Source organism: Lactuca sativa, chromosome 7, assembly GCF_002870075.4.
Source record: "Lactuca sativa cultivar Salinas chromosome 7, Lsat_Salinas_v11, whole genome shotgun sequence".
In the NCBI taxonomy this organism is placed as follows: domain Eukaryota; kingdom Viridiplantae; phylum Streptophyta; class Magnoliopsida; order Asterales; family Asteraceae; genus Lactuca; species Lactuca sativa.
The window spans coordinates 145,976,494-146,120,672 of NC_056629.2; the positions used below are offsets into that span (position 1 = coordinate 145,976,494).

Consider the following 144,179-nt stretch of genomic DNA (forward strand, 5'->3'; position numbering starts at 1 on the left):
GACGTAGTGATTAACTCAATTATCATTGTTATAGGAAACTCACGTGTGGATATAATTTGCAAAATTTCAGGGACGTCAATCGATTTATCATTGTAACGTACTTTTGGGAAAAATGCTTGTGTCCATTTTGAAATCAGTATATCGCCAAGCCAGTAAATTGGACTCCTAAGCAAGGTGCAGAAAGGTGGTTTCCTACATGTACTTTGCAACCTTTCCAAACACAAGTAAAAATCATCAACGCTATATGCATTGCATGACTTCCAAAACAACGATTCGACTTCCGTATTGTTATGTCCGACAGACTCACGTATTTTTCGAGCTATATCTTTAGGACAATATCCATGATAGGAATCCGGGTAGGCACTCTGAACACCAAAGTCTATTTTATCACGTAGGTTGCTTATGAAACCAACCTCTATGTCCTCACCTAAACAATCTTTTAACCTCATCATGAACCATCTCCATGATTCTTCACACTCTAAGGTTCCCAAACCAACTGCTAAGAGTAGGGGTTCATGATTTCCATCTAAAGCCACTGCGAAGTACATTGTTGTCAGATAGCTCCCAAGAAGGGGTAAATAACCCACATATATCAACAGTATCATGCACCTAAGGAAGGTACGAATCTACATAAAAACGAACATATATTAGTGATAAGTAAAAAGTAATCGAGATACATTACCATGAAATATTATATAACTCAATAAAAGAAATATGTTATACCACGCAACCTAAAGCCACAAAACAGAATTGAAAGCGGTTGGTATCGGTTTTCTTAATGGCTGTGAAGGTATTAGGATTTGTTCTTTGAAGATTATGCAAGAATATTGGTAGCTGAGAAAAGCTTCTTTCGGTGTAAGTACTCATTTTCAAAACCAATGAAAGTGTTTTACAATCATCACAAATGCAATATCACACAAATGCAATTATAAATAGAAATTATTGTATCTCTACTGTTCAAAATTCATAGTTTAACTTTTTAAATTCATAGTCAAACCAGTTTATTTCATAGTCAAAAATCACTGGCCGACATGACAATACTACAGAATGTACTTTTCTGCAGTTCATAGTTCAACTTTTTAAATTCATAGTCAAACCAGTTCATTTCATAGTCAAAAATCACTGACCGACATGACAATACTACAAAATGTACTGGTCTGCAGTTCATAGTTCAACTTTTTAAATTCATAGTCAAACCAGTTCATTTCATAGTCAAACATCATATATTGACAAGAAAAGACAAGACAACACAATGTACTTGTCTGCATTTCGTAGTTCAACCTTTTGAATTCATAGTCAAACAAGTTCATTTCATAGTCAAAAAGAATTGTCTGTAATATGATTTCTTCTATAAATGGGTGTAAGTCATTATGAAAAATTTAACTGAGAAAGTAACTCCGATTTAAAAGAAAAATAAGGCTAATGGCATACTGCAATTGTGGAGGTGAACGTATCGTTAGGATTTCGGATACAACTAAAAACCCATGAAGATTGTTTTACGCTTGCCCATATTTGGTATCATGTTCTTAACGTCATTCATATTTAAACCCTCGTGTTTACATAACAAAAATTCTTACTATCAATGTTAAATTTAAGAGGGACCAAAATGCGGGTTTATCAGTTGGGTTGATGAAGAGAAGGACCAATCATATATGGTAATAGCTAAAGTAGCTAACTCTAATAAGCTCTTTCAATCAGAAAATAAGAAGTTAAAGATAGCGTTGGTTTGTAGTTGGGTGTTGTTCTTGGCAGTTCTTGTTTACAAGTTGTAAGCTTTTTAATATTGTTTTTATGGTTTTGAAGTTGTTAGGTAAATAAATTGTTGTATTTGTACTTATGTTTAGAATAGTGTACTTGTAACGTTAAAACAAATGTTGTAGTCGTTCTTATGTTGTAAGTATTGATAAGTTATTAGTAGGTCATTAATTTGTTGTAATTGTCGTAACGTTAAAACTAAAAATAAACTAATAATCAAATCCAACATTAATTTAGATATACAAATATATAATCCAACTACATAGGACAAAGACTCGACCCCCAATAAATTTTTGCCATCCGTTGACGAAACTCTAAAGTTGCGTTCTTTGGGTCAATAAGAACACGTATTGGTTGACCTGAAACGAATTGCTCCATAAACATACAAAAATCTCCCAAATGACTACTTTGTTGGGGAACATTTTCTTCATAAATGAATTGCATATTCAATGGAATCCTTGGGATGTTCCTCCGGGCCCAATAGTTAATCTTGTCCAAATAATTTGCCACCCGACATTCAAATTTGGTAAAGATTCCTTCAGATTTGAATTTTTCATAAGCCCCTCTACCAAGACTGTCATAAATATGCACTTCCATTGACACTAATCGTAGTTCCTCAAATAGCCAATGATTAGGGGATGAATGAATCGGCAATAGGACCTGTATAAGGATCAGAAAATAAAATTATGTTTCTTTACATCACAATACAAAAACATAACAAAAATAACGATAATATTTTCAATATAAACAATTAAGTTTACTATATCGACATCCCACCAAGCAACCATGAAGTTGGGGTACGTAGCAATACCAGCCATAAATGCCCTCCAATCCTACCCTTGTTCCAAAGCATGAGAAACAAAAAAAATTGGAGGCATTATTGTATGTCGGTCGCCCTCAAACCGTCTCTCCATTAATAGTCTGTACCAAATGATTATATGTTGCACAAAATTATGATACTTTTGTTATTGACTAAAAAACAGATTACTTTTAAAATAATAAATTAACAATTAATTTACTGATGACTCCAACCATCCGTCGTGTGTATGCCCAAACAATGAGCTCCAAAAATCTCTATCTAACACGAAATTAAACAAACGATGTTGGACATCATATGAATGAAATAAATAATTTTGGATGACAACCTCACCACCTGCTACGTAAGGTTGCAGGCGCAACATGGAGAAGTCGTGAGCAACACCAAAAGCTGGATGAGGAACGGGGCTTGTTGATTTGATATCAACCTTCTTTTTTGCTTCGGTGTCGTGTGCAACTAAAAACAATATTCAAATGTTTAAATCTCTATTATTCAGATAATTCACATAAACATAAAATTATGAGTTTATAAATAAAACGAATACCTCGATGTAAGGAGGGCACAAATATTGTGATGGTTTTCGAGTCCTCAGTTTATCGGGTGTAACTTCTTTGCCATCAACACCATAGTCATCAAAATAATCTAAAATTCTCGTAATTATTACTCCATCTTCATCCGACACCTAATTTAATAAGCAATAATTTCTAATTAAAAAAATGTTTCAATCTACTAAAAACAAAATATAAATTAATGTAAGTATAAGAACCTCTTTAGCTTCATTATAATCATTTACATCAAACACATCATCATCAAATTTGTTCCCCGCATTGTCATTCCTCTCCTCCAACTCCTACATTAAAAATAAAACTTTATACTTAATAACGAAAAACACATAATTTAATAAGCAATAATCTCTAATTAAAAAAATGTTTCAATCTACTAAAAACAAAATATAAATTAATGTAAGTATAAGAACCTCTTTAACTTCACTATAATCATTTACATCAAACACATCATCATCAAATTTGTTCCCCGCATTGTCATTCCTCTCCTCCAACACCTACATTAAAAATAAAACTTTATACTTAATAACGAAAGACACATTAAAAAGTAATTATTAAAATCGTAAAGGTAATATCTATAACAACCTTGTCGTCTTCAATATCACCAAAAATATTTTCAGATGTATTGTTTTTATTCATCACTTCATCTTGTACAACCTATATTTTCAAATATAAAATATGAACACAGGTATTCATATATGTTAATAAAATTTAAAAAATAATGTAGCGTGTAACTAACCTGTTCATCATATTTTCTTTGTGACACTGTAGGCTCCTCAAAAGTAATGTCATTCCAAAATTGTTTAGTATTCATTTCTTCAACAAAAACCTTTGTAGGTTGTCGGTTCATAAACACATGCTGCTCCAGTGCATGTAGCCGTTTCAACACTTCGTCTAGGTTGTGTTTCCCACTGCCCCTACCTCTACCAAGAGAGCGACCACTGGACGACATACTAGACGAAGATTCGTCTTGTCTCCTAAAATGATCCCGTACTAGGGATGGAACTGGTTTCCGTTCACCATATACATACTCTTGAAATGACATATAATAACAAGATGTCATCTCACCATCACTCGGTAACATGTTTTGTCTTGGTGGTTGCCCCTCCTAAAAAATTAAACATATTAAAAATGCATATAAAAGTATAATAGTCAAGTTTATTAATAATAAACGAAAAATTTATAAACCAGTATCTTTGAAAAAATTTTGTTCACGTCAACCCATTTCAAATTTTTTGTCCCACTCCATCGTTTTATCCGAGGCATGTCTTTATTTTTTCTCAATACAAATCCACATGCATGAACAGCCGGAAACATCTTATATATCCATATCTACAATTTTTTACAATTACAGTAATAAAAGTTAAAATTAAAATAAAAAACATAACAATAAAACAATTTAAATATAAGAAAATTTTTATACCCTTGTTGGAGCCGTAAATCCTGAGACGGAGTACTTTAAAGTTTGACGACGCTCAGGAAGTGATAAATAATGATTTATTTTGTTCCATGTATCCTCAAGATCAACATAAGTAAAATCCCAAAGATAGCTACCCCAAGCGAAACTAACAAAACAAAAAAAAAAAACAAAATTGGTTTTAATATAAATTATAACTTTAATAAAATAAAACTTTTAACGTAAACAAAATATACCTGTTCCAGAGATCCAAATTCTCAGCAAAAAAAACCAATCTTGTGGCACCCGATCATTAATTTATTTTCCCAAAAAACTTTCACACAAAATGTATATCAAACATACTCTAACTGCATCGACGTCGTCAACTTCTAAGAATGTTCGATTTAAAATTAAACGTTTTAGGTCGCCGATTTTCACCGAACTATTGGTATGGTCCGGAAATAGCCGCTCACGCAATAAACATCTTTTTTTACTAGTTACTAATTTTTCCGACACTTTTTTCCGGATGTTTTTTGGATACTCCCCAAAATTGAAGCCGGTTATCAAACAAAACTCTTCCGGCCCATAAACCATTTTCGTATTGCCTACTCTAAAATATAACCGTTTTATTCATCTGGAGATAAAACAGGGTCCGGCCGGATCTGATGAATGAACATTTTATGGAACAACAATCCGTCCCCTTATAAACGAGGGACATCCATCAAATAACCAAATACGATATCTCTAAAAATGGCATGCCTGACACCATCTAAAACTTCAAATACTTCCCATATATTACCGCCCGAGTCTTTTAAGTTTACAATTGCTTTCATATTGAAAAAACTAAAATCATGCTGCAAAAAACACAAAAACAAATTAGAGAACTAAAAAATATTTTGTTTTTAAAATATATGATTATTAATTGCAATAAGTACATCAACAATAATAATTTTAGTAATGCAAATACAAATTTTTTATTTAATAATTTATATATTTACGATAAAAAACAATAACATACACATATATAAACAATTTTCCAAGTTATACAACATATATATTTACGATAAAAAAAACAATATCATATACAAATATATAAACATTTTGTTAAACAAATTTTCAACTTAAACGACAAATATATAAACAATTTTTATCTTTCTAATTATATAAACTAACATTTTATAACCATATAAACAAACAATTTTTCAAATAAAACGACAACCAAATTAACAATTTTGCAAGTTATACGACAAATATATACAAATTTTCAACTTATTCGACAAATACAAACAATTTCTAACAATACTATAAAAAAAATTTATACTTCAAAAACAAATATATTTGTATAAAAATGTTATACTTATACGACAAATATATATACAAACGACTATTTTGCACATTCTGTAATTTAACTATTTTTCACTTTATATAAACAATTATATAATAAGAATATACAATTTTTCAAGTTATACAACAACTTAACAAACAACAAAAATAACAAATTGTAAACATTATTCTAACAATTTATTTAACTAATAACTTAAAAAATGAGCATATTCTAACCATTTTATTAAATATAAAACCACCCGATGCACACTCTACGCAATCTCTACTTGTACATTCAAACAACCATTAACAAAATAGCATTTAAAGTTCAAGTATACTAAAGAAATATTAAAACTATCAAACACAACAAAATTACCCTTTCACAAACATTATAATTTCTATTTTTTTACACTAACTAATATAATAAATAATAAAATAATAAAGAGTAAAAACATTAAAAGAGTTAAAATCTAACAATATTTGCGGGATTGTTGACATAATCCTCAATTTTCTTCAAAAAAATAGCCAAAATCGCGAAAATAGCCCCGAGATAGAGAGAGTTTTTGTGTAGAGAAGAGTGAAGAATTGAGAAAAAAAAAACGTTTATATAGAGAAAATGAAGGAATTTCGCAGATGGTTTGCTAATTTCGCAGATGGACCTTTCCATCTGCGAATGTACAAGCAGCTAAAGCACAGTTGTGCTTTAGCTGCTTGTACATTCGCAGATGGAAAGCCCATTTCGTAGATGGGACTATTCCATCTGCGAAATTCGTGGTTATTTTTGCAACTTCGGTTTTTTTGGCTATTTTTGTAATGTAATTAGTGTAAATGGCTATTTTTGTCATTTTCTCATAAAGATATCAAACTTAATTTTATACATATATCGTTATATATTTATTGTAAAATTTTAAAATAAATTTATACAAAATATATCAACATAAAAATCTAGTCGAGAACTTTAAAATAGGTATAATACTAAAATATGATATTTAATACTAACAATTCATAATATAAATATTTTAAAAATCAAGAAAGTATAATATAAATATTTTAAAAAACTTAATTTTATACATACTCATCGCAATTCTTATGTTCAAAAATATAATATAATACTAACAAAAGTACAATATTTTGTGATTAAAAGCAGACCTTGTTAGATGAATTGTCAAATAGTGTTTTTAACTTTTTATGTGTTTGCATATAACAACAACGAAAATATTAACATCAACTTCAACCGATCTCATAAATCTTTGTAATGAGATAGAATCATAGAAAGAGGTCAATATCAACAATTGATGATATATGGTCCATTAGCATGACCTAGAGAGCTCTGGCGCGTCAGAAAATAAGGTTAGAATAATCTAAGTTAGTCACAAAACATAAATTAACATGATATAATTAACTTTGGAGCATATTAATCTGAGACCTACAAAATGAGGCAGAACAAATAAAAAGGGAGTAAGTCTACATGAGCAATAAACCAATACATAGGTAAGTCAAGATTCCATCATAAATACAAGAATTATTTATTAACAATATTGAACAAGGGGGTTATGCTACCCATTTACCATGATGTGTAGTCTCCACGCCCAGAGATCATGTCCTCGAAACAGGTCGAGCTCCTTCATGCCTAGCTTTACATTATCCTACCATTTTCTTTTTGGTGGTCCTCTCATCCTCTTACCCTCGATCACCATAGATTCTATCATTCTTATCGTCGTTGATGGGAGCCTCTTTAAAAAATGTTCATACCACCTCAACTGACATTCCCTCAATTTTTTGGTGATACGAGCCACTCCTAGCAAGTGTCTTATAATTACATTCGGAATCTAATCTACTGCAAATCCACATCAACATCCTCATTTATGGATTCTCCGTCTTTCTTTGATGGTCCTTTTCGGCCGACGAATATTCAAATTCATACAACATGGCAGTCATAACAACTACTCTATAAAAAGTCCCCTTAAGTTTCATGGTAACCTCTTGTCACACAAAACTCTAGAGGCCACCCTCCATTTTTATGTGAGTGTATAGAGGACCCAAATCATGTGATTGTAGATGGGGGTTCATTTAATATCACCTTTAGTTTATTAAATGTGTATGTTTTGATTTCATGTTTTTATGTAGTGTTAATTTAAAATGGAGTTAATTTTTTTCTAAAAAAAAGAAACTTTTATGTTTTTCCATTTAAACCAAAAAAAATTCATTAATAATAGCGAATTTTGAAGTTTTTCCTTCTTTTGTACACCACAGACGATAACCTTTCCCTCCAGATGCATATCCTATAACTATGCACTTCATTACTCTCGGTTCTGGTTTACCATCAGTCACATGAGCATAAGCAGGGCATCTAAACATTCGCAAACCAGAATTTTCGTAGGGTTTCCCATAACACACCTCAGTGGTGGAGCTACATGGGGCGGTGGGGGTACTACAGCATCCCCAAAAAAATTATTTTATATATATATATATATATATATATATATATATATATATATATAATTATTTGTAAACATGTTCTATGTTATTGTACCCCTAAAATAAAGGGATTGTACCATGTATTTTAATGTCCGAGATAGGATAACTACATAAAGTATATTTTAATAATTGTTGTACCCCCATAATAATTTTTTGGCTCCGCCACTGACACACCTCTTGAGGGTCTTACAATCAATCCATAAAGTAAGGATGTTTATAGATCTTTTGGATGTAAGGAAGCCTTTTGGAAAGTTTGAGCAAAGGACTTAACAAATTAATGACTTAATAGAAAGATGGAATTGCCAGCGTGACCATAAAGTGGCAGAGGCCTTGCCACGACATGGTGAACATTTCCATCGCATTTTCTAATTGAGAAGACCATGAAGTGGAAATTGTCTTACCACAACGAGGTAGTCTAATGAGTTGACTTTAACCGCTGATTTTTTGATCAGCTTGAGTTTTGGTCTAACTTGGATATAACTGGGTATTTGATAAAGGACTGGTCTCAGTTTGGCTTCAGGAAGATTGAGTTAGCTGTTATATTGCTAAGGGTGTTGTTGAGCTTTTGTTGAGTAGTTCAAACGAGTCTTCTCACTATACTATATAGGATGCAAGATTGTCTTTGTGACTCTTGCATGAAAGACCAGGATTTGGACCTTGACAATTATACGAAAGACTATGATCTGACCCCTAGCAATTTTATGAAAGACCAGGATCTACCCCCTGACACGTGTATGTAAGACCAATATTTGGCCCTTGGCATTGCAATGAAAGACCATGATTTGGCACGTGGCAGAAAGTGATTGTAAGACTAAGATTTGGCCCATATCATTCACTTTGAGTTGAAATAGACTCGTGATTTTATGTATGATATGTGGTGTCTTAGCGAACTCACTAAGCTTTGTGCTTAAGGTTTTATGTTTAAATGTTGCAGGTTTTCTTATACTAAAGGAAAGACGTGGCTTGATTGCATCACATCCATTAGATATTTTCGCACTTAATAACTCTTATGTCTATACTCTGATAAATATTTTGAATCAAATGGTTTTATTTAGATCTTTGAAGTTGTAATTGGAATAAATGCTTTTATTTTTAAATGAAAATTTTGGCTTAAAAGTTGGGAGGTTAGAACCTGAAAGACATACATAACAAAACGTTAAGCTACAACGAACTTAGTGAGTAACCTTTACAATTATATATAAAGTAGTTTCACAACTAAATACATATAATTAATGTCTTACAATCAACCAGTATACACTCGAACTGACTGTTAGTATATAATTAGCAAAATTAGACCCTATATACAACCTATCCGAATGATCTCAAACATCCTTTTTTTGTATCACATTTAGCCAATTGGGTGCCAATTAACTAAATAGCAATTTTTTTTATCAAAGTGATAATCTTGGAATTACTAGTTTTCTAAGTATCTAGTAACATCATGTAATTTTTAGACTTTATATCTGTCGGTACTCATTTTACATAGCCAATTGGGTGCCAATTAATTAAATAGCAAAATTGTTGATCAAAGTGATAATCTTGAAATTACCATTTTTATAAGCATCTAGTAACAAGGTGTAATTTTTAGCTTTTATACTTGTCGGTACTCATTTTACACTAGTGACAATACCCCACATATGATTTCCTTGCCAGAAAAATTCTACATTACACAACTACAGTAACCGCATTTATGCCATATAGTTGAGTATCAATGGATCGTAGAGAGTCATCCTTATGAGTCATATTGATATTAACCAAAACAAACAAATACTAGTAGCAAATTTGGATAAATTCCAATAATAACCACAACAAACAAATACTAACAATAACCAAAACGAACTAACAACAATCATACGAACGAAGAAAGACTATGAAAATTACCAGTGCATTAGTTCCAAACATGACAATTGATACCTATTACACCGTCCACCGTAACTATCATATCTAAAAAGTGAATACGAATAGACCTCTCAAACCAAGAATGTACCAACAATAACATTTCTTTCCGATGACAGATACCAAGAGATGAACAATGTCAATTCGATGAACAGTGTCAATATGATCAATACGAGCGATGAACACTGTCAAGTCGATGAACAATGCCAAGCAATGAACAATACTGATTTTTATTGATCTTTCAATGAACAATAACAAATCATAACATCAAAAAAGAAAATAATTTAGATCGGATAACGCTATGATACCATGTAAACTAATAACTATCTAGAGAGAAAAAAACTAAAATTTAATTATTGATTGTAAAGTGTAAATACAAAGCAAAATAAAAAAGATTATAAATATTAATTCCATGTAGGGTTAACTTAACTAAATTGTTAAACAAAATACCCAACATAAAACATGCTCATAATATTTTATTATGCTAAAAGTTTTAGATATTTATTATAGTTAATATATATATATATATATATATATATATATATATATATATATATATATATATATATATATATATATATATATATATATATATATATATATATATATCATAGCAATCTACTAAAGAGAAATAAAATAGGTATAATATTGAATTTGATATTTAAAAAAAATTAGCATGCGTTTATAATTTATCACTTGGATTTTAACGAAAATTTCATAATATAAATATCAAGAAATTATTAATACCTATTATAATTGTTTTTAGAAAGTCTAACATACACAAACCTTTTAAATCATACCTCTAAACTATTTTTTTTTTCTATCACAATACTTGAATTCTCACTCCTTAGGAGAAGGACACAACTTCAAACACATTAATATTGATATGTGAAAGACTTTTGGTATATAATATAATTGTTATTTTTAAATGTTTACAAGAATATGATATTTTAAAATTACAATATTATATGCATATCTTTTTGGTATCATTTTTTGTATGTGCCATTAATGTGGACAAAATGTTTGCTATCAAACCCTCTGAAGTCACGAATCCTAAGGAGTACAAAATGATGTTCCCGATGAACCCTCTGTTGTCGGATCTTTCCTAATCCGTCTCCCTCATTTCTTTCTTTATTTCCAATATACTTCATGTTTTATAACACATCTGGAACGCATTTTTCTGTTACCGGGAAATGTTGGATGTTGTTCACATCTGTGACAGTGTGCCCCCTTGGAGCCACCTCAGCTTAAAACTTGTATAATGTTGATGTCATGACGGTTATTCTATAACCGTGAATGTCTTCAAAACCGCTATAGTATTTTATGGAAACTCTCCAAATCCGAACCCTTGACCCCTCACTAGCATTTGTTGAATATAGGGCCGAGGACATGGGGATTTTCCATTTATACATGAATCTGTAAAACTTTTTTAAAAATATCAATTGATATCGTTTAAAAAATTGAAAGAAACACCAACAACCTTCAAAATATTACACATTTAGCTATTTCAATTTCGTAACAAAAGGTAACATTTTAAATCTGTAACAAATCAAAGAAAAACCTACAAATCTTTGTATATCTAAAAATTTAGAAAATTCCAGTGACAAGTAAAAGTTTAAAATTTAGACTCTAAATTTGAAAAGTAAAAAAGAAAAGAAAGAAACCTTTGTGATCACCATACATCATCACAATACCATCATCGTCTCTTTGTCAACAACTAATAAAAATTTTGCTTTCGGTTGTTATGTCGTGTTTGTGATCGAATCGACCTTTCACCTCTCACGGTCTTACTACAACCAATGGCATAAAAAGGAGAAAAAATTGAAATTCCTTCTCGTCCTTTATCACAAAAGGCATATAATGTATGAATGATTGTTAAAAAATATTCCACTACAGGATAAGAAGAAATGAAGGAGTACCATTTTTAAAACTATGCATCACCACTAACCTACGATCATGCTCCTCTGATGGATTCCATCTACTTAGGCTATCACAATATTTATGTTCTCTGTGTGTGTGTGTGTGTGTGGTGATGAAACTAAGATGCATAAAAATATCTGAAAGGGAATGTATTTGTATTTTGTATGTATATGTAATGTGATGTTTGTTTATTTTAATTTCTTTCTATTTCGCTCCTCATACGAAAATGATACAAGGACCTAGTAAACATTCTACCATGACAATCAACTAATAAAGGTTTGCCCTGCTGGAAAAATTCTACATTACATAACTACAATAACCATATTTATGTCATATAGAGGAATACTAATGGATTGTACAAAGTCATCCTTATGAGACATATTGATATTAACAAAAAAAAAACGAACACTAGTAGCAAATTTGGATAAATTCCAATAGTAACCACAACAAAAAAATACTAACAATAACCAAAATTGACTAACAACAATAACATGAACGAAGAAAGACTTTGAAAATTACCAGTACATTGATTCCAAACATGACTATCGACATGTTACATCGTCAACCATAATTAACATATCTAAAAAGTAAATATGAATATGCCTCTCAAACCAAGAACGTTCTAGCAATAATATTTTTTTTCCCGATGACCGATACCAAGAGATAAACAATATCAATTCGATGAACATTGTCAATATGATCAATACAAGCGTTGACCAATGTTGAGTCGATGAACAATGCTAAGAAATGAACAATACTAATTTTTATTGATCTTTCAATTAACAATAACAAATCATAACATCAAAAGATAAAATAATTTGGATCGGATATCGGGACGTAGCTAAGCATTCACAAATCACAAGGTAGATCTTAGGACCTACCTTTTTTTTTTCAATACAACAAATATATATAGAAAAAATTTAAGACCTACCTTATTTTTGCTAAAAGACCTATATTTTCATATTTTTTTTCGGTTTAATTTAAATAAAGAACCACATTTTTTTTTGTTCTAGATTTGCCACTGATCGGATATCGCTATGATATCATGTAAACTAATAACAATTTGGAGAGAAAACAACTAGAGTTTCATTATTAAGTGTAAAGTGTAAATACAAAGAAAAATAAATAAGACTATAAATATTAATTCCATCTAGGGCTAACTTAACTAAATGGTTAAACAAAATACCCAACATAAAACAAGCTCATAATACTTTATTATGCTAAAAGTTTTAGATATTTATTATAGTTAGAATATATATATATATATATATATATATATATATATATATATATATATATATATATATATATATATTCTAACTATAATAAATATCTAAAACTTTTAGCATAATAAAGTATTATGAGCTTGTTTTATGTTGGGTATTTTGTTTAACCATTTAGTTAAGTTAGCCCTAGATGGAATTAATATTTATAGTCTTATTTATTTTTCTTTGTATTTACACTTTACAATATATATATATCATAGAAATCTAATAAAGAGAGAAAATAGGTACAATATTAAATTTGATATTTAAAAAATTTAGCATGCATTTATAATTTATCACTTGTATTATAACAAAAATTTCATAATATAAATATAAAAAAATGTATTAATTCCCTATTATAGTTGTTTTTTTAGAAAGTCTAACATACACACACATTTTAAATCATACTCCTAAACTACTCCTTTTGTCTATCACAATACTTGAATTCTCAACCACTTAAGGAGAAGGACAAACTTCAAACACATTATTATCGTTAGGCCATAGACTTTTGGTATCTATTATAATTGTTATTTTTAAATTTATAATATAATACTAACAAGAATATGATATTTTAAAATCATAATAATAAATGCATATGCTTTTGGTATCATCTTTTGTGCCATTAGTGTGGACAAAATGGTTGTCGTCGAACCCTCTGAAGTCGCTAGTCGCTGGTCCCGAGGTATACATAAGGATGTTCCCGCTGAACCCTCTAATGTTAGATCCTTCCTAACCCGTCTCCCTCATTTCCTTCTTTACTTCCAACATACTTAATGTTTTATAGCACATCAGGAACACCTTTTTCTGATATCGGGAAAGGTGGGATGTTGTTCATATCAGTGACGGTGTGCCCGCTTGGAGCCACCTCAGCCAACCAACCGGAGGCCACCACGTCCGATTCTATTCCCACCACCCTTAGAGTTGAAAAGTATTTAATGCTAAAAAAAATCATGTTTTGTTGTTACTTGTGATATTATGGTTGGAATTTCTTTTATACCAAACAACACACGCATTAATGTTTTTTTCTCATAGAAGCAACAAATACATTTTCTTACTAATGTAGAAGATCTATAACCTAAAACCTATATTATGCATTTTTTACAATGTAGAAAATAGCTTAAAACTTGTATAATTTTGATGTCAAGCCGGTTGTTCTATAACTGTGAATGTCGTCAAAACCGCAATAGTATTTTTATGAAAACCCCCAAGTTTGAATCCTTGAACCCTCATGAGTTGTTGTCGAATCCATATATCGCTTAGGGCATGGGGGTATTACTAATACATGAATCTGTAAGACTTTTTTTTTAAAAATATCAGTTGATATCGTTTAAAAAATTGAAAGAAACACGAACAACCTTCAAAATATTAAACATTTAGCTCCTTCAATTTGATAACAAAAGGTAATATTTTAAATCTTTAAAAATCACATCCTAACAAATCACATAACAAACCTCAAACTCGTATTTTATCTTTAAAAAGACATAATAAATCAAATAAAATCCAACAAATCTTCGTATATCTAAAAATTTTGATCTTCATTCACAAGTAAACGTTCAAAATTTAGTTTCTAAATCTCAAAAGACAAAAAAAGAAACCTTTGTCATCACCCTACGTCATCACGATACCATCAGTCACTTTGTCACCGACTAATAAAAATGTTGCTTTCAGTTGTTACGCCGCCATAGTGATCGAATCGTCCTTTCGTCTCTCACGGTCTTACTGCAACGAATGGCATAAAAAAGAGAAAAAAAGGAAATTCCTTCTCTTCCATTTTCACAAGAGGCATAGAATCTATGATCGATTGTTAAAAAAAAATCCTATTATGGGATAAGATAGAATGAAGGATTACCATTTTCAAAACTATGTATCACTACTAACCAACGATAACACTCCTCTGACAAATTCCAACAACTTAGGTGATCACAATATTTATGTATGTATACTACTAACCAACTATCACACTCCTCCTACGAATTCCAACCACTTAGGTTATCACAATATTTATGCTCTCTCTCTCTCTCTCTCTCTCTCTCTCTCTCTCCACGGATTCCAACCACTTAGGTTATCACAATATGTTATATATTAGTTGTCTAAAATGGGTTTTTGGTAAAATTATTTCATCCAAAATAAAAAATTTGTATTAATCGATTCGAAATACGTATTCCAAAATATATCATTTCGTGAGAAAAATATATTATGATAATAAGCATAGTCTGAAATAAATTAGGTTTAATCCAAATACCCTATTTCAGACGAACAACATTTTTGAAAGTAGCTAAACCATTATGCTAAGAAAATAAGTTACAATTTTAGTTGAATATTTTTGTTAATATCCCATAACATTTAACTTAATTTATCAGTTTTAGACAAGGAAACTTGCACAAAAAAATATAAAAAAATAAAATAAAAAATTGGGTGTTATAAAATATAACACATAACGAAAATGTAAAACATCTTCTGATAAATCATTATTTGGTAACATGTTAAATCATGATTTAATAGTTAAGCCATTGATAATGAACTAAAACAGAAATTTCAATGGTGGGTTGGTTTTTTACAACAATAAACCTAAAACTATACTAAAATAAAGTCCCACATGCTGACATAGTATCTACATGGTACTAACCGGTTAAAGAAGCAATTAATAATAACGAAATTGAAAAGCAACGTTGTGAGGATTTAATAATATACTAGTTATGAGATCCATGTATTACAAGAGTTAATTTTAAAAAAAATATATAAAGGTTTAAATATTTGAAAACTTTGAATTTATAAGAAAATAATGAATTATTATAATGGAAATGATTTTTATCTTTTAAATTTAAACAAATAATTTAAATAAATAAACAAAAAAACTAATGAGCGTTAATTTTGAGAATTTTGAAATTAAAATATAAGTTCATTAATGAAATTGATATTCATTTATTACTATATTTATTATAATTACTATATTAAAATGTTATGTGAAATTTAATAAAATAGAAAAACTTATAAAATGACATGTGGAAAAAAAATTAATTCAAAATAACCACAAAATGACATTTGACAATTTGAATGAGAGTGTTACAATTTGAATGAAAGTGTGACAAGTGACAAGTGACAAAAATAAAACGAAAAATCCGAAAATTCTTTTTTAATTATTATTTTTGTCATTTTATTTACCTAAAAAAAATTAAAAAATAAATAAAAATTACCGTTTTGTTTTTTAAAAATACGTGAAATATTACACTTCAAATATTCTAATATGGTTTTTAGAATATTAGAATATTCTAGTATTCTACTAGATTTTGTCATATATGTAAAATATTCTAATATTCTATTAGAAAATTTTATAGTAAAAACTCAAAATTGTTAATCAATTATTTTAAATAAATTATTAATTAAGAGATTTTTTAGTTATACAAAATTATAATCATTGATTTAAATAAATATGTGAAGTTATATCAATTTATAATTTGTATTAATTTTACTTTAATTTTTATTAATGTTAAAAATTTAATGTAATTAAAGTGGGAAATTTAAAATTTGAAATGAAGAATCAATAGGTTGACAAGTGACATGCATTAATTAGGAGGTATAATAGGGTGACACATGACAAAAGGAGAATAAAATATACATTCATTAGGAAGCCTAATAGGATGACAAATGTCAAAAGGAGAACAAAACTATTATTTTATTAGAATATATATATATATATATATATATATATATATATATATATATATATATATATATATATATATATACACACACACACATTTTCTAACATGTGCCTTATGTACCCATAATAAAACATTAATTATGAAAAATATTATCATAATTAAATATGAAATCCTTTAATTAGGGAGCATATTGATGTATTTTACATATTATTATGATAGTATTTTTATAATTAATACATTTCACATTTAATTATGATAATATTTTGTTTCAAACAAGGTTTGAATCTTAATTTATTGATGATAGATATCTTTCTGTCATCAACGACACTACAAAACGTAGATACGTAATTGATTTGTTATTTACAACATTATCCCGAATTTCGAATAACAAAACTATAAATACAATATTAGTGGTTTAAACTAAAATATATGTCTTCTCATGTCTCGATATTTTGGTTATAAAAAACAAAGATTCCTTTAAATCAACCAAAGTTGTTTCTAGAAAGTCTCTTATCAACAAGAAGTGACCAAAATCACGAAGTACTTACTACTACAAAGCTTATTGCTTTTATTAGATTTACAAAACCAAAATGATCATTATAAATCCCTAGAAATAGAAATGAGAATGATGAATGACAGCTGTTGACTTGGTCTGTTTATTAAAACATTATACAACCACATAAAGAAATTATTAATGTCATCATAAATACAAGAAAGTCAAAAGGGAAGGAGAATGCTGAAGCCTAGGCCTTAAAAAAAGCCCTTGCCTTTTTGCAGCAATTCTCAAGAATCCAAAGAGCAAAAATCAAAGTACCTCAACGCTCAACCCTCTTTCTTTTTTCCCTTTTTTCAAGGGACGGTTACAAAGTCCACAAGAAAACCTAAAACCCTTCTTCACACTCGATACACACATCTAATTTTAGTATCTGTGTGTTCATACATCCTATTTAATCATCCCCAATTTCATTTTGTATTGCGCTTATCTTTCTTGTGATTTTGGAAGATTTGCGATCGGTAAGTTCAAATTCAGAATTACTCATTCGCTGATTTTTCAAGAATTGGTGAAGATTTTGATTTGGGGTTGTTTTTATGTTGATCGTCAGAAATTTTTGTTTATTTATTTATTTTTTTTTGAATTTTTTTTTTCTAATTTTGTTGATGTTTTGATTACTTACAGATACCGAAATTGAAGGGGTTTTTTTGTTAGAAAAAGTGGTTGATGTCAAGTTGTTGATTCAGGTGTTGAAGGTGGCTGAATTACTCCATGGGTAATTTATGCTGCAATTCCGTTTCAAAGGTGAAAATCGTAAATCCTTTTTTATAATTTGCTTCCAATTTCATGTTTTTAAGTAAAATTATGAATTTTATATGTTAAATTCGTGTCATAATAAGCAAATTAACTAAATTGGGTGTGGAAATTGCTGTCGTATGCTATAGTACTTCTGCAATTGATCATCAAAAATTGTGTTTCCTTTCTATTTCGTTTAGGATTTTTTTAACTGTTTATCAAATTATAATTTTCAATTAGGGTTTCTGTCAACCATTTTAGGATCAAGAAGTGTGAGAGTCGCGGAGTGAGTATTTGTATATAACTTTTGTTTAATTTCATTTTTAGAAATCCCACAAAAAAAATTCAACTTTTTTTAGCGATCTTTATAAAGCTAAAACTACATATTTGCCTATTATTATCATCATAAAGAATTGATATCCATTTTTGCCTACAAGATTCCCCTAATTTCCTATATTTGAAGATTATTTTATACATATGACTAATTTATGAACTATGAAGTATCTATCAAAGTCAAACTTTTATAAGATGGAGGTTGGTAAGAATAAAACCCTAAAAAAGGTTGCCAAGTTTGACCCTTATGGAAGTTCAAAAGTTTAATGCTATTTGTATCCCAATTTGGGATTTATCAAATCCTGCAAACATGTTTTTTGGGTGACAAATCGTTCATTATCCAATTTTTTTCGTGTATAAATTTCGTCATCAATTTTATAATTTTTGTTCCAATTATTGAGCCACCATTGTGAAATCCTTTATAGTGAGATCATATCAATTGTCGTTTTTGATAACAAGATCACGTTGGTTGAGCCGCTATTTTGGTGCATTTGGATTTTAAATTTTTTTTTTTAAATTTATAATATGGTCAAACTTTTGTCGCAAATATACGTATAGTGTGTGATCTTTACAAAATGAAAATAATTTTGTTTATAAAGCCTAACTATGACTATTAGTCTAAATGTATAAGGTGTTGTTTCTTTTTGGCTTAATAGGGACACGACTTATTTTGGTAAGCTATATATAAGTGTTTCTTTCTTACTTAATACAGAAAGAATGACTTATCATAAATAGTCATGAATTGAGGCCTTTCTCCTTAAGTCCTAACTTATTAAAAATTTATCATCATTTACTTTTTCCTTCCATTTTGTTTCAAATATTTTTCTTAAACATCAAAGTCTAAGAAATAATGGATTGTCAAATATATAACCTTTATCTAGAAAATTTACCAAGAAAAGTAAATTTATGAATTTGTACTCCCTTCATCCTATTTAAGTTTGAGTTTTTTTACTAGATATGTCTTAAAAGAGAATTATTTGTTTACTAATCAAATGTTTTGAACAACCTTAATAAAGGCAACAAAGATTCTTTTTTGATCCAAATAAATATAAAATAGGGCTTAATGCTTGTTTACGCAACGACGTTTCACCTTTTTCCACTTTATTCAAAAAAGTAGTTTTTACTTGTAACGTGTTTCATTAAACCACACTTACGTTATTCTAAAATAGTGGAAAAATGTTACCTTGTTACATTAATTTGCAAAATAGTGAAACATTATTACATAAATAAACATTTAAGGTAATTGATTTTGGTTACAAGGTTGCATAATTTGGTCTTATAACAAAAAGTGATTGCATTTTTCGTCTTAACCACCACTTTATTACATAAATTAAAAAAAAAGTGAATCACCATTGCATAAACAACCGTTTAACTTGTATAAAATTGTTAATCAATAGCTCATAATTGGCATATTGGTTTGTTAACTACAAAGAATGTTATATTCTCATGGAATATCTCTATACACACACTATAGCAATAACAAGTTCCAACATTCAAAATGAAAAACCTCCAATATGTACACAATGTTATTTCTATTTTCCATTTTACGATTTCCATTTTCCATATAATTATTATACTACCTAAAGAGTTATAATTTGGTATCAAGGTGGATTAATTTGACCTATTTAGGACTTTATTTAGATTGATACGTCTAATTTTATTTCATAACTATCAAAATGTAAACAAAATCTTTTGTCTTTTTTAGTTTGCAGGCGGCCAATCATCACAAGGCACGGGTAAGGGGCGGGGCCACCAAGGATCCATCAAATATGGATTCAACTTAGCTAAAGGGAAAGCTAATCATCCAATGGAAGATTACCATGTGGCAAAATTTATTCCTCATCAAGGACATGAAATTGGACTATTTGCTATATATGATGGCCATTTGGGAGATAGTGTTCCCGCATATCTTCAAAAGCATTTATTCTCCAACATCCTAAAGGAGGTTTAACTTTTATTACTACTCATTATTCCAAATTTGAAACATTCCGAGTTAAAATTACCTTTTTGACCATTATCATTGTTATAAATGAACTTTGATGGTTTTGATTTTGGATCCATGAGATCCCTTTATTTGTCTTTACAAAAGGGCATTTTAGATATTTGAGAAATGGTCAAAACATTTTGCTTAAACTATGGGACATGACATGCTTTTTTTCTTGGGTTATGATCAATGTCGAACTAGGAGGACATTAATGTCTTTTCAACACACATGAAATTTTATAGCAAGTCTTTGTCCCACCTTTTTGAATGAGACAAAAAAATTAAAAATCTTTGTTCCATTGACATGAGTGTACTTTCAGTCTGATGCATGTCAAACACAGTACAAATTGTCCTGTGATGTCATGTCATGCTCTGTCTTGTTTACTTTTCTAAACAAATGGAGCCAATTCCAACTAAATCTTTTCAGTCTGATGCAAGTCAAACACAGTACAAATTGTCCTGTGATGTCATGTCATGCTCTGTCCTGTTTACTTTTCTAAACAAATGGAGCCAATTCCAACTAAATCTTTTTAGGGGAATTAAATATATAACTTTTGAAGAAGTTTACCATGATTCAATCTTTTTTTTTTGTCTATTTTTTTTATAGGGTGAATTTTGGACAGATCCTAGTAGGGCAATTTTGAAAGCGTATGAAAGAACAGACGAATTGATTCTTTCTCATAGTCCTGATTTGGGAAGAGGTGGATCGACTGCTGTCACTGCACTTTTAATTGATGGTAGAAAATTATGGGTAGCAAATGTTGGAGATTCTCGGGCAGTTCTTTCTAAAAAAGGGCAGGCCATTCAAATGAGTGTTGATCATGAACCCAATACCGAAAGGGGCAGCATTGAAAACCGTGGAGGTTTTGTCTCCAACATGCCAGGTCATCAATCTTTCCTATTATAGTAACATTAACATCATTGTGCTAATCAATTTTTATGATTTTTAAAAGAATAATGTTTTAATATCATTCTTAATACATAATGAAACATGTAATTTCGGTCTTCAATGAAGTTGTTATGATATTTTGGGCAAGTTTACGGTTTAATCATAACTTTTATTTTATTTTTAATAGAAAAGTCCGGATTTTTTTATATTTTGCCCAAATTAATGAAACTGCTTCTATTTATTTATTTATTTATTTATTTTTAAAATAGAAAATGACGGATTGTCGTATAAAATTAGATAACTCGGACTTTTTTATGTTCAAAAAATAAATGTTGTTGGGATAAAACCAAAATATTGGGACTTTATCAGAGATTTACCTTATTTGCATAGTCTTTTGTTACCATATTTATATGTTTCATTTCTTTAATTTTACATCCTTTTTGATAAACTTCAAACAATAAGCACAACTTTTCCCTAACCAAATGAGTGTCATTTAATAAAGAGTAAATTACACGAATGGTCCCTATGGTTTAGGGTAATTTGCACGTTTGGTCCCTAATTTTTTTTTTAACTCGGAAGATCCCTACTATTTGTTTTTGTTACGCGCTTGGTCCCTATCTTACATAAAAAGACTATTTTGCCCTTGATTTTTTAATTTATTTAAATAAACACACCCCCAACCCCACCTCCTCACCTCACCTTACCTACCCCATCATTTTTTTTCTATTTAAATAATAGTCTTTTTAGGTAAGACACAGACCAAACGCGTAACAAAAACAAATAGTAGAGACCTTCCGAGTTAAAAAAAATAAGTTAGGGACCAAGCGCGTAAATTACTCCAAACCATAGGGACCATTCGTGTAATTACTCTTTAATAAAAGCATAGCATCTGAATGTTCTTGGTGAGTTCTATCTAAACATGATCCTTTACATGTTTGGTGACAAATTTGTTACAAATAATGTAAAATAAGATATTGGTTTTTTGAGATATAACAAAAAGTTAACTTTTTTGTTGAATACATATATATATATATATATATATATATATATATATATATATATATATATATATATATATATATATATATATATTGAAATATAATATGATAATATTTGATATAAACAGGAGATGTAGCAAGAGTGAATGGACAACTAGCAGTTTCACGTGCTTTTGGTGATAAAAATCTCAAGAATCATTTACGTTCTGATCCTGATGTAACAAATGCTGATATTGATTCAACTACAGAAATTCTCATCCTTGCTAGTGATGGATTATGGAAGGTAATTATTTTTTTTATATATATTTTTTTATTTTTTATCATGAAAATGGCGAATTCACTCATTCGGTTAAATGCAAGAAATAGCAACATACGTTCATTAACATTGTAGTTTTCAATCTTTTTTTATTAGATTTAGAATTTAGAATTCTACTTTTATCTTTTTCATTAGGACATTTTGGGAAAATCAATGAAAAAATGAAAGTTGTATTATATATATATAGGGTAGATTTTTTAATGTTGTAATAGGAAAAAATGAAAGTTGTTTGCTATAATAAAGATATGGCTTAATCTATTAAAAAAAACTTATATTTTGTGTTTTTTTTTCTGGATTAAACCGAATTTATTTATTTTTCCTAAAAAACAACTTGTCTTTTTTCATTTTTTCCGAAAAAAGCCCTCAACTTTGTATATTTTTTTTTTCAGAAAAAAACGCTCAACCTTCTAAATGCTTCCAAATAAACCCTCACCCTTTTTAGTTTTTCTCGAAAAAAAATACAAGGTCTTTTTGAGGTTTAATTTGGAAAAAAAAACACAAAATATAAGGTCTTTTTGAGATTAACCCTTTATTCAATGAAACTATGTTTGATATTTCTCAAGAAATATGTTTTTCTTTCACATCAAGAACAAAGTTTGAATGTTGTGAAAGTCAAACAAATGATTATAAAGTCAAAGATGCTCTAATTTATGCTTACTTTTTCAGGTTATGACAAATCAAGAAGCAGTTGACATAGCAATTAAGATCAAGGATCCACAGAAGGCATCAAAGGAACTAGTGGCAGAAGCATTGAAAAGAGAAAGCAAAGATGATATTTCATGCATTGTGGTTCGTTTTAGCTGAAGAAAGAGGTATGGCTTTATGGGGTGGTACTATGTGCAGTATAAGGTGTACATTTGGGGGGTTTTAAGACTTTAAGTTTGTGAGTTGCAACTCAAATAGAGTAAAAAAAAGTTCCGAAATTTGGGCATAAAAAAGGTAGCTAAGTTATATATATTATAAAATATTATAAAATATATGACTCATCCCTGTTTTTTTTTTCTTCTTAAGAAGTTGAAGTTCTTGTACTCAGGATTGTGAGGTTTGTTATTGTTTAATTTCTTGAATGCTTAGAATATATATATATATATATATATATATATTATATACAATCTGTTTTTTGTGTGATTTGATTTTCTTCTTCATGGGTATGAAACCAAAATCGTTAAAAATGTCGTCTTTGTTGTTGTTTTGAGATCTCAAGATAAAGGGTTTTTGAAATATATCTTCTTTTTTGTTTTTGTTTAACTGATTTCAAAATGCCTTGTATTTATCAAGATGATTTGAACTTTTGTTTTACTCATAATCTTCGATTTGAAATGTGTTTACAACTTTAAATTGTAAATGGAAGAGACTTGGTTTTGGAGCAAATGACAATTGAAATTGATGAATGTAACGATGGCTTTAAAGTTGTATTTACAACTTTAATTCAAGGTAATTTTAGCTTTTCACAAACAATTTACTTTTGTAAAATTTGAAGATTTTGGTTATATGGCTTGCATTTTAAAAGAAATCAAATCACAAAACAAAAAAGTTTAGGGTGGAGGCTCATCAACCCTCCTAATCCACTTCCCCATCACCAATCAAAATTTCTCTCCTCTTTCATTTCTATATTTTTTTTAACCCACAATATAAATAATTCATATCTTGTAACCCACTCCCAACATACAAGTAAGGAAACATATGGTATACGTACTAGAAATGAGAAGAGAGTGAATTAACAAAATAGTGAACCCCGCCTATCTTCAACTAGCTGAATACGTTTTGGTTTTGTCGGCCTGATCTAAGACAAAAAAACACACTTTGTACACCAAAAATACATCTTTGTATTTGTTATATATATATATATATATATATATATATATATATATATATATATATATATATATATATATATATATATATATATATATATATATATATATATATTATACTAATATTTGATATTATCTTAGTTTCTGTATTTATATTTGATGTAGTTTTCAAATTATATCAACATAGTAGTCAACATGGTAATTTATAAATACCTTTGAGATTAATGGGAATGCAACACAGAATATTCTAAATTTTTTCTCAATCTTACACGGTATCAAAACCGACATCTAGCATCCTCGTGGCTTGACACATCCATGTCTATCCTCATCGAGCTTCAATCTCTTGGAGAGTGTCAATGTATTGCACATCGGTGCAGCATGGTCTATATATATATATATATATATATATATATATATATATATATATATATATATATATATATATATATATATATATATATATATATATATATATATAGGGTTAGGTTATTTTGTTTCTTACATATATTGTGTGCTAGAATGCACCAATAGGAATTTAGTAAATTAAATAATTATTTAATTAAATAAATATAGATATTAAATGATTTCCATAATTATATGTATATTAAATGATATCCATAATTATAATTCTCTTTTAATAGAAACTAATTAAATCTGTCATTAATGTCAGCAATAACATTCTTTCAGAATGAATTCGCATCTAGGTTTTTATATATGAATTCATATTTTGTTTCAGGACTCACTCACTTAAAATAAAATAAAGTTGTATGGAATATGAAGAACGAGAGTGTATTCTATTAGAATACACTCTCATTCTTCTAGATATAAATTTATTCTCAAAGAATATTATTGTTGATATTAATGACGAATTTAATTAGTTTCCATAAAAATGAGTTATAAGTAAAGATAGCATTTAATATACATTTAATTAATACTAAATTCCTATTAGTGTATTTTTGCAAACAATAGATATGAGAAACATTTGAACCTACCTACCTATATATATATATATATATATATATATATATATATATATATATATATATATATATATATATATATATATATGAGTGAGATCGGTTGAGAACTCATAGTTTTCCGAGAACCCGAGAACTAAAAGAGGAGCGTTGGATCAAAAGTAATTCATTAAAGACATGATCGTCATCTTACCGATCTCATTTAATGTTTAATTTTTTTGTGTTATTTAATATATTAATATAAATGTCTAAAAATTTACATCATAAATCCAATTTTCAGATTTTTTTAAATATAGCATTTTTCATTTTTTTTTAAAGAAAATGCAGAGTTTTTAATTTTTTTTTATAGAAAACATGAATTTTTGAAAAAAAAAATTGAAATATATATATATTAAAAAACAACAATTTGTTCAAAAAACTGTAATTAATTTTTTTTTTTCAAAAAGACTGCATTTTTAAAATGAAAAACTGCAATTTTTTCAAAAAAACTGCAAGTTTTTTAAAGAAAGTTACATTACTTAAAAAAAAACAACATTTAAAAAAAACTGCATTTTTTTTAAAAAGTAAATTTTTAGGTGTATATATGCATATTTTTTCAAATGCATATATATATATATATATATATATATATATATATATATATATATATATATATATATATATATATATATATATATTTGTACTATAATATTCAAAAGTAAATCACAAAAAATCTCATTTTTATTAATTAATCTATAAACATAATAGTACAAGTATTTTATTCGATACAAAATAAAATATAAAAAATAAAAAATGCTACAAATTTCAAATCGTTTTCTCATGTCTTCGTGTCAATATTTCCTTAATTTCTTCAATTTATCATTTTCACCTCTTCAATATTCACCACAATTTCTTCCTAATCTACAAGAAAATTAAAAAAAAAAATAATTGATGCAAAAACACTCACAAAAATACATATGTGATTTTAATGTGATTAACATATGAATCACATGCAATTCACATATGAATCACATACGATTCCCATATGAATCACATTTACATATAACATCATATGTGAATGTGATTCACATGTGAATCGCATGTGATTCACATGTGATTTACATGTGAATCACATATGATTTACATGTAAATCAGATGTGATTTACATGTGAATTATATGTGAATCAAATGTGAATTACATGTGATTAACATATGAATGTGTGCATATATACGTAATTCATATGTAATTCACTTGTGATTTACATTTGAATCACATATCATTCATAGCTGATTTACATGTGATTAATATGTGAATCACATAGGATTTACATGTGAATCACATATGATCTACATGTGAATCACATGTGATTTACATGTAAATATATGAATCACATCCAAATTAATACAACGGATATTATATATAACAAAATAATTAAATTTGGATAATAATGTAATGAATTGTTGCTAGATAACTAATTATTGAGATATATGTAAAATTTCCTAGCTATCCCTATCTTTTAGCAAATGATTACTCATTTTTAAAATGCACATAAAAAACTATCTAGGACTCATGTCATAAATAAAAGAACAAACCTTAATAGGTGCAGTGCATAAATACGGAGGGCTGACTCTTGAGTTTTCAGGGAAGCAAGTTGAATGCTGAAAACAATAGACTATCATGTCTATTTTTTTATCCCAAGATGGATAAAAATTGCAGCTTTTTATCGCACCTAAAAAGGTGGGACAAAAAATATGTTCTCAAAATTATTATTATACTTTAAGAAATATATGTAATTATAGCAATGCATTTTTTATTAATTAATTAACAAATGGAAGTAGGATGCTATAAATATAATAAACAAATTGACAAAAGTAGAAAGTACAAACGATAAGAACCCGAAATTGGCAGGGGAGAAAACTCCAATCTAATCATCATTTGATGGGTTCAAATTGCTAATGTACACATTCACCCATTCAGAATTTTGGCCCTAGAAATACAAAATAACCAGCATAGATATGTGAGAATGATTAGCAAAATTCAAATATATCACTTCATTATCCTCAAAAACTTTCATTGTTGTAAAAAAATAGAATATGATTCTTTTAATTATATCGTAATAACATGAATATGGGGAACTTTGGAGTCACATCGACTCATGATCCATTTAACAGATGAAACAAGATACAAATCCACTTACATAATAGTTGATTGATACAACCGAATCTGTGTACAACTTCATTTTGATACCTAAAGCTTTCAACTCCAATAAACCATCAAATTCTAAAGTAATTAAACTCCATCTACATTGTCTTCCACACATAATTATAGTGGATTCCTATTCACATCTTTGTAGAGCAAATAGTGTGTGGGAATTTTACCAAGTGCAGCATACCTAAACAAAAGATTCAAAAATTATAATGCAATTAATTTGTTTAATGCACATAAAAGATATGATCTAATTCAATAATGTTCATTAAGTATCTTACCATTGAGGCACAAATGGAGCCATTGAGATTGAACCCCAAATCAAGATATATGCCAAAAACATATATGTGGTTTAAGATTTCAGATCATAAGGTAAAATGGAAGCACCTGTTGATTCAAATGAGGCCAATTATTAAGCAGGTGCAGAGAAATCCAATTACAACAACAACATTTGGATTAACAGGAGCATGACCTTTCCACCAACCAGTAATCAATATCCAAGTGTACATGGTTGAATGCCCATTTTCCTACCATATTTGATCTTTGATCAGTTAATATCTCTTACCATTTTTGCCTCTATTATGTAAACCTAAAGAGAAATATTACCTCAAACAATTGATCTAAGAAGAAGTGGGATAAAGAACCAGCTGATATGAGCAAAAAAACATTGGTTTAAGGTAAGGGGAATCTGCACCAAAGCATCATAAATAGTGAAAATATTGTAAGAGAGGACGCAAAAACATTTGGAACTAGACTGCTGTAATATATGATGAAAACAATAATCGATAAAGTGAAAACGAGAATGCAAGTTAGAGCAAATGTCACTTGATGATGATGATGATGAGAGATAGAGAGAGAGAGATAGAGAGAGAAAGAGATAGAGAGAGATATTGAAGACGTTATCGTTGGAGGATTTCAGAATTCACCAGGTGATAAAAATATGAACTCGAAGGAGAGGTGATTGACCGAGGAAGGAGATGATGATTGAGGAAGATGTAGATCTAAAGCAGATGAAGCCGTTTCTGTGTGTGTTGTGTGTGTGAGAGAAAGGGGGTGGGTGGCGGGGGGGGGGGGGGGGGATAGATGAGTATGTGTGTATCGGAGTCAATTTCTATATCCATAAATTGCCTTCTATATGATATAATTAAGATGCCCCCACCTAACTAGTTTTTAACTTAATTACAAAAAACGCCACCTTGCATCTTGATCCTTCATTTTTTTGTATTGAACGGTCTAAAATTAATTCTTGGGTTCTTAGGAAACTATAGGTTTTCAAATGATCATCCCCCCCTCTATATATATATATATATATATATATATATATATATATATATATATATATATATAGTAAGTACTACCTTAATTAAGTAATATACAATTAGCCTATTATTGTATTGCCAACATCATATAATATACATGTATTCTCTCTCTCTCTCTCTCTCTATATATATATATATATATATATATATATATATATATATATACAGAGAGAAAGAGAGAGAGAAAGTTAGGTTCAAATGTTTCTAATATCTATTGTGTGAATGTATGATTAATTATGGACCAATCATTTAGTTATTTTAAAAAAGTAATTAATGTATATTAAATGCTGAAAATTTAATTAATACTCATTATATCTTTAACATGTAATATGCATTAATTATTTTTTTAAAATAACCAAAATGATTTTTAACATGTAATATGCATTAATTACTTTCTTAAAATAACCAAAATGATTGGTCTATAATCAATACTACATGCACATAATAGATAGTTAGAAAATAATAACCTAACCATATATATATATATATATATATATATATATATATATATATATATATATATATATATATATATATATATATATAAAAGGAAAAGTTCAATAGAGAACCATAATTATGGGTTCTTCAAGGAACCAAATGTTTTTTTTTTTTTCAATTTCTAAAGCTTATTCGTTATCGAAAAAAATATCTAAATTCATATATTAACATTGTGAATGAGAAAAATATTTTTCAGATTCGCCGTGTGAATCTGGATTCACGTTGTGAATTTTCGAAGATTTACATAGTGAATTTGATGTAAAAAAAAATCAAATTTTATATTATTGAAAAAAGGATAAAAAGTTATGAATTTCTGTATTTTTAGTTTTTTTTTTGATAAAAAATAAGTTTTAAAAGTTGAAAAAAAGATTGGTTCCTTGGTTAATTATGGTTCTCTATTGAACATCACCCTATATATATATATATATATATATATATATATATATATATATATATATATATATATATATATATATATATATATATATAGCTATGTCATAATGTGGATGGATAATTAATGTACGGACGTGTGGACAATGCTATTATATGAGAATTATTAAGAGAATAAGTTGTTTAGTAATGCGAATACGTTCAACCTTACATAAATATCATCATTTTCATGCATTCTCACTAATTCTTATTCATTTTTGTTCTCAAACATCGTTTTTCACTCACTTTCATTCTGACAGAATACAATTTAATAAACATTCTGACAGAATGAGAATAATAGTAAAAAGTCTATAATAACCTTATATGATTTTGATAATATAAATACGTTCAATCTTACATAACTATTGTCATTAACACACATTTTCACTAATTAGATCATCTATAAGGTTATTATAGACTTTTTACTATTATTCTCTTTCTGTCAGAATGTTTATTGAGTCGTATTCTGTCAGAATAAAAGTGAGTAAAAAACGATGTGTGAGAACAAAAATGAATAAAAATTAGTGAGAATGCATGAAAATGATGATATTTATGTAAGGTTGAACGTATTCGCATTACTAAACAACTTATTTTCTTAGTAATTATCATAGAATAACACTGTCCACACGTCCACACAATAATTGTAATATATATATATATATATATATATATATATATATATATATATATATATATATATATATCTCTTATTGTATTGCCAAAATCATATAATATACATGTATTCTTTTACATGTCTTTTCAATTATTGTCTACCTATTCCAATTATAAGTGTACGACCTCGTATGCTCGGATTACATGGGTGATGACTGTGACTGAGTTACGTCATCTGCTTTACATCCTCCATTTTATCACTCCATTCAATCCTTACCACATCATCTCGTCCTTTCACATTAGCCAATTTAACAATTGAACGCAACCATTGTCGGTTTGTCAAAACAAAACCGTATCCATGCCATCTTGTAAAGGAGTTTCAAATGTGAAACTTTTATTAAACTCTATTATCTCTCAGAATATTATATTCTCAAACCTGATATATTATTTAAAAATAAATGTGAACCTGGTTCTGTTATTTACTTTCAAGAAGAATAAAGCTAGTCAGTCCATTAACTATAATTCAAAAAGAGATGTTATCGAATATATTTAGGATATGGTGAGATACATGGCTACTTGGACTATAAAAACCGAAGAAACAAACCAATAAGACTTGCAAGCATCCATACTTCATTCCTACAACGCAAACATGTCAACTACAGAAAAACGCTGCAAAATATGCAGAAGGACCCTGGTTAAGTTGTCTAATTCGCAATATGCACCATGTCCGGTGTGTGGAACTGTCAGCCTTTTTTACAGAAAGCTCAAGGTCCCTGTTCTCAAACGAATTGAACAAATTACCAATGTAGTCGACGATCTTCAACGAAACCCCTCTCAGACATTGTCGAGGTTACCACGTTTTTCTCAAATCAGTATCAAACAACAAACACAAACACCTCTGGTGCAAAAAAGGAAGAAGGCTGTTTTATGTGGTGTGACCTACAAAGGCCATAGCAAGAAACTTGAAGCCAGTGTTCATAATGTAAGGAGCATGCAACAACTACTTGTGAACAAACTGGGTTTTCTGAATGATTCAATCCTCGTCCTTACAGGTGCTTTTCATCCACTTTAAATGAATGCATCGAGTTAAACTTTAACTTCGTTGATCATGGGAAACATATCTGAATTTGTGATAATGTAACTTTTTCTACAGAAGAGGAATCCGATCGCTCTAGGATTCCAAAAAAACGTAACATACAAGAGGCATTACGCTGGCTAGTCGAAGGTTGTAAATCTGGGGACTCGTTGATATTCTACTATTCAGGGCATGCATGCAAAGTTCCTGATGAAGATGGAGATGAGATTGATGGGTATGATGAAGCGTTGTGTCCTCTTGACTATAGAGTGGCTGGAGTGATACTTGATGACGAAATCAATGCCACCATTGTAGCACCACTGCCTCATGGAGTAACACTTCATAGTGTTATTGACACTTGCTTCAGTGGAACTGTGCTAGATTTGCCCTTTCTTTGCCAGATCAACCAGTCAGTGTCAATTACCTTTTATTTAATGAATTGAATTGAGATATTTAAATATAGTCATGCAATTCATTAAAGAGTAGACTAATTAACGTTTTGGAAAGAAGTTTTCATTGCTTTAGATGGAATTTCAAAAAAAGTAACTTCATGCATGATGTTCTTTCTTGGAGCAGGGATGGACTATATATGTGGGAAGAGCACCAACTTATAAATAAAGGGACTCAAGGAGGCAAAGCACTGTGTATTAGTGCATGTGCAGATAACCAGAACTCAGCGGATACATCGGTAATTATCATCTTCTTTATTCTTGGGCCAAAATAGTAAGTGTTATTTCCCACTTTACAACATTAAGGCATCCACAAATTAAAATCTATTATGGATTCTTACATCAACATTCTATATTCCCGTACCACTTTAATATTAATTTCTTGATTGTATTGGAATCTATAAAGTTCAATCAGAACATAATTTTATAAATTTTAAAATTGTTATTATTAAAAAGTTAAATAGGTATTAAAATCCAAATCTTTTATATTTCAACTTGGCTTCCCATTTAGCGGAGTTTAATCAATTGATTGTCACTCATTCAACTATTTTATTAAATTTTGCATTGTAGATGTTTTTTTTTTTTTTTTTTTTTTTTTTTTTTTTTTTTTGAATGTCAAGACTATAACACACCAAAACACGAGGGTAAAACTTTCATTTTTAAACCAATTAAAACACCTATTTATCATTTAAATAAATCCTTAAATATATTTTCTAATAAAAATAATTATCAGATTACAATCCCAAAATTGTAATGAAGCTGTGCTCTTCCCTTTCGAAGCGGAAGTACCTGAAACCATAAACAACAACTATAAGCACAAAACTTAGTGAATTCCCCGAATAACACATACCATACATAACATACGAGTCATACATATCAAACATGAAATAGGAGGTGCTATGTGCCAATCATAGTCTTTCCATTATGCCACGAGCCATATCATGGTCTTTCCTTGCCAAGCTGGGGACCAAAACCCTGGGTCTTACAGAAAAGTGTCAGGAGTCACCTCCTGGTCTTTCATGCAAGTTTCACAAAGACAACTAACATATAATCTATAACTACTTATCTACTTAACTGCCAGAGTCCAAACTCTGGTCTTGCATACAGATCTTCCAGGAGCCACCTCCTGGTCTTTCATACAAATGCCAAGGACCACCCCCTGGTTTTCCTATAATACATAAACCAAATGGGCGGACATTGGTGCCTTCGACCCATAGTACAGTGTGGAGACTCACCTCACACTGCTGAATCACACTGATAATCTTTGGTTGTTGGTCCGACAAGTCCCCGAGCTATCACTATCAAATAACACCCAATTATCATTTGGGTTCCAATCCAAAACCAACAATCCATAGATAGTGTAAAAAGACCATTTTACCCCTCACCTATCTTGGTCAAAGACTATGACCCAAACTCACAATAAAAAAGGCCCACAAACAAAATAATCATCCAAAGCCCACTTATGGCCCAATTTTCCAAATTGGGCCCAAACCCTTACATGAGTCTTACCCTAAAGCTCATTAACTTTTCTCTAATCCAAAACACTTGTTCTCAGATGGCCTAGTAATGCCCCAAACAACCAAGCCCAAAAGATAGCCCAAACCCGAAGCGCAAACATGTGAGGCCCAACAGACCGAGTACGCGAGGCGTACTCAGCACCTACGCGTAACGTACTCGCTTAGAGGCTTGTAGGGTAAGCGTACCTGCTTGTACGCCCAACGTACTCACCCTCTTCAGCCCAAAACATGATTCAACACTTAATCCCTTTAGACAAAGCTCCAAAACATTGATCTGGCTTCCTTGAGCTAGATTATCATGTAAAGTTGCTAACTTAACGTTCATGCATGGCTAAATGAAGATCTTAAGCTTAAAAGGGACTTAATGCATGCATGGCACCAAAAATCTCATAAAGCTTGCACCTTTATGCACAAGGAGACCAAAACAAACTCAGATGTAAAAGAACAAGCCTCTAAACAACTTAACTCTTCCATTAACCTAAAAAGGGACGAAAAGCATAACAAACTAACTATGAAGAGATCTAAACATATACAAGCCAAGATGCAAACTTGATACCTCAGAAAGCTTTACCACAAGATGATGATTCTGGATCCAAAACCTTTTCACCAAGCAAGGCAACTTCAAACTTCTATACTTCCTTCACAAAGGCAAAAATGGGCACCAAAGTCTTCTTAATACATCAAGAACACCACCAAGAGGATAAGGGGTTGATTTAGGGTTTTAGAAAATTTGGGGGCTAGTAAAGAAGCCACCCCTAAAGACTTAAGATGCTTAAATAGGGTACACTTACTCAAAAATTAGGGTTTAAGCACCCCTCGTACGCCTATCGTACTCCTCGTACGCCCATCGTACGAGGTTGAGGTTCGCCATCCTTCCTTCTGGGTACACTGAGCGTACACCAATGTACGCCCAACATACTGCCTTTCGCACTAGTACGCCCTGCATAATCCTTATGTATGTCCCACATACTTGGGTTTCCTTTTAAACCCTAAAATACTCTGAAGGCCACAACTTCTTCGTTATAAATCCGATTTCAACGATCCTTATATTCATGAAAAGGTAACGAGAAGCTCTACACTTTTATCAACCCATACTTTCCATTAAATTTCCCGAACAAATCCCAATTTCCATAAAAGCCCGCTGCTATTTTACCAAATTACCCCTTGGTTCCAAAACCAAATTCGAATGCCTGAATCATCTACATTACATCACCCACACCCAAATGGTTAATGATTCGGGATAGGGCATTACAACTCTCCCCCAATTAAGTTATATTTTTTCCTCGAAATCATTACTTATAATTCCAATACACCATAGAGCTTGAACAACACAATTACAACCCCTACGCATACCACAACCTTCCAAAAGGCAACCGAACCCAACCCTAGTAGAACTCTCCAAAACCGATGAAGAATGAATCCTTAATCCCATGCAGAAAACCACTTATACCTTTCCCGAAACATGAAATCTCAAATTGGTCTGACTCCTCGATAAACCGCCCACACTAAACCACTACCATGCCCAATCCTCATTGAATTCCAAACCAAACAAAACGCTTCCAACCATTGATTAACTTGATGCTTCCATTGGGAACAAAATCACTAACCATATACTACTGCAGAACACTCATACTTGACAGAAGGCTCAGATAATCCTTCCAGTAGAAGATTTATCCTTGCAACGGTTAGACTCCGAAGAGAGCTATGCAACAGGGTAAAATCAATTACTTTGAGATTATTTAATCCAATCTTTAAGAGAATTAGCATATGCCTCGAATAACAAGCAATCCCATACACGAATCCCAAATCACTAATACCGCCCGAATCTTCTTGCTGCCCCCTAGCTGCTTTCCAAAGCAGCCGAGACCTCCCTGGTCCCAACTTGTCTGCCAACTAACTAAAACACCGGATTCCCGCCCGGTTGCTGAGTTAATATACACACATACAAAGTCGCCCCATGCGAATTCCAAATGAAAGCCTCATCTGGAAATAATTGTCCAAACTATATCGCTACGAAATCCAATGCTAAAAGTGAATGCTACATGACTAACTGTAATCTTATATCATACCCGGCCTCCAATGACCTACCACTTCCTGATTCCAAGCATGTTGTGGCCCTCCCACAGTCTTACGAACTAACCCACCCTGTTCTAATCCATATGAAGAAATCCATGACCAAGCATGAATTTGCCACACACTCACCGCTGCACAGGGACCGGTGAATGCTACGGGCCTCCCCGCAGTCTTACAACACTCCCATACTAACTGCCAACTAGTGAATGCTACGAGCCACCCTGCAGTCTTACAACACTCCTACACTAACTGCCAACCTAGTGAATGCTACGTGCCACCGCCCATGGTCTTACCACTCCTCTATCAATCCATCCATACACATCCAAAGTCGAACATCCACCTGACCAAGCATCTAATTTGGGCTCGAGTCATGCCTGGAACCATAACCTGGGTCCACCAAAAGACTGATATCCATCACCAAGAAGGTGCTAACCAACTATTGGGAAGTTTCCTGAACTCCCAAATCACACAACCCTTAATCCAGACGACCACTTGAGCCACCTTCCTCCTTGACGGGGATGTGAAACTCATCCTAGTTTCACGCCTGATTCCATTCTTGTAAATCTGAATGCTTCTCCCCCACTTCGATTCGATAAAGCCCTCCCAGCATACATGGTTGAAGTATTCCCAATCCATCTTACCCCTTATGATTGAACCACTGACAACCTGCACTTACCAATGCTAGTGTTCCATTACTAGCCAAACCCAAAGACCACACAACCCTTGAAGACCATATGAACACTTCCCGAAATCCCAACAAGTCTGATAACTCCATACGATTTTAATGACACATCACCCAAATTCTGAAGTCTTTTATGCTGGTGACAAGACTAAAACCTTAGCAATAGACCACTTCCGTTGGCACTCCTAGTGGCCAACCAAGCTCAAATGCTAAAACCAATGAACCCCGACGATACTGGAGACCTAACCCGCTAAACTTGACGATAGACCTTCCATATAATACCCCTGAACCAATCCTGACCATAATAACAACCTAAGACATCGAAACCCGTTGAACAATATGCAACTCCTTCTGACCCACTAATGATTCATGGTATGCAAATGACATATAACAATTCTTGATGATACCACTCAAACAATAACAGAGAATTAAACCAAAGATAACGCTTATCAAAATCGATACAAAATTCGAAACAACATAAATACTGAAAACAACCGAAAAGAAGGCAAAAGATAACATACCCATAATATCACCTACTGGAGTACTAGCCTCCCCTGTCCGACACTACAATGCCCGACTCCTCTCTTTTGGGGCTTCTGCCCTACCCTCACAACCATCAGTAATCCTCAAAGTAGCCGGAGCAGGTGCACTTACTGCTACTCCCCTCAACATCGGACAACCGACCTTCTTGTGGCCCACTTGGTTGCAGTGAAAACATAACATGCTTGCCGCCTGAGGACAATCTCTGCTGAAATGACCAACCCTGCCACACTTGTAGTAGCCTAAACCCCTAGAACGACAAACCCTATCGTGCAGTTTCCCACACGTGCTGCACTGAACCCGGCCCTGCTGGGCCCTTAATCATTGATCTGAATTATTTGGTCTCTTCCTGTGACCATCCACTACCTGCACCTGATTTGGCCCCCTCTTCCCTAGGTTCTCCAAATCGATATCCTTCTCTCAGGCTCTAGAAATCATATCATCTAGGGTCTTGCACCAATAAATACTCAAAAACTCCCTGATGTCATCCCTCAGCATATCATGATACCTTACCTTCTACATCTCCTTGTCCGCTGCATACTGCAGAACCAATAAGGACCTCTCCCAGAACTTGGCGGTGATTTCTGCCACAGTCTCAGTAGTCTGGCGGAGATCCTGAAACTCTCGCACCAATTGCTACACCTCAATCACTGGTACAAACTCAACTCACAACCTGGTCGAAAAATCATCCCACATCATAGCATCAACAACATCATCACCCACCTCATGTCCTACATCTTCCCACCAATCCCGTGACATGTCCTTCAAAAGGCAGGAAGCAAATCTAACCTTCGACTCCTTGGGGCAGAAACTTGTCCTGAACACGTTAGCCATATCTGCTAACCATCTCCAACTGGAAAATGGGGTCCTTCTCCCTAGAGAATGTGGGAGATCCAAAAGCATGGAACTCAAAGAAAGAAAGAGTGCGATCTCCAACGATAGCCATAACCTCAGCACGGAATGCGCCCAAGCGCCCATCCAAAATCTCCAGAATCCCCTCCTTGACCGAACCAAATATCATAGGAGTTTGCTCTAAAACACCGCAGTAATCTTTGTTGAGATAAACTCCCGTATCTGCTCTCTAATCGGATCAGTACCTGCACCAGAACCAGAACCAGAACTAGAACCTCCTTCCTGAGTGCTCATCACCAAACTAAAATACAACATGCAAATGATCAGAACATACCCAAGAATCCAACTCCTACAAGCTTCCTAGATTCTCCAAGATTCTCCCCAATTCAAGTATGGATCCTGTGCTTTCAGTAGTACGGGCCCAATACTATCTTCCACATCTGTCCATACTTTGCTCAAGATTCATCCTGAATCCTCGAAGTCACCTTCTCAAACTAATGCACCAAATACTCACTAAAAAGCGCAACTAAACCCATTAAAGCACTTTCTAGGCTCTCCTAGGTTCTCGACCTCACCCATCCCTCAGCTGCTGAAAGGCTCCCACCAATGTCGAGTAACTACCTCATGAATACAGTCACATGCAACAGAGATCAGATAATTCTTCGAGTAAAACAAACAACCCTAAATCGGTTGGACTTAGACAAGAGCTGCATAATAGGGTCAGATCTATCACTCTGAGATTATTTAACCCATGTCACATGTTACTTAACATATTCACCTAGTAGTCTATCACATCGCTAAGAGTCCCACAAAGCACAAAGCAAACAACATTCAGGCCACTAAAAATCTAACCAGCATACACTAATCAATCTATTATATCCACTTATCTGAAAACCATACTAGCATGAAATTCTAAAAGCTCATACAATCAGGCATATAAAGACATCTCTCCTATCATAAAATCCTGATCAGATCGATAGCCCTAATCTAGCATGCAATTCTCATAATCATATCATATATCATAATAAACATGTATAGGTATTATGGGAACCACTTACATGAGGGCGTCTGATTGTATGCACCACACCCCTTTCTTTGATTAGAAACCCTTTTAATAAAACATTTGTTTTATGAAAAATTTTCACCAACCCCTTATTTTGGACCAAGTATACCTTTGAGTATGACCAAATCCCTCATACCAAGGCTCTGATACTAACTTGTAACACCCCAAAACATGAGGGTAAAAATTTTATTTTTAAAATAATCAAAACACCTATTTATCATTTAAACAAATCCTTAAAGATATTTTAAAATAAAAACAGTTATCAATGTACAATCCCAAAACCTCAAAGTTGCAGAAAGTATAGGTGTATGCGCTGCGATCAAACCGGGCCCTTCCCTTTTTGAATCGGAAGTACCTGAAATCATAAACAACAACTGTAAGCACAAAGCTTAGTAAGTTCCCCGAATAACACATATCATACATAACATACAAGTCATACATATCAAACATGCAATAAGAGGTGCTATGTGACAACCATAGTCTTGCATTATGCCACAAGCCATATCATGGTCTTTCCTTGCCAAGCCGGGGACCAAAACCCTAGGCCATACAGACAAGTGCCAGGAGCCACCTCCTGGTCTTCCATGCAAGCATCACAAAGACAATTAGCATATAATCTCCAACTACTTATCTACTTACCTGTCATAGTCCAAACTTTGGTGTTGCATACAGAATAGCCAGGAGCCACCTCCTGGTCTTTCGTACAAATGCCAAGGGCCACCCCTGGCCTTCCTATAATACATAAACCGAATGGACGGCATTGGTGCCTTTAACCCATAGTACAGTGAGGAGACTTACCTCGTACTGCTGAATCACAATGATAATCGTTGGCTGTTGGTTTGACAATTCCTCGAGCTATCACTATCAAACAACACCCAATTAACATTTGGATTCCAATCCATAACCAGCAATCCATATATAGGGTAAAAAGACCATTTTACCCCTCACTTAGTTTGGTCAAAGACTATGACCTAAACTCACAATAAAAAAGGCCCACAAACCAAATAATCATCGAAAGCCCACTTATGGCCTAATTTTCCAAATTGGGCCCAAACCCTTACAAGAGCCTTACCCTAAAGCCCATTAACTCTTCCCTAATCCAAAACACTTGTTCTCAGATGGACCAATAATGCCCCAAGCAACTAAGCCCAAATGATAACCCAAAACTGAAGCCTAAACATATGAGGCCCAACAGACCGAGTATGCGGGGCGTACTCAGCACATATGTGCAACATACTCGCTTAAAGGCTTGTAGGCTAAGCGTACCTGCTTGTACACCCAGCGTACTTACCCTCGTCAACCCAAAACTTTATTCAACACTTAACTCCTTAAGACAAATCTCCAAAACATAGATTCAACTTCCTTGAGCTGGATTATCACATAAAGTTGCTAACTTTATGTTCATGCATGGCTAAATGAAGATCTTAAGCTTAAAAGGGACTTAATAAGTGACTTAATGCATGCATGACACCAAAAATCTCATAAAACATGCACCTTTATGCTCAAGGAGACAAAAAAACCAGATCTAAAAGAACAAACTCTTAAAACCTTAACTCTTCCATTAACCCAAAAAGGGACCAAAAGCATGAAAAACAAACTATGAAGAGATATAAACATATACAAGCCAAGATGTAAACTTGATACCTTAGAAAGCTTTCCTACAAGATGATGATTCTGGATCCAAAACCTTTTCACCAAGCAAGGTAACTTCAAGCTTCTCTACTTTCTTCACAAAGACATAAATGGGCACCAAAGTCTTCTTAATAGCTCAAGATCACCACCAAGAGGCAAAGGGATCGATTTAGGGTTTTAGGAGATTTGGGGGCAGGTAAAGAGGCCAATACTAAAGACTTAAGATGCTTAAATGGGGTACACTTACTCAAAAATTAGAGTTTAAGCACCCCTCGTACGCCCAACGTACTCCTCATATGCCTAACGTACAAGGTCGAGGTTCATGATCCTTCCTTCTGGGTATGCTAAGTGTACACCAATGTACACCTAGTGTAATGCCCTTCGCACTAGTACACCCTGCGTACTCCGTATGTATGCCCCGCGTAATAGGGTTTCCTCTTACACCCTAAAATACTCCAAAGGCCATTATAAATCCGATTTCGACGATCCTTATATCTATGAAAAGGTAACGAGAAGGTCTACACTTTTATCAACTCATACCTGCCATAAAATTTCCCAAACAAAACCCAATTTTCATAAAATCCCGTTGCCATTTTACCAAAATACCCCTTGGTTCCAAAACCAATTTCGAACGCCCGAATAATCTACATTACATCACCCACACTCAATTGGGTAAAGATTCGAAACAGGGTGTTGCAAAGACTTTATAAGGAAAAGCGGCTACTGAGAAGCTAGAAAAGAAAACTAAATTACACCCGATCGTCCAACATATACATTGGGATTCTACAAATATTCCAACTAATTAAACATTTTTATTAACTAACATTCAACTCTTTTAATTCATTACTTCCTAATTAAATCTAAAATAGTTTCTAATTAATTTATCATAATATAACAAATTGTTAAACTAATTTCTTCTATATTTCTTTTTGTCTTTTAACTCCTCAAATGGGTCTTAAGGCAACCCAAAAGGACCTCTGTATTATTAGAAATGTTACCAATAGTTATGAACTTGAATACTTTTTCCAATAGTCTCCCACTTAGACAAGTCATCAACTATACGAGGTCTAATACTTATCAAATAATCTACAAAGAGTATGCCATCCAATGCAACTTTCGAACTCTGATTTAATCAAGATTGAACCCTTAGATAATATATCAATTTTTCCTTTCTTCTACAAGATATTTTTATAAACTGAGACATGGATAAGGGTCAATCTTAATGTTCAAGATTATGTTTCCCAATAAAGATTTTTGACAACCACATCAGACTACTAAACTGAACACATCAATTTCAATTAGGGCTTGAAGAAGCACTTTAGATGTCATCACCAAATAACCGAGGTCCCTATTTATATTGCTTCTTCTGTTAGGGCAAACAGAACAAATAAACATTGACTACATAGTTTCTGTCCACTCATCATGTCATACATCGACATACCATTTATTACATATTTGCAATAACATATTTGTAAAGAAAAAAGGCTCATGTATCTCTATTTGAAAAATAATAGATATGATCATGTTAGAATTACTTATGAATTTATCAATGAAGTAATCCCTAAGTGCAGGTTGTTCTAACAATTAAATATCCATTAAATACTCATGAGTGTTAGTCTCCCTCTCCATGATGTGTCTAATCACCATTGACAATGTACTAATACTCCATGATAATCTTAAATCACTGCTTATTTCCAGGAGTATGACCGACAATGTAGGTTTGAGTAAATTAGTTCTCAAGAAGTGGGCTCCATCATCTATTAATATCGCCAATTAATAATTTCCAAACTAAATAAAGACTTATATTGCTTAAGTTCTCAAATCTAAAACGAACTATACTAACTGTGCTCCATCCAATTCATTTGCAACTATAATTCAGTTGTACCATGTTTTACTATGAAACATGGCGACTGGCATTGGCTTAGAGAATGAATCGATAAGGCTTTCTTACGACATGGATCTATTGACTATGATGTCTTTAAATTCTACTCACTAACAAATGTGATGGTACTTACTGAGTATAAGTCGTGTAACCTTGCATTACTTGGGATCCTTACTCAATGTAAATTAACCATTATAGTCACAAGATACTTTAAAAGGACCATCATTGATTGAATTTCAACACTGATGTCACTAATGAATCTCTATTAGTTATGTAGTTTATCTTTGCAGTCAACTAGCTACAATATACATTAAGTTTGTTGTTAAATCCACTATAGTGTATTACCTGATACCCAAGCTAATATTTCACCTTTCAATAAACGCAAGAATTATGAATGCGAACAAAATTGTCTTTATTAGCATGGAACTTAGCATCAATATAGCCTTTAAATTGATCTATTCCATACCTACAAGATTATTATCCTTTTTCCTCTCAGGACACCTAGGAATGGACTTCAGTTTGATTCAACAATTTTTGCTAAGTTGGTCTGATACAATTGTCTCACTTAAGGTATACAAGTCATCAGTTCTCGTACATGTCATGGTATATATGATCGATCCCATGACATAAACGTGTGGGACTCAAATCATTTCCACTAGCTCAACAGTAGAACTAGGACATTAAGATTTCCCAATGTTGTGCATGCATTATTAAGCACAATCTCTTTTGGAGTTCTGCATTTTGAGTTTCCTTAAAACTTTATGAACTTTGGTCGAAACACATAGATCTATCTCCATATATCGTTACATTTTGCATGTGTTTCTTGTACCATGTCTTTCATAATAAAACATTTCCCGAAACATGTCAAGCTTTTACACTTGCTAGGTTAGAACATTGTTTCCTATAAATCATATATTATCCATATATTGTGTAAGGGTGAAAATAGTGCTCCCACTAGCATTGACATATATATGGCTCATCCTCATTTATCAAAATTCAAACTCTAGTTTTTCTCCCATTGAAACAAAGATTCTAATTACTGCTAATAACTTTGACACGTATATGGCTCATCTTTCTTTCTTGAAATTTAAAATCCTTGAATTATCCCATTGAAGCAAATATTCCAATTGTAGTATGCTTGTTTTAGTCCATAGATGAACTTCATAAGCTTACACATCATTCAAAACCTATTTTGGTTTGAATATGTGTTTCTCATCTTCTTGAAGATCTACTTACACTTAAGGTTTTAAGGCCAAGTGTTTGATCAACCAAGTTCAAACATATATGGGATGAATCTCGCTTTCGATGGCTTCCTTACACCTAGCATCCTTTAGGCCATGGCATAACTTTTGATAGCTGGTATACTCTAACTAGTATCTACCAGTGACTAATTTACCTCAGTAACATAGTATCCATATAACTAGGTGTATGACGCCCTTTATTAAATCTTAAAGAAGAGGTGGAGGTATGTTATTTTCCTTAATAGGTATTTCATCCTTAAATTGAATGCTAAAGCAACATCTAGGTCCTTTGTTGATTGACTCTTGAATCTTATCAAGATTACCATGGTCCTACTTGCTCTTTTGGATATCATCTCCTTCTCTTGGAAGACTACCCTTCGAGCAACAAACACTTTGTTCCTATAGGGTTTGATAAATAACTTCTAAAAAAGGCATGTTGGGACATCTAGTGAGATAACACATCTCTATTCTAAGTTCTATACTGTTAGGCGTTTCACGAAGAGCATAAACCTCATAATCATAAACTTCTATATATGCTAGTAAGAAATAAAATATACTCCACATCTTAGAGAGTGTCTCATATACTTAGTTTTTGCAAGACCAATGACTTTTGTAATGCTATTCACGATACAATCCATGAATTGTTTGTTAAACATAGTACGAATCATCAAGTATCAAATCAAACAATGAATTGTTTCTAATTCCAGCTACACTATTTTGGGAAAGTTCTAAGTGGAGACATATCGTGAAACTGTTTCACATTTCCCTAGATGATCGATAAACTTTTGAATAAGATGCTCACTATTCCTACTGGATATGAGTATCTCATCATTTTCCTTAGTTGATTCTTAATTACGTTTTATGAGAGCTCTGAACACCTTAAAAGGTTCCAGATGTATGTTTATTAAGATAAACATGTTCATACCTTTTTGAAGGTAACAAAGTTGGTCTTACCATGTATTGTGGTTAATTTGAATGGTCCATTAATGTGAACTAATTCCAACATATATTCACATTACCAAGTAGTTTATTCATCATGTATCTTGAAAAAGAATATTTGTATTTGTCATAAGACTTGTGGTCAAATGTTTTCCAAAATCATATCCATCCGGATATTTGGTATATAATGCATTTCTTATTTATATGTCGAAGACTATGATTTCACAAATACATTTCATCCAAACCCTTTTGGATGTGTACGAATCAACATTGAAGTATTGTTACAATACTAGTTTCATATAATTCATGACTTTCTTTTAAATAGAAAACATGTAAAATGTTCCATATTTAAATAAGTCAAAACAATCTCATGAGATATTAAATATAGAATTTGATTCATAAGCTCGTAGACTAAACATTTGGGGAGAACAATTTGTCTTTTGCAACTATGAATATCAGTAAGGGCTCGGTATTCATGATCAAATTGTCTTCTCCATGTTTCAGTCTTTTTACTTCCTTTCAGTCATTGCCCATTCTTGCACATGTCAGTACCTTATGTTTAGCAAAATAATCAAGGTTTAGAAGTAATATTCCAATGGTATTATGAATTCTTATATCTAACTGTAGACTAAACATTTAGGAGAACGAGTTGTCTTTTGAACCTAAGGATAATAGAACCAGCTCGTTATCCATGCTCAAATTATATTCTCTATGCTTCAGTCGGTTACTTCCCTTCAAATATAATGGTCATGTATTCTTTCATGGTATTAGGTATAGCAATTCTAACCCCCTTTTACCAATGTGCAACAAATTTTCTTCTTCTTGAGACTTGCATTCATGGTAGTGAAAGAAATAACATTTGAAGATGGAGTTTATAGGATTGGACATGTTAGTTCCAAAGGATCCTCAAAATGCCATACAACTTCTTCATGGACATTTCAATATTTTTTATATCAAAATTGATTGAGCAAATTATATGTACATGTCAGCTAGTTGGTTACGATAACCATAGTTAACTCATAACTTAATGAAATTCCATTCCGCTCCAATATTTTAGTATACAATTTACACTTGGTATGTGCTCCTTACATATTAATACGAAGTGGCTAGAGGAACCTAAGGAAGAGCTTTATCTTAGGAATGATCTTTCTTTTTGTGTAGTAGAACTATTCTCAAACTATGAATTTGGACAAGATTGGTCTGTCCTTTTAGCTTATGCTTTCAAAGTTTTATAGAAATGGATTTTAGTGGATAAAATTATATAAATCATTCAATATGAATTTCCATTTTAGTTTGTTTTATTAATTCTTAGAAGACAATTACCCAATTCATAAATATAAATAAGACTAGGATCGATATTTCACTCCATGATGTGAAAAGGGATGCCATAATCACATCATGAAGCTATTTACGAAGGAAACACTATACACCGATTTCAATCACTATGAAATTCCTAGATCTTTGAGATTCATCGACTAGGGTCAAAGGCATGTTAATTTCATTTATGCTCATCTTAGTCAGGATGCCATGGATCATAAATTAGATGGTGAATCAACCAAGAAAAAACCATGTGATCCCTGACTCAGGTGATGCTTGAGATGTGCTAGTGCAACATCATTTTCTTCTATACTCTCAGATTGATATGCCGAAAAACCGCATATACCCCGCTAAAAAATTATAAAGAAAATGTTTGTTTTACATGGGTAGCATATGATTCATATTTTTAATTATACAACACAGAATTTTTTTAATACTTTAAGTTAATACTTGTAAGTTGAACATTATCCTGTCAAACCCTTTTAGTAACTCCACTCAAAACACAAAGAAGTGTTGAGGGTGGTAAGTAACGAGCTTTTAAAAATTGATCTCATTAGGAATCAAAGAAACCTCCTTAAACATGTCTTATAGCATTAGAGTGGGTGAGCCTAGCCGTGATAAGACTGGCGATGTTTTATTAAACATGCGAGGATGCAATGTTGTAAATGTCTTTATATATATATATATATATATATATATATATATATATATATATATATATATATATATATATATATATATATATATATATATATATATATATATATAAACACATTCTTCTAACATTTAAAGAAAATTTAAATCTTTTAAATTTAAGTATTCTTAAGTAATTCAAATTAAACACGAGATGACAATATTAATAATTAATATTAAATTCATATTCAAATTTATAATCTCTATTATAAACAATAATCACACTAAAAAAAGGTATTATCTAAAATAACAAAACCCTAGGAAAGGGGAGGTGAGATCGAAAGATTCTACAATACCTAGAGGGGTTAAGAACTTCCGTCCACTATAGGGAGATGAAGGGGAGAATAGAATTTCTAGCAAGAAATGAGCATTTAGGTTTTGATCCCAAAGCAATAAATGACAAAACCCTAACTCCTATTTATAGACTTTAGTTGCTTAATCCCAAAGCAACTCCAAAACCTTATAGAACTTGTCTGATTTCTTCCAACCCTATCCCTTAGGTTCTGGAATGCTCCAATTAATTAAAGATTTTAATGAACATTCAGCCCCTTTAATTAATTAATTTTCAATTAATTCTAAAATAGTTTCTACTTTATTTATCATAATATGACAAATTAATAAATTAATTTATCCTATTTTTTTGCCTTTTAATTTCTCAAACGCGTCTTAAAGGCAACCCAAAAGAACCATGTTATTATTAGAAATATTATCAATAATTATGACTTTGGATATTCTTTCCAACATTGATACGTCATTATATTACTCTCCAAACAAAATTTTCAACTTTTTTTACAATGCGTTGAAGTCTATAAAGTTCAATGGAACATATATTTAATAATTAAAAGGTTTATTTTCTTATTAAAAAAATTCAATGATCATTAAAATTCATATCCATTAGCTGCTAACATGACATTCAACAATATTGAATGTCAATTATGCATGCCAAATCATTCAACTACCTCATTAAACTATGAATTATAGGGTGTAGGAAAGAAAATCACAAACATTAGTGACCAAAAATGACAAATATTGTTGCTACAAATGTTGTTTGTTAGTGTCCTTTCACCGTTCTTCTGTGAGGTTTGTAGACTTAAACATGCTACTAATTATGTATTTGTTTTAGGGTATTCTTCTTAAAAGTTCTTACGTTTTGACATGGTATTAAATTAAATCTTAATATTTTGTAGCAATTAAGCTAACAACTTGCATTTGTTTACATGTGTTGGTTTTTACCTATTAAATCGGCCACCAAATATGCAGTTTTTCTTTTCATAAATATGATCAAAATTTAAGGTTTTTGTTTTGTTTTTGTTTTTTTTGAAAAAATTGTAGTTGTTAATATTATCGTATAATCTTAGTATATTCTTGGTTCCCGATTAATTGCATTATCTTAATTTAATATTATGGTATTCACGTTATTAGATAGAGAATATCCTTTCATCATAGTCTTTTCTCTTCTAAAAATAATTGTTATTATAATTTTCTGACAAATGATATCAACAAAAGCTTTTCAAGATCGGGATCCTATATAAGTTTATTTTCCGCTTTACAAAATCATGATTGTAAGATCAATTCAAGAGGTATAAGATCCCATCAAAACATTTAAAAACATAATAGATATATTTCATATTTCATCCCACAGTTAACATTTTAGTTCAAAATAAATACTTTAAAACATAAAACATACATTTCTGATACATTACTTAACTTTTTAAGGTTCATATTCGATGCATTTAGTTAGTGCAAGATAAACTATTAGATTTTGTTTAGAGAAAATTTAATATTAACGAACTTACAATTGATCCTACAATCTTAATATCCGGTCTTTTTTTTGACAACCTTATCTTACCCAAAAACGATCCAAGTATGATTAGGATCGATCATTTGACAAAGGTATGATCATAGGATCATACGATCAAAATCGTGACTTTAACAAAACTGATATAATTTTTTTGACAAAGGCTTTTTTAAAATATAATTTTTTGTAACTTTTCGATTATTATTTTTACTTTAGAGAAAAGGTTGTACGATAATATCATCAGTCAAATACAGAAATACTAAGATAATATTTTATATCACATAGAAAATATTATATAAAGATTATAATAAGATAAAATACTGAAAATTAATATATATATATATATATATATATACACACACACACACACACACACAAAGAAAACCTACAAAATTTGATCATATTTATGAAAAAACGCTCATATTCTATATGTGACCGGTTTACCAGGTAAAAGCTTAAATGTGTAGACGATTACAAGTATTTTGGGCTTAACTGATAAAAAAATTGTTTTAAAGGGCTTAAATGAATATGAGGTCAAAATTAATGTAAGGACTTTTCTGCAGGCTTTCACAGGCAATGCTATAGGTGCATTAACTTTTAGCTTCATCCAAGTTATTGAAACCGAAAGCAAATTGACCTATGGAAGGTTACTTAGCTCAATACGCAAAAAAGTTCATTACGCTCAACAAATGGTGGGGCGGTTTGTACCATTTGCATCTTCTATGTCTCAGGTATTACTCACCTTATTCGAATTCCAAAGGTGTTACTTATCAAAATACACATATTCTGTGGGTAAGTGTAAATTTATCTAAGGCGTCATCCATGAAACATTAGGATCATGGGACTCAATGAAAATGGAAGCTACTTTTAAAAAATTAGTATTACGTAAGACATGAATACATATGTTGTCCACGTTGCAGCCTGCGGGTGTATGATATTACTCTAGGCTGTTGAAATGAACCCTAAGGTTTAGAAATTGTTAATTTTCCAAGTAACCTAAATTTTCCAACACTAAATAATCATTCACCCACACCTCCAACAACCGCAGATAATAGAATTGTTAACAAGGATACGATACACACACAAGTCTTAGAATCACATATTTTGCATGAACATTTTTTTCAAACCATGTACTTACTTACAAATAGTAATTTTTGAATAAAATCTAGTAAATCATCTATATAAGTAGTATGGTTAATTAGATATAAGTTTGTGCTGATTATTTACATATCGGAGTTTGGACTATGTAGGAGCCTCAACTATCATGTTCAACAAGATTTGAGATTTATTCGGAGCCTGTTATGATGTAAAGTATAAGTATAATTCTACCAGAGATTAAATGGAGATAAGAAAAACAATTTATGAAAATTTACTACTAAGTTGTTAAGTTTTAAGCTAAATTTGGAGGTCTTATCTATAATTGAGTCATAGTGAGGTAGTTACTCACCTAAATTGTCATCTTTCAAAAGGTCAAACCGACATTTCAAAAAGGTGTAATGGTTTATGGTATATTTCCAATAATAAATGGTATGTATGAGATGAACAAATATATGAGTAATGCTTTTATAATATGGTTATTTTGTGATGTTTAATATCTTTTGTTGGTATAAAATACATTGTATTTAGTTAGTAGAGTCTATATACCAATTGTGTAGAAAGTTCGTTAACGCAAGGGAAGTAAAAGTGATAATTTATAATGTACAAGTTTTGTGAATGTAACTTCGGGACCAACAAGGTTCCAAAATATTGTTTTAGGAAATTATATGATACTTTACAACGCATCAAAAAATAATCACATGGAAAACCCAAAAGTAGCAATTCAAATTTTAACATATGGTTTTGCATGACTAGAGCGTCCCTAGTAAGGATTTGAGATTTAACCAATAACAATGCAAAAATAAGTCTTGGTGTTTAGATGGTAACATGTGTATTCCCATGAAAAATTTGTGCTGGGCCCACACTCCAACCCTAGATGTTTGGGTTTCACATATTCACTTTGTTAACCAACATATTAAAGTAGAATTGTCTCCCATTTCTTTTTGTTACAACTCCAACAATGTCGGAAAACATATTGTGACATCCGTATTTTTACGACCAAACTATACCTTTTCTTTATGCTTATTAAAACAAAGTATTCTTTATAAATGCATAATTTGTTCCATAAAAGTGTTTCCGAAAAAATGTTTTTTTATTGATTATTAAAAATTTGGGATGTTATAACTGACACAAGAAACATAAGCATAAACATAGTCTTTACAAACCTTACAGTAACTTATTATACTAATGGTCTATACTCCTCAAATTTCCCAACGTCTTCAATCATCATTATCTGTGTATATTCGTACTGCTACCTGTGATACAAAGAAACCGAGTGGGTCAGGCTTGTGAGCCTAGTGAGCACATGGGGTTTTCAACCTAAAATAATATAATTAATTTGTTTTAAATTATATATTTCGCATTAAACAAATAACCTGATTACCTATTCTCATTATTCTTACTCCCTGATCCTAAACCGATGACTTCAAGGGATCTAACCTAAAGGATAGTTAAGTAAACAATACTGCCTCGGGGATTCCTTAGCAATATATGTTGATAAACAATAATGGGGTGAATAGAGTGCCCATATGAATAATTCATTCATACCTACAGGTCATAGTATTGTCTCTATGAGGTTCCTTAGCATTTACAGGTTAGAGACCTACCCATGTAAAGTTCAGTGACACCTACAGGTCGTAGACTTGTCCATGTATGACTCATTAATGCCTACAGGTCGACCTATCCACATACGATTTATTTACATCTACATGTGGTAGACCTGCCCATGTATGATCGATTAACACCTACAAGTTGTAAACCTACCCTTGTATGACTAATAAACACTTATAGGTTGCAAGCCTATCCATGTTTCACCAAACTTGTCTAGAATAGTCTGCGGCCCATCCTCTATACCCAAATAGATGACTAATCCCTAGTAGTATAATAATACCATGTTGGCTATAACCTCTCATCATATTTTACTTTCTATAGCCCTTCACTACCTAATATACTTTAGGTAAAATAAGATAAATGGTTCAATACTTTATTTAAGTATAGTACAATCAAGTAAGTTATATTGAGCACAAGTATTAAAAATATAGATAATAGGCACACATAGCATCTAAATAGGTAAATAATTCATATCTATATGTAAGATGAAAGTAACTATGAACTCACTTGTTAAAACTGGATGACTGATGATTTGGCAGCGCTTTGTCTAATTCTTTAGCATTTCCTTTGATATGATTAAGGTATGAATATCACTAAGTATTAGTCTTATTTTCTTGGGACTATTGATATTCTAGACTACTCAATAATCCTAATGTCTACTGATCTATAGTTGATAAGAAGCAACCCTTTAAGATCATACCGAAGGTAGGGTGCAGTTCGTATACATAATATAGTGTTTGGAAATCCCGCTTTAAAAACCTCACTAAATCTAGCCTAAACATCAACCCCAAGTAGATCAATATGTATTATGACATGGAATCACTAATAAATATTGTTTATAGGTTCATAATAATGATAATGAACTTAAACATAAGTTACACTTTAAACATAAGAAGTGTAACTAGCTTACAAAGTTTCTAGCAAAAAAATGGGAAATTACGGTGGCAGTACTTCGACCCAAAAGCTCCTTTTCGTTGGGTTGCCAACTACTCCAGAACCTAGCTAAAGTACTTAGAAGTCTGGAAAATTTTGACTCCGAAGATTAGAAAGATTCCAGAGAGAATGAGAGTGAATAGGGTGAGAAATGAAGAGAATTCGACTGATATAGATAAGATCACAGGGGGCGCGTAGCACACCCTTTTTAGACACGCCACACCTATTGGATGGCGTACCTCCGTCGAAATACCGCCACCTATCAATCTCTTTGTGGCCTGAGTCATCTAATTCTAGAACGTTTGTGCGCCACGCCAAGTGACACACACATGAATTTTCCAGTTTTTCAAAAAGTTTTAACTTCTTCGTACGAGCTCCATTTTTGACGTTCTTTATATCTATACATAGTTACCGATGAGTACAACAACTTTCACTTAAACTCCGTTGGCTAATTCTCAATTTATTTTTATAGTTATATATATTTAACAGGCTTAGACTGTTAAAGTCCATATGAAAATCATAACTCTTCCCTACGATATTCGTTCTCGACTGTCTTTATATTGACAGATTCCTATTCACGAGATCTTCGATTCTCATTTAGATTGTTTTGCCTCACAATTGAACAATCTAAAATTCGGTTTATGTATCGTATACTACTATACTGAAACTTCGAAAAATCATAACTTCCTCACATGAAGTTAGATTTGGACGTTCTCTATATGCACTATTAGAAATTGGGTAGGGTTATAGTGGAGATCTGGATACCCATTGGATCATGTAAACACTTTTCGAACTAATATTTCTACCATATGCCCACTTACAAGAAACTCAACCTAGTATAATTCCAAGGGGACACTAACGAATCTAGGCATAGAAAACGTAAGACAAATTGCTAGAAGATGAGTTAATATGAAGAAAAATGAGAGCTAGAAAAGGTCTCACCTCTTCAAAGTGGAGAGCCTTTTATATAGAAAACGAGACGTAGGGCTTCGATTTAGGGTTTGTCGACATGGGTTCCTTTGGAAACAAGTCAAGGGAATCCAGAATTAAATAATAAATCAATTGTTTCCAAAACTGATGATCTTAGTCAATTTTACCATAATCACCCTCAAGAATTAGATTTTTTTTCACTATGTACCCTCAAGAATTCGATAATCCCAAGCGGGACCCCAACCAGTTCCTCTGCCCCGAGACCTTGCGAAAGGGGCGTTGCCCCTTTGGAAACCCTGAACTCGAGGCGCTGCCCCTAGACCCCGACTTGTCGTCAAACCGACTTCTATTTCAATCTTATACATGCGTGCACTCTGAATATACCCAAGCGTATATTATAGTACTTATTATTAATACCATGAGCTCATATGTAAGTTCCAATTACAAAAAATGTCATGGTGGTACTAAAATCGCTAACAATCCTCCCCCATTTTAGTGTAACCCTTGAACAAACATAACATTATCAAACACAAAACCAAACTAGTACTTAAATGAACAGGTCACAATGATTGAATTCCCATTTAGTATCATACTCTTACAAATATTCGAGAATCAAGGTGTTATAAGAATTGAATCCATCAACCCATTTGAATACCAGAAAGTAATATACATACTAGTTTATTGAAATTTGTAGTAAAATACAACTTAACACTATTATTAAGCCGTGTGTCCTAGTCTTATCATGATCTTATCACAGCCAAGTCCAACTCCTCTTAAAATGTGGCTACACTTCACAATCACGTAGGTAACTCCTTTCCATGTATCTACACATAAATTTAAGAGTAAATTACACGAATGGTCCCGATGGTTTAGGATAATTTACGCGTTTGGTCCCTAACTTATTTTTTTTTAACTCGGAAGGTCCCTACTGTTTGTTTTTGTTACATGCTTGGTCCCTGTATTACATAAAAAGTCTATTTTTCTCTTTATTTTTTAATTTATTTAAATAAACACACCCTTAATCTCACACTTCTCACCTTACCTTACGTACCGCATCATTTTTTCCTATTTAAATAATACTATTTTTAGGTATGGTAGGGACCAAGCTCGTAACAAAAACAAACAATAGGGACCAAACACATAAGAAAAACAATCAGTAGGGACCTTCCAAGTTAAAAAAATAAGTTAGGGACCAAACGCGCAAATTACCCCAAACCATAGGGACCATTCATGTAATTTACTCTAAATTTAATCAAAGGAATTATTAAGAAGTTAAACTTCAACTTGGTCAACTGCAGAACCGAACACATTAACTGGTATCTATACTTCATGTGTTCCAATCTATAAGTGTGAGCTTTCCACATTGAATTCAACTTCTAATGCCATATTAGAAGGGAATTAGGTGTCTCACCATTATAGATTTTAGATGGACTTCAATTCCATCCCAAGAACATACTTGTGCACTAAGTCTCTTGATAAACCCTTAGTCAAATGATCTACCAAATTATGTTGCGATTTCACAAACTCAATAGAAATTACACCATTCATGTTAGTTCTCTAACCATACTATGTTGGACACCTAAGTGTCGACACTTGTCATCACACACTTGAGTATAGGCCCTGCCCAATGTAGAAACGTTATCACAATGGATAGAAATAGGTGCTAGTGGTTTAGACCACAAAGGAATCTCAAAGACTAAGTTCCTTATCCATTCATCTTCTTTACCAGCAGAGTGCAACGCAACAAACTCAAATTTCTTTGTTAAGTTTGTAATGCAAGTTTTCTTATTAGAAGCCCGTGAAATGGCACCTCCACTATGCAAAAATACCCAACCAGTCATTGAGTGTCACAACTAACCTTTATAACTAGGAAATTATGTACTCTTGTAAACATCATCTATTGTGACACATGTAATTCTTATTCGATATCATGCACTATGCTCAATCAATGAAAACCAACTTAATCAAGAGTCACAAGTAAAGTTCAAAACTTTACACAAAATGTTTCAAATAGTCAACTAAGGGTTGAAAACCCTAAGAATCCCGGTTCAAGTTTATGATGGACTAGGATTTTCTTATTGGGCCTAATGGACCAATAAGCATTCAATTTGACTATGTTGGGCTTAGAACCCTTAAATGGGCTCTAAATGGACCCACATTTACAAAACTTAATATTTTGGGCCATGTGGGCCTAAAATGGTTTAGTTTATCTCTAATGGGCCTCGTTGGGCCATAAATGACTCCACGTACCCTAATGGGCCTTAAACCTTTTTAATTAGCCTTAATGGGCCGTGAACTCCCATAAAAGGGGCCTAATGGGCCGAGAGCTAATTAATTGGGCCACATAGGACCATGACCAAGCATGTAAGTCCCAAGTCACCCATCCTTCTTCTCTTCTTAGCCTTTCTCGGCCCAACTATGTAAAAATAGGAGATTTGCATGAAAAGAGGTGGTGACACCTCATTTTTATTTTGAGGACAACCAAGTTAATTACATAACATGAATCTAAGCAAGACTTTAGCAATGGAGTAATAGCCTAATTTAAAACCCCTCCCCTCTATTCTTATTATCTTCGACCGAGACCTCACACACACACCATCATCTTCATATTACTTCAAACACTTACAAGAAATCTCTCAAGAACTCCTTCATCTTCCTTTAAATTTTTGAAAATTAGAATGTGTTTCAAGAGGTTAGTCATCAAAGTTCACCATAATTAGTAAGTTTTAGTTAGAACTATATAGTTTTAACTCCAAGTTACTCCTTAAATCTCTTCTTAACCCACATTTATTCATGATCCATACTCTAAAACTTCATAGAACTTTAGATCAACTCAAGGAAAGCTTGGTAGGGTCGAAACCTCACTTTTTTCTTCACCAGACCAAGAACAAACAAGCAACGTGAGTTCATACCCCTTAATTTTCGGTTTTACTATGTTTTGGGGGAGGATACAAGTTGAAATGTGCTAGATCTATGTATTTGTGCATGCTTATGTGTGTTTTCTTGATTTAAATTGTGATTATGTGATGAACATTATAGATCTCGAAAACTCTAACCAAAAATTGTGATAATTGAGAACTAAAACACTTTACACAACTTACTATGATGATAAATGTGTTAAAAATGTGAAGATTCATAAGAAACTAAACAAAATCTTAAAAAAGGACCACTTTTGACAAATGACCAAAAAGATAAGTCCTCCTTGGCATTTTTCGGTTTTTACAAGGGTCACAAGAGTCAAATTACTTTAAAAATGGGTAATTATGATATTTATGACTTTAAAAGGGTCAAAAGTGTAATTTTTCGCATAATGGGCCAACTTATGGGCCTTACGGTTTTCTTGGGCATAAAGTGTAAACATTTTAGTTTTTATGGACTAAAATGTCATATTATACAAAATTTGAGTCAAGAATGTAAATCTATGGATATAGGGGCTGAAAATGTCACTTTCCTCGAATTTGGGCCAAAATTGTTATTTTTATAAAAATTGGGCCGAAGTTGTAAATATTTATGAATTTTGGTCCGAAAATAAAATTTAAACCAAAATGGGCCACAAATGGTCATTATATTTGAATTAAGCCCATAAATTGAAGACTTTTAGTCTTAAGGGATCTAAAGTGTCAAATTTTCCAAAAATGTAACTAAAATGTGTATTTTCGGTCTAGTGGGCCAAAAGTGTCACTATTACAAAAATTAGATATTTTTGGTTGTCTTGGTAATACCTCGAGCTAAAACAAACAACGGTATACTAACGAATGGATGAAATACTTCGATAACAATTTTATTGGGCCTAATACTCTCGTTACATAGCCAATGGGCCTTAGGGGCCTATTTAAGTGTATATTGGGCCTAATATCTTCCATGACATGTTTATTGGGCCTTGCAGCCCTTTTACATGTTAATTTGGGCCTGGACTATGGATCACATTTTATTGGGCCTTAGTGGTCCATTTACATGCCTATTGGGCCTAAATTACCCTATTAGATGTTTATTGGGCCTTAGTGGTCCATTTACATGCTAATTGGGCTTGGACTGAAAATCACATGCTTAGGGCATCTCCAACCCACCCCCAAACTCTATTTATTCCCCCATTCTTCTCCAACCCTACCCCATTTTCACCTCCATTTTTGGAGATATGAATAGTATTCCCCCATATATGGGGGAATACTATTCATATCTCCAAAAATGGAGGTGAAGTTTAGTTGTCAATTTTAGTCCCTCTCATTTTTATTTTATACATTTCTAGTTTATTTTATCTACTAATAATAATTTAAATACAGTATTTAATATTTATAATATAATGTTATATACTAATTTATATTAATTAATCATAAATATATAGTTTAATTAGTAGAGGGGTGTATTTGACAATATATACAAGTTATAAAAATGGAATATTCCAAGAATATACTTTTTGGGGTAAAAAATGGGGTAGAAAATGGAGTAGGGTTGGAGATGAAACACTGTTTACTCCATTTTTTACTCCATTTATGGGGGAAAAAATGGAGATGGGTTGGAGATGGTCTTAGTGGATCTTAACTATCCTTCTACATATCCATTGAACCTCATATATTCATATACATACTTTTGGATTTGAAAACTTAAAACATGCACGTAAACATTTTACTTGGTGAAATACATTACTCGTGAACAAGTTGAGTATCTAGTGAGACTTGTCGGTTGACACCTTTGAGTGTATGATCGTAGCCTGTAGTTATAACCAGAGTGTCCTGGAGGGAGAGTGGGAGTTTATTTATATGTTGGGTTAATTAGAAAAGAAAGATATAAACCAAGGGGCGAATTAAAAAAATTTAAAAAAAATCATCAAACAAAAATTAGAAAATTTAAAAATCAAACAAAAATCAGAAAATTAAAAATCCAAAAATAGTATTATTTCTATTTTATTCTCTGTTCAGAAAATATGAAAATTCCAAAAATTTTGTTTTAAGTTTTCTTTTAGTTTTGTTTTGTCTTGAAAAGTGAATTCAGATGTAGATGAGACTCATGGAGATTGTATCGAGATTTTCTGAGTCAAGGCTTCATCCGTGATCATCGAAGAATTTTCATTCGAAGGAGCAAGAAATGAAGATTATTCTTTCAACATTCAATTTTTCAACCACCCCAGAAGCAAGGTGAAGCTGCACTTGAAGATTATGTGACAGATTGCATTGAAGCCTCCTCAATCAATTTGCTACTATCTTTGTACCTGCTGAAGTGATCCAGAAGATTCATTCTCTCTGATGTTCTCTTTGAAGATTCTCAAGCTGAAAGCGCTATCTTTCAAGAATCTCTATAAGAAGCCTCCTCATCCAATGTGCGTTCAATGTCAAATTCTGAAGAAAATCCCAACTGCTCAAGATGAAGTCATTTATTGAAGATTCATCAAATTCATCTTGAAGTTGTGAAGAAATTGAAGATTAAAGCTGAAGCCAAGCTCCCAATGAAGATTGACAAGAAGAGCCAACTACATTTTAGGGGGAGTTTGTTGGGTCATTGGAAAAGAAAGCTATAAACTAAGGGGGAGATTGTTGGGTTTAAAATATTGGTTTATACTTTACATTTTCTAGGAAAATGTATTTTTATGTCTAGGACCGTAAACAACTTGGTGTTTCCGGCTGTATATGTGTTTACGGTCGTGAACAGGTTTACGGTCGTGAACCTGTTCACGGCCCATGTCTCATATATATATATATATATATATAAGCTGAGGAGTGCATGTGAGAGAGTATACGGCTGAGAGAAGAGAGGAGCTTAAGTGTGTGTATTCTAAGGTGTGTTTTAGAGAGAGAAACTGAATCTTGTGTAAGGAGCATCATTCCATTGATCAATACATTCAAGATTCACTTATTCTTCTTCTCTTTCTCTTCTATTTTGATTTGGCATCATCTGTTTGATTGGGATTCTGAACCATCAAATGGATCTAATTGATACACAAGCATATTGGGGACTTACAACAACAATATAGATCTATACGGGGTGACACCCCAAGCCTTAGTTGTTCGCTATAGCTAGACTAGGCCAGTCTAGGGCGACAAACCTTACCTACATAAAAAACCGGCGCCTGAAAACGCCAAGACAGGCGAATTAGTCATTATCAAGCATGGTTGTAACGGCTCACTTAGAGACTAACTTCATCAAAGATTTTGGTATATTAATACTAATCTTAACAATACTAAAAACATACATACATCCATACACGGTCTTGGAAATTTTATGACCTCAATACTCATATAAGCAGAAAATATCAGATTTTCTGGGATTAATACAATTATACATTACCTTCTACTTACCATTGAAAACATAGGATTTTATCTGGATTACATCTTTATTATCGATACTTTTTAACTACAGCAAACGCACATGCATTAATACTTGATTTTGATACATCACGTTCAAACCATTTTCAGAAAATATCGTATTTTCTAATGTATACTAACAATTCAAAACTTTTCGTTCAAATATGCTTATGAACTCACCAACATTATATATGTTGACGTTTTTTAAAATAACTTGTATTCTTAGGGAATCGTTAAGAAGAAAGGTCAGCAGGAAATGGTGGAAGTTATTATATTTTGTTATCAACATACATTAAATATTTTGAACATGTAACATTGTACTTGATGTAAACAATGCTGGTTGTATTTGATATGCATGATAATGATGATATCATGTTTCATTTATATTCATTGTAATGATATTTCAAGATGAAGTCACGCACAAGCCCCCCGGACATTTCCGTCGCCTGGTTCAAGGGTGTGACATTGAGAAATGATCCTCCAGGTTGGTTATCCAACTTGCATATGGATATCCTTCCAAAACTAAAAGATATCCCAAGTAACTCAAGCCATAATCCATGGTTCCCATAAGATACTTAAACACTCTATTCACTGCTTGCCAATGTAGAGCATTACGATTCTTGGTGTACCTACTAAATTTTCCTATAGCAAAATCAATATCAAGCCTGGTACTTGTCATTGCATACATCAAACTACCAATGGCATTAGAGTATTCCAATTGTGAAATAGGAGTTCCAGTGTTGTCCATCAATTTCACACTTGGATACATATGAGTGCTCATAGGAGAACAATCGGTAAAATTAAACTGCTTAAGAATTTTCTCAATATAATGACTTTGAATTATTACCAGGCCTTTTTTTTATTCTTTTAACTCTTATTCCAAGAATTATATCAGCCTCTCCCAAATATTTCATGGAAAACTTAGATGATAACTGTAATGCCCCAATTCTAAGGTATCGATTTTATAAGAATTTTCCTGTTTTCAAGGTCTACTCGACGAGTTGGTTGCCCTACTCGTCGAGTAGAAGCGGGTTGGCCCGCGTGTTTTAGTGACCTACTCGCCGAGTCCAAGAAGGGACTCGACAAGTAGGAGCTGGCAGATGAAACCCTAAATTCTGGGGATTTGCACCCTATTTAAGGACCACTTATTCCCCTTAGCCTCTCTTACTACCTCTCTTGAGTTCAGAAACCCTAATTCGTGGTTGCTCTCTACAATTGTGTGCTCCTTAGCTTGGAAGAGGGATCTTTGGAGTGAAAAGCTTGGAGTTCAAGAAGTTTGGAGCAAGGGGCTGTTGTAGATTCAGATTCTTCTCTGTCTTGGCATCATTTTGGAGGTAACAAGTTGTTACCTTGGCTCTCTCTTAGTTAGATCTCTTCATTATGGGTTGGGATTTTAGGGTTTTGTGTGGTGGTTCTCCGATTCGGGTCAAGATCTGAGGTTGCAACCTCATATCTAGACTCCTTTGGCCCCTCTTTGTCATAAAGCTTCAATCTTTGTTGAGCTATGACCTTTCCCTTACCTTAAGCCACTTCTTTAGCTTGTTTTGGGTCATTATCACCTTGCATGCATGTAAAGTTTGCAACTTTACGTGATAAACATGCCTTAGGAAGCTGGATCTACAATATGGAGCCTTAGCATGGCTTAAAAAGCATCTGTATGGGTGAAGGATCGAAGGGATTCGGCGAGTCAGTCGGATGACTCGGCGAGTCTGCTAGGGTTTTCCCAACCTTTGGACACGTATGAACTCGGCGAGTTGTGGGGAAACTCGGCGAGTCAATCAAGGATTTCACGACTTCTCGAGTTCAGGGAGGAGTCGACGAGTTGGGTCAACATGCACTGTTGACCTTGATTGTTGACTTCGACTTTGACCAAGGGTTGACTAGTTGAACTCTGAGGGTATTTTGGTAATTTGGGAAATTTATGGAAAAGGTCTTATGGTAATTATAGGTGCCGAAGTTCACGTTGGTGACTCGTGAGTTTAAGCCTATCACTTCAGTGCGACATCTGTGAGGTGAGTTATTCTCACTATACTCAAGGGTCTAAGGCACCAAGGCCGACCCTTTACATTGCTATCAGGTTAGGTTATGCTAGTATGAACTGTTAGTTCGGCATCGTAGAGGGTAGAATAATATTATGTGATATGTGGTATGATCCGTTAGATCAGTTGTTGTCTATAGACTGTTATGTGATTATCTATTATATGTGCACATGTTTGTTTGGCGGTTGAGGCTTGTCTGCTTTGTACGAAAGCCAATAGACCTGGGCATTCCAACCTGTTGGTTGTGGGCTGTGAGTATTCCATCCCGATGATGATTGGACTCATAGTACGTGGGCATTCCAACCTGTTGGTTGTGGGCCTGGGGTATTCCAACTCGATGGTTGATTGGACCCATAGTATGTTGTTTATGATTATATGTGTATTGTTGTGGGTATGGGTATTTTGGGGAAACTAACTAAGCTTTCGGGCTTATAGTTTCAGTTTATTGTTTCTGGTATATCAGGGGATCGCGGTAAGGCGAATGCATGATCGTACAACTCCTCATGATTTGCTTATGTTTCTGGGAAAACTCTGATATTAGATATTTTGAAAACAAACTTTGTAATGATCAATGGTTTTAAATGTTTTGAAAAAGTTTTAATTTGGCATGAAATTTTTGGGTGTGACAATAACAATTTTTTTGTTTCATCCACTTGATTTTGGTCGGTACTAAAAATCAGCATGTCATCTACATATAACCAATGATCACTCCAGCACTAGTAGCATCATCAAATCTACTATAAACATATTTATCACATTGGTTAATCTTGAAACCAGAAGACAAAATAACTTCACCAAACTTTTGATGTCATTGTTTAGGCGTTTGTTTTAGCCTATACATAGGTTTGACATGTTTACAAACCATATGCTCTTTATCGGGCATAACAAAAGCTTCTAGTTGTTTCATGTAAACTTCCTCGTCAAGTTCACCATTTAAAATGTTGTTTTCACATCCATTTGATGAATAACTAGATTGTGGATATTTGCCAAGGCAATCAACAATCTAATAGTAGAAATACGTGCAATAGGAGCATACATATTAAAATAGTCAAACAACGAGTTTTTGTTTAAAACCTTGAATGACTAATCAGACTTCGAACTTGTCAATGGTCTCATTAACATTCATTTTCTTTATGTAAATCTGTTTGAAACCAAGTGGTTTAGTACCTGGAGGCAAATCAGACAACAATCAAGTGTCATTTTCAAGAATTGATGATATTTCATCGTCAATTACTTCCTTCCAAAATATTACATCTTGATAGTGCATAAGCTTTTGAAATGTATTTGGATCATCCTCAATACTATAACAATAAGAGTATTAGAGTGAAACTGTTCTTGATGGAACAATTGTTTAGTGATTATTACTTAAGGATAATATTTGACACGACACTCAAACATTTATCCATTTCAATGTTTTATTTTCTCTATACTATACGCTCAATCTAATAGGGAATCAATGAATTTTCGAAGTAGAATACGACACCCTCATAGTTATTATATAAAAACATGAACATAATCAAGAAATCGTTAATATTTAGAAGGGATTAAAATGCAGAAAAATGAACATACATACATGGGCTTTATATACTCCATTGTCCATATACGTACGTAATTATGTATATAAAGGATAGATAAGAATGGCGACACTACAACCACTATAGCAAAACGATCTCTAGACACAAAACAAGCGTCCTAAAAATTACTGTTTAGACTAAGGAAATACTATGGTCCTTATAACCATCACCATGTGGCAGTCACACCTTCATGTATTCTTACAATTTTTTCTATATATATTATTTATCATTTCTTAACAAGATTGTACTAAATCCTGAATAACTTATAATTCAAAACCTGTAACTGAAAAATCTTGCATTCACCACTGAGAGTTTAGCGTAATTCATCTTCTGATATGCAGCTATAGAAGGAACGAGAACTAGTACTAAATGAGGTAAAAGAATCATCATGAAGGAAGTCTTTGAGGTGTTTTGCGAATTCTTTGGGTTTCTCCAGGTTAACTGCATGACCAGCATTTGCAATGACTACCATTCTAGCATTCTCTCCAAGATGTCTATTAAACGCAACATATATATGAATAATCATGACCCTATTTAAAGCAAAATAAAAATGGAAACCATAAACTATGATTAAATTGAACTCACCTAAGTAATCTTTCACCAAGGATCAGAGGGAAAATTTGATCTTTCTCTCCCCATAATATCAATGTGGGCTGTTTGATTCGGCACAATAAACAAATTCATTTTCAACAAAGTGTAACAATCTCATATAATCGACCCTAACAATTACATTTCGGATTTTAACCAAGTGGTATTATCTTTAATTAGTAATATATAACAACAAATAATAAATCAGTTTATTTTTTTCAAAAAAACAAGGATGGCATTACTATACCACGTTTTTTTGTAACAATGGGCTCAAAATCATTGAAGACTACTGAAAGTTGAATTTGTTGTAGTTTAGGTACGTGTTTGAAAAAGGATTTAGTACCATAAAAGAAAAGGTTCTAAGTTCAAACCTGATTAACCTTCGGCATTCTTGAATATTCTGAATACTGTCTGTCCTTGAGGATTGATTGAATAAGCTCTCTCTTTTCTTTTAAATATTCCGAACACATCACCTACATGTTACAAAATGACAAATGCAAAAAACGTATCAATTTCATTATTCGTTTTAACCATTTAAGATTCTCATTTTCTAGACCCTGATCACAATATACGAGCATAAAATATAACCACTCAAGTTACAACCACGTTAAGAAACATATTTTCCACGAGGTATACATTCTTATAAGAATAAATAGATGTAAATATGTAATAAACTTACATCAATGAAATCAGCTAGAAAGTAATTTGGGATTCCCTTGACAGGCTTTACAAAAGAAACTTTCATCAATTCCCTCAACTTTTCCGGCGTCTGAGCCAACAAAATCTTCTCAGCCTCTTCCACATTGGAAACTGTGAACAACCCATCTCTCAAGTCCTTCTCCTCCAAACACAAGCCGGAGCAACACACCACCAGCCTCTCCACCACCTCCGGGAACTGCACAGTCATGCTGTACCCAACAAACCCACCATAACTTATCCCAACCAATCTCATCCGCCTCACCCCAAACCAATCCACCATCAACTTCATCACACATTTCGCCTGAAAAGATTCGGATCTTTCTGGCCTAGATGTGAAGGAACTACCAAAGAAAAGTAAATCAGGCACAAAGACATTGAATTTAGGGGTGAAGTAAGAAAGGAGGTCTGCGTATTGCCACATGGCGTTGGCGCCAAAGCCATGGAGGAGAAGGAGGTTAGGTTTTGATGGCTTGTAGGTTCTTGGGATCCAGCAATGCATGATTGTGCCATCGCCAAGGTCGTTTGATACAGATCGGAGGCCGGAGAAAGAGAAGAAATAACGATACCATCGATCCTTCATGGTTGTAAAACTAAATAATCTGGCCATGTTTATATATGAAGAGGAAAATTAATTAAAGAAAATTCTTCATGCAAAGCTTGCGCAATGCATGAACGAATATTTCTTGCTGATTGAAAAGAAAGATTTTGTGGGCATGCAATATGCATCCAACCAAAATTGAAAAACCTAAAAGGGTGTCAAATTTGGAAATTAGCTAGGAAATGGGTGTGTGAAAGAGAGGAGATGGTTTGCGAATTAATAATGGGTCTCCATGCCGACAAATGTTCCAATTTAATTAAATGAATTTTTTATATGAAATAAATTGTTTTAGCAAGGAATAATCACAAAGACACCCAAGAGAACATATTATTATCTATTCTAATAAATGAAAATGTTATTGCCACTTGTTATTTTCTCATTTATTTGGCTACATGTCATTTTGTCATAATTTTGAAATATATTTATTTTCCACTTGTCAATTATTTCATTATTCATTTCCACTATATCATTAATTTAGTTTCCATAAATTAAACATACTATAATAATTAATAATTTTCAAATTTCAATTTCAATTTCAAATAAATTTACAATTTAAATATTTGTATTTAACATTTTATTATAATAAATTGTTTAGTACACGGATCTAACAATTAAACACATAATTTTAATTAATTTATTTTTTGCATGTTTTTTTTTTTTCATAATTCACTTATTTCATATTTCAAATTCAAATAAACTCTTCATTTAATCGCTCCTGTTTAACATTATATTTTAATTAACTCGTATAATATACGGGTTCACAACTAGTATCAAATATGTTAAAAAGATAATTAACATTTCTCAATCTACACATGGAAGGTGAATTTAATAGCTCTAGCTTGTACAATTTGTCTTTCACTCTAAAGATGTAGATAGTTTGGAGGGATCAATCGAATCTTCAAACATTGAAGATGGAGGGTTGTTCGTGAATTGCGGGAAGCTAGAGGGCTGAGGTGTAACTTGTTAATTCTAGAAACATGACCTTCAGCTACGAAATTAGCGACAGATTCTATCCGTAGGTAATTAATGACGGTTTCCTGAGGGATCAGTGACAGAACACATAAATATTTCGATCAAAATCCTTATAGAATTTTATAGAGGTATTACCGAGGGATCAACGACGGAATGGTAAGAATTTATCGACAAAAACGTTCTCTAGATAATCCGTCGCAAAATTAAAACCTCTTGTTAAGAGAACAGTGATTGATTACAAAAAAGTACACGACTTTTTTTTCTTACCCTCGCCAATTCCCCGCTTTTATTTTCCTTCCCTCTAATTTCTTCCCAAACTCTACATAATTTGCTCCCAATGCCATAATCGAACCCCCGTCGACTCAAATCCCTCCTCCGCCTGGAAAATCACCTCCACCACCGTCCACCTGCACCGCCCCTCTTTGATGTATAGGAAAACCTCAGAAATCAAATCCTTGTTGGCTTTCATCTCGTCCGTCTGCCTTCCTCGTCGACTCGCCATTTCCCTGCAAACGCCATTCGATCAGTTGGATATCCTCCATCGTAAACTCGAGCAAACCTAAAGTAGTTCATCAACTTCCTATATTGGTTTCTTGTAGTGTGTAAGTTTCATTTCCATATAGTTTTCTTACTTCTCTTTCATTTTTAGCACAAATCACTACTCATTTTTCTAAGCTCTACCTTCCTTAACTCCTTAATTTTGGTTTTCCTAGGGTTTTCTCGTTGTTTACACACATTTTTTTTTATTATGATTTAAAGCCATCGGTCTCTCTGGATGAATTTCTATGATTTTTAATGTTTAGTCAATGAGAATTTTCATATTGATTATCATCTTAACCCTAATTTCTACTTCCGGGTAATTGTAATATTTTGGATTATATAAATTATCGTATGAATTATGTTTTAGATATGAACTTATATGAATTTGGTATTGGGTGTAGGCATTTGACAAGGGGCTCAATTTCAAAATGATAGAAATCATGATTTCCATAATGTCTAGACCTACTATCGGTATTTTTTTTTCAAATACTCTTATATTCTCTATTCATATCTTCTTTGTACGATCAGTGTTTAAGTTTTAAGTTAAGGATATAGCTATTAAGTTAGAGATTTGTCCATGTTGTGTGATATCTCAATAGTTAACATCCTATAGTCCACAATGAGAAATTAATATTTGAGTATCTCGGTATATGAATAATACCTACTGTGACCAATAGTAATTTGGTTTCTTGTTTCAGGAGCCATTTAGAAGTGTAGTTATGGACTCAAGCATTCATGTAGTGGAAAATGGGAGGAAATGTATTAAAGGAAAGGTATCAAATATATATGTATTTTGATAAATCTTTGGTATTTTCTTATAAATTGTTGTAAACATAAATTATAATATAATTTTATTGGTTAGTGGTACACTATGATATGAGTATGAGCTTTATAATTGTTCTTAATGGATTCGATTTTTGCATTTCTTTTTGAATTTCCAAGAATAATTTATATAAGTAGTCAATTTCTGAACAACAATTCCTCTATATCGGAATACAAGAAAAGATGAAGATTTGAACAATTTAAGTAAGAATGTAAAACTGTTTGTAATTGTGAATCGAATTTGAATTTGGAAATTAATTAGTTCATGTTTGACTTTCAAAGTCAAATGTGTGTTGATTTTTGCGACACAAATAAGATAATGCTTGTATTCTTTGTTCTTAGACAAATCAAGATTAACTAATGCCCCTGCAATTTGAATTCTATGTGGTTAATTATAGAATATGGTTGCCTCGGAACTTTTGTGGAAATAGACCAATTTTGATATCTTGGTTTTGTTATATTTTTCTTTGTTGATTTCTGCTTTGTCAAGTGTTGGTTAAAATCTAATATTTTCTATTTGTGAATCATCAAAAGATATATTCAAATCAAATTTCTTTGTCACTCGAAGTCACATCAAAGTCTGAACTACCACAGGAAGAACTTGAAGGTGGTGTCAAGTCTTTATCCCAGAAACTATCAACATCTCTTGTGAATATTAGTATCAAGGAAGACTTGGTCAAACAACACTCAAAAGTAGCAGAGGAAGCAGTTGAAGGTATCTAAAACTCTTACCTACTTTATAAGTTCCATCAACACCTTTTAACCATTATGTACTGCTCTCTTTTGTGCAAAAAGATATGAATGTCCTCATCATGCTCATCATCAAGAGTAGACTAGAAAGTTTGTCTATTCCAGTTCTGCCTATTCCAGTATTGTCATATGTTAAGCTCAACAACGTAATTTTGGAACTTTGAACTTGAAATGGAATTTATTACTCATTTTGACACCATAAGATTTCCCATTTTTTGTGTATGTTACAAAGTTTTTGGTAGCTATCTGATTTTTTTGAAAAGTTGAAGAATTATTTTCCGATTTCAAGTTGTAAGTTAGTTCTTTTGATCTCAAAAGTCGAACTATACCTCTCTTTTGTTTTGTGCAAATTGCAGATATAGTAGTTGAATCCACTTTAAAAGTGGATTCTCAAAGATTTGACACTCAAAGTAATATGTTTGTTCTGCAGACACTTAAGTTGGATGAACAACAATTCCTAGGAGAGGCTACTTGTACATTTTCTGAGGTAAGAACAATCTATCTTTTTTCTTTTTTTTAGTTTCTTGGGAATAAGATGAAACAAATTGCTATCAGCTTATCCAGCTTATATGTAATGAAATCTGTAAGTTTTGATTTTTATATAATGTTGATGTCGTTTGTATGTAGATAGTCACCAAACCAAATTGGTTGTTGACCATGTACCTTGTAAATGTAATAGAGTCAACCAACACCACCCGTTCAAAAATCAATGGAAAGATCATATTTAAAGACTACAACTGAGTTAACATTTAGGTGCTTAAATTTAAAGAAAAATGATTTCTTCTCCAAAAGTGTATGTACTTAATTCTTGTTTTAATCATTATAGTAGAGTAGACTTGGATTTACTTATTTCATATTGTTTGTTTCAGGATTCCTTTTTAGTAATTTCAAAATGTATGGAGAGTGGTACTGCAGTTCAAGGTAGCAAACGGGTCAGCGCATGTATTTGATTAAGGAACATTCTTACCAGATAACACAGTGAGTAAAATTTTATTCCTTGAAAGTTATTGTAACTTTATTTTTAGATTATGGGCCAAACTTTTTTAAATTATTTTTGTAATAATAATCAACAGCAGCAGAGTAGTTGCAGCTATTGTCACCACACAAGACATTCCTCAAGTGATTTTTATTCACTCACTTCTCAATTGCGTAGTTCAAAATCTCAAAGACTCGACAATTCAAATAATGGTATTCATTTCTTGCATCTTTTTATTTATTTATTAACTTTTTCTAATACAGAGGGTATTTTCTTCTTTTGCATAGACAAGAGATTGAGACACCTCCTTTGAACCCTAAAAAGGATCTACCTCTTTAGGATTTTTTTTTTTGTAGTTTTTTTGGGTTATATTTACTTTAATTTTTTTTTCTCTTACGTAGTGTTTGGAATGCATGAATCATAAAATGAATGGAATAGTTCGTTGAGAATGCGATTCTTTCCATTTTGTTTTTTTCCATTACATCAATATAACCAAATTTTATGTATGTAGTTTCTTAAAACCCAAATATTTTTATAAAAAATCACTACAATTAAACATCTTGTTGTGTGGTATTTGTAAATCAAATTTTTTTTATGGATATAAACTTTAAATTTATGTGCATAATTTTAATTGATATCAACTTTCAGAGTTCTTGGATGGTACCTCCAATAATGTTTATAAATGCAGTTGCATGCAATCAGTGAAGGGCCTATGAAAAGATCTAGAAACCATGAAGGTTAGTTTTGTAATTTCCTTCCTAATTAAAAATATTGCCTCTTTTTAATAAATACTAAAGTTGTTAATTTTGGTGTGGTTATGGTCCGTAGTACTCAACACAAATATTCAATGAATGAAATCGTAGAAGAGAAGACAATTTCTAAAGACCAATCTGCAAACACGGTATTTTCTTTCACTAACATATAATATCGTTTACTTTTTAGTCGGAACCGGAATTCAATTCCATTCCGGTCCTGCATTTGGTTTCAAATGAGTAGACATCAAGGACCTCGATTCTAGCAAAAATCATGCAACATATAGTATCCTTGCATTGGAGGAAAAAGTAAGTAGAACTTTGTGCGCATAATTCCATGGGATTTAATAGGAATCGGAATCCAATTCCATTAGGATCCTTCTTTCGGATGCAAAATATGAAGCAGAATTGAGATTATGAAGCAATGGAGAAGATGTATGTGGAAATGCAAAATATCAGACGGAATTGAGATTATCATATATTATACTTGGAAATAAAATATCAATCAATATTAAACTTTGATATTTGATGATTTTCATTGTTTTTGTAAACATTGATATTTGATGTTTTTGGATGTTTTATTAAAATTGGATAGTTGATTTTAGTATTTTAATATTAGTGTTTGGTTTTGGATTGTATAATTATGTGATCGTTTTTGGTATTTTATTATTGTTTAGTTTGGGATTGTATAACTATTTCATATTTTTAGTATTTTTTTGTTTTAGATTTGTAAAAAACAAAAAAAAATAATATTATATATTTGCGATCGATCAGCGACGAAAAAAAATCACATCTAAATTTTGCAAGGGATCAACGACGGAAAATAAAAAAGACAGATTGTAACAACCCAATTTTCACGTCCAAAAATTTCATTTTTAAACCAACACTTTGGAAAACATTTGTAAATAAAACATTGTCTGATCAAATCATTCCACAATCATAAATCGTGTTTGAAAACCAAAATACGAAATCAACTAAATATCATAGTACAAATCCCAGAACAATCTCGTAAGGTGGAAACAGTGTATGTGTATGATGTATCGCTACCGCGCCAGCTCCTTCCCCTTCGACGGAGAGGTACCTGAAACCAAAACTGAAAACTGTAAGCACGAAGCTTAGTGAGTTCCCCCAACGTACCACATACCATACAATCATATAACCTATAGTACAATCATATATCATGTCATACTTGTCAGGCATTTCTGGGGTGCCCGACCTACCCGGTACGGCCATTCTGGGGTGGCGTCCTACCCGTGCGGCCATTCTGGGGTGCCAACCACCCTTTGGTCCTAACAACCGAACCTCGGGGACTGTTTCACCACCTACCACTACTATTATCACATATCATAACATAACATATTATCAGTCATATCTGGGATGTCTGACTACCCTTCGGTCATAACAACCGAACTCAGGGACTATTCCCCTCCTACTACCCCTCACACATATCTTAGATCATGCTAGCATATAATCATGACATCACATACTGTCAGACGTATCTGGGGTGTCTAACTACCCTTCGGTCCTAACAACTGAACTCTACTACTATAACACATCAAGCTAGCATATAACATATCAGGTAGTAGCAAACCTAGATGATATCACAAAGACAGTCATCTAATATACAACTCCTACTGGTGGGTCGGCATTGTGGCTGTAGACCCACCGCTACTGGAAGGTAACTCACCTCGAAATAGCTGCTGATCTGCACGGGAACTGTCTGTCTGCTGTTGCTGCTCCGAAAATCCTCCGGCTGTAAATCCCACGAAACACTCAATCAAACACAGCTAACTGTCCTTAGGATAAATGACAATTTTACCCCTGACCAAGTCAAAAGTCAAATTCAAAGTCAACTTCCAATTGACCCGACTCGCCGAGTTGGCTCGCTAACTTGTCGAGTCCCTATCCAGTCGATAGTCCTCACTCCTGTAACGCCCGTGTTTCTGGGCTTGCCATTTTTAGCAATGTAATAGTCTAGGCTAACCTTTGTAACCCAATTTTGAAATAATAAGAATGTATTATTTGTGAATTATGTGTTTATTTTCTTAATTATTATAATATAATAAATTAAGAATAAAATAAGCGTCAAAATTAAAGTGTGAGATATGCTCAATATTGATGCACGAAGTTGTAGTGGCCGAAACGAGGTTTCTGAATATATATAGAATGCCCAAATCTGACTTCGTATGAGGAAGTTATGATTTTCTGAAGTTTCAACTTTACAGTATGCAACCCGAATACTCGATTTGAGATCGAGCGGTTTTTAGCCGAAACAATCTAAACGAGAATCGAAGATCTTATTGTTAGTAGTGAAAAGATGAAAAGTTAGGCGAGAACGGACTTCGGACGAAGAACTTATGAATTTATAACGAAGTTTTTCTGTCCCGGCCTTCTAAAAATAAATAATAAAAATAAAGTCAAAATCAGCCGACGGAGTCTAAATGAAAGTTGTAGAGTATGGTCTGACCTACGCATAGATATAAAGAACGTCAAAAACAGAGCTCGTATGTGAAAGTTACGCAATTTAGAAGTTTGACGAGTCAAATTACGCCGAGCGTAATTTGAGTACGCCCAGCATACTCAGAGGGATGCAACTTGTCTGACCAATACTCGAGTGCCACCAATTGACGCATGCAGTGACGTCAATGTACGCCCAACGTAACCTAATTACGCCTAGTGTACCTGGAAATTACGCCCAGCGTAATCCCAGACCCAACAGCCTATAAATAGAAACCGAGATCAGCCATTTTCTCTTGTTCAAACTCTTTCTTCTCTCTAGTTTTTGCCTCGATTTGCATGCCAATCATATCTCGAAGCCCCGGTATCATTCCCGAGCCCCAAATCAAGTTCCGAAGTCCTGAGGATCCCGAGAAGTGAGATTTCCGAGCCGAAGCCCTGCCCGCGAGGAGCCCGGCTTCTGTGAAGATCTTTCAGATCTACAGAGAAACACTACTTCTGCAAGTCGTAGTGCTACCCGATCATCTCCTCATCAGGTGAGTGTATAGTCCCTTTCAATACGCGATATTATAAGAGTAATCGTTGAATGTATTTAAGAATACAGGTTGTGTGAGGGTTTTATTATTACCTTCTAACACATAGACTTATATGACTCTCCTTGAAATTTATTGTTATGTGTTTACATATTTCATGCTATTTGGATGGAGTATTGAAAGTGCATGCGATACAGTTTTAGTTTTAAAAATTATGTATAAAACATGTATATTTTTATCTACTAATATGTTGGGTAGAACATGGGTAGACAGTTGGTGTGCAATAAAAAAAAATTGATGAGAGGCCTCGTTGTTGGTGTTATTCTAGTCATTCAGCAGAGTATGGATGACGACCACAGACTATTCTAGACAGTCCTGTGGAACGCTAGCAGGCTCATAACCTGTAGGTGTTGTGAACGATGTGTTCAACGGTGTACTCTATCCCCCACATGGTTGCCTTAGGACACTTATTGTTGAGGAAGCCCCTCTGCAGTAATGTCCGTCCCGATGAAAATCCTAAATTAAGTTCCTTATAATAGATGTTGTTTTAGGGACGTAAAGTGAGGATAACGGGAATGGGTAATCGGGTTATTGTTGATTGTTGAAATTATATATAATTATTTATTGTGGGTTGAAAACCCTATATGCTCACCAGGCTCCCAAGCCTGACCCACTTAGTTTATTTGTATTACAGGAAGTGGCGCAAGGGCATAAGATGGATGAATCATCAAGTTGTGTTGTTTACAAGTCTGTATATGTATATATTTGTTGAATGACTTTTAATGTTATCGTTTATGCTTTATGATCTGTATCGGAACATGACCGCTCGATTTTTTATTATAAAATGAAATCATATTTCTTTATGAAATGTTTTGATAAAAATCTATTTTATCATGTTTTGTTTTTGGGAACAAATTCTGCATCTCTTTTAAAAATCAAAAGGATTTACTCTGAAAATGTTTAAAAAGCATAAATGAAACCGGTCTTTTCTGGCCGAGATTTTGGGGATGTCACAGTTGGTATCAGAGCATTAGTTTAAGCGAACTAGGAATTTGTAGGATTTCTAGACTTAAACTTAGAATGCTAAGTGAAGGTTGTTAGATGTGTGTTTGTTATATTTCAGACACGAGCACTAGTTTATTTTAGGAAAGTTGCCTAAAATGCTTTTATGTGCTAAATGTTATATGTTTCCATATATGATATTATTTGTTCGGATCTATGGTCTGTTGCCGACCGGATCTGGAAACCTTATGTGCGTAGGATTCTAAGTGTATGGTTACAATATTAGAACTAACATGTAAACATTTCGGAGTGATAAGGATGATTTGAATATCTATCATGAATGAGGATCTAATTTCGCCTTATTCGGTGTATAGATCAAAAATGGTGAGAACAAGAAGTGGAGTTGGAAACGCGGATGAAAACAAGAAGCAACCACCAGTGATTGAGCAAATACCTGTCGTAGCAGTAGCACCTGAGCCGATAACAATGGCTGGTGTACAAATGATGATTCAAACGATGTTGGATCGTCAGATGGAAGAAACAAGACGTCTGCTTGGGCAGAATCGTGAATAATCGTCAATTCAAGTGGAAAAGCCCGAGGAGAATGGAAGGCAGTCTGAAGGAGGAAACTTTAATGGGATCGTTGGTCAAGACGACCAACCGGTGGTTAGACACAATAACCAGGATAGAGGAAATGATGGGCGTGGGTGCAAGTACAAGGATTTCCTGGCATCCAAACCACCATGTCTATCCGGAAGCCCGACGCAGGTACAAGTTATGGACTGGATCTCCGAAATGGAGACAATGTTTGAAAGTTGCGAATGCAGCAACAGGCAGAAAACCGCTCTTGTGATCCCTCTGCTAAAATCTGGCGTGTTGAGTTGGTGGAAGCTGTTAGCTGACTCTATGCCCAAGGGAGAAGCAAGCAAAATGTCTTGGGAAAACTTTGTGGAACAACTAAAACTGCAATACTGCTCGGAGCAGGACCTTCTGGAAATCAGTAATGAGTTTCAGAATTTGAAGAAGGGGAAATTGAGCGTTACTGAATACGCTGCTAGTTTCACAGAAAAGATGAAGTTTATCCCATACTTGGTACCAACAGAACTCTCTAAGGTCAACAAGTTTGCCCACGGACTACCAGCGGACTATGGTCCAATGGTTAAGCAAGCAACCACATTGAAAGCCTCCATTTGGGCTACTAGAAATGTTGAGACCCAGATCAGGGAAAAAGGTCTGGAAAGGTCAGAGGTTGGTGAAAAGAGGAAGTTCGAGGGATCTTCAGGGTCCAGCAAAAAGGGTAAATTCTCAAAGTCTAGTTCGAGAGGAGGTGTAGGAGGCGAAGTGAAATGGTGCGACAAATGCAAGAAGAAGCATCATGGGAAGTGCGGCGGGGAAGCCACATGCTTCAAATGTGGAAAGCCAGAGCATTATGCCAACGACTGCACCCTTACCAAGAATGTTTGTTATGGTTGTGGTGAGGAAGGGTACATCTCAAGAGATTGTCCAAAGAAGAAGGAGGCAGTGAAACCCAACATTCCGCCAAAGCCGAAGGCGAGAGCATTCCAGATGACACTGGAAGCTGCTAAAGATGAAGCTGATGTCACTTCTGGTACCTTTCTCGTAAACAAATTGCCTACCCAAATTTTATTTGATTATGGAGCCAACTACTCCTTTATTTCGCATGAATTTGGTAGAAAACTAGCTTTGCCTGTCGATAGACTAGATAATGCTTTATTAGTCGAAGTTGCTTGTGGCAAGTTTGTACCTGTTAGCCATTGTATGAAAAACATCTTAATTGACTTAAATGGGAATAAGTACCATGAGGAATTATTGCCTATAGAACTTAATGGGTTCGACATCGTGTTAGGAATGGATTGGCTTAGCGCCAATGACGCCGAGATATTGTGCAGAAAGAAGATATTCAAGGTAAACCCACCAGGGAAAGAGACATTTATGGTGTATGGGGACAAATGCAGAGTAAGTTCTGGGATCATTTCCCTAATGAAAGCCAGAAAGTGTTTGACCAAGGGGTGTACATCATATTTAACATTCGTGATCGATGCTAACAAGGAAAAGAAGGTGATGCAGAATATTCCTGTCGTATGTGATTTTCCGGAAGTATTTCCCGAAGGTCTTCCTGGATTACTGCCCGATCGGCAAGTAGAATTTTGTATCGACTTGTTGCCTGGAACGACACCTATAGCAAAAGCACCTTATCGACTAACACCGACGGAGATGAAGGAGATGATGATGCAACTTCAGGAGTTATTGAACAAAGGTTTCATTAGACCTAGTTCATCGCCCTGGGAAGCTCTGGTGTTATTCGTGAAGAAGAAAGATGGAATTATGAGGAAGTGCATCGACTACAGAGAGTTGAACAAGGCAACGATAAAGAATAGATATCCGTTGCCGAGGATTGATGACTTGTTCGATCAATTACAAGGTTCAAGTTTTTTTTCAAAGATCAACCTGAGGTCAGGATATCATCAGCTAAAAGTAAGAGAGCAGGAGATAGAGAAGACTGCATTCAGAACACGATATGAACACTACGAGTTTTTGGTTATGTCGTTTGGACTAACCAATGCTCCATCAGCATTCATGGATTTAATGAACAGGGTTTGTAATCTGTTCCTAGATAAATTTGTGATAGTGTTCATAGATGACATTCTGATTTACTCAAAGAGCCAAGAGGAGCATGGAAAACACTTGGGAGAAGTGTTAGAAGTCTTGAAGAAGGAGAAGTTGTATGCTAAGTTCTCCAAGTGTGATTTTTGAATTCGAGAAGTCCAATTCTTGGGTCACGTGGTCAACCAAGAGGGTATAATGGTTGATCCAGCAAAGACTGAAGCTGTAATGAAGTGGGAACAACCAAAAAGTCCCACGGAGATCCGAAGCTTTTTAGGATTAGCCGGATATTACCGAAGGTTTATCCAAGGCTTTTCTTCGATCGCTAGTCCATTGATAGCTTTGACCCACAAAGGAGCTACTTATGCTTGGAGTGATAAGCATAAAGAAGCATTCGAGAAACTAAAGAAGAAGTTATGCGAGGCACCGATTCTTTATCTACCCGATGGGGTTGAAGACTTCATTGTTTATAGCGATGCGTCTGGAGTTGGATTGGGTTGTGTTTTGACCCAAATAGCTAAGGTGATCGTGTATGCATCTCGACAGCTAAAAGAGCATGAAAAGAACTACTCGACTCATGATTTGGAGTTGGCAGCAGTAGTTTTCGCTTTGAAAATATGGAGGCATTACCTCTATGGAACAAAGTGCAAATTCTTCACTGATCATAAGAGTCTCCAATATCTCTTTAGTAAGAAGGAATTGAATATGAGACAACGACGCTAGCTAGAGTTACTTAAAAACTACGACTGTGAGATGCTTTACCACCCCGGTAAAGCAAATGTTGTTGCTAATGCTCTCAGTCGGAAGGTCAATCTTGGAAGAACAAGGCCAAGAGCGTTGAGAATTGAAGTTGTCTCGACCATTGTGGAAAGTATAAAGAAAGCTCAAGAGGAAGCTTCTGAAGAATATGACCGAAAGGAGGAACGTTTGGGCAGAACGTTGGTGTTCGGTATAAATAGTCATGGACTGAAGGTGTTCCAAGATCGAATTTAGATACCTAAGTCAGGAGGAATAAGATATCCTCTGATGGAAGAAGCTCACAAAACAATGTACTCCATTCATCCCGGTAGCACAAAAATGTATAGGGACCTGAAACCCTATTACTGGTGGCCGACGATGAAGATCGACATTGCGAAGTAGGTGGCGGAGTGTGTGACTTGTGCGAGAGTCAAGACACAACATCAGAAACCGTACGGTAGTTTACAACCTTTACCTGTACCTATGGGTAAGTGGGAAGACATTGCTATGGTTTTTGTCACTAAACTGCCCAGAACAAAAAATGGTCATGACATGATTTGGGTGGTCGTTGATCGATTCACTAAGAGTGCACATTTCATAGCAGCCAATGAGAAATGGTCTATGGAAAAGCTTGCGAATTCTTACGTGAAGGAAATTGTGAGGCTTCACGGTGTTCCGTTAACGATTGTGTCGGATCGTGATAGCCGTTTCACCTCACGAATTTGGAAAAGTCTACAAGAGGAATTGGGTACCAAGTTGTGTTTAAGTACAGCTTACCATCTGCAGACTGATGGTCAGAGCGAACGGACGATACAAACACTTGAAGATATGCTAAGAGCATGTACCTTAGAATTCCAAGGTAATTGGGATGAACATTTACCATTGGTAGAATTTTCCTACAATAATAGTTTCCACTCGAGCATTAAGATGGCACCTTTTCAAGCTTTGTATGGACAGAAGTGTCGTATGCCATCTTGTTAGCTTGAGGCTGGGGAAAAGCAGTTTATGGGACCAGAGATAGTCCATCAAACTGCTGAAAAGTTGAAAATAATTAGGGAAAGAATGTTAGCCGCTCAGGACTGTCAAAAGAGCTATGTTGACAAAAAGCGAAGACCAATGACTTTTGAAGTTGGAGATTCGGTTTTTCTTAAAGTCTCGCCGTGGAAGGGACTTATAAGATTTGGAAAAAGGGGAAAGTTAAGTCCAAGGTTTATTGGACCGTTTAAAGTTCTTCAGAGGATTGGGAACCAAGCTTACAAGCTCGAACTACCAGAAGAACTGAATGGAATTCATAACACTTTTCATGTGTGTTATTTGAGGAAGTTCACGGGAGAAGTTCCCGATATAATTCCACTTTCGGAGTTAAGAATCGATGAGAACAAAAGGTTGATTGAAGAACCAGAGGCAATCGTTGACCGAAAGACTAAAAAGTTGCGACGAATGATGGTTGAGTTAGTGCTTTTCCAATGGAAACACACGAATGGGCCAAATCTCACCTGGGAGACAGAGAGTGACATGATGAGTCGCTATCCGCATTTGTTTGCTGATGTGTGATTCCGGGGATGGAATCATCCTAAGGTGGGGAGAATTGTAACGCCCATGTTTCTGGGCTTGCCATTTTTAGCAATGTAATAGTCTAGGTTAACCTTTGTAACCCAATTTGAAATAATAAGAATGTATTATTTGTGAATTATGTGTTTATTTTCTTAATTATTATAATATAATAAATTAAGAATAAAATAAGCATCAAAATTAAAGTGTGAGATATGCTCGATATTGATGCACGAAGTTGTAGTGGCCGAAACGAGGTTTCCGAATATATATAGAACGCCCAAATCTGACTTCGTATGAGGAAGTTATGATTTTCTAAAGTTTTGACTTGGCAGTATGCAGCCCGAATACTCGATTTGAGATCGAGCGGTTTTTAGCCGAAACAATCTAAACGAGAATCGAAGATCTCATTGTTAGTAGTGAAACGATGAAAAGTTAGGCGAGAACGGACGTCGGACGAAGAAGTTATGAATTTATAACGAAGTTTTTCTGTCCCGGCCTTCTAAAAATAAATAATAAAAATGAATTCAAAATCAGCCGACGGAGTCTAAATGAAAGTTTTATAGTATGGTCTGACCTACGCGTGGATATAAAGAACGTCAAAAACGGAGCTTGTATGCGAAAGTTACGCAATTTAGAAGTTTGACGAGTCAAATTACGCCGAGCGTAATTTGAGTACGCCCAGCGTACTCAGAGGGATGCAACTTGTCTGACCAATACTCGAGTGCCACCAATTGACACATGTAGTGACGTCAAAGTACGCCCAGCGTAACCTAATTACACCCAACGTACCTGGAAATTACGCCCAACGTAATCCCAGACCCAACAGCCTATAAATAGAAACCGAGATCAGCCATTTTCTCTTGTTCAAACTCTTTCTTCTCTCTATTTTTTGCCTTGATTTGCGTGCCAATCATATCCCAAAGCCCCGGTATAATTCCCGAGCCTCGAAGCAAGTTCCGAAGTCCCGAGGATCCCGAGAAGTGAGATTTCCGAGCCGAAGCCCTGCCCGCGAGGAGCCCGGTTTCTGTGAAGATCTTCTGGATCTACAGAGAAACACTACTTCTGCAAGTCGTAGTGCTACCCGATCATCTTCTCATCAGGTGAGTGTATAGTCCCTTTCAATACGTGATATTATACAAGTAATCGTTGAATGTATTTAAGAATACAGGTTGTGTGAGGGTTTTATTATTACCTTCTAACACATAGACTTATATGACTCTCCTTGAAATTTCTTCTTATGTGTTTACGTATTTCTTGCTATTTGGATGGAGTATTGAAAGTGCATGCGATACAGTTTTAGTTTTAAAAATTATGTATAAAACATTTATATTTTTATCTACTAATATGTTGGGTAGAACATGGGTAGACAGTTGGTGCGCAATAAAATAAATTGATGAGAGGCCTTGTTGTTGGTATTATTCAAGTCATTCAGCATAGTATGGATGACGACCACAGACTATTCTAGACAGTCCTGTGGAACGCTAGCAGGCTCATAACCTGTAGGTGTTGTGAACGATGTGTTCACCGGTGTACTCTATCCCCTACATGGTTGCCTTAGGACACTTATTGTTGAGGAAGCCCCTCTGCAGTAATGTCCGTCCCGATGAAAATGCTAAATTAAGTTCCTTATAATCGATGTTGTTTTAGGGACGTAAAGTGAGGATAACGGGAATGGGTAATCGAGTTATTGTTGATTGTTGAAATTAAATATAATTATTTATTATGGGTTGAAAACCCTATATGCTCACCAGGCTCCCAAGCCTGACCCACTCAGTTTATTTGTATTACAGGAAGTGGCGCAAGGGCATAAGATGGATGAATCATCAAGTTGTTTTGTTTACAAGTCTGTATATGTATATATTTGTTGAATGACTTGTAATGTTATCGTTTATGCTTTATGATCTGTATAGGAACATGACATCCTGATTTTTTATTATGAAATGAAATCATATTTATTTATGAAATGTTTTGATAAAAATCTATTTTATCATGTTTTGTTTTTGGGAACAAATTCCGCATCTCTTTTAAAAATATAAAGAATTTACTCTGGAAATGTTTAAAAAGCATAAATGAGACCGGTCTTTTCTCCCATACAACATCCTGAAAGGAGGACGGTCAATACTCGCGTGGTAGCTGTTGTTGTATGAGAACTCAACCAAAGGAAGATAGGTATCCCAGCTACCACCGAAGTCTAACACACACGCCTGCAACATATCCTCCAGAGTATGGATGGTCCGCTCGCTCTGACCATCTGTCTGCGGGTGAAAAGCGGTGCTAAAATGCAGACGAGTACCTAGCTCGTCATGGAACTTCTTCCAAAACCTGGAAGTAAACCACACATCTCTATCTGAAATCACGGAGACTGGCACTCCGTGCCGCGCCACCACCTCTCGGATGTAGATATCGGCCAACTTCTCTGCCGAGATACTCTCCTGGATCGGTATGAAATGGGCGCTCTTGGTCAACCGATGCAGGATGACCCATATAAAATCCACTCCCCGTATGGTCCTAGGAAGTTTGGTGATAAAATCCATCGTGATATTTTCCCATTTCCATAGCGGGATATCCAACGGCTGCATCCTGCCGTATGGTCTCTGATGCTCGGCTTTCGCCTTCCTGCAGGTCAAGCATCACTCTACGTACCATGCTACATCCCGCTTCATGCAGGGCTACCAATAATCCAGACGAGGATCCCTATACATCTTCGTCACCCCGGGATGAATGGAGAATCGGGATTTGTCCGCCTCCTCCAGCAGAACCTGGCACACACCCCCGTGGTACGGTACCCACACCCTACGGTGTAGTGTCAATAATCCTCGGTTATCATAATCGAAGGAGGAAACCTGACCCACTATACGCTCGCTCTTCTGATGTTCTTCCTTCATATCCTCCTACTGAGCCTCCCGAATCTGTTCTAACAGTGGAGTCACCACCATCATCCTCATACACACGTCTCTGATCAGCGCTGCCTTGCGGCTAAGCGCATCGGCCACCATATTGGCCTTCCCTGGGTGATAAAGGATCTCGCAGTCATAATCCTTTACTAAGTCCAACCACCGACGCTGCCTCATGTTCAGATTCGGCTGGTCTATGAGGTACCTCAAACTCTTATGGTCCGTGTAAATGGTACATCGGACTCCATAGAGGTAATGCCGCCAAATCTTGAGGGCGAAGACAACCGCCCCCAACTCTGAATCGTGTGTCGGGTAGTTCGCCTCGTGAGGCTTTAGCTGCCTCGAAGCGTAGGCAATGACATGCCCTCTCTGCATCAGCACCGCCCCCAACCCTGAAATGGACGCGTCACAGTATACAACAAGATCCGCTACGCCCTCTGGTAGGGCTAAGATTGGCGTTTCGCACAATCTCTGTCTCAAAGTATCAAACGCTACCTGCTGCTCAGGCCCCCATCGAAAGACCACGACTTTCTTCGTCAGCCGCGTCAAGGGTACAGCTATCTTGGAGAAATCATGAATGAATCTCTGATAGTAGCCCGCTAATCCAAGGAAACTCTGAATCTCAGATGGAAACTTTGGAACTTCGCATCTCATCACGGCCTCTACCTTGGCCGGGTCCACTGAGATCCCGTTCTGGTTGACAATGTGTCTGAGAAACTGCACCCCGCGCAACCAGAACTCACACTTGGAGAACTTAGCATACAACTTCTCCCTCCTCAAAGTCTCTATAACTTCTCGCATATGCTCCTTGTGCTCCTCCTACGTCTTGGAGTAAACCAAGATGTCATCGATAAACACTATCACAGAATAGTCTAACATCAGTTTACACACGCGGTTCATGAGGTCCATGAATGTGGCAAGAGCATTGGTGAGCCCGAAAGGCATCACCACGAACTCGCAATGGCCATAACGTGTCCGAAACGCGGTCTTCTGCATATCCTCCTCTCTGACCCTCATCTGATGATATCCTGAATGCAGATCAATCTTGGAGAACCAAGATGCTCCCTGAAGCTGGTCAAAGAGGTCATCAATCCTCGAGAGTGGGTAACGGTTCTTCACCGTTACCTTATTCAGCTCCCGATAATCTATACACATTTGATGTGACCCATCCTTCTTCTTCACAAACAAAATCGGGGCTCCCCAGGGTGAACTGCTCGGTCTAATGAATCCTTTGTCTAATAGCTCATGCAGCTGTGTAAACAACTCATCCATCTCAGGTGGAGCCAACCGATACGGTACCTTGGCTATCGGAGCCACACCAGGGACTAGGTCGATCCTGAACTCCACATGTCGCTCCGAAGGTATGCCAGGAAGCTCCTCTGGGAACACATTTGTGTAATCTCGCACCACCAGAACCTCGCTCACCGTCGCCTTCCCCGCCTCATGGGTGTCCATAACATACGCGACATATCATGCGCAACCCTGCTGAAGGTAGCACCTAGCTCTCGCTGCTGAACATACCGCTGGCCCTCGCTATGGCCTCTCGCCCTGAAATACTAACTCTCCCCCACTTGGGGTCCTGATTCGCACCAGCTGCTGAGCGCAATCTATCACCACCCCATTGGGGCTGAGCCAATCCATGCCTATAATCACCTTGTTCCCACGCAATGGAATGGGAACCAATTCTACCAAGTAGTGCTCCTCAAATAGCCTCAGAACGCAATCTCTGAACACTGCTGATGCTCGCACCGATCGATCATCGGCAATCTCTACCTCTAAAGGGCAATCCAACATGCCCGAAGACTCAGTGAACTTCTTGCTAAGCGTAAGAGAAACAAACGATCGGGTGGCACCCGAGTCAAACAACACCTGTACTGGGATACCGTTCACATGGAACGATCCTAAACGTGTATATACAGAGCACATATCAACATCATAACATCAAATAAATAAATCAGAGGGAAAGAATCATACCCGTCACCACATCGGGTGCGGCGCGTGCCTCCTCGGTAGTCAGCTGAAATACCCAACTCCTCACCACTGGAGCCTCTGCCTTGCCCTGCCGGCCATCGGTAATCCGCAGGGTCGCTGGGGCTGGCGCTGATGCTGCTGTCAACTGGGGGCAATTGGCCTTCTTGTGGCCCCTTTGGTTGCAGTGTAAACACAGCAACTCTAACGTCTGTATCACAGGTGCATGGGTGGTACAATCCCTTTTGAAATGCCCCATCTTGCCGCACTTATAGCAGCTCAGCGATCCCACTCTACATGCTCCCTCATGTGGCTTGCCGCATTTCCTGCAGCGGCCCGGTCCTGACTGGCCTTTCGGCCTACCATCTGATCCCTTGGGCTTCTTCCCCGAAGCCCTTCCTGCCTGTCCCTCCTCTTACTTCCTCTTCCGGATGTGCTCCAAATCTATCTCCCTCTCCCTGGCAATCATAGAGTCCAGGGTAGGGCAAGCTGAAAAACTAACATGCTCCTGAATGTCGGCTCGCAGCATGTCGTGGTAGCGGGTCCTCTTCATATCCTCATCTCCCGCATACTGGGGCACCAGCAACGCCCTCTCTCGGAACTTGGCGGTGATCTCTACCACAGTCTCCGTCGTCTATCTCATGTCCAAGAACTCTCTAGCTAATTGTTGGAGCTCCACTGCAGGTGGGAACTCTGCTCTGAACTGGGTCACAAAGTCCGACCATGTCATAGCCTCAACAGCCGAGGCTCCCAATGAGTCACCAAAATACTCCCACCAGTCTCTAGCTCTGTCTCTAAAACACCCTGCTTCAAACCTCACCTTCGACCCCTCGGGGAAGAAGCTAGTCAACCGCGCAGACTCAATGTCTGCGATCCATCGTCTGGCAGCAATGGGGTCCTTCGCCCCATGGAAATCTGGCGCATCACTGCCCCTGAAGTCCTTAAAGGACAGTGTGCGAGATCCTGACTGGCCAGATGTCAGGTCACTCCTGAACGCCCTGAAGATACCTCTGGTGATGTCGGACGCGATGAATTCGCGTAGCCTCTCATCTACTGGTTTGGAACCTGTTCCCGAACCCAATCCCTCTCCTGAACTGTCAACTACTAGCCTCTGTCGTATTACCACCATTCTGCAAGACATAATACCAACCATTGGTGACATCGATACCTCTAGAGGGATCACATCCACTACAAGTTCCCTGGTCTTGCCTCAGCCTTCCTTAATTCGGGTACGGATCCTCTGTTTTCAGTAGTATGGGCCCATACTACCTTCCACATTTATCCGTACCTTCCTCAAGGTCTGCCTTGACCCCACCGAGTCCCTTTCACTACTGCTGATTCTCTGCTATTCCCATTCTAGGCTTACCCTAGGGAAAATCTCTGACTCCACCCAAACCGGTCCTTAGTTGCTGAAGGCCTCCTTGTAATGCCAATTAGCCACTACCTGAATACCATCACATGTGATGAGGCTCAGATAATCCTTCGAGTAACAGACTTTTTCTCTACAATGGTTAGATTCAAACAAGAGCTGCGCAATAGGGCCAAATCCAGCACTCTGAGATTATTCAATCCTGATCACATGTGACGTGGTGTATTTGATGGGTTTTGGTCATAAGACATCCTATGTGCTCATACAAACCGTAATGCTTGGATCTAGGTTTCTCTATTGTACATGCTTTGAATCCAAGACTATAAACCCTAATTCTAGCATATGGAAATCAATATTAACATATAATTAGGTTTAAGATATTACCTTGATTGTTATGTAGTAATAACAATCTCAATTCCTCCTTGAATTGACTTTGGAAGGCTTAGAGTCACAAGTGTCACTCCTCTAATGGCTTACAAACACCAAGGGCAAATGGAGAAGGTATAAAGAGAGAGGAGAGAAGTAGAAATCCGTCCTTAGGACTTCTTGGGAAGGCATAGACGAATTCATGAGCCTTAGGGGGTTTATATAGGTGTAAAGATTAGGGTTTTAGTCCTTATCCTTATCTAGTTGCTTGACCACCAAGTAACCATAAGATAAGTCTTAGAAAAACCCTTATCTCTTGGCCTTGAACGATTTCAAGGATATCCTTATCCTTGAATTCGTCCATCCTTTAACAAGGATAACCATTGCCCTATTTTGCAACTATCACATAATTACAATTCAGCCCCTCTAGTTTAATTAATTACATTTGATCACAAAATTAATTCTTAATTAATTATTGACCAATATTAATTAAACAAATATGATTTCTCCTTTAATATATTATTCTTATAACATATTAATAAATCATAATAACCTCTCTCTCTTTATTTATTTCTCCAATCAAGTTGCTTTGGTGAAGGCAACCCAAAAGGACCATGCACCATCGGGTCAAGTCGATACCAAAATAGTTATGGACTTAGACACTAATCCAACAGTCTCCCACTTGGATAAGTCTAATAACTATTATGCGTATGACTTCAGATCCTGATCTGCAATCATAGCTTTCCAAAGCCACTGTCAACTCTGATCCTATCAGATACGTGTGTCCTTAGATAAGGGATCATATATTCCTCCATTCTAGATATCGTATGAGATATGATTTCAAATCATTCTCTTTGTACTATATCTCGATTTCCGATTTATGACGACTGATTAATTGAACAAATCAAATTAGCCCTAGCCCGGCCGAGCATTTACGTTTGTCATCATTAAACCACCGAGGGGCCCAAAGATATCACCTTTATCCTACTTTGAATAAAAGGAATGGATAAACATTGATACAATGCTCCCTTGCACTCATGCACCAAATCACACACAATAATATGTTTTATAACACCAAGTTACTAGTGTGTTTACATATTATCAGTGTGCAACCGATTCGCAAGATACAACTCACACATCTCGGTTTCAAGAATATAAGATGTTATCGTCTCACCAATCACTCGTGATACAATTCATGGAGTGATCCAAGTGAGCGTGGGTTTAATACAATGCTCAAATTCATATTCATAAGCACTCATGAACGTTGCAGCAAACATTTGCTTATGTCTAATGCTCTTTAGACAATCCACACACCAATTCACGACAATCTTTATTCATACCTACTTCCAACGTATGAATGACTGTGGCCCGTTCGAATAATTCGATTATTCTTAATAAACTCAATTATTCTGGAAGTCAAAACATGCAAATTTGAAACACAAGAATAATACTAATCACATATGGCCTCAAACCTTTGAGTATAAATAAAACCCCTTTTATTTATCACCATATCGATTACTCATTATTTGTCGTTTCGGGTAATCAACTTCTTACTTGAATTATTACACTTTTCCCATGCTCTTATCATGCACACAATGTTTACCTATGGTTCTTACTTTGTGAAATAGATCACATTGAACACATTTCCAATCCTTCTCATTTCACAACTCCAAATCTGTTTTTCATAAGTTAAAGAATATCAAATTCTTGTTACTTATAGAATATGCTAGATTCTAACATTCTATGCAACTATCCTTTCGTAATGTCACTGCACCAAAGTCACAAAGACCATTGCCAATGATATTACAAAGTCTTCTATCGGAGATTTTTACAAGAAAATTCCTTAGATATGATGTCTCTCACTCAAAGTACATTCCTTTGAACATCCCTTTACATAAAAGTTTCTAATCTAGACATAGATTTTCAATATTCAATTCCCAATATAGATACATTTCCATATTTTCCATATGACAACTTATTTTTAATAGAATCTTATCTATTCCTAATAATGTCGATATGGTCCATCCAATATGAGAACATTTCCATATCTTCCAATACTATACTTCCAACTACTCACAAGCGACCAATCCTCGTCGAACTTTGGATTGTCCTTTGATAGTTGTTTAATTATTTTAGTCAAAACCGATTGTAGTCCCTTTTCCCTCTAAATGCGCTAGACATTTGGAAAATTTTAGAATGGTCAAACATTAAAGCATTTGCAATCGATCCTATACCCGAAGCGTATGGGACACGACGCATAATGTTTTATTTACTATGTTCTCAAAATTCGAATTGTAAAGAGGAATGTCGTAATCATAATCGAAATTTTAAGAACACACTATGTACCCTTGACTAAGTTTATTAACATTTTTCAACCTAATCCTTTAGATTTGAAATGAAGCGTAATATTCTCTCCCTTAATTATAGCAAAACAACCTTTCAACTCTTACAACTTTGCAAAGTATGACTCTTGTTTTCTATAATTAATATTGCCAACTTTGCAATACGTGCCTTAATAATCATACAATCATAACATTTATGCTCCCACTATCATGATGATTATTATAAAACATAACACTTATGCTCCCACTAGCTTCGACATGTATTCATAAACATCTTGACTTTCAAAAATCAATACTTATTGAATTTTTAAATTCATGTTTCTAATACTTAATGCTTTGATAATCTTTTATCAAGGCTTTTTGAACTTATACACCTTTGCCTTCGATAGTTCATATGTGTGTCTAAACACTTAAGACTAATTGCCAAACCTCACAATTCAAATTATGGAAAGGGATACCGTAACCATAATTGAATTCGAGAATGCAATTTTACAATAACTATCTTCTTAAAATCTTTCTTAGTGAAAGCATTTCCTCACAATCATTTTCATGAAGGAGGAAATCTTATGACACTTAGATGTTAAATGGTGTATGTGTTTCTATCCATGTGAATTTGTTGAAACCAAAGTTTACGAAAAATTCAAACTCATATGGACCGAACTTTCTTAGTCTTGATTTCTTACCTTATGGTAGCATAGCTGCCCACCATGTCTTCCAAGTACTTAAGCAGCTCACCCTTTCCTATCAATGTACCTTTCATTGATTAAGGTGCTTTGCCTTTTATGCGTTCAAAATGAGAAGTCATAGAACTCTCATGCATAATTAACTCGATTCGATTGGCACAGAATCAAAATAATGTCATCACAATAGGTTGTAAACCTTAACTCGTGTGCTAGTGATGATCGATAAGGTTTATTTGATTTGTTCTTGAAACCTTTCAAGACCATTAAGACTCCCACTGACTCCTTGACATATAAGATTCTCTTGTCATTAACCATTTCTTGACAAACAAATATTCAAGAGTTAGTGTAGCTTTTATCAAAACACTTCATAAATTAGTACTAGTTGGTCTTTGTCTTATCCAAGACATCACAACTTACCACATTTATTGAATGTTATAAACCTTCTTAATACTTTTTCACTCAATGTCACAATCTTAACTTTAAGACTTGTTTTGGAACGAAGTATGATTGACTTTTTGATTTAACCATTTCTTTAATTCTTGATTCCTCTTCTTAAACATACAATTGTACTTAGAGGATGAATTGAAATATGGTTGTTAATAATTAAGACCTATCATAAAGCATAAAAGGTACTCTCCCTTCTTCTTAGAATGGAGAAACTTTTATCTTTCTTCCTACTTGATTCTTGTTATTCGTTCTACTATTGATTTAAACCTTTTCAATCAATTCAGAATTACACTTAATCTTATAAGTATAATCATATTTACTAAACCTTTAGTAAATCATGACGAATATATTGTTACTCTTATGGTGGACTTTCATCAACACACAACTTTGTGTACTCGATCTCTTAGTCCTTCGCTTGACACTTTGTCAATGAATTAGTCTAATTTCCAAATACGAAATTTCTCATTCATCGTGCATCCACGTTGCATGATTCCAAGTTTCTGTCCAATTGAAACTTGGGCGATGAGAAACTCTCCCTATTTGGTAAATTCTCGACTTTTCCATAAACACCATAAATAAGAATCATATCCATTTGTTGTAGAAATATGCAAACACCAATTTTCATAACGATTTCCTTGCAAGGAAATAAACAAATAAATAAATAAGTCAAACGAAAATTTATTTTATTTATAAAAGCAGCGGAAAGCATTTATCCTTACAATGCAAAATCCATTGAAAACTATGTATTCCAAAAGAAAATTTCTAACAACTCTATCATAACTATCTAAGTTCAAAATCTAATCTTCAAGTCCATGCGATCAAGATCCATTCCTTATGATTAGATTCTTCTTGCTCTTTCACCAAGCTTCCTTTCTTTTCACCGATCCTGCAAAACATTCAAATGCAATCTTATCACATTATGTATTAAGAATCAATGAATAGGAACTTAATGGAGTTAGATAGTGGATTTTACCTGAAGCGCAGCCATACTCTTTGACTCTCCCATCTTCTGGACTCTTCAGGCTCTTTGGGCAGACTTGTATCCAACGCCCTTTCTTTTGGAAGCAAACGCATGTCGGTTCTACTAGAACGTCCTCGGAAGCATGGTTGGTTGACTTTCCCAACAAATATGCTCCATTGCTTCGCCAAATCATTTCTGATTCAGTAGCAATGAGCATGTAAGTTAGGTCAATGAGGTTGTCATCATGATCCATCATATAATACTTTCTTTTGAACTCATTATATGATTCAGGAAGTGACTGCAAAACCAAATTCACAGCCAACTCATCTGGGAATGACGCACCCAACATTATCAACCTATCAATGTGTAATTTCATTCCTAGAACGTGGGCACACACGGGTTTACCATCTTCATGTTTCATTTCCAATAGGGCTTTAGTGATATTGAACCTTTCAATTCTTTGATCTTGTGGGTTAGGGAGAACAATTGGAGGAGGAGGAGGAGGAAGTGAAGCATGATCTCTTGTTCCTCGATCGAATCGTGGAATATCATCTTCATGTGGAATGCTTGTTCCACGGAATTTGGGAAGACCATAGTTGTCGAACTTTGACATCTACAAAATGGGAGAAAAACAAATTCAAGTTAGTTGATTGAGTGAGTCCTTAGTAAATCACCCAAATGAGATACTAAGGCTAGGACCCAACACAATATTCCACAACTCGGGAGAGGGATGCCGTAACCCTAATTGCAGAATATTTGAAGGTAAGTGAATGACGATTCACTAATTTCCACCACGAAAAACGAAAAAAATTGAAGTTTTAAATCTATGAAAACTCCTAGATCCTTTGAGATTCATTGAACTTTCAATGGCATGTTTAAATCTCGATATGCCCCTCTTGTTTGTGACTGGGATGCCGAGGATCACAAAGCGGGTGTGAATAACCATGCAAACTGCATGGTGCCCCCACATGTTACAGTCACCTATTTGATGTGCCGGTAAACCACACACGCTCCACCAAACTATGATAAACATTGAGTCACCCTTTGCTACCTTTGCTTAGAAACATTTAGTGTGCCGGTTAACCACACACGCTCCACTAACGTCTTCGCAAGGGCACAAAGTGTAATTTCATGGAATTGCATCAATTCACTTTTGCCTACGTAACTAAGATTGGGAATTTTATGAAAACATTTAGTTACTTTTATACTTCATCATACTTATAATGGAAGGTTTCGTCCTATCCTACCCGTTCGGCTAACGACCCTCCACTAGTCAAGAGTGCGGTGGGTAAGAGTGGATACCCATTCAATCGCCATTTTATAGGCAATTTCCTTAAACACCCCTTATAGACCAGCTTCGTGAATGAGGCCTACTAACGGTAAGACTGACTTTTACTCATACATATATATAATGTTATACCTTTAATGTTATATATATAGTATAGGGTGTATTTTATACTTTTAAAATATTAGGTGGTCTAATTTAACAATTTAATTCAATTAAATTTTAAACCAAAACTTTTATGGATTTATTAAACTTCTTTTAATTATACACCTTAATTAATAAAACCATAAGGGTGTGATTTGAACTTTTTCAAAACAATACTAGAGTTTTAGAATTTAACATTCCTAATTAAACTTTTAATCAACTTTTAAATTCCAAAACTTGAGGGCAAGTTTTGAAACATTTCAAGACATTAGGGTTTAGAATTTAAATATATATCAAAATTAAACTATTTAATCAAAATTTAAATTCCAAAACTTGAGGGCAAGTTTTGAAACATTTTTCAAAACATTAGGGTTTCAACTATTTAAATTTCAAAACAACAAAACTTTTGGGTTCAAATTTAAACTATAAAACCTAAAGGGCAAAATATGAAACTTTTCATAACAACAAGGATCAAATAACAAATAATCTAAATTAACAATTAATCACATAATTATCCATATTTGATTTATTTAATGATTTCTTGCAAAACAATATATCAATTTACTCAAAATAATTAATCAATTATCACATAAGGAAACAATTATCTTATTAATTGATAAATATCTTCAATTAGATCAAAATTATAGTCAAATATATCATATGATCGGATTAATATTGATCTAGCATGATAAGGTAACTATCCATAAGCAAAAACAGCAAGAAATCCCGGAATACCCTCCATCTGACGAGCCGACTCGTCGAGTCAGGCATGGACTCATCGAGTCACCTTGGACTCGGCGAGTTCATCTATGGACTCGGCGAGTCCAACCTCTAGAAACACAAAATTCGAAATTTTCAAACATATCAAGCATCAATACAATACAAACCAATCAAGGCTCTGATACCACTGATGGGTTTTGGTCATAAGACATCCTATGTGCTCATACAAACCGTAATGCTTGGATCTAGGTTTCTCTATTGTACATGCTTTGAATCCAAGACTATAAACCCTAATTCTAGCATATGGAAATCAATATTAACATATAATTAGGTTTAAGATATTACCTTGATTGTTATGTAGTAATAACAATCTCAATTCCTCCTTGAATTGACTTTGGAAGGCTTAGAGTCACAAGTGTCACTCCTCTAATGGCTTACAAACACCAAGGGCAAATGGAGAAGGTATAAAGAGAGAGGAGAGAGGTAGAAATCCGTCCTTAGGACTTCTTGAGAAGGCATAGACGAATTCATGAGCCTTAGGGGGTTTATATAGGTGTAAAGATTAGGGTTTTAGTCCTTATCCTTATCTAGTTGCTTGACCACCAAGTAACCATAAGATAAGTCTTAGAAAAACCCTTATCTCTTGGCCTTGAACGATTTCAAGGATATCCTTATCCTTGAATTCGTCCATCCTTTAACAAGGATAACCATTGCCCTATTTTGCAACTATCACATAATTACAATTCAGCCCCTCTAGTTTAATTAATTACATTTGATCACAAAATTAATTCTTAATTAATTATTGACCAATATTAATTAAACAAATATGATTTCTCCTTTAATATATTATTCTTATAACATATTAATAAATCATAATAACCTCTCTCTCTTTATTTATTTCTCCAATCAAGTTGCTTTGGTGAAGGCAACCCAAAAGGACCATGCACCATCGGGTCAAGTCGATACCAAAATAGTTATGGACTTAGACACTAATCCAACAGTATTCACCTAATGGCTAACTCCCACCACTTAGAGTCCCGTAAGCACAAAGCAAGCAGCATTCAGATGCAGGAAAACTATTCAAGCAAATCTGTTCTCATAGTGAGAAACTGCACTAGCATACAATGTTAAGCTCCTACTATCAGGCATAACCTAAACAGTCTATCCTACTACTGTTTACTCATTACTAGCATTCAATTCTCATAAGCTGAAGCACATAAAGCAGGCACATAAGGCATCATTCCTAGATCCTTAGTCCTATTCTAGCATGCTGTTCTACTGAAACTGATAAACATAAGATAACTAGTATGGGTATTATGGGGAATAGTTACTCGATCTCGGCCGGTTGCGCACATCACACACTTGTTCCTTCTCAAAACTCTTTTATCTTAGCTTTTAGAAAGTCATTTTCTTTGTAAAAATCTTCAAATCCTTGGTTTGAGTCCAGACACCCCCGAAGGTGAGTCCGAATCCCTCAAACCAGGGCTCTGATACCAACTTGTAACAACCCGATTTTCACGTCCAAAAATTTCATTTTTAAACCAATATTTTGGAATGCATTTGTAAATAAAATATTGTCTGATCAAATCATTCCACAATCATAAATCGTGTTTGAAAACCAAAATATGAAATCAACTAAATATCAGAGTACAAATCCCAGAACAATCTCGTAAGACGAAAACAGTGTATATGTATGATGTATCGCTACCGGGCCAGCTCCTTCCCCTTCGACGAAGAGGTACCTGAAACCAAAACTGGAAACTGTAAGCACGAAGCTTAGTGAGTTCCCCCAACGTACCATATACCATACAATCATATAACCTACAGTACAATCATATATCATACCGTACTTGTCAGGCATTTCTGGGGTGCCCGACCTACCCGGTACGGCCATTCTGGGGTGCCGTCCTACTCGTGCGGCCATTATGGGGTGTCGAACACCCTTCCATCCTAACAACCAAACCTCGGGGACTGTTTCACCCCATACCACTACTACTATCACATATCATAACATATCATATTATCATACATATCTGGGGTGTCTGACTACCCTTCGGTCCTAACAACCGAACTCGGGGACTGTTCCCCTCCTACTACCCCTCACACATATCTTAGATCATGCTAGCATATAATCATGACATCACATACTGTCATACATATCTGGGGTGTCTGACTACCCTTCGGTCTTAACAACCGAACTCTACTACTATAACATATCAAGCTAGTATATAACATATCAGGTAGTAGCAAACCTAGATGATATCACAAAGACAATCATCTAACATACAACTCCTACTGGTGGGTCGACATTGTAGCCGTAGACCCACCGTTATTGGAAGGTAACTCACCTCGAAGTAGCTGCTGATCTGCGTGGGAACTGTTTGTCTGTCTGCTGATGCTTCGAAAATCCTCCGGCTATAAATCTCACGAAACACTTAATCAAACACTGCTAACTGTCCTTAGGGTAAAATGACCATTTTACCCCTGACCAAGTCAAAAGTCAAAGTCAAAGTCAACTTCCAATTGACCCGACTCGCCGAGTTGGCTCGCTAACTCGTCGAGTCCCTATCCAGTCGATTGTCCTCACTCCCGTCCCTACTCGTCAAGTTAGGCATTGACTCGACGAGTTCTCCTTCTATACAGATATCCAATAGTCCTTCATTTGACTCGCTGAGTTATATGAACAACTCGTCGAGTTCATCTTCATCCGATGAACACTCTGGTCCGCGACTCGCCGAGTTGTATGATCAACTCGTCGAGTCTGTTCTTGAGGCAAGCAGATTGCCTTGGACTCGCCGAGTCAGGGCATTGACTCGTCGAGTCCATCCATTATTACGTCTAGCTTCCGACTCACTGAGTCCACTTAAAACTCACTGATCCCACTCAGCGTAACTCAAAAGGGGGAAATCGGGAACTCGCGACTCGACTCGCCGAGTCCGAAGAACGACTCACCGAGTCGCATGCATGCAACTACTATATACTCGATTCTGCTTGAATCCAATGCATTCCATTCATAGATCTGGGTTCTTAGGGTAGGTTTTACATGTAAAGTTTCCAACTTTACGTGTATTCATGCATCAAAAGGGAAATAAGAGGCTTAACAAGAACTAGAAGAGAAGATCTAGGACTTATACAGAAGTTAGGCTCATAAAGGCAATAGATCCGAGCTCCTAGAGCTCAATCATGCCTAGATCTGAAGTCCCTTACCACTATAAGCTCATTACTCAAAGATCAAGACTAGAAGAGGTCTCAAAATGACTATCTTAAGCTCTTAATGAGATAATAATGAAGGAACAGAGAGGGTTTCGAGTCTAATACCTCTAGAAGATCTGAAATGGCACAAAGATTCTGGATCTTCTTCCTCTCCTCTTGATCTACCTTCTTCTTTTCTCCAAAACTTCAAGGAATTGCACCAAAAGCACTCAAATTACTAAAAGAAGGGTTAGGGCTTCGTGAGGGGTGTTCTAGATGCAATGGGGGCCGTTATGAGGCACAAAACGATGTTTAAATAGGGTGCAAACCTTTGAAATTAGGGTTTCATCCAGACTGGCGGACTCGCTGAGTCCAGAATATGGACTCGTCGAGTCGCCAACTTAAACGTGCTCGATATCTCGTCTCTACTCGGCGAGTCAGGCCTGCAACTCGCCGAGTTCCAGCTAAAAATGCAAAAATACTTAGATTAAAATACATACCAGGAACCAAATGCTACACATATATAGATATAGAGGTTGGCAAGCGATTAGCGATGGAATATAAAAGACAGATGTGGAGGTTTGCAAGGGATTAGCGATGGAATATTTATTTAGTTTTGTCGCTGATGTCCTAAAATAACGGTATTAAGGGATCAATTTGCGATGAATATTCCGTTGCTAAAGTCATCGGAAGGAAAATCAAGTCCTTCGCTAAATCTCTCGCCAATTCATTAGCCACGTTTTATTTTGCTATGGAGTAAGTTTGTCACAAATCCGTCGCAAAAGACCTTTAGTGACGGAATAGCGATGGATTCATCTGTCGCTAAAACCCATGTTTCTAGTAGTGTAACTATATAATGTCAATGATGTCTGTTTAGATATTTAATTCAATTCTTTTGTCTTTTTACACTTCTAGAGTTATCTTTCAAAGGAGTAGGCTATGTTTCCTTTCATTTTGTCGCTTTGCTCATATGTGTAATGAGTATGTGTTAGGATTCGTGTTCTTGATAGTAGATAGGGAGATTGTAGTGAGTTTTTCAGTTGTATTGTGTATCAAGACATTATTAAAAGCTGATTTCATGTTTCCATTCATAATATAACCACATTCTACTTTTTATGATAAAAGAGCTAGCGAGAGGGAAAAGGTACAAAGACATCAAAGAAAATATTCACTATTCGAGTTACGACACCATCCTAACCAAGTAACGACCACCTTTCTTGAGCCGACTTTTGATACAAATTAAGGTTAGTTTATATGATTAAATCGAGTTGGGGTGTACCTTCTTGATTCTAGAAGTCCACATCTCCCATATGTAGGTAATTGTCACTACCTCGATGAATCTAGAGCTCTTTTAAAAAAGATGTGACACTCAAGAATGTTTACACTACAAGGAATTGGGCCTATCGAGGTAACTAATGTCCATTATATGTAGGTTAACCTATAACCTATAGAGGGAACTTACCCACATGCTAAGTTTTTTGCAAAAAAAAAAAAGTTTGCTAGGTGACAAGTTTCCAATGAAGGTAAAGAGGGAATATTATGCCACAAAAAACAGCGCCAAAAGGAAAAGTTATAAGGGCCAAATATTTGTAGGGTGTTGGTGATTTATGTAATCAATGTTTTTTAAGTGTAACGGGATTAATTTGTTGACCAATGTGATCTTGAAAAATATTGGTCAAGTAAGGTGGTGCGGAGTGCACATTTGTTTGAGTTTGTCTTAATTCAAAGTACATTGTCATTTAGGGGTGAAGCCCCTGAACCACGAAGTTAGTGCCCCTAGTAGTAGGATCCAAGGGGTGGTAACTCCTGGTGGAGTCTAAGGGCAAAGCCCGTGGATTGGTCGAGCTGCCCAGATGTTGACAATTTTTTATTTGGGTTAGAATTTCTTTATAGAAAATGCATAAAAATCCAAATTTGACAATTTTGACCCTGTTAACATTTGACCTTGATGGTTGACCCTAAAGAACCGCTTTAGGGCACTTTAGTGACGGTTTTGTGGCAGTTTGTAACTGTTAATATCACAATTTCTTGACAGTTTCGGATAGGGAGTTATATCTCATTTTTGGTCATTCTTTGGGTACACACAATACATAACATCCATTATTATTTGTTCTTAATCTCATATTGAGTTTTATCCGATTCGAGATTTCGAATGTACCATTGAAATGCTTTAATTTGAAAGTGTAATTCACGACTCTCAGTAATCTAAGAATTCTTAATCCTCAATTATCTAATAACGATTAAAGCATTATGTGAAAATGGTGAATGGAGGTTCTATAAAGGACATGACAAGCAAGTTTGATAAGTTGGTTAAGTTTGAAGCGCATGATTTTCATAGATAGAAGAAGAAGATGCATTTCCTCTTTACTACTCTGGAAGTGGTGCATGTTCTAATTACCCATGCCAAAATTCACTGAAGATGAACCCTTGGAGGCAACAAGAAGGATATCAAAATGGGAAAATAATGACTACGTCTGTCATGGAAAATTATCAATGATATGTCCGATTCTCATTTTGATATTATGAAAATGTGGAATCTACAAAAGAACTATGAGATTCATTGGAATCCAAGTACATGGCTGAAGATCTTTCTAGTAAGAAGTTTTTGATTAGTAATTTCATAGGTTACAAGATGGTTGATTCCTAGCCTGTAATGGAACAGTTCCATGAAATGTTAAGGATTAATGATCTTGCTTATTTCGAAGCTACTAGAATAATACATCAAACCAAGGCTCTTTATACATCATAAAAGCTCTTTCAACTTTATTTAGTTGACGGAGCCAGGATAACACATCTGAAAAGCTAAGTCTTTTGGATATAATTTTCAACTTTATTTACTTGACGGAGCCAGGATAAGACTGTATCTCAACATCAACATTATTTTATTATTAAGGAAAATCCAAAGACTTTTATAGAAGCAATGGCTTCTATGAATGTTGTTGTCTAGAAAAGAAACAATCCAGGATGTGATTAATTCTATCATGCATAATGATACTTAGGTATTGGCTGATTTGCCTCTTGATTGCAAAGCATTAAGATGTAAATGGATCCTCAAAAGAAAGATGAAAATAGATGTCAAAATAGATAATTACAAATCCATATTGGTTATTTAAGGCTTTAGGCAAAAACAAGGTATTGACTTCTTTGATAGTTATGCTCCTATTGCTAGAATTTCCATTGATTAGCTTCCTATTAGCTCTTGCAGCTATACAGAATGTTGTAATACACTGAATGGATGGGAAACTTGCATTCTTGAATGGCGAATTAGATAAGTAAATTTACATGAAAAAACCTGAAGGGTTTTTGATACATGGAAATGAAAACAAGGTGTGTAATTTGAAGAAATCATTGTATGGTCTAAAACAAGAACCAAAACAATGCCATCAAAAGTTTGATGAGGTGGTCTTGTCTAATGGTTTTGCATCAAACCAAGCTGACAAGTGTGTGTTTGTGATTTATACTAGCAATGATATTTAAGTGTAGTGGATTAATTTTTAAACCAAATACAATCTTGATAAACATTAAACAAGTATAAGTGGTACGAAGTATACACTTGGTTTAGTTTGTTTAAGATTCAAAGCACATTGTCATTTAGGGGCAAAGCTCTTGAACCTGTAGGGGTCTGGGGGCTACCCCTTGTAATAGGGTCCAAGGCATGGTAACCCCTCGTAGGGTCCATGGAGCAGATTCCTTGGCCAGGGTCGATCTGAATTTTTTATTTTGCTTAATATTGCTTTGTTAAAAATGCATGGAAACCCGAATTTATGAAAATCGCATTGTTTTTAACAAAAATCTTGAACTCAAAATTAGTGACAATTTATTGCAGTTTTGTGACAGTTTGAAATTGCCTTGTCACAGTTAAGGAAATTTCAAACATAGAGGTTACTAATTAGTTTTTGGTCAAATTTGGGTACATCAAGAACATTACATCCTTCTATTCTCTGATTGAAATTATCGAATTTTATCCAATTGAACTTTAGATTGGTACTATCAAAATATTTCAGTTTGATAGTGTTTTAGGACTTTAAGTATATTCCATGTAATTTTTTACCCCCGATTTATATCAAAAATCAAAGTATTCTATGGAAATGGTGACTGGAGATTCTGTAAAAGGACAAGACAATAAAATTTGACAAGTTAAACAAGTTTGAAGGGAAACATTTTTTTAGATGGTAGAAGAAAATGCATTTCCTTCTTACAACTTTGAAAGTGGTGTATGTTCCGGGTACACTCATGCCTAAATTGGCTGATAAAGAACCCTTAGAGGCAACAAGAAGGAGAGAAAAGTGGTAAAATGATGACTACATCTTGTGTGGCCACATTCTTAATGATATATTTCACTCTCTTTTTGATGTTTATCAAAATGTCGAATCCTACGAAAGAAGTATGCGATTCATTAGAATCCAAGTACATCACAAAAGATGCTTCTAGTAAGAAGTTTATGGTCACTAATTTCATGTTTTACAAGATGGTTGATTCCAGGCCTCTAATGGAACAATTACATGAACTGTTAAGGATTAAGGGACAGTTTGTTCAACACTTTCTAAAAATGGATGAATCCATTTTTGTTGATGTTATTATTGACAAACTGCCTCCTTCCTGGAAAGAGTTTAAACACACTCTGAAACACAAAGAAGAGTTAACTTTGGTTCAACTTGGAAGCCATGTACGGATTCACGAGTCTTTAAGGACTCAAGAACTTGACAATAATCCTAAAGGAAAGAACCAAGTTGGTTCCTCTTCTGTGAATATGGTGGAATGTAATGGTTCTAAAATCTCCAACAAGTCTAAAGGTAGAAGGAAACAAAAAGGAAAAAATAGTTTCGTGGAGTTGTAGCAAACATGTCCATTTCAAGAAATATTGTCGCCTTCATAAGTGAACAAAGATGTCGGTCTAAGTGGATCTAAGGAGCCATAAAAGCAACAAGGTCAAAATTCTGATATTATGCAAAATTTTAATATTATTCGGAATTATGTTTTTGTTATTTCTGATGCATTTTATGTGCATGATGATTATGTTACATGATGGGTTGATCATGGTACTACAAGTCCTGTTTTCAAGGATTTATGTTGGTTTAAAGAATGTCAACCAATTGATGATGGATCTGTTGTGAATATGGGAAATGTTGCAACTGAACCAATCAATGGATTATGATCTGTTTTACTTGATTTTACTTTTAGGAAATATTTGTGCTAAGACAATGTATTTTATGTACCAGGGATTCGAAAGAATCTCTTATTTGAAATAGTTTTAAATAAGTGTGGTTACAAACAAGTGTTGGAAAGTTACAAGTATATCTTATCGAGACATGGTACTTTTGTTGGATTTGGTTATGTATGTAATGGAATGATTAGGCTTAATCTTAATTATCCTTCTTATGATAATTTAATTTGCATGGCTTTAACTAGTACTTGTAGTAACATGAATAAATCAAATTTATGGCATGATAGACTAGGAAATATCCATTACAAGAGATTGATAGACATGTCCAAAATGATTTTAATTCCAGCTTTTGACATGAATAATGAAAAGTGTAAAACTTACTAGTAAAATAAGATCACTAGACAACCTTTTAAGGATGTTGTTAGGGAATGCAAGGTGTTGGAACTCATATATATTGACTTATGTGATTTTCATGCAACACCTTCACTAGGAAAAAAAAAGTATGTCATTACATTTATTGATGATGCATCTGAATATTGTTATTTATGAGATTTATATGTTACGAAAATCCTATTTTGGCAGAAAAAGATAAACCCAAGTTCTCATGCATCCTAAAGGATCTATGTTCTCAATATGATTTGCAAGCAACTATTGAATATCAAGAACCCTAGAAGTACATTGTTATTTTCAAAAATAACTAAAATTTTATTAGAAAATACTTACCTTATGTTTATTACAGTAAGCAAACAATTATTCCTTCTTGATCTAGCTTTAGAAAGGAAGCACCAAAAGTCTAATGCCTCTAATGGCTCACACCCAAACCCTAGCAAGTTGTAGGCTAAAGAAGAGAGAGGTAAGGAGGAATGATATTCATTTCTACCTCTTGTAGAGGGGTTGAATGAAATTATGAACCCTTGGGAGGGTTTATATAGGTGATAGGGAGGTTAAGGATAAGGCAGTTTCCTTAGATAAGCATTATCCTTTTTGCTTTTCCCCCCTAAGGCATACAGGTTTACTTAGAGCCAAAGAAAAGCTCTAGAAACCTTATAACCAACTAGAATTTCATCCATCCTCCTAACGAGGTTCTAGAATTAGTCAATGTTCAATTTTTAAACATTGTCACCTTTAGTCATTCCACTTTTAATTAATCCAATTAAACCCAAAATTAATTCCAATTAATTTTTGATTAATTCTTAATTAAAAACTACTATTAATAATTAATATATTATTATCATAATATATTAATAAATCATTTATTTGGATTTCAAATTAATTTATTAACTATATAATAAATTAATAAATTAGTCTCTCTCTCTCTCTCTCTCTCTCTCTCTCCAAATAGCAGTCCTATAAATTACTAGGTTTGAGGGCAACCCAAAAGGACTTTGCTAATAATTCAAGTTTATACTAATTACTTATTCACTTAGACACCTAATCCACCAGTCTCCCACTTGGATAAGTCTAAAACTAAATTATAGGTATCACTTCTAAATTAATCAGCAAATTATGTTTTCTAAAGCAACTGTCGAACTCTAATCCGATCAGATATTTGTCCTTTAGATAAGTGACCAAATATTCCTTCGTTCTATAAGATATCGTATGGACATGAGACATGGATTAGAATCAATCTCATAGTTCAAGATTCTGTTTCCTGATTTCCAGATTTATGACAACTAAAATCAGACTACTAATTAAACACATCAATTAAGTCTAGACTCGGCCAAGCTTGTAACACCCAAAGTCAGGAAGGCCAAGAAACGAAAGGAAACCCTAAGTTTAAGGGACGACTCGTCGAGTCCAAGGAGTAACTCGGCGAGTCCGAGCGGGATCTGGGTCAAGGAGTAAGTGACCGGCTCGGCAAGTCAGCCAAGGAGACTCGGCGAGTCTGGTCTGAACGAGGAAAACCCTAAATCCGGGACTTGGAGCCTATTTAAACATCTCATTCTCTCCCCTAGGGTTCCTTTACTGCCTCTTTCACCCAGAACATCGAACCCTAAGCCCCATTATTGCTCATTCAAGCTTCCAAGCCATTTTTGGGTGATTTGAAGGAAGAAGAAGAAGGGGAATCATTGAAGCTTCAAGGATTGGCCTTAGATCTGAAGTTTAGGGAAACTTTTTGAGTTATTGATGGTATTAAATCGTTTCCCTCCTTTAGATCTATTATGGTTGTGAGTTTTGGGGCTTTTTAGCCATGATTAGTTATCCATTTGAGTGAAAAGCCAAATCTGAAGTTGCTACTTTGGATCTATGCATATTTTGGCCTTGTGAACCATAAAGTGTCTGTCCTTGAGTTGATTATGGAGCCTCTTTGCCTTAAACCCTAGTTTATGGTGTATTTAGCCTAGATCTCCTTCTCTACACGTAAAGTTTGCAACTTTACGTGAGGAATAGGCTTGGGAAGGGTAGATCTACAGTTTGGAGTCCATGCATGACTTAAAAGTCCTCTGCATGTATGAAGATCTGAATGGACTCGGCGAGTCCTTTGAGTGGACTCGGCGAGTAGCGTGAAGATTAAGAGCAACTCGACGAGTGGGATGAACAGCTCGTCGAGTCAGATGAAGATTGCCTTGTACTCGGCGAGTCTGTTCTTCGACTCGGCGAGTCAGGTCGCGAAACCCTAAACCCTTCGAGTTGAGACTCGAATCAGTGAGTCGAGTGGAGACTCGGTGAGTCGGACAGGTCAGGGCTCGGAAATCGGTAGACTCGGCGAGCCATGGACTGACTCGGTGAGTCGAGTCGCGAATTGAAGGATTTTGAGCATATGAACTCGGCGAGTCGGTAGGTTGACTCGGCGAGTAGGATTGACCTGGAAGGTTGACTTTGACCAGGACTTTGACTTTGACCAGCGTTGACTGGGTTGACTTTTGGGGGTCAAGTAGACTAAGTGTTGCATTGATATTGGTAGCTCAGGGAGCTAGTGGAGCAGGAGTTCAGGAAGTTGCCGGGATCAGCTAGAGGGGATATCAGCAAGTTCAGCAAGTGCAAGTGAGTTTCCCTTTTGTGTGAGTGGTTCTACGGCCACAATGTCGGCCCATATAGTTATGAGTAGAAGACCCGGGTGTTAGCCCTAGGCATAGTATGCTAGTATGACATTCAGGACAAGGTCCAATGACAGCGGGCGGGTGCCCAAGGAATGGTTTATGTGATAGTTTTATACTTGTTGTCTGTGTGATACATGTATGTGCCTGGTAGGGAGGTGAGTGTGGGCGAGGTCCCGTACCTCACCAATAGCAGAGGGCGGATGGTGTTCCACATCTCATTAGCAGCAGAACTGGGGCGAGGCCCAAGTCAGGGAAAAAGTGAGTGTGGGTTGGGCCCGTATCTCACTACCAGTAAGAGTGTGGATGGGGTTCCATGACTCACTAGTTGCAGGATATGGGCGGGGCCCAAGATAGGCGAGGCCTTTAGAGCAGGAATCAGTAGAATATGATTAGTTTATGCGTTGTGATATGTTATGTGTTAGTGTATGATTGGCGGGTGAGGCCTAGTGACAGGCGAGGCCTTAGGACAAGATCCGCTAGTATATGTTTAGCTTATGTGATATGATATGTTTATGTGCTATTATATGTTAGCGGGCGAGGCCCTGTGACAGGCGAGGCCTAAGTGAAACAGATCTGTGTCCGAGCGGGGCTCGAAGCTAGGCGGGGCCTGGAGCGGCGGGGCCGTTGTAGCGAGCGAGGCCCGAGGTAGGGGCGAGGCCCAGGATAGCAGGCGTGGCCCAGTATGTGCAGTATGTGGTTATGCATGGTATGTGGTAGGGTGGGGAACTCACTAAGCTTCGTTCTTACGGTTTTCAGTTTTGGTTTTAGGTACTTCTGGTAGCAGAGGGAAGAGCTCGGGGTGATCGCATTGCACACACCATAGATTAGACAGCCTGGGAATGTTTACTCTGATAACGAACATGTGTTTTGGAAATTAATACTTTGATTATGTTTTGGAATGATGACTTTGCTTTAAAGTAATGTTTTATTAAAAGAAATTTTTAGTCTTGAATTTTGGGACGTTACAAAGCTCTTCAGATGTCGACATCAAATCATCGAGGGGCCCATAGATATTGCTTTTTTCGTTAGGGCAAACGAATGAATAAACTTTGACTCATATATGTGTATCTTTTACTCACGAAATCATGCATGATACTACGTTTTATAACATCATGTTACTCATGCGTTTTAGTAACACCAATGCACAACCGACTTGCAATTAAAACATATATATCTCTGTTTTAAGAATATAAAATATTATTGTCTCATAATTACTCGTGATATAATCCATGAAATAATTCTCTAAGTGTCAGTTTATCTAATACTTAAATCTCCATTTCTAAGTAGTTATGAACATTATAGTAATCTTATTGCAATGTCTAATCCCTATAGACAATCTACACTTCAATTTATGATAGTCTTCATTCACTACTTACTTCCAAAAGTATGAGTGATTGTGGAATTCAAAAAATCAAATTATTCACGAAGTAAAAAATGCAAAATACAACATAATAATAAACGAATTAACTATGGTCTCAAACCAATTGAAAATAAATAAATCTCTATTATTTAATCACCATGGTAATTATGAATTTATTCATTGTATAATGTTTCGAGTAATCAACTAACCACTTGACTTAAATAACATCAGTAATGACATGTTATGAACATGCATACCATGCATCTCTATGGTCCTTCCTTTGTGAATAGATCCATAGGATACTATTTCAATGATGCTCATTTCATAATTCCAAATTCTTGTCACTGCCTAAAATGTATTGGAATTCCAACCTTATATGCATTGACCTTTTGTCATGTCGAGGCTTCAAAGTCATAGAGACTGAGCCAACGATATTACAGTATGTTCCATAGTTCAAGCATTAAGCTTGTACTTTTCAAGCAATGTTTCTAAACAAAGGTTTGATATCGATGAGTTTGTGTTGTTTGACATCTATCAAAAAAAAGTTAGTGGTATCTATCAAAGTAAAAGGTAAAGTGTCTTAGTTATTTGACTTAATCCTTGTTAAAATAATTACCCTTGTGCTTAAATTATTTTCAACAAGGCTAAGATGCATATTTTACTTCCTGTTATGAGGAGGTTACGTAATTGAAAAGGGAAGCCATTTAGATATGTAACGATTTTATTAATTTGGATTTCTATGAAAGTTTTAGATCTTTGTAGGATTCGTTGACATCTATTATGTCATTAGGCATGATTAATCCGTTCAACACTAATCTTTTCTTGTGTCGGGTTTGCCAAGAGCGGTCTCACAGGTCCTGACTATAAATTGTCTCATGTGTTATCCGGCCTAGACATCTCGAGTACAACGAATATCACATCACCATCACTAATGTCTATATGATGTTTAGGCTTCGCTACTTTACCACATCGGAGGAAAATTAGCTCAAATGTGTGTACTATTATAGATAGCGTTTGATTTACATTTAAAAAAAATGGGTTTTTTCTTTTCCAAGTTATAACCTTTTAAATTTAATTTTAGGAAAAGTCATTTTATACCATTTTAGAACTTTGTAAAATTAATTGTACATTTTTCTAAAATATATTTTCAAGTTCTGTTTGTTAACTTATTAACCAAACTTTGTGATTATTTAATTATTTTCAAAACCATTTTCTAGCATCCAAGCCTACAAAAATATATAAAACAATAAACCTACAACAACATGAAAAAAATGGTATCAATGCGTCATATCCTATGTGATTTTCCAGGGATCTAACACACAAATGATCAATCTAGGGACAATCCATAAGAAGTGTGTTGGTTCCCACCAACCTTGTCATCTCCAAGTGACGCATGGATGGTCCACATTGTTGAAACCAATTCTTCATAACTCCCTTTGGTTGTATCCATTATCATTTACATTTTAATTACAAAATAAATTCTAGTCTATTTCTATACTATTTTTCAAGTCCATAGAATTAAAAAAACAAACAACATGCAAATCATATTTATTATTACAAACCAATAACAAATCAATACAAACAAACATCACACGTATAGGTCTAGAGAGACAACTGAAATGGATCCATGCAAACACAAATTTTTGTATATTATAGATTTGGAGTGCCAAGTATAGACGAGTGCATATTTTGGTAAAGATTGATTGATCATATGATTTTGACACCATTAAAAATCAATCTTAGTTTATATGATTAAAAGTCAACAAAATAAATTTTGAAAACATAAAAATATAAACGCAATCGATGTTTTTGCATGTATTTGTTCATGTCAAAACCATCAAAACAATCAACATGAAAGAGTATCAAAATATTCGAGAAAGCACATTAGTTTCATTATATACTCTTTTAAATAAAATAACATGTCACTTCATCTATTTTACAAGCCCTAAGTTCTTTTTCTTGAAACATGAACCTTGGTTTTTTAAAATTAAGTTTTCATGTATTTTAGCTTCTAAATGACATTTTTTTAATAAAACCAAAACAACCCCTAAACCTCCAAAATTCTAAGGTTTAGAAGGCTAAAAATTAGCCCCATTTTGTTGTTTAAAAAACCATATATAAAAAGTACCTTTTGTGCACTATTTTCATGTCTAAAACGCCAAATTTTCATTTTCAAAAACATATCTTAAACCTTTTTTTAATACACAATCAAAATATCCCTAAGAGCTTAAAAAACAACGTGCATGCTGTAAAAAAACAGCCACGGTTGTCCAAAACAGATTTTTAGGCTTGAATTTTTAGATAAAACATCATTTTTAGATACTTAAACATCCACAAAATGTTGTTTAAAAACTCCTTCATGAATCTTATTTTAGAGAAGAAAGAAGAAGCTAAAATTCTCAAGAAGACCTTCAAAATCAACTCATAAGATTTCTACACAGATATTGTAACGCCCGTAGGACCGGGTTAGTCAATTTAGAGATAATAGGGGTCGAAAACGATTTTTTGACAAAATATTATTTGGAATAAATAATCTTAACCAAGTTTTAGAATATGTCTCAAGGGTTCCATACATATAAAGAACGCCGAAATCCGAGTTATAACGAAGAAGTTATGGTCCGTCGAAGTTTTTCGTCAAAACCGGCACGGCACTGGGAGACGTAAATAGTGAATTTTTGATAAAGGACTTTTTAGCCTTATCGATCCAAATAAAAGTTGTAGTATATGTTAAACCGAGAACATACAAAAAAAGAACGTCCAAATCTGACTTCGTATGAGGAAGTTATGAATTTTCTAAGATTTGGCATAGTAGTGCACGACCCGAAACTCGAATTTTAGTTCGAGCGGTTTTTGGCCTATGTAACCTAAATGAGAATTGAAGATCTCATTAATAGGAACTCAACGGTAAAAAGACAGACGAAAACAGAGTCCGTATGTAGAAGTTATGAATTTTACGCGGACATTTAACAGTATAATCTCCTCATACAGTTAAATTTAAGATCGGTCAAGAATTAGCTGACGGAGTCAAAATGAAAGTTGTAGATCTTATTTTTACCTGCGCGTGGATATAAAGAACGTCAAAAACGGAGATCGTATGTGATAGTTACGGAATTTAGAAGTTGGAAGTGTGCTCTGCGAAAATTGGTGATGTGGCACAATCTTGGCCATTGCTTTCTCCCCAAGTCTTGCCACTAGATGGTGACATGTGGCACCAAGTTCAGCCATTTTCACCCTATAAATAGAACCTCTCCCACCCTCATTTTCTTCACACCTTTCCCATTCTTTCTTCTCTTTACTCTCTCTCTAGAACCTCTCTCTAACCCCGAAACCCCCCGAAAAGGCTAGGGGCGGAAGCCCCGGAGTGCTCGACGGCTCCGAGAAGAAGAGCTTTTCGGCTCGGGAACGCTACTCCAAGCAAAGCCCAGTTTTCTATAAAACTCGCTATAAGTGAGCTACGCCTACGCTATTTTTAATATATCGTTTATTTGATTATAGTAACGTTATTAGGAACTTATAATAAGTACTTGGGCTATTATTATGGGTTATATAAGTATTGTTTAACGCTTATATAATAGTAATAATAGCTATACTATTAATTAGTCTCGACAAATAATAGACTAAACTCTAGTGGTAATAATACTAGGTTTCGTCGAAGGAAATTATTTTTAAGAAGCGAAGCGTTGTCTGAGTTCGGAATCACCACCTTTTCAAGTGAGTGCATAGTCTCTTTCATGAACATGATTTTAATACAAGTATCGATTGAAGTATTAAATATATGTTTATGTGCGAATTATTTGATGTTGCATGAGATACTTGTTAAAGAACATACCTGATTATATATGCTGATTTAGGATAAAGAGTAACCCTAAATTAATTATGAGGAATATTGGGTAGTGTTTTCTTACGAGTACGATTGAATTATACTCAGAGAATAAAACCTTAGTATATGTCATTGGTCCGGGAGCATGGATTAGACATAGTAATTGTCCCTAGTCCGAGAGCATAGATTAGGCATAATCATCCATCATTAATCCGAGAGTATGGATTAGTTGTTCATTTCTGATCCGGGAGTATGGATTAGGTAAAGTCGTTCATTTCTGATCCGGGAGTATGGATTAGGTAAAACGGCTAATCTTAGGTCTGAGAGTATGGATAGTCTCGTTGTGAGGATCGACGGGGTGGGATAAGAGTTGTTTATATATGTAACACCCAAGTTTTAGAGGCCCAGAAAGGAAAGAAAACCTTAATGTTAAGGGACGACTCGGCGAGTCCAAGGAGGAACTCGGCGAGTCAGAGCGGGATCCGGGTCGAGGAGTTAGTGACCGACTCGGCGAGTCGGCCAAGGTGACTCGGCGAGTCTGGTCTGTGCGAGGAAAACCCTAATTCCGGGAGTTGTATCATATATAAAGGGTGTTATGTCCCTCCCTCAGCCCCCATATCATTCCAGAGAACCTGTAAACCCTATATTTCGTGTGAGCTTCCATCATTTGAAAGAAATACCTTTGGAGGAAGGAAACTTTGGAAAGGAACTTGAAGATCAAGAAGGTTGCTTCAAAGGAGAGGTGTGTGCTCGAGATCTACTTCAGTTTGTGTTCATCTTGGAGGTATTAAGCTGTCATTTTTCCTTCTTTGCATCTAGATCTATTTTGTCATGAGATTTGGGGGTTTTATGGTTGTTTGAGACCCAAATCGGGTTAGGGGCTTAGATATGTTGTTGCCACTTCAGATCTATTGTTAGGATGGTCCAATATGTCATAAAGCATCAGGGGATGAGTAGTTGGTGAAGCCCTTTTGTCCTTAAACCAAACCCTGGTGTGTTTGAGCCTAGATCTCTTTAGTTATACGTAAAGTTTGCAACTTTACGTGGGGATTGAGCTTTGGAAGCATGGATCTATGGTTTGGAGTCCCTGCATGACTCAAATGTCCTCTGCATGTATGTAGATTTGATTGGACTCGGCGAGTCCTTTGAGTGGACTCGGCGAGTAGCATGAAGATGAGGAGGAACTCGACGAGTGGGATGAACAGCTCGTCGAGTCGGATGAAGTTGGGCGTGAACTCGGCGAGTTGGATGAACAAATCGGCAAGTTGGATGAAGATTGCCTGGTACTCGGCGAGTCTGTTCTTGGACTCGGCGAGTCAGGTCGCGAAACCCCAAACCCTTCGAATTGAGACTCGAATCAGTGAGTCGGCTGGAGACTCAGCGAGTTGGACAGGTCAGGACTCGGTAATCGTTGGACTCGACGAGTCATGGACTGACTCGGCGAGTCATGTCACGAATGGAAGGACCCTGAGTATATGAACTCGGTGAGTTAGTAAGTGGACTCGGCGAGTAGGGTTGACCTGGAGAGGTTGACTTTGACCAGGACTTTGTCTTAGACCAGAATTGACTTGGTTAACTGTCGGGGGTCAGTTATACTAAGTGTTGCATTGATATTGATAGCTCGGGGAGCAAGTAGAGCAGGAGTTCAGTGAGTGGTCGGGCAGCAGCTAGTGGGATCATCAGCAAGTTCAGCCAGTGCAAGTGAGTTTCCCTTTGTATGAATGGGTCTACGGCCACAATGCCGGCCCATGTAGTTATGAGTAGAAGACCCGGGGGTTAGCCCTAGGCATAGTATGCTAGTATGATATTCGGACGAGGTCAAATGATAGAGGGCGGGTGCCCAAGAAATGGTCTATGTGATAGTTTATACTTGTTGTCTGTGTGATACTTGTATGTGCCTGGTAGGGAGGTGAGTGTGGGCGAGGTCCCGTAACTCACCAATAGCAGAGTGTGGATGGTGTTCCACATCTCAGTAGCAGCAGTCCAGGGGTGAGGCCCAAGTTAGGAAAGGAGTGAGGGTGGGCTGGGCCTGTATCTCACTATCAGCAGGAGTATGGACGAGGTTCCATGACTCATCAGTAGCAGGACATGGGCGGGGCCCAGAGATAGGCGAGGCCTTAGAGCAAGAGCTGTTAGTATATGTTTAGCTTATGTGATAATATGTGATATGTGTATGTGCTGTTGTATGTTAATGGGCGGGGCCCTGTGACAGGCGAGGCCTAAGTGAAACAGATCTGTATCCGAGCAGGGCTCGAAGCCAGGCGGGGCCTGGAGCGGTGGGGCCGTTGTAGCGGGCAAGGCCCGAAGTAGGGGGCGAGGCCCCGGATAGCGGGCGTGGCCCAGTATGTGCAGTATGTGGTTATGCATGGTATGTGGTAAGGTGGGGAACTCACTAAGCTTCGTGCTTACGGTTTTCAGTTTTGTTTTCAGGTACTTCCGGTAGTGGAGGGAGGAGCTCGGGGTGATCGCATGGCACACACCATAGTTTAGACAGCCTGGGAATGTTTACTCTGATAACGAACATGTCTTTTGGAAACTAATACACTGTTTATGTTTTTAAATGATGAATTTGCTTAAAGTACGGCTTTATTAAAAGAAATTTTTAGTCTTGAATTTTGGGACGTTACAAGTTGGTATCAGAGCTTTTGTTTGAGGGATTCGGGCATACTCCCGGGTGTGCCTGAACTCAAACTGAGGGGTCGGATAAACAGTTTTAAAAATGAAAAGACAGTTTTGTAAAAAGAATTTTTAGAACGAAAAACAGTTTTAGAAAAGCAAAAGGAATTCAGAAAGAAAAGAACTTTGAAAAGAGAAACGATGTGTGGTGCATGCAATCAACCGAGCTCAAGTAAGTACCCCAAAATGCCCATACAAGTTTATGCTATGATTATCAGTTGATAGAACAGCATGCTAGAATAGGACTAAGGATCTGGGGATGATGCCTTATGTGCCTGTTATTTGTGCTTTTGAGCTGCATAGTAGTGCTGATTAGACGGTAGTAGGATAGTCTGTTTAGGTTATGTGTGAGTTATGAGTTTGTGTTTCATGCTAGTTCAGATTCTTGCTATGTGGATATGATTGCTTGAGTATGTTATGGTTAGATTTTCCCTTGTTCGAATGTTGCTTGCTTTGTGCATTGTGGGATTCTGAGTGATGGGAGTTAGCCATTAGGTGGATATGACACGTCACATGCGATCAGGGTTGAATAATCTCAGAGTGCTGGATTTGGTCCTATTGCGCAACTCTTGTTTGAGTCCAACCGTTGTAGGGACGAGTCTTCTACTTGAAGGATTATCTGAGCCTCATCGCATGTGATGGTATCCAGGTGATGGCTAATTGACATCCCAAGGAGACCTTCAGCAGCTGAGGACTGGTTTGAGTCGAGCTAGAGGATTCCCTAGGGTAAGCCTAGGATGAGATAGTGCTGGGAGCGGTATTAGTGGATAAGGGACCTGGTGGAGTCAAAGCAATTCCTGAGGAAAGTACAGATAGATGTGGAAGGTAGTATGGGCCCGTACTACTGAAAGCAGAGGATCCGTACTCGATTCGGGAAAGGTCGAGACAAGACCGGGAACCTGGTAGGGTATGTTTGGTCTCGCATCAGTGATGAGTATTCTGATAGTGGTTGTGGTATATTTTCAGCATGGTGACATTGCGAGAGAGACCAGCGGGCGGATCAGGCACCAGAGAGGGATCGGGCTCGGGTTCAGGGGCCGAGCAGCTTGAGGAGCGGATGAGAGAGTTGATGTCAGCTGAGGTTACACGCAGTATTCTAGCTCAGACTCCTGTGATCTTTGGCACGGTCAAGGAGGGTATACTGGAGATCTTGGATGAGAGGCTGGGAGCCTTCGGTACGGAGATGATGGCATTGATGGGAGCGCGTACCTTGACATTTCGTGAGTTCAGAGCCTGCGGGGCACCAGATTATCATGGGGCTAGGGACCCCATTGCTAGCAGCAGATGGTTGGCCGATGTTGCCAATGCTTTTCGTACGAGCAAGTGTCCCGAGGGGGACAAGGTTAGACTCGCTTCCTGTCTTCTGAAGGACAGAGCGAGGGATTGGTGGGAGGAGATTGGTCATGCTTTGGGGGATGATGCCGTGTTGGACGCGATGACTTGGAGCGATTTCTCGACCAGGTTCAGGGCGGAGTTTTCGCCGATGATTGAGGTGCAGCAGCTGGCGCGAGAGTTTCAGGATTTGACACAAACTACTGAGACTGTGGCGGAGATCACCGCCAAGTTCAGGGAGAGGGATCTTCTTGTACCGCAGTATGTCGCGGATGAGGAGATGAAGAAGGCTCGGTACCATGAGATGGTGAGGGATAACATCAGGGAATTCGTGAGCAGATCCAGCTGTAAGACGTTGGAAGATATGATTTCTCGAGCTAGAGAAAGGGAAATTGATTTGGAGCAAATCCGGAAGAGGAATCCGGATGAGGTTCAGGTAGTTGCGGGTTCGGGCAAAAGGCCCAAGGGATCGGATTCGAGATCGAGGGATCATCAGGACCACAGTCGGTGCGGAAAGTGTGGCAGGGCGCACGGGGGTGCGTGCAGGAGTGGTAGCGGTGGTGAGTCTGGCTGCTTCAAGTGCAGTCGGACTGGTCATTTCAGCAGGGATTGTACTGTTACCGTCGCGCAGGGATCAGACTTGATATGTTTTCATTGCAACCAGCGGGGCCACAAGAAGGCCCAGTGCCCCAGTTTGTCTTTGGCAGGACGGGTGATGGCACCCACCCCTGCAACCTTGAGGATCACGGATGGCCGTCAGGGCCGGGTAGAGGCACCTGCAGCAGGAAGCAGGGCTTTTCAGATGACGACCTTGGAGACGCAAGCATCGTTGAACGTTGCAGGTATGCAATTTCCATGTTCAGTTCTTTTATTTGTGTATGATTATATTGTTATGGTTCTGCATCATTATCGATATGAGTATTTTATTTATGTGCGGTTAATTGTGGTCGAGTTATATGCCATCTGCATACCTTGGATATTTGTATGGTAGTTAGGGGATGTGCTCTATTGAAGAAGGTTTTGAAGGATGCAGTAACTGTAGCATGCTTGGAAGAGACTTGGTATGTCTCGCTAGATCGGAGTTGTATAGTGTTAGAGATGGATTGGTTAGATCCCTAGCTATGGTAAGCTTGGGTTCCTCGGCAGATTGATTATGGAATGGTAGCAAAGATTGGGATCTCTTTTGAGTATTGAGCAGCAAGGGGTAAGCAGGATCGAAGTGGGGGAGAATCCTCCGAGTGTGCCCAGAGAGGAGCACGCAGACCCAGAATGAGTGCGTGACCTCCGAGATGGAAAAGAAGTAGTTCAGCGTTTGATGGTTCAAGGATTCAGGGATGGGAGTTTGAGAAACTCCCCATCAGCTAGTGCGTGTGATGGCAATGGTTAGTTCGTGGTTGGGAATTCGGGTTGTGGATCGCCCGTAGAACTCGAGGGAGTCAGAATGAGGATCTTGAGAGCTAATGGCACATGGGTGCCTTCATGATAGCAGCCAGTGGTGGAAGTGTTGTAAGACTACGGGGCAGCCGTAGCATTCACTAGCAGTCAGCAATGGATGGTGATGTAAGACTATGGGTAGGTCGTAGCATTCCTTAGTAGCTTCGGTAGCGGAATTGGGGCGAGGCCCTTATTTCCTAGTGATCAGATGGGGATCAGGATGGGTAGTGGATGAGAATGATAGGGAGTTGCCTGTATAGCCCTAGCGAGGTGAGACCTTGGGAGAGGCCGCTCCAGGATATAGTTAGGTGAGACCCGTGGGCGAGGCCCGTATGAGATTAGCAGTGTAGATGAGACCTGGGAGCAGGGTTGCTCAGTAGTATGGTTGGGTGAGACCCGTGGGCGAGGCCCGAGCGAGAGTGAATAGACTAGTGGGACTAGAAGGATAGAGGCGGGTGGGACCCGTGGGCGAGGCCCGTGAGTTTTAGCAGCGCAGGTGGGACCTGGTAGGGACCTTAGTGTCAAGATAGGGGATCGGGGATCCCAGGTTTGTAGTGCCTGAATAGCAGAATTGATTGAGCAGTTATAGGTGGTCGAGGTTTCTTTGGAAGTCGCTGAGAGCGACTAGTGATGGTGTTGGGACTAGCTACCGGTGGGAGCCGGTAATCCAGATATTGATAGGTTGGTAGGGACCAAAGTGGTCTCAGTTCATCCGGAAGGCAGATGAGGAATGGCAGAAATATGCAGTCAGTAGTAGTGCGGGTAAGCGGTTTATGGTGGAATTCAGTTAGTTGAGTCGAGGGGTGCTTGACACCAAGTTATGACAAGAGAGGAGTGTCAGTGGTTACTGGCGGTGATGACCCGTACTGGATTTAGCGGGAATAATGGATTGGTGAAGATAGGATCTTCACAGTGACAGAGGAAATAGTTGTTTTTGGAGCATCGCCTTGGGAAGGCAAAGGAATCGCGTGAGGAAAGAAGGGGTGAACTCCTATAGGTTCAGTTGCAGTAATCGGAGAGTACCAGAAGGATTGTCGGTTGAGTAAGTTGTGTTTCCAGAAAGTTCAGGGTCAGGATTGACCCGAGATGATTATCCGCAAGGAGTGATGCCAGTCAGAATGACCAGGAGGAAGACCAGCGAAGGTAGGCAGCTGGTGTTGGATTAATTGGTGGGGTATTGGAGGCAGATCGCAGGCAGTGGGCCATGGCAAACTTCAAGGACGAAGTTTAGTTTAAGTGGGGGAGAGTTGTAACACCCAAGTTTTGGAGGCCAAGAAAGGAAAAAAAAACCTTAATGTTAAGGGACGACTCGGCGAGTCCAAGGAGGAACTCGGCGAGTCAGAGCGGGATCCGGGTCGAGGAGTTAGTGACCGACTCGGCGAGTCGGCCAAGGTGACTCGGTGAGTCTGGTCTGTGCGAGGAAAACCCTAATTCCGGGAGTTGTATCCTATATAAAGGGTGTTATGTCCCTCCCTCAGCCCCCATATCATTCCAGAGAACCTGTAAACCCTATATTTCATGTGAGCTTCCATCATTTGAAAGAAATAGCTTTGGAGGAAGGAAACTTTGGAAAGGAACTTGAAGATCAAGAAGGTTGCTTCAAAGGAGAGGTGTGTGCTCGAGATCTACTTCAGTTTGTGTTCATCTTGGAGGTATTAAGCTGCCATTTTTCCTTCTTTGCATCTAGATCTATTTTGTCATGAGATTTGGGGGTTTTATGGTTGTTTGAGACCCAAATCGGGTTAGGGGCATAGATATGTTGTTGCCACTTCAGATCTATTGTTGGGATGGTCCAATATGTCATAAAGCATCAGGGGATGAGTAGTTGGTGAAGCCCTTTTGTCCTTAAACCAAACCCTAGTGTGTTTGAGCCTAGATCTCTTTAGTTATACGTAAAGTTTGCAACTTTACGTGGGGATTGAGCTTTGGAAGTATGGATCTATGGTTTGGAGTCCCTTCATGACTCAAAAGTCCTCTGCATGTATGTAGATTTGATTGGACTCGGCGAGTCCTTTGAGTGGACTCGGCGAGTAGCATTAAGATGAGGAGGAACTCGACGAGTGGGATGAACAGCTCGTCGAGTCGGATGAAGTTGGGCGTGAACTCGGTGAGTTGGATGAACAACTCGGCGAGTTGGATGAAGATTGCCTGGTACTCGGCGAGTCTGTTCTTGGACTCGGCGAGTCAGGTCGCGAAACCCCAAACCCTTCGAGTTGAGACTCAAATCAGTGAGTCGGCTGGAGACTCAGCGAGTTGGACAGGTCAGGACTCGGTAATCGTTGGACTCGGTGAGTCATGGACTGACTCGGTAAGTCATGTCGCGAATGGAAGGACCCTGAGTATATGAACTCGGCTAGTCAGTAATTGGACTCGGCGAGTAGGGTTGACCTGGAGAGGTTGACTTTGACCAGGACCTTGTCTTAGACCAGAATTGACTTGGTTAACTGTCGGGGGTCAGTTATACAAAGTGTTGCATTGATATTGATAGCTCGGGGAGCAAGTAGAGCAGGAGTTTAGTGAGTGGTCGGGCAGCAGCTAGTGGGATCATCAACAAGTTCAGCCAGTGCAGGTGAGTTTCCCTTTGTATGAATGGGTCTACGGCCACAATGCCGGCCCATGTAGTTATGAGTAGAAGACCCGGGGGTTAGCCCTAGGGACAGTATGTTAGTATGATATTCGGACGAGGTCCAATGATAGAGGGCGGGTGCCCAAGAAATGGTCTATGTGATAGTTTATACTTGTTGTCTGTGTGATACTTGTATGTGCCTGGTAGGGAGGTGAGTGTGGGCAAGGTCCCGTAACTCACCAATAGCAGAGTGTGGATGGTGTTCCACATCTCAGTAGCAGCAGTCCAGGGGCGAGGCCCAAGTTAGGAAAGGAGTGAGGGTGGGCTGGGCCCATATCTCACTATCAGCAGGAGTATGGACGAGGTTCCATGACTCATCAGTAGCAGGACACGGGCGGGGCCCAGAGATAGGCGAGACCTTAGAGCAAGAGATGTTAGTATATGTTTAGCTTATGTGATAATATGTGATATGTGTATGTGCTATTGTATGTTAGTGGGCAGGGCCCTGTGATAGGCGAGGCCTAAGTGAAACAGATCTGTATCCGAGCGGGGCTCGAAGCCAGGCGGGGCCTGGAGCGGCGGGGCCGTTGTAGCGGGCGAGGCCCGAAGTAGTGGGCGAGGCCCCGGATAGCGGGCGTGGCCCAGTATGTGCAGTATGTGGTTATGCATGGTATGTGGTAAGGTGGGGAACTCACTAAGCTTCGTGCTTACGGTTTTCAGTTTTGTTTTCAGGTACTTCCGGTAGCGGAGGGAGGAGCTCGGGGTGATCGCATGGCACACACCATAGTTTAGACAGTCTGGGAATGTTTACTCTGATAACAAACATGTCTTTTGGAAACTAATACGCTGTTTATGTTTTTAAATGATGAATTTGCTTAAAGTAAGGCTTTATTAAAAGAAATTTTTAGTCTTGAATTTTGGGACGTTACAATATATATGGTGAAATTGTATATTTTGTGAGTTTTAAACTATATATATGGTATAACATTGTGGGATTGAAATCCCTATGTACTCACCAGGTTTCCCAACCTGACCCACTCAGTTTATTTATATCATAGGTGTTGATATGAAGTCACATTACACTGAGAGATTAATGAGATATAAATCACTAGTGATAATGAATGTAAGTTCTATTTATGTTTATGTTTATGTTTCTATATTGACGATGACATCCCAAATGTTTTAAAATGCATAAAAAAATACTTTTTTTCGGAAATGCTTTGATAACGTATTTATCACGTTTTACTGGGAATAAATTCCGCAAAATTCTTAATAAAAGAGGTACTCTGATTTTTATAAAGCATAAATAAAATCAGTCTTTTCTGGCCGTGAAAATTGGGGATGTCACAGATATTCCTAAAATGTGTACAACAACTTGCTCATATTTGATTTTAAGAAGAAAATGAAGTTACTGTTAAAACGTTATACAAGTGGCTATGATAGCACTATTGGAAGAAGAAAACTTTCATAAAACAGAAGCTTATATACATAAAATAAACATACAAGTCTTCTTTTGTCATATGATCCATGTACAAAAGTGCTTGCAACTAAAATAAAATAGAATAAGAAAGAAATCGACCATTTAAATGATATAGAGGATCCAAGGAAGAATACATCTAGCATGCGCACACCCAAAGCTCCAAACTCGATGCAAGACTTCTTTTCTCATATTGAATTATTTAAGAGCACTGAGAACACACACCTAGTGTAAGGCTTGGATGAAATTAGAAAGAGAGGAGAGGGAGAGAAATGAAGAGAGAGAGAGAGAGAGAGAGAGAGAGAGAGAGAGATAGATGAAATTTAGAGAAAGGGGGGTTGCTTTTGGGTCAAGTCTCTCACCTAGTGAAACCTTTGTGTGTCCTTAAAATGAGAGAGAGATAGTCACTTGTAATCCTGATAGAATCTTTCATAATTTCTAGCCAGCAATCATTCATGCAAGCTGTTTTGTTTTTTCTTGTTTGAAAAAAAACAATCATCAATGCAAATAATACATTTATCCGTCTTATTAGTTTGATTAAGTACAAGTCACCACTTTAAATAATAAAACATGACCAATATTATTCATCTTTAATTTTTAGTTTCAAGTTAACTATCAACATGTTGTTAAAAAACTAAACCTTAGTTCTTGCATCTATTGTTTGGACTTTGTGTGCGACCCACTATGGTATATGAAATAATTATGATGTGCAAATGGGCATATCAAAAAAAAGCTTCCTTTTACCTTAGGATAAACAATTAAGGTAAAATATTTGTTATGATTCGGTAGAACTGGATTTTAAATCCTATTGTAGCATACAATCAAATATTGTAAGTGTTTAGGAAGTATTCATATAGTTTCTCGTTAGTGCCTCTTCTACTAATATGTTTCCATCTTTTGTCTATTTAATCCCAATATATATACAACCTCATGAGTCAAAGTCAATGAAAATAATTTTTTTTGTTGTTTTTGTGTATTTGGTATTTCAAAAAAGGATAATGATAATTTTTTCTTACATTTCTATTCTTTTTTAGGTCATCCACAATACATTAAACTATAATAACTTCAATGTATTTTCACATTATTATTATATATTTTACACAACTCAATTAAATTTTTCTACAATGCATTGAATGCTACCAAGTTGGATGAGACATTACAAAAGCTAATTTTATAATATTTATTTAAGAATTAGAAAACTTTCATTTTTCTTAGTTAAGAGTTTAATGGTCATTCAACTCCAAATGTATTGAATGTCAAAGTGACATCTCTCAATGGTAGAATGATACGGTTCTTAGGTCGTGCATAAGGCCACCATAAAACTTAATCCATTAAATAACAACTAGACATGTCAACACATTCAACTCTCTCATTGAACTTTCCAACGGGGATGCACTTAGTAAATTAAGATTGTATTAAAACAAGAAGTGAATCACAATAGAATCAAACTCAAAACTTTTAAGGTGTCCAAAGGAAAAAATTTAAGGCATCCAAAGGAGAACTTTTGAGGTATCCAAAGGAGCACTTTAGAACAATCCCTTGGTTTTGTTATTACATTATTAATAATTGATCGTGTAATGCATAATATGATTAAAACTCATAACTTTTGAAATGTCCCAAGTAACGCCCAATCATAGTAGCTTCAATGTTCATACCACTAGATATTACTTGCTAGCACATTTCATAAATTACTCTCCATTTCTAGCTAATCCAGGCTACACGTATATTTTCTTTACAACTTAACAAGTTCCGAGTAAATCTCAAATCTTGTTGAACATGATAGTTGAGGCTCCTACAAAGTCCAAACTTCTCCATGTAAGAAATCATCACAAACTTATATATAATTAACCTTACTACTTATACTGATGATTTATTAAAGATTCTATTGATAAGTTACCGGTTATCAATAAGTACTTGGTTTGTAAATGACATGCATGCAAATATGTTATTCCCATACGTGTGTGTGTGTGCATTGTATCCTTGTGAACAATTTCATTATATGCAATTCATTTAAACGACATCCAGATTATTGTCTTATATGGTGGCAGCATGTAGAATATATGTGTGTCTTACATTACTGGGTTTTTTTTAATAGATACGACTGGCATTGAGGCCCATGCTCTTGAAGTTTCATGCATGGCACCTTAAATAAATTTTTACTTACCAAAAGAATATGAATGACTCTCATAAATAATACCTATGGAATTCAAATGAGGTGAGAAATACCTGAGACATAGAAGATGCAAATGGTACAGATCGGCCTACCACTTGTTGAGCATGTTGGACTTTTTTGCGCATGAAGGTAAGTAACCTTCCATATGTCAATTTGCTTTCGGTTTCAATAGCTTGAATGAAGCTAAAAGTCAATGCACCTATAGCATTGCCTGTGAAAGCCTGCAGATTTATTATCATCTATTAAGTTAATCTTAAATTGAAACGTCGTATCCTTTTTTAATAAGGATAATCTCTATAAAGTAATAAATATATAATTAGTAGCATGCTTGAAGCTACAATCCAACTAAGGAACAACAAATAGTGTTTGTTGCAATAGTACTTTATTTTGTGGTCATTAGCGTTTTTCTTACAATAAAAGAATCAAAATATAAGTTATCTAATAAATGTTGAAACTATTTATGATATAAGAGCATCTACAATGCATAACTTTTTTTTTTTCAGAAAAGAATCTGCAAGGTATAACTTAATTATAGAATGGTTAAATGACTTGTTAACATTCAATCGGTTAAACTCAATCATAGTGAGATACAGTGTTATAAATTTCTCGAATGTGTCCCGATTAATCTACGATTAGTCCATAGGCACTACCGGACATACTAAAAAGCGTCTAGCGATTAATCCATACATCTAAAATGAGCAAAGCAGTAGAAAATGATGAAATTTTAATACTTTCACAGTAGAAACTATTTGAGGAATTATTAGTATTGTGTTAATCATATTAATCTATTTTGTTATGATATTAGTGGTATTTACGAACTTTGATATTATATTATTCATATTTAGTTTTTCAAAATTCAATGAATTAGTTATTTAGGGTCTCTAATCATCCGATCAATCCCCGCCTAACTGACTAATCAGTTAACCCAAGTCCAGCTAATGTCGAAAGTTCTTTTAAAACAACTTCGGTGGGATGTTAAGTTGACATACAAGGATTTGGCCCAAGAATAAAGTGGGAAACAATATACAACGCACTTACTATTTTGGCCCAAAGAATAAAGAAGATGATATTTACCGATGTATCGGCTGAGTTCTGGTGATCTGCACAAGCACTAATACACAGTGCTTTGCCACCACGAGTCCCTTTATTTGTAAGTTGGTGTTCTTCCCACATATATAGTCCATCCCTGCTCCAAAAGAGAACATCATGAAGTTATCTTTCTAGAAATCCCAACTAAACAAATGAAAACTCTTTTCGAAAACGTTAGTAAATTGTTTGATAATTGCTCGACTATATATATTCAATGTGTTAATATTCTTTCTTAAGAACAATAAAAGTTTGTGGGCATGCAGCAATCAAAAGCTGGGACAAAAAGTGTTAAGGTAAGTGACACTGACTGGTTGATCTGGCAAAGAAAGGGTAGATCTAGCACAGTTCCACTGAAGCAAGTGTCAATAACACTATGAAGTGTTACTCCATGAGGAAGTGGTGCTACAATGGTGGCATTGATTTCATCATCAAGTATCACTCCGGCCACTCTATAGTCCAGAGGGCACAACGCTTCATCATATCCATCAATCTCATCTCCATCTTCATCAGGAATTTGACATGCATGTCCTGCATAGTAAAACATCAGCGAGTCCCCAGATTGACAACCTTCCACTAGCCAGCGTAATGCCTCTTGTATGTTACGTTTTCTTGGAATCCTTGAGCGATCTGATTCCTCTTCTGCAGAAAAAGTTACATCATCACAAATCTAGATATATATGTTTCACATATGAACGAGGCATGTTCCATTTCAAAGTGAAAAAGTACCTGTAAGGATGCGGATTGAATCATTTTGAAAGCCTAGTTTGTTCACAAGTAGTTGTTGCATGCTCCTCACGTTATGAACACTGGCTTCAAGTTTCTTTCTATGGCCATTGTAGGTCACACCACATAGAACAGCCTTCTTCCTTTTTTGCAACGGAAGTCTTGGAGTTAACTGATTGGTACGGATTTGAGGAAAACGTGATAACCATGGTGATGATGTTTGAGAGGGAAGTGTTTTAAAATCTTCTTGATATGGACTTCTTACTACATTCGTAATTTGTTCAATTCGGTTGAGAACACGACCCTTAAGCTTTTTGTTAAAAAGGCTGATTGTCTCACACACTGGACAGATTTCATATTGTGAGCTAGACAACTTAACCAGGGTTCTTCCGCATGTTTTGCAGCGTTTTTCTAAACTTGACATGTTTGCGTTGTGTAATTTAGAATTGTACTTAGGGAGGTGGAATGAAGGTAAGTATGGATGCTTACAAGTCTTGTTTTTTCACCTTTTATAGTCCATGTAAATATGTATCTCACTATATTCTATATTCGAAAACACCCATTTTGAATTATAATGGAATGACTTTATTCTTCTTGAAAGTAAGTGAACGAACCATGTTCACATTTGAAACTCCTTTCGGTAGAGATGGATCAAGTTTTGTTTTGACAAGGATGTTTTCTGACGCATGCTACTGTTGGATAGGTATGTGGGGTTATGAAATTTTATTTCTAAAAATAGAAAATTAAATCAGTAAAATAAAATATAGTAGTACTGTTTGGACGCTCTAGAAGTCTTTGAATGGAGTAGTGTTTATGGACGAAAGCTGTTGTCATTAAGTTTTGTTTAGAGGCAAAATCAAGAATCAATTCCCCACAAATATGAAAGAAAAGGTTAATCCCAAATGATTTGATGTAGCATACTGTATAATTAAATTAAGCATATGCATCAAGAACTTTGTAGCATCAAATTCCAAGAACAATACATGTTTCCACCATAGGAAAGACTACTTCTTTTGTGACTTTAACATATTAATCAAATTCCAAAAACCTCAACTGTTGAAATTGTAAGACCATGTTTGTCGGTTTTCTTTTTAAACTCTGAAGCAAAAATTATCCATTATAACATGCTCCATTATAATCATCAGTATAGTCATCTTGCTTCGAGAAGATATTTTACCATACATACATGACATATCAGTTGTCAAAAATTTGATGGGTTCACTTGCACATTTATTGAAATCACTTGTTGGAAACTCTTTTACAAGATTGTCATGTATGTATGCTCTTGTATATGATTCCTTCTTGGTGATATATGAAGTTGTGTTAGACTGCTTCAAAAAAAAACTTGAATTCTTTTAAAGGATTATGATAGTATTGGATGCATTTTATTGTTAAAAAATGGGTGCAAATCTATAGGACGAATTAGTCTTCCAGTATATGTTTGAATAATACATATGTGTATATCGGTGAATTTATTTTTTGTACACATTAACGCTATAAGTTATATATTTTTTTGGGAACCAATTAAGTTCTACGAATACATGAAGTGGTAACTGGTAAGTTTTGCTTATTAAAAATAAGATGGGAAGAAAGAATTTCTCTATAACTGAAAGCCAAAGTAGGGTACTGTTGAGTAACTGAATTTAAATAGATATATGGTGGGCATATTTTCGTGTGAGTTGGATAAAAATGGCGACATACACCGGATAGGATGATGAAAGGTAGCGACCTTTTAATTTCTAATTGACTTGTTTTGTTAAATCAGAACGGATTCAATGTTTCAGTTTTCATGTTAAAAAAGGGGGATGTGTTTGAATAGAGCTTAATACATTGTTCCAATTTATCCTCAACATCCACTTACATATATCTGGGAGTCAAAGGTAGGGTAGTTGATTCTTTTGATGGATGCTCATACAATGTAGAAGAATCAAAAGAAGGGCATCAACCAGTAAGAACTAGTAATGGAACATCAAAGAACCATCATGCAAAAGGTGATGCATCCTTACTGGAAATACTTCATGTTGAAAGGCTTTCCATCAAGAGCTTTTAGAACGCTTATTTATTCCTGGTTATGTGTATCAGTTACGTCCTATGAATTCCGTGATCAATGTACGCTAATGCCATCTACGCAAACATTTAAAGATAGAAGAACCAAAGCTTTACAAAATAGAATGAACGAATCTGATTCTAGCTACCATCAAAGTAAAATTCTATTGGTTACTTATAATCAGAAAATGCTATGCCTGCCTGCTTGCTTGCTTGCTATTTTAGACCATATATACATATTCTATTCTATCATCACGATTTGTTAAAAATGGCAAAAAAAAAAACATATGCCATCATGTTGATATTTAATCGAATATTAGTTAGTAATGGGGATGTATTAATGTTGATGTTTTCTATGGTAGGAATAAGGAAAATCGTAATTTTAGAAGACGTTGAATCATCCTCAATCCTACGTGGATACGGTTTTTTTTTTTTTTTTTTTTTTTTTGTATATTGTGTATCATCAATATTGATGTTGTTTATGGTAGAAATAAGGAAAATCATAATTTTAGAAGACGTTCAGTTATCCTGAATAATCCAACATGGATACGGATTTTTTTTTATCATGTATTATTAAGTGGAAATTGCATAAAAAGTGCTACTAGCAAAGCGGCTTTTACGTAAAAAAAATTGCGGATGGAATAAAATCCATCGAAAAAACCAACGGAAAACCGAGAAGAATAACTCATTGAAAATCATCAACAAAATACTGAAATAAGATCGGCCCAATGTTATTTTAAGATTTTAACTATTCATTGGAAATTACCAACAGTAAACTGATTATTGTTTTTGTTTACTTAATTCCGATAAAAATGCACAAATTTTGATTAATGTTATCATCATTATTTTTATTTATTAAAAATATTATCATATTTAAAATTATTAATTATTATTTTTATCTTTATTTTTATTATTATAATAATAATAACAATTATTTATGTGTATCTATATGTATGTGTATGTGTATGTGTGTATGTATTGAACTATGTTTATGTATTTCTATATGTGTATGTGGATGAGTGTATCTATATATGCGTATATGTGTGTGGATGTACGTTTATGTTATTTCTGTATGTTGTATATGCATATATGTATATAGTTATAAATATGTATGTGTATGTATTTTTATGTTTATATGTGGATATGTATATGTATCTATGTGTATGTGTATGTGTGTCTATATATGTATATGTAGTAGTACATATGTATACATATGTATGTGTATGTAACTGTGTGTGTTTGTATGTATATGTTTTTGTGTATGAATATCTATGTGCATGTGTTTTGTGCCTATGTCTATGTATATGAATATGTATGTGTATTCACAACAAGAAATATACGCTTTAGGGACGACACCATTAGGGATGACACTTAACAATACGCGTTTTTGTCGTCGCTAATAAGGGCGTCGCTAAAGGGTTTGTGTAACACCGTGAAAAATTACAACCAATTTAAACTTTTCAAAAACAACCCATATTCATTAAGTTATTACAAAAAGGTTTTCAATTCATTTATTATTAGAGTATCCCAGGAACATCAACATAAAACTGAGGAGCGGTACGATCACGCCTTTGCCTTGCCACGGTCTCCTGAAGTACTTGAAACAATACACTGAAACTGTAAGCCCGAAAGCTTAGTGAGTTACGCCCAAAATACCAACCACAATACCATACACACATCATATCATAAACAGAACAGCCGTGCATATCGAGTCTACAGTGTGACTGTTCCGCCCGCACCGGGCCTTCAGTCCACCTGGTCCACTCTCCCTCCGAGTCTACAGTGTAACTGGTCCGCCCGCACCGGGCCTTCAATCCACCTGGTCCACTCTCCCTCCGAGTCTACAGTGTGACTGGTCCGCCCGCACCGGGCCTTCAGTCCACCTGGTCCACTCTCCGAGTCTATAGTATGATTGGTCCGCCTGCACCAGGCCTTCAGTCCACCTGGTCCACTCTCCCTCCAAGTCTATAGTGTGACTGGTCCGCTCGCACCGGGCCTTCAGTCTATCTGGTCCACTCTCCGAGCCTCAGTACGTCTGGTCCGCCCTCTTGGGGCCTTCAGCCTATCCGGACCGCTCGTCGGGCCTTCAGTCTAACCGGTCCGCCCTGGGTATGTTGGCCTACAGCACAAAGCAGGATCCGCCTCAACCCAACCCCAATCCAACAACCATGTGCACATAAACATATAATCATATAACAAATCACAACTAATCAAACCGATCTAGCATACACATATCATAACAACATCCTAACCAGGATACCGACCTACCCGGTCACTAACATAGCACCATCCTATATACCAGGATACCGACCTTAACCAGGTCTCTAACATACACCATCCTAATAACCAGGATTCAGACATAGCAAGCAATAACATATCAAACAGATACCCGGATTTCAATCCGAAAAAGGGTCGGCCGTGGTGCCTTAGACCCTGTTGATATAGTGAGGATAACTCACCTGCAACCGTCGGCTGAAGAAATAAGATCACGCTGCTCCAATCACGGACACGAACTCCCCCACTGGTCAACACCAAATCATTAAACTCATTAAATGCCAACAATTACCAAAATACCCCTGGAAGTTAACTGGTCAACACTTAGTCAAGGTCAAAGTCCTCAGTCAAAGACAACCTTCATGTGTGACTCTACTCGCCCAGTCACCCCGTTGACTCGCCGAGTCCCTATACTCAGAAACTCCCAATCCATGACTCAACTCGCCGAGTCGCCCCAAGACTCGCCGAGTCCAACAAACTCTGAGTCCCTTCATGCTAAACTCACTAAGTCATCTTTCGACTCACCGATTCACAGCTCAACCAGAAAAGGTTAGGACTCCACAACCAGACTCGCCGAGTCCAAGAACAGACTTGCCGAGTCCAAGGCAATCTTCAACAGACTCGCCGAGTTGTTCTTCCAACTCGTCGAGTTTCTGCCTATCTTCATCCAACTCGCCGGGTCTACCCATGCGACTTGCCGAGTATCTCCAGTTCTTAACCCATGCAGTGGCTTTTCGAGCCATGCAGGGGTTCCAATCCATAGATATACTCCTCTTTAAACCCTCCATCACGTAAAGTGGCAACCTTTACGTGAATCCCAAGAGATCTAAGCCTAAAACACTCTAGGGCTAGGGTTTGGGACAAAGGAACTTCACCAACAACTCATGGGCATAAACTTTATGGCTTCTTGGATCACTACCAGCCTAGATCTGAGGTAGCATCCCCAAATCTAACTCTAAACTCGAGATGGACCTTATTTATGCCCCAAAACCCCACAAATGATAGATCTAGGTGCACAAAAGCTTCAAGAACAGATTATTACCTCCAATACAAGCTTCCACTGGATTAGATCTTGGATCTAAGTCCCTCCCTTGCTGTAATCCCCTTGCTCTTCAAGTTCTCTTTCAAGATCCCCCTTCCAAAGCTTCAAGCCCTCTATCAATGGTGATCCACTCGATTTCTAGGGTTTGTAGGCTCTCAAGGGTGGTAAGGAGGCTGAAGAAAGGATGTTATGTTCTTTATATAGGGCACAACCCCCGGATTAGGGTTTTTCTCATCCCAGCACCAACTCGCCGAGTCCACCCATGAGACTCGCCGAGTTGATCACTTTATACGTGACCCAGATCGCGACTCGACTCGCCGAGTCTATCCATCGACTCGCTGAGTCGACCTTCCTTATTTACACTAAGAACCCTGAACTTGCACTTCTGAACTCGGGGTGTTACAATTCTCCCCCACTTAAATTAGGCTTCATCCTCGAAGCCTGCTGCAGCTCACAATTCCATACTGCTAGAGGTGTCGATGCAATTTGGGTGATTGTGGACAGGTTAACGAAGAGCGCTCACTTTCTTGCTATCAGTGAGAGCTCTTCTACTGAGAGGCTGGCAGAGTTGTATGTGAGGGAGGTGGTATCGCGGCATGGAATTCCAATCTTGATTGTTTCAGACCGAGATGTGCGTTTTACTTCCAGATTTTGGAAGAAGTTTCACGAGGAATTGGGTACGATGCTGCATTTCAGTACTGCATACCACCCACAAACGGACGGACAGAGTGAGCGGACGATTCAGACGCTCGATGACATGCTTCGGGCATGCGTATTGGATTTCGGAGGGAGTTGGGACACGTATTTGCCCTTGGCTGAGTTTTCCTATAACAACAGCCATCACTCGAGCATTGGTATGCCGCCCTTTGAGCTATTATATGGGAGGAGGTGTCGGACCCCCATTTGCTGGGGTGAAGTAGGGCAACGTGTGATGGGTAGTACGGAGATAGTACTTCGGACAATAGAGCAGATACAGCAGGTCAGACAGAGGTTGTTAACCGCTCAGAGTCGCCAGAAAAGTTATGCAGATAGGCGATGATCCAAGCTCGAGTTTCAGATTGGGGATTTTGTACTCCTGAAGGTGTCTCCTTGGAAAGGAGTGATTCGATTCAGGAGAAGGGGCAAGTTGGGGCCCCGGTATATTGGGTTGTTTAAAGTGATTGCGAGGGTAAGCAGAGTAGCATATCGATTGGAGCTACCTGCAGAGTTGAGCCAGATCCACGATACCTTCCATATGTCTCAGTTGAGGAAGTGTATAGCCGACGAGTCGACGGTAGTGCCACTGGAAGATATTCAGGTGGATGCGGGCTTGAATTATGCCGAGAGACCAATTGCGATTCGGGATCGAAAGATCAAGGTTCTGAGGAACAAGGAGGTACCGTTGGTGCAGGTTCAGTGGCGGCATCGGAAGGGGTCCGAGCTGACGTGGGAGTCAAAGTCAGAGATGCGGGAGCAGCATCCGGAGTTGTTTTCGGTATAAGACTTCGAGGGCGAAGTCTGGTTCTAGTGGGGGAGAATTGTAACATCCCGAAATTCAGGTTCAACCATTTAACCCTTCTTCTTTTCCAAGTTGTCATGTTAGGTCCCTTGGTGTAAATGCTAAGCTTGTGAGTACGCTGCACGTACTCGCGCGCTTATTTTGTATGCGGATTCATCCGGGTATGCTAGGCGTACCTAAGGTTACGCTGGGCATAACCGGCCCAGATGCAAAACCCTAATATAACTTGAGGGCTATAAAAGGAATGAGATGGTCTTGTCCCTCAGCCACCATCTTGCAGAAAGAAACCCTAAGAGAGTATTCCCTTCGTTTTTAGCTTGGGTGTGAGTGTTCTAAGCTTCAAAGTGGCATTTCAAGGTGGTGAAAGAAAAGAGGAGGCCATTGTAGATGCTAGAAGTTGGTGGACAAGTGTAGATCTGAGGATTACAAAGGGTGGAGCTTCTTCCTGAGGTAAAAAGTTCAGATCTTGCCTTGTTGTTTGTGTTGTGTGCTTCTTGGACCAAATTCTAGGGTTTTTGGTCCCAAGATGGAGATTTATGAGCAAATAGTCTCCATTGGCCTAGATCTATCATATTTCAGGCCTATATGAGTTGTATGTTCATAAAAATGCACTCTTGGAAGTGAATGTTAAGCCATGCATGATATCTAGACTTTTGGAGGAGAGAGGAAAGGTGTTAGAATGTGTGGGGAACCTTTATAGCCATGCAAAGGCTTAAAGGTTTCGACTTTATGGATTAAGAGGAATTAGAATGGCCAGATCTGGAATGTGGGATTATGTCTTAACTGTTTAAGACATTAAAATGAGGAAAGTAAGAAACTGGGATTTACGCTGGGCGTAATCCCAGTACGCGCCGCATAGAGGGTCGAGTTCCCTGTTTCTGGAGTGCAAGGGTACGCCCCGCGTACAGGAGTTGGTACGCCCCGTGTACTGCTTGCTGTTGACTTTTGTTGACTTTTAGGGTTTTGGTCAACATGTGGACTTTTGAGTCAGGGAGGGGTAAAACGGTATTTTACCCTTCTGTGGGATTGTAGAAAGGGGTGTAGCATAGCCTTGAGAGTCGTTAATGATTTGGAATGATTATTTGTTGTGATTAAGCGAGGCTAGGTCGTCATTTCGAGATTCAGATATATCGAGCACGTGAGATTCTAGACATCATACGAGGTGAGTCTTCTCACTATATTGTACCTGGAAGGGTACCTATGTGTGACCGGAAGGTCTGGTATGCTATGAGATATATGCATTGTATGCTATGAGTTGCCTATTTCGTATGCGCTATGTATGTGATATGTATGCTATGCTTGATATGGGCCGGAAGGCATTATGTTATGGGCCGGAAGGCATTATGATATGGGCTGGAAGGCATTATGATGTGGACCGGAAGGTCGAGGAGTTATGGGCCGGAAGGTCGACACGGGTAAGACCGGAAGGTTTACCGAGTCGGGACGGAAGTCCCTTGAGACACATGGATCGGAAGGTCGTGTGGAGTATGGCCTGGAAAGGCGTATGTGTGTAAGTGGTATTTTGGGGAACTCACTAAGCTTCATGCTTACAGTGTTTATGTATGTGTTTCAGGTTCTAGCGAGGACCGTAGGAAGGCGCCGACATGACTCGTACATACACACAGACGGATTTGGATATGTTTGATCTTGGGATTGATATGTTTTGTATTATGACCACGTTACATTGGATTTTTATGGGTTGTTTCGAATGAAATTATGTTTTAATAAATGAATATTTGTTTTGAAAATTTACGTTGTTACAAACTCCCCCATTGGTCAACACCAAATCATTGAACTCATTAAATGCCAACAATTACCAAAATACCCCTGGAAGTCAACTGGTCAACCCTTGGTCAAGGTCAAAGTCCTCAGTCAAAGACAACCTTCCTGTGTGACTCTACTCGCCAAGTCACCCCGTTGAATCGTCGAGTCCCTATACTCAGAAACTCCCAATCCACGACTCAACTCGCCGAGTCGCCCTAAGACTCGCCGAGTCCTACAAACTCTGAGTCCCTTCATGCTAAACTCACTGAGTCATCTTTCGACTCACCGATTCACAGCTCAACCAGAAAAGGTTAGGACTCCACAATCAGACTCGCCGAGTCCAAGAACAGACTTGCCGAGTCCAAGGCAATCTTCAACAGACTCGCCGAGTTGTTCTTCCAACTCGTCGAGTTTCTGCCTATCTTCATCCAACTCGCCAGGTCCACCCATGCGACTCGCCGAGTATCTCCAGTTCTTAACCCATGCAGTGGCTTTCCAAGCCATGCAGGGGTTCCAATCCATAGATATACTCCTCTTTAAACCCTCCATCACGTAAAGTGGCAACCTTTACGTGAATCCCAAGAGATCTAAGCCTAAAACACTCTAGGGATAGGGTTTGGGACAAAGGAACTTCACCAACAACTCATGGGCATAGACTTTATGGCTTCTTGGATCACTACCAACCTAGATCTGAGGTAGCATCCTCAGATCTAACTCGAAACTCGAGAAGGACCTTGTTTATGCCCCCAAACCCCACAAATGATAGATCTAGGTGCACAAAAGCTTCAAGAACAGATTGTTACCTCCAATACAAGCTTCCACTGGATTAGATCTCGGATCTAAGTCCTTCCCTTCCTGTAATCCCCTTGCTCTTCAAGTTCTCTTTCAAGATCCCCCTTCCAAAGCTTTAATCCCTCTATCAATGGTGATCCACTCGATTTCTAGGGTTTGTAGGCTCTCAAGGGTGGTAAGGAGGCTGAAGAAAGGATGTTATGTTCTTTATATAGGGCACAACCCCCGGATTAGGGTTTTTCTTATCCCATCACCAACTCGCCAAGTCCACCCATGCGACTTGCCGAGTTGGTCACTTTATACGTGACCCAAATCGCGACTCGACTCACCGAGTCTATCCATCGACTCGCCGAGTCGACCTTCCTTATTTACACTAAGAACCCTGAACTTGCACTTCTGAACTCGGGGTGTTACAGTTTGATCGGCGATCCATGTGAATGCCTCTGGATCAATTTATGTCCCTACGATTGCATCCTGATCCAATGGTTGGGGTTAGCTATTGTTCACACCAACAGGGATGACGCCAATTGCAACAACATTGTCACCGCTAAAGGCCGTGAAAAATGGGCTCATGAATTTCCCTCCAAATTGTTGTCTCTAATGATTTAAAAGGCGTCGTCTCTAAAGGGCTCCACCTTTTGTTCCCCACCGGGTCGCAAAACCTTATTACTCTTCCATTTGTCTCTCATTTTCCGGCGACAATCAGTGAAGCGTTTTTCGGGCAACTTTGTAATTTCCATTGCAGAAACCCCCGACGCACCCCACTTCTTCCATCGGAGGGATTTCTAGCTTTTCACCAGCGTTCTAGTTGCTCCACCGGCGACTATCAACACCTTAGTCGCCACCGTCTCCGGCGAACTTCTCCACCGACAAAGGTGTGTTTCCCTTTCTCATTCCCACCATCTTTTCTTTTTCTCTTTCTATTTTGTTTCTTTCTTTTCTAATTTTTTTGATTTTGGTGGTTTTAAGGAGATTCCTCTAATCTCTGACTATTAGAAACACCACATCACTGCCATTGTGTCGCATGCCGCTTGTCTCCGGTGACGATCACCACCGCAACTCTACAACCACATGTGCGTTCATTTTTTTGTGTATATGTGTATGTATGAATTTGATATATGTTTGTATGTGTATTTTGTATAAGGAATTTGATATATGTGTATGTGTATTTGAAAATGTGTTTTAAGAAAATGTGTTTGATTCTATGTTAATTTAGTATAATCAAAATTATGTATATGTGCATATGTGTAATTGGTATTTTGTATATGTATATATGTATATGTCTGTTTGGAATTGGAATATATATATATATATATATATATATATATATATATATATATATATGTGTGTGTGTGTATTTGGTCTATGTATATGTATATTTGGTATGTGTATATGTGTATTTGGAATTTGAATATATGTGTATTTGGTCTACTATATGTCTATTGGGGATGTGTATATGTGTTATAATTTTTCAGGATGTTATTTTTTTGGATTGCATTTCTCCGTCTCTTGGCCATTGTGATGGGCCATGGAGGTGATGGCAGTGATGAGCCACCACATCCATTCCATGGAGGTTTTGGTGATCACTAGATCGGTGTAATTAAGAATCGTAGAGGCAAGTGCATTTACGGTAGTTCTTGTTTTAAGAACGTAAGTTACAGTAATGTTTATTTAGTTATAACATATTTTTTAATGTTTATTCAAGTATAACATATTTTATAATGTTAAACAGAAATGGAATAGACTTGTAGCATTTCACCCTAGGCATGTGAATAAACAAGAGGAATTTGTTGATCCTTTAGTTGAAGACCAATATGTAAGTTTTTATTACTTAAAAATGAAGTAGATTTTTTTTTTGTTAGTTTTAAAGTATATTGACAATCTTTGTGAAATAAAGAATGTTGTAGTTGGTGAGGTTGCATTACAGACTCAGTACATAATCGACTCTAGTGGTGATCCGGACTCCATTGATTGGATCGAAATATTTGAGAAGGTGTTAGGTGCTCAAAGGGGGCATGTGAGAGACATCGGGCCTAAACCTCCTTCTGCAGCAAGTACAAGTGCTCCATCTCAATGGCAGTCACAGTCACAAGCACTACAACCAACACAGGTACTTATTAAACTCTTAAAGAATTTGGTAGCTTTGCTATACTGTTAAGAACTTTATGTATTTATATTAATTTTTTGTAGTTGGTACTTTGCTTATTTGTTAACTGGTTGATTCATTTGTTATAAATTTGGTAATTTGGTAGTTTGGTAGTTTGTTAAATTGTTAAAGACTTAATTGATTTGGTGGTTTGATAGTTTGTTAAATTGTTAAGGACTTAATTCATTTGGTGGTTTGATAGTTTGTTAAATTGTTAATGACTTAATGTGTTTGTGAATTAATCGTTAAGTAATAATAATTTGTTTTTTTTTAGTTTGATATTTTTAACTTATATACTTACTTTGTAGGATGTGGGTGTTAACGCTTTTCTTCAAAACGTGGCGTTTGTGACGGCAATTGGAGATATTATATGCTCGTTTAAGAAAAGAGTCAACAATGAGGAAAACAACGATGGGGATGACGAAGACACCTAGTATTTCTTGTTTTATGTTATGGATGATGTTATTTAGGATTTATTGGATAGTTTATGGATGGTATATTTGATGTTTATTTTTGGAATTATTAGATATTTATGAAATATTGTATATTTGATGGTTTATGTAATGTGGTATGTATTGTTTTATGTTATTTGTATTTTATGTAATGTGGTATGTATTGATTTCTGGATTTTTATCGAACATTCATTTTATAATATATAAACTAATATCATATATAAATTGTTTGAAAAAAAAAAAGCATTAGTGGTGACACCCTTAGCGACGATATTCACCAATTGCGACGACTTCTGCCTCCGAGTAACCTTACTGGAAAAACTTCGACCGATGGCCAGAATATCAATAGAGACGACACAAATTGCGATGCCCGGGACTTTTAGCGACGACGGTTATTAGAGATGACGTTAATTGCGACGACAAGTGAGTATTAGCTACAAGGTAATAGCGACGACATGCCGTCGCTAAAGGTCTTAGCGGCGACTTTAGGCATGAATTGGGATGCTTTTTGTTGTCCCTAAAGGTAAGTTTTTTTTTGTGATTTATACGTGTATATGTGTGTATGCATATATGTATGAGTATGTGTATGTGTATGTGTATGTATGTGTATGAGTGTATACACAGATACAAATAATCACATAGACAATGACAAAATTATCTTTTGAATAGTAAGGTTTCGATGGTGTGCATGCACATATATGTATATAATAAGTATAAGTTGGTGAAAAAAGGTCTTCTACATACAATTAACATGTACAAAAGATGCGCTGGAAAAAATGATGTTTGAACTTTGAAAAATGAAGAATGATTTATGGCCGTCGTCATTTAGCGACATATTATAATGAATTAAAGTCAAATCAAAATTTTTTTTCTATAGCTCATTGTTAATATTTTAGAAATTACCTACATCCAAAAACTGTTTTGTGGTTTTCAAGGTTCAAACATGCTTTTTTTGCTCCATAATTTGTTAAACTTAATTATAGGTGGAGTTAATAACAAAATTATAAGAATTCCAGCCAAACTGTAGACAAGACCGGTGGACGTGTAGCATCTCTGGTGATGGGACATGCTATGTAAATGTGCTGAGGGGAAAAAATCGACCGGGCACATACAAAATCTGAGGAAGTGGTCATTGACTGGATTCAGGTGGTCCCAATCAAGGTATCATGCTTTATGTGGAGGGCAATTCTAAATGGTATAACAACCATGTCACACCCCAAAACCGGAACGGCGGAAACGTTCGGGGGTGGAGGACGTCATGTCAAGTATCACGAGATATGTATATGGTAAGCAAGTAATGAAAAACCATTTTATTTAGAAAGAAAGTGTTTACAATGTGTGTGTTCACAAAACATAGAAGTCAAAAAAAAATAACAAAACAAGACTTGAAGCTGGAATGCTCCATCTTGTAAATTCCCAGCATGAGCACCTGTCTAATAGTCTCATGAGAATACAAGTTATTTGAAAGAGTTGATCAGCAATTAAGTTGGTGAGTTCATAAGATTTTAGTGATGTGAGTAAGATGTAAAATGTGGTTGAAAATGTATATGCACAAGTGATGTAAGCTGTAAGTTCTATTTTGAAATGTTCGACTGTTCCTCTAGAAAATCCTATATTTCCTACATTAATTGAAGTTAAGTAAAATGGCACTACAAGCCTTCCTATGCGTACTAAGTGGGTACAAGTTATGTATACTTGGAGTAAATAAACAATCGATTGTGCGCATCTGCCCGAAACTCACAACCCAAAGGGGAACAGCAAGTAAGGCTGATAGCACACATTCCATTGGTTGTTAGCTCGTTGTCATATATAACCTTGGTGTATTCACTTGTTACTCATGGAGTTATTTGTAATGGTTCCTTTATATCTAATGGAGAGTTCTTTTAAGAAAACCTATACCTATTATAGTAAAATAATGACTACGGTGATTACTTTTATAATAGCTTTGTTTATACTGCTATATATAATCTGATATCAGGTAGATAGTTAATTGGGGATTCTGCCCTAAGCCCACATTCAAAGGGAACAAGACGTCGGGGGAAAAACACACATTTAGCTATCTATCGGATATTACTTTTATATATAAACATGGTGTATAAACTAAGGTGTTATACAGTTAACTCACTTAAAGTCTCTAAAATAGTACTGGCTTAATAAAATGGATTAAGCCCTTTTCTTGGAAATCTCTAGTTTTGTCTACCAAAAATACTGACTTTGATGAGTAAGTTTTCTACTAGAATAACTGTGCGTTGACTCTGTATCCTATGACCTGATCCATACCTAGTACCCTTATGATGACTTGATGTATACTAAGCATATATATATATATATATATATATATATAGATTCGGGTAGATAATAGATTGGGTGACCTCGGTGGAAGCCCACATCCAACGGGAACAAGAATTACAGCGAAGAGCACACATCCTATTAGCTGTCGGAATCTACTAGCATATATGTATCCTATAGCGTATACATTAAGGAATCATAAAGTTAGCATCATGATCCTAACCTTTAATCGTAGCCTTCTACCATGACATCTTCTGTTCTGAGTTAAACCCAATTGTTCCTTTGTCAAATGTAGAAGTATATTCTCCCTAGTTTATAACTATCTCAACTAGAAAATAGATCAACTTTCAAGTGTTACCGACACTTTATGAAAGTAATGGGAGAAGTAAGTACATAGATGTCGTTTATAATGACCTACGGATGTACTAATAACCTAAAAACATAATTGTTTTATTACGGTCATAATGTGAAAGCTAGAACCCCTACTAAACACTCTCAATGTAAAGAGATTGAGGTAACCAACCGCAACCCCAGCAATTCCTTGCAAGCCATGTAATTCACATTAAAATTATATGATCATGTATACCCAATATAACTATCACTAATGCGTTAGTGATTCATTGGTATAATTAGATCCTGTATGTGTGTTATCATGCTATAGCAACCTAACTTGTTTGTTATGTTATGTTCTGTTCTGGTACTGTTTGATTCTCTTCACTATTTGTTCTGTTCTGGTATTGTTTGATTCTCTTCACTGTTTGTTCTGTTCTGGTATTGTTTGATTTCTTGTGTGCTTCATTGTACTAGAAGTAATGAATAGCATTCTCCTAAACTATACCTATAATAGTTTACTAATGCTCTACTTGGACTGTTACTGAAATGACTCATCGCTCTACTAATTTATGCTTTTACTTTAATAACGGAGCTTTGTATAACTATAAAGTAACATAACTTTAAAACGAGTTTGAAATGTGTTGACAACTTATAAATAACATAAGTAACATTTTGAAGGATGTTTAACAGCAAATATTTACACAATTATCATTGTGTTCAACCTGTATCCCCCCCCCCCCCTTAAAACAGTATAGTTAAATGATTCATTACGGGGTATGAACACACCTGATGTGGGTGATTCAAACAGGTATGCGTGTAAGGATGAGAAGTTCCACGAAATGAAGTCCCGACACACAATAAGTCCTAAATGATATATAATGACACATTTTGGCATGAATATAGTGTTTATAACAACTATATGAAAGGAAACACCTTCCGGGACTAGTAAACACCTTGACCAAGTGTTGGAATCACATGTGATTCAACATAGGAAGGTAGAATGGCACTCACATGAGTTTACTACCATGGGTTTACGGCCCAAGGGAGTTTATGGTCATAAACTCATGGCTACTCATGAGTAAGTGCAAGTTTTGAAGGCTAGGGAATGATTTAGGGACCTTAGCTCTACCCTAGGATGAGGAAAAACCACATTCTTTGGAGTTTTTGAGGATTTTACAGCCCAAATGAGTTTAAAACCATAAACTCATGGCCGTTTATGTTTATGAGGGTCCTAAAGGTCAAAAGGAAGCATCCTAAATTCAAGTCTAAGCCTTAGGAAGTGTTTGTGGCATCAAAACACCCCTAACTTGAGTTTACGGCCCATGGACCACTTTGGCAAGTGTTTGCGGCCGTAAACACCTATGGGTGATGGTATATTGGTTGCTTTGAGTCCTAAACACATCAAGGTAAAGTGCTAGGCTAGTCTCTTGGCTTAAGAAAGGCATTTAGGGTATTTTGGCACCATAAAATGGAGTTCACGGCCCAAGAACATCCTTGGCCGTGAAATCACTTCTAGCCCTTGTGTTTTAATGATTTTGATGTTTAAACAAGTCATGGGTATTCTCTAGGTTCATTTCCAAGGTTTGGAGGGTCATTGGGCACACATTGGCCCTCAAATTTATTGTTCACGGTCCAAGAAGATCTTGGGCCGTGAACACCATTTCCTTGGTGTTTTTGGCTGATTTTCATTTTATCTAGGCATATATTACACTTTAATACACTCTAGGGTTGAAGTACTTACAATTGGGGGTGGTCAGGTGAAGATCCTTGAGAGAGAAATTGGCTTTTCTCTAGTTGGAAATGTAACAAATGAATAAATATGGTTAAGAACCATATATATACCCTTAGGGTTTTTGGCAGAAAATATTTTATTCAGGAAATGAACTCTAATATCAACGAGTTTTGGAAAATCATAGTTGCACAATACTCTAGTGCATCCTCTCTCCTGATATCTTTTTAAGTGTAAACCCTGAAATACTCAAACTTATCCCAAAAGTTTGAAAGCTAGCATAACGGATTTGACTTCGATTGCTGTGGATGGTTTTACAGAATGGAAACTTTTGGGTTGTCACATCATCCCCCTGTTAGAATGAATTTCGTCCCGAAATTAGCTCTCTTAACGTTACTACTGGGGTTGAGCTCTTCTGCTTTGTAGAATACTCACTCATAGACCTGGCAACTTTGCCCTGGTGTTCTTGATAGGATTCATACTTAGTCCATCTATCATTATGTAACGACCCAATTTTCACGTCCAAAAACTTCGTTTTAAAAATATTACTTTAGAAAACGTTAATAATTAAAAACATTGTTTGATCAAACCACATCACAACGTAAACCATGTCTAAAAGCCAAATCATACAACCAATCGAAATATCAGAGTATAAATCCCAGAGAAATCTAGTAAATGTGGAAACCAGTGTGTGTGCATTATGTGCCACTACCGCGCCGGCTCCTTCCCCTTTGATGAAGAGGTACCTGAAACCAAAACTATAAACTGTAAGCACAAAGCTTAGTGAGTTCCCCCGTTGTACCACATACCATACAAACACATAACATACATACTCCCAGACTATTATGGGGTGCCTGACTACCCGGTACGGCCATTTTGGGGTGCCGACTACCCGTGCAGCCATTCTGGGGTGCCGTCCTACCCGTGTCAAGCCATTATGGGGTGCTGACTACCCGTGTCAAGCTATTCTGGGGCGCTGACTACCCATCGGTCCTAACAACCGATCCTCGGGGACTATTTCACCCCTACTGCTACTTACACATATATCATACATAACAGACATATCTGCGGTATCTGGGCTACCCTTCGGTCCTAACAACCGAACTCGGGGACTGGTCCCCTCCTACTACCTCTATCGTATATAACATAACAAGCCAGCATACAAACATATCATCACATACGGTCAGACATTTCTGGGGTGTCTGCACTACCCTTCGGTCCTGACAACCGATCTCTATTTATATAACATATCAGGTAGTAGCAACCTAGATGATATCACAAAGACAATCATCTAATCATACGACTCCTATTGGTGGGTCGGCATTGTGTCCGTAGACCCACCGCTACTGGAAGGTAACTCACCTCGAAGTAGCTGCTAATCTGATCGGGAACCGACTGCCTACTACTGCTGCTGCTCCGAAAATCCTCCGGCTGTAATTCCCACAACATACTCAATCAAACACTGCTAACTGTCCTTTGGGTAAAATGACCATTTTACCCCTGATCATGCCCTAAGTCAAAGTCAGAGTCAACTTTCAGTTGACCCGACTCGCCGAGTTGGCTCGCCAACTCGCCAAGTCCCTATCCAATTGACTGACCTGGATTCCGTTTCGACTCGTCGATTTAGGCGTTGACTCAACGAGTTCTCCTTCCAAACTGATGTTCAAGTCCTTCATCCTACTAGCCGAGTTGTATGAACAACTCGACGAGTTCATCTTCATCCGATGAATACTTATGCTGCGACTCGCTGAGTTGTATGAACAACTCGCCGAGTCTGATCTTGATCTAAGGAGATTGTCTTGAACTCGCCGAGTCAGGTAAATGACTCGCCGAGTTCCTTCATGGATGAGTTCGGCTTCCAACTCACTGAGTCAAGCCCCGTGACTCACTACTCTACTCGACACAACGAAAAAGGGACAAACTCGGAGACTCGCGAGCAGACTAGCCGAGTCATATGAACGACTCGCCGAGTTGCTACCATGCAGTCTCTAAATGGTCGATTTTGCTTGAATCCAGCTTATGCTATCCACAGATCTGGGCTCCTAGGGCATGGTTTACACGTAAATTTTCCAACTTTACGTGTAGATCACCACAAATGAAGGTTCTAAGGCTTAAAGTGCAACAAAAGGGGTAGATCTAGGGCTTGTGTGCAATATGACTCCATAAAGGCAGTAGATCCAAGCTCCAGGGACTGATTAAGGTCTAGATCTAAAGGCTAGCAACTTGAATCAACTAACAATGCACAACCAAGCTTGGGACATGGTTCAAGGAGGTCCTTAATGGAGTAATAAGCATAGAAACAGAGGGAAAACGAGTTATACCTCCAAGAAACTACTAAGAGAACACGAAGATGCTTGGCTTCCTTCCCTTCCTCTTGATCTACTCCACTTCCTTCTCAAATTCTTCAAGAAAACACACTAAAAAGCCTCAAACTCACAAGAACAAGAGCTAGAACGTATGGAGAGCTTCTGAGGGTGAATGGGGCGGAGTTGGGGCGCAAATAGTCATTTAAATAGGGTGCAAACCCTTGGAAATTAGGGTTTCATCAGACAGCGCGGACTCGCCGAGTCCTTAATATGGACTCGCCGAGTCCATAATATGGACTCGCCGAGTTGCCAACTTAACCGCGCCCCAAGTCTTGTCTCTACTCGGCGAGTCGGGCCTCCAACTTGCCGAGTCCACGGCCAATAATACAAAATACTCAGATATATCTTACGTACCAGGAACCAGGTGCTACAAATCTCCCCTACTTATTTTAGACTTCGTCCTCGAAATCTACTGCTCGATCCTAAAACAGCTCGTGGTAATGCTCCATCATCTCTTCCACCGGCTCCCAAGTCCACTCCGATCCCTTCCGGTGCTGCCATTGCACCTTTACGAGTTCCACTCGTTTGTTCCTCAAATCCTTCGACTTCCTGTCGAGGACTACAACTGGGCGCTCAATGTAATTCAGGCTGTCATCAATCTGAATATCCTCTAACGGTACCACTACTGAATCGTCCACTAGGCACTTCCGTAGCTTAGAAACATGGAAAGTGATGTGGATCTGGCTGAGCTCAACTGGCAGATCCAGCCTATACGTCACCTTGCCCACCCGGGCTACAACCCTGAACGGCCCAATAAACCTCGGGCCCAACTTGCCCCGCTTCCTAAATCGAATGACGCCCTTCCAAAGAGACACCTTCAGGAGAATCATATCCCCAACCTAGAACTCTAGGTCGGATCGGCGCTTGTCGGCGTAACTTTTCTGCCAACTCTGAGCAGTCTGAAGCCTGCTCTGAACCTGCTGGATCCTCTCGGTTGTCCTGAGCACCACCTCGGTGCTCCCCATGACTCTCTGGCCAACTTCACCCCAGCATATCGGGGTCCTGCACCTCGAACCGTACAACATCTCAAATGGGGGACGGTCAATACTCGCGTGGTAGCTGTTATTGTATGAGAACTCGGCCAAGGGAAGATAGGTATCCCAGCTACCACCGAAATCTAACACACATGCCCGCAACATATCCTCCAAATTCTAGATGGTCCGCTCGCTCTGACCATCCGTCTGCGGGTGGAAGGCGGTGCTAAAATGAAAACGAGTGCCCAACTCGTCATGAAATCTCTTCCAAAACCTGGAAGTAAAACGCACATCCCTGTCCGAGATAACTGATACTGGCACCCTGTGCCGCGCCACGATCTCCCTGATATAGATGTCGGCCAATTTCTCGGCCGATATACTTTCCTGAATCGGGATAAAGTGAGCACTCTTGGTCAATCGATCCACGATGACCCAAATCGAATCTACTCCACGCATGGTCCTAAGAAGCTTCGTGATAAAATCCATCATGATATCTTCCCATTTCCACAACGGGATGTCCAACGGCTGCATCTTCCCATGCGGTCTCTGATGTTCAGCCTTGACCTTCCTACAGGTCAAGCATCGCTCAACGTACCATGCCACATCCCGTTTCATGCAGGGCCACCAATAATCTAGACGAAGATCCCTATACATCTTCGTCGCCCCGGGATGAATAGAGAATCGGGACTTGTGCACCTCCTCCATCAAGATCTAACGCACGCCTCCATGATACGGCACCCACACCCTGTGGTGTAGTGTCAATAGTCCTCGGCTATCATAATCGAAGGAGGAAACCTGACCCACCACACACTCGCTCTTCCGATGTTCCTCCTTGATAGCCTCCTGTTGAGCCTCCCGAATTCGCTCCAACAGGGGAGTCACTACGGTCATCCTCATGCAAACGTCCCTGATCGGCGCCGCCTTGCGGCTAAGCGCATCGGCCACCACATTGGCCTTCCCCGGGTGGTAGAGGATCTCGCAATCATAATCCTTCACCACGTCCAACCACCAACGCTGGCTCATGTTCAGATTCGGCTGATCCATGAGGTACCTCAAACTCTTGTGGTCCGTGTAGATGGTACATCGAACCCCGTAGAGGTAATGCCGCCAAATCTTGAGGGCAAAAACCACCACCCCCAATTCCAGATCATGCGTCGGGTAGTTTGCCTCGTGAGGCTTGAGCTGCCTTGAAGCGTAGGCAATGACATGCCCCCTCTGCATCAGTACCGCGCCCAACCCTGAAATGGACGCGTCACAATAAACCACAAAATCCTCTACGCCCTCTGGTAGGGCTAAGATCAGCGCCTCGCACAATCTCTGTCACAGTGTCTCAAACGCAGCCTGCTACTCGGGTCCCCACCGAAAGACTATGACTTTCTTCGTCATCCGCGTCAGGGGCACGGCTATCTTGGAGATATCCTGAATGAACCTCCGATAGTCGCCTGCTAATCCCAGGAAACTCCGAATCTCAGTGGAGACTTCGGAACCTCCCATCTCATCATGGCCTCGACCTTGGCCGGATCGACCAGAATCCCGTTCTGGTTGACAAGGTGTCCGAGAAATTGCACCTCGAGCAACCAAAACTCACACTTGGAGAACTTGGCATACAAGCTCTCCCTCCTCAGGGTCTCCAAAACCTCTCTCAGATGCTCCTCATGCTCCTCCTGAGTCTTGGAATAAACCAAGATGTCATTGATAAAGACTATCACAGACCGATCCAGCATCGGTCTGCATACGCGGTTCATGAGGTCCATGAACGCGGTAGGAGCATTGGTGAGCCCAAACGGCATCACCATGAACTCATAGTGGCCATAGCGCGTCCGAAACGCGGTCTTCTGCGTATCCTCCTCCCTGACCCTCATCTGATGATAACTCGAACGCAAATCAATCTTGGAGAACCAAGATGCTCCCTGAAGCTGGTCAAAGAGGTCATCAATCCTCGGGAGTGGGTAACGGTTCTTCACCGTTACCTTGTTCAGCTCCTGGTAATCTATACACATCCGGTGCGACCCGTCCTTCTTCTTCACAAACAGAATTGGGGCTCCCCAGGGTGAACTGCTCGGTCGAATGAATCCTTTGTCTAACAGCTCCTGCAGCTGTGTAGACAACTCCTGCATCTCAGGAGGAGCCAACCGATACGGTGCCTTGGCTATCGGAGCCGCACCAGGAACGCGGTCAATCCTGAACTCCACCTGTCGCTCTGGAGGTATCCCATGAAGCTCCTCTGGGAAAACATCTGCGAAATCTCACACCACCGAAACCTCGCTCACTGTCGCCTTACCTGCCTCCCGGATATCCATCACGTAAGCGACATATCCTGCGCATCCCTGCTGAAGGTAGCGTCTCGCCCTCGCTGCTGAACATACTGCGGGTCCACACTGCGGCCTCTCGCCATGAATCACTAACTCTCCCCCACCTGGGGTCCTGACTCGCACTAGCTGTTGCGTGCAATCTATCACTGCCCCATTAGGGCTAAACCAATTCATGCCTATAATCACCTTGTTCCCACGCGGCGGAATGGGAACCAGGTCTACTAAGTAGCGCTCCTCAAACAAACGCAATACACAATCCCGAAACACCATCGATGCTCGCACCGATCGATCATCAACAATCTCTACCTCCAAAGGGCAATCCAACATGCCCGAAGACTCAGTGAACTTCTTGCTAAGTGCAAGAGAAACAAACGATCGGGTAG

The 144,179-nt window shown here is 36.4% G+C and overlaps 4 protein-coding genes across 5 annotated transcripts; 2 read left to right on the forward strand and 2 right to left on the reverse strand.

Moving 5' to 3' along the window:
- The first annotated feature begins 17,791 nt into the window (after positions 1-17,791).
- LOC111893976 (probable protein phosphatase 2C 9) lies at positions 17,792-24,010 on the forward strand. Its single transcript, XM_023890049.3, has 6 exons — positions 17,792-18,089; positions 18,253-18,372; positions 20,402-20,641; positions 21,287-21,563; positions 22,695-22,849; positions 23,549-24,010. The coding sequence occupies exons 2-6, from the start codon at positions 18,340-18,342 to the stop codon at positions 23,684-23,686; spliced, it is 843 nt and encodes a 280-aa protein (XP_023745817.1). The 5' UTR covers positions 17,792-18,089; positions 18,253-18,339; the 3' UTR covers positions 23,687-24,010.
- Positions 24,011-31,334: 7,324 nt separating this feature from the next.
- On the forward strand, positions 31,335-59,692 carry LOC111893989 (metacaspase-1). 2 transcript variants are annotated; one of them, XM_042896843.2, is made up of 5 exons: positions 31,335-31,768; positions 31,870-32,200; positions 32,368-32,479; positions 49,033-49,200; positions 59,561-59,692. In XM_042896843.2, the coding sequence occupies exons 1-5, from the start codon at positions 31,366-31,368 to the stop codon at positions 59,645-59,647; spliced, it is 1,101 nt and encodes a 366-aa protein (XP_042752777.1). In that variant the 5' UTR covers positions 31,335-31,365; the 3' UTR covers positions 59,648-59,692. The 2 variants fall into 2 exon arrangements, with proteins under 2 accessions (XP_042752777.1, XP_023745827.1); XM_023890059.3 differs by lacking the exon at positions 59,561-59,692 and adding an exon at positions 49,720-50,016.
- Positions 59,693-63,260: 3,568 nt separating this feature from the next.
- On the reverse strand, positions 63,261-64,915 carry LOC111894003 (uncharacterized). Its single transcript, XM_023890070.3, has 4 exons — positions 64,215-64,915; positions 63,907-64,008; positions 63,533-63,600; positions 63,261-63,441 (listed from the first exon to the last, which is right to left on the reverse strand). The coding sequence occupies exons 1-4, from the start codon at positions 64,839-64,841 to the stop codon at positions 63,261-63,263; spliced, it is 978 nt and encodes a 325-aa protein (XP_023745838.1). The 5' UTR covers positions 64,842-64,915.
- Positions 64,916-119,190: 54,275 nt separating this feature from the next.
- On the reverse strand, positions 119,191-122,260 carry LOC111893980 (metacaspase-1). The gene is made up of 5 exons (XM_023890052.3): positions 121,783-122,260; positions 121,365-121,695; positions 121,042-121,153; positions 120,021-120,188; positions 119,191-119,586 (listed from the first exon to the last, which is right to left on the reverse strand). The coding sequence occupies exons 1-5, from the start codon at positions 122,201-122,203 to the stop codon at positions 119,527-119,529; spliced, it is 1,092 nt and encodes a 363-aa protein (XP_023745820.1). The 5' UTR covers positions 122,204-122,260; the 3' UTR covers positions 119,191-119,526.
- Positions 122,261-144,179: the final 21,919 nt, after the last annotated feature.

What these genes read in the sequence shown, in the direction of transcription:
- LOC111894003 (XM_023890070.3), bottom strand. Translation starts at nt 64,841, where the DNA reads ATGGCCAGATTATTTAGTTTTACAACCATGAAGGATCGATGGTATCGT. An exon ending in GAATGCCGAAGGTTAATCAG is followed by an intron (nt 63,601 to 63,906) that starts GTTTGAACTTAG and finishes CGAATCAAACAG; the next exon opens with CCCACATTGATATTATGGGG. An exon ending in CTTGGTGAAAGATTACTTAG is followed by an intron (nt 63,442 to 63,532) that starts GTGAGTTCAATT and finishes TGCGTTTAATAG; the next exon opens with ACATCTTGGAGAGAATGCTA.
- LOC111893980 (XM_023890052.3), bottom strand. Translation starts at nt 122,203, where the DNA reads ATGTCAAGTTTAGAAAAACGCTGCAAAACATGCGGAAGAACCCTGGTT. An exon ending in TTCAATCCGCATCCTTACAG is followed by an intron (nt 121,696 to 121,782) that starts GTACTTTTTCAC and finishes CTTTTTCTGCAG; the next exon opens with AAGAGGAATCAGATCGCTCA. An exon ending in AGAACTCAGCCGATACATCG is followed by an intron (nt 120,189 to 121,041) that starts GTAAATATCATC and finishes ATAAATCTGCAG; the next exon opens with GCTTTCACAGGCAATGCTAT.
- LOC111893989 (XM_042896843.2), top strand. Translation starts at nt 31,366, where the DNA reads ATGTCAACTACAGAAAAACGCTGCAAAATATGCAGAAGGACCCTGGTT. An exon ending in TTCAATCCTCGTCCTTACAG is followed by an intron (nt 31,769 to 31,869) that starts GTGCTTTTCATC and finishes CTTTTTCTACAG; the next exon opens with AAGAGGAATCCGATCGCTCT. An exon ending in TTGCATCTTCTATGTCTCAG is followed by an intron (nt 49,201 to 59,560) that starts GTATTACTCACC and finishes TTGTATTCTTAG; the next exon opens with GGAATCGTTAAGAAGAAAGG.
- LOC111893976 (XM_023890049.3), top strand. Translation starts at nt 18,340, where the DNA reads ATGGGTAATTTATGCTGCAATTCCGTTTCAAAG. An exon ending in TCTCCAACATCCTAAAGGAG is followed by an intron (nt 20,642 to 21,286) that starts GTTTAACTTTTA and finishes TTTTTTTTATAG; the next exon opens with GGTGAATTTTGGACAGATCC. An exon ending in TTTTGTCTCCAACATGCCAG is followed by an intron (nt 21,564 to 22,694) that starts GTCATCAATCTT and finishes TGATATAAACAG; the next exon opens with GAGATGTAGCAAGAGTGAAT.